Source organism: Schistocerca serialis, chromosome 3 (genome assembly GCF_023864345.2).
Source record: "Schistocerca serialis cubense isolate TAMUIC-IGC-003099 chromosome 3, iqSchSeri2.2, whole genome shotgun sequence".
Classification (NCBI taxonomy): domain Eukaryota; kingdom Metazoa; phylum Arthropoda; class Insecta; order Orthoptera; family Acrididae; genus Schistocerca; species Schistocerca serialis.
In genome coordinates this window covers 909,243,766-909,387,944 of record NC_064640.1, presented here as the reverse complement: position 1 = coordinate 909,387,944, position 144,179 = coordinate 909,243,766, and the positions used below count along the sequence as shown (strand labels likewise).

The window sequence follows — 144,179 nt, the reverse complement described above, 5'->3', positions numbered from 1 at the left end:
TTCCGACTTAAATCTTTTTGGACCAATGAAGGATGCGCTCTGTGGGAAGTGGTACTTGGATGATAGGGAGATATTGATCCAGCACGACTTTGGCTTCTTCGACGTCGACCAGTGGAATGGCACTATGCGGGCGTACAGGATCTCAGAGTAAGGTAGCGTGAAGCCGTCGCATTGAACAGAAGCAATGTTGAAAAATATAGTTTTGTAGCCAAAAGAGCAAGTAATAATATAATGTATTGGATCCTGCATAAAACCAACTGGCTCGCAGAAAAGAAAGTGCTGGATAACCTATTGGAAGCCCCTTGCATGAAGTATGAGGAGATGCATGTGGTACACAATATTCATGTTGTCCACAGTTGTCATGATGAAATTGATTACTGCCACAGGTTCCATGGGATTCTAGGTGACTGTCCTCTATAGCATAATACTGACCTCAGCGGTCTGCGTCTGTAGCGCGGTGCATGTTTCGAGCACCCGTTTGCCTGTATGGAGACGTATTCAGATACGACCATCGACCACTAAGCAACATGATTCATCCTAATAGGCACACGTTTGCACTGAGCCACGGTCCAGTGTCGTCTACCCCGTTGCGCTGCAGTCATAGTTGGCGATGTCGTTGGGCCCACATTGGAACACGTAGGTATCGTCTGTTGTCGAGTTCCATATTAAGCATTGTGAACGGTGTTTTCTGAAACACTTGTGCTTGAACCAGCATTGTAGTCTGCAGTCCGATCTGCCACCGCTAATCCTGCTTTGCACAATGGGCGTGCCTCTAATCTCCATTTTCTGTGGTAAGACGTGGGGGTTCAAGAACTTGTCGCCCACTCGTGGTTTCACTGTCCTTCAACGTATTTCCGTAGATGATAACGACAGTAGCACGCGATCAGCCGATCAGCCGAGCTGCTCGCTCCCAGACTTGGGGTCATAAGACTCTGCCCTTTGTCAAAGTCACTTGGGTCAGTAGGTTTTCCCATTTGCGGCCCGTATTTTCCCTAGAATGATTCCCAATTTTACGCCTAATAGAGTGTTTCACAGTTGGTACTACAGGATCTTAAAGGTTGTATGAGGGACGCCATAGATAAAAAATTTGATGAGGAAACGGTGTCTGGATATGTTCTATTTGGATAAAAAATAAGTTCGATGATCGGATTATTTCCCGTTTCACGATACGGTACATAATGGTAAACTCGCACAACGAATGTGTCGAGCCTTTGTTTCCAGGATCGTCTCAGTCCATCACGTACCATTTCTGTCCGACTACAACAATGGATTCAAGAACCTGGTTTGTTCACAAATAGGAAAGTGGACTCTGTGCTATGCGGACGCGCACCAAGGTCTGTAGACCGTTCGTGCGAAAGCATGCTTTGTATATTATATTGTGCCACGAATAGCAGGGTCGCTACGTGGAGCATCTCCTGTAGAATATACAGGTCAGAGCTCATTGCCTCCGTGTGGTGTCACCGCCAGTCACCACACTTGCTAGGTGGTAGCCTTTAAATCGGCCGCGGTCCGTTAGTATACGTCGGACCCGCGTGTCGCCACTATCAGTGATTGCAGGCCGAGCGCCGCCACACGGCAGGTCTAGAGAGACTTCCTAGCACTCGCCCCAGTTGTACAACCGAATTTGCTAGCGATGGTTCACTGACAAAATACGCTTTCATTTGCCGAGACGATAGTTTAGCATAGCCTTCAGCTACGTCATTTGCTACGACCTAGCAAGGCGCCATTATTAGTTACTATTGATATTGTGAATCATGTACCGTCCAGACCGACGTTCACCATTAATGGATTAAAGTTAAGTATTCCACCGGCTACGTCCGTTTTTCTAAATTCTAATTTACTTGTCCTGTTCCAGACCTCACGCCATCCTGCGTGAGCTAAAACTCGTGCCTTTCGGCCTCCTCTAGTAACACGGTGTTGGCTCTCCTGCCAACCAAAACTCTCCGTTGAGCGCGTTCCATAATTTTGAATGTTTGAAGGGAGCCCGATCGATATTAATTTATATCGAAATGATACATTTCCGGACGAGGATTCCTTATCAAAAACGTATTTACTAAAGCCCCTCTACAACCCTTAGAAGCGTCTAATAAGAACTGCGAAACACCCTCTGTACTTTACTTAGACCATCGCCACCAAGCGGCATTCAATCTCGCGGTGAGCAGTGGTCACAGTGTTTCGGCTCATCAGTGTATATGTGACGACTTTGTTTACGAACTTCTCACGACCTGTGGAGACATCGAAACCTTACTGGTAGAGTTCGATGTGTGCCTCTTGAACTCTGGTGCCCCTGCAGACTTCAGCATGGCACATGGAACTTACTCGACCCTTGATATCTCCTTCCACAACCCTGGTCTTCTACCATCTACACAGTGAAGGGTCCATGATGACCTGTGTGGTAGTGACCACTTTCTGATATTCTTGTCCCTCCCACAGAAGTGTTCCCCTGGATGCCCACCCAGATGGTTTCTTCGTAAGCTGACTGGGGTGGGTTCACCTCTTCTGTCGTCCTTAGCTCCCCATCGCAAGGCAGTGTCGATGCTGCTGTTCAGCATATAACGGCAGCCATTCTTTTGGCAGCCAACCAAGCCATCCCCTCTTCCTTGAGATCCCTCTATTGGAAGACAGTACTCTGCTGGACCCCAGAGGTTGCTGCGGCCATTAGAGATCCTAGGCGGCTCTCCAACCCCATAAGTGGTACTGCGTGCACATCTGCTACCTCATAAAACGACAAAACCAAAATCCTGGGAACGGTACGTTTCCATCATTAGACCACGTATTTCTCCATCACAGGTATGGGCAAAGAACAGTCCCTCGCAGGTGCGCCAAGTATTTCCGTAGATAGTGCCATTTATACACATACAGACGCTGTCGCTGAACATTTTCTGTGCATTATGCGCGGTCATCTACGTCTGAGAGCTACCACCCTGCCTTTCGGTTCATAAAACAGTGGGTGGAGTGCATTCACTGGCCTTTTACTATCTGCCACTTGGAGCCATATGTATAATGCTCCATTCAGTGAATGGGAACTCTCTAGTGGCCTAGCCCATTGCCCTGATACAGCCCCAGGCGGTATCCACAACAGAATACTGAAACGTCACTCTGTGGGTTGTCAGCGTCACATCCTTGCCCTGTTTAATCAGATCTGGAAAAAGGGTGATTTCCCATCTCAGTGGCGAGAAAGTGCGACAGTTCCAGTACTGAAACCAGGTAAGAACCCTCTAGAGATGGACAGTTATCACCCAATCATCCTTACCGACGTTCTCTGTAAGTTGCTTGAATACATTGTGAGGAAGTGGCTCTGTTGGCCTTCTGGATGCATCTCAGGATGGTTTTCGCACAGTCCACCATCCAGACTGCCTTTGCACAACGAAAGCAGCTCATCGCTGTCTTTTCGGCCTACAGAAGGCTTATGACAAGACATGGCGTCACCACTTGTAATTATGTAGCATTAATGGGGTCTCTGAGGGTGCACTCCTGATTTTTGAGAAGAACTTCCTGTCGTACCATACATTTTGGGTTAAAGTGGGGGCTTCACTCAGTATCCCTTATCCAAGAGAATGGGGTCCCGCAGGGCCCTGTACTGAGTGTCCCCATCTTTCTGGTGGCCATTAGCTGCGGCTATGGGTTCATCGCTGTCGCCATCCATATAAGGTGACGACTTTTGCTTTTATTACTGCTCCTCTAGTATGGTTGTTGCTAAGCGTTCCCTACAGGGCGCCACACAGAATGAGCAGTCATGGGTTTTCACCCATGCCTTTTGGTTTTCAGCCACCAAGACTACTGTCACAGTTGTAATACCCACCCACATCCAGGGCTTTACCTAGACGATGAACTACTTCTTGCAGTTGAGACGCACCGCTTTCTCGGCCTGGTCTTCGATCCTTGGCTGATATAGCTTCGCCACCTTCGCTAACTTCAGCGAAAATGCTAGCGACACCTCAATACACTTCGCTGTCTCAGTAACTCTAGCTGGGTTGCAGATCGCTCTACCCTTTTGTGGCTCTACAAAGCCCTGATTCTGTCCTGTCTTGACGATGGGAGTCTTGCATATGGTTCATCATCACCCTCAGCATTGTGTATACTGGAACCCCATTCATCACTGTGGGATTCGACTTGAGACAGGAGTCTCCCGAACTAGCCCTGTAAATAGCTTACTAGTCGAGGCAGGAATGAAGGAGTCTCTCCATTACCTATCAGGAGCCAACAACAGCTGCTGAATTACACTATACACGTTCATACCTTTCCTGAAGATCCCAACTACCATATCCTTTTCCCTGGAAGGGAGCTCCACCTTCTATAAAAGCGACCGAGAACTGGGGCTACAATTGCTGTACGCCTCAATTGTGTCTGTTCAGATCTGAAACTTCCTCCATTGCAGCTTCTGGTCAGGGAGACATCACATTAGCCCCCATGGTTTATGGTCCAACATCGTATTTGCCTAGAAGTCTTCTTTGATCTAAAAGATTCCGTTGACCCCACCATTTTTCATTCCCTGTTCTTGGCTGTCATTGAGATGTATCCAGGCTCAGATGCATTCACCAATGGCTCAAGAGTCGATGGACGAACAGACTTTGGATACGCACATGTATGGTGCAGTAAACTATAGTCTCAGACGACTACTGTGGGGTCCTCACTGCTGAATTGATGGCTGTTATATCAGCCCTTAGCCATATTCGTTCTTGGACTGGCAAGAGTATCCTAATCTTTAGTTTGTCCCTTAGCAGTCTTCAGGCTATAGATCAGTGCTACTTTCATCACCCACTGGTTACGGTTATCCAGGGTATTTTCTCTGCCCTCCACCAAGCTGAGTGGCCAGTCGTTTTCGTTTGGACCCCCAGTCATGTTGGGGTTTCAGGAAATGAACATACTGACCAGTTGGCCAACCTGGACACCAGGATGCTGGTTCTGGAAGTGGGAATCGCAGAACTGGATCTTGTGTCTGCCCTAATTCCTCAAACAATCTGAAGACAAATAAGGAGACCAGTACCATGTGGTAGTCTTCGCTGTGTGCTTCTCACATGGAATCCACTGTCCTCTGTATACTCTGCATTGGCATCACTTGGTTAACCCATGGTCACATTCTGAGATGTGAGGATCTTCCCACTGAGTATGTGGAGCCTGCCTGATGGTGGCCCACCTACTCATAAACTGACACTCTACCTCTAGTGCTAGCACATGATGCCAAAACAACTGACATGGTGTCAAGTTTTGCATGCGAAGGTGGTTTCTATTCATCCCTGTAAGGTAGAGCTTTATTGTCTCATTGACAATTGGAGGATTTGGTGGGGTGCGCACAGGAAGGACATGTGTAACACCATAGCTTAGCATTACATACCTTTTGTTGATTCATTTAGCTTTCTATTTTGTTCAACACCCCATCGTGGAACTTCTGTAATTAGTGTATGATTAATTCGATACTGCAATGAAGTATAATCTCTGTAATGATCTTTTGTCTTTCTCATATAATCTCTTTGTTATCTTTAAAATTAAATAATTTTATTTAAATAATTTTTTGTAGAAATACCAATATGTGCAAATGTTCTGTTTTAATCAATATGTTTGGCTGTTGTTATGTAATTGCTGATCCTCACATGTGGTTCTTAGCTATTTTGTATGTGAAAGGTGTTGTGGTTCCCCTCGGGAACGGAAGCATTCAGCGCGCGTACATTGTGGTTGGCCTAGGTAGAAAAGGTGGAATTGAGAGTCAGTCGGGGACGAGCTACCAGACTATCAACTGCTCATGTAAAAGTTGTGTATAGTGCTGGTTCCGAGAGAGGTTTTCCCGTGCCACTTTCTAATGCCTCGAATGGATGTATAAAGAGCTGGAACTATTCTGGAAATGATATCTATCGTCGCCACCAAGAAATGACAGTCCAGCAATTCTATCGGGAAATCCACCTACCAACATGCAATTGCCACCACATTGTGCGGTCACTGAAAAGGAACCAAGGAATAGTAGAAATGTATGGTGAAGGATCAGCTCATTGGATGTTTAAGTGTGCACAAATATAAGGTAACTTATACTCTAACTCTTGTACCTACCATGATTTATCCTCAGTCACATATCCACTTAGGGTCCCTCCCACACTAAAGTGATTACTGAGTCTCCTTACTGAAAGAACATTAAAGCTCAGTGTTTTAGCAGAACTGAGTAATATAGTAAATAATGCTTGCTGAAAATAATTTTTCTATTAAAACTGCTTATTAAAATTTTGTTGCCAAATTCTAAAGTGAAAGTTCTCAAAACTGAGGCTTATGAAGTTTTGCTTAGTAAATGATCACAGTGTAGTCTGTTGAAAATCAACCAAAGGTGACCTGTTGTTTTATAACCACATCAAGTTGAATCTCACTGTAGTAAAAGTTGAAAACTGCAATTGTGGAAAGTTATATACTCATGCTTGCTAAGCACTTGTTTCTCTTGTGTATTGAAAGTGAATATTAATAGTGTAATACGATCCACAGTTTATTCTTTATGCTCGTGATAAATAACAATTAATAGAAAGACCACTATCTATGAAAACAGCAACTTCATTTATTCAAAATTCAGTGAGAAATTGTTTGTTAGTGAAATACATTTAACTTTCATTCTAAATAGAAAAGTATTTAGCTGCGAGAGACTTAACCTATGACCAGTTCATAATTTTGCAATGAAATACATTTACAATTTTTTGTCAGATAGGAAAATGTTTGAAATGTAATACTCAAGCTATGTCCAATTTATGATTATACAGTGAATATTGATAGTAATGTTATAAGGACCATTCAGTTTGAATAAGCCCTGAAAGAAATAGTGTGTATTGTTATCTTTTATATTTATGCAAATAGTTTGTTCTGCTTTGGCAGATCCAACCTTACCGTGAACATACTGTATTCATGTGCCAGAGTTCATTACACTCGCGTGTGGCAAAGTAAAGGTTGTGTTTGTCCGTTAAAGTTACTTATACCTATTTTCTTGAACAAGAATGCCAATCGTTCTCTTACCTACTTATGCTGGCGACAGTTTTCTTCATTCTTTGAGCAGTGTAGCTAGGTAAAATATTGTTTGTTACTGTTTAAATATTTACGTAATTCTTACTTTCATTTTCGATAAGCCATCTCCGTTAGGTACAACACGGTCAACATAGCTAAATTCTTCTCAGAGGATAACACTGCTCTGCTTCTGCATACTATAATTACTTGAAAAAAAAATAATTTCACTACACGAATTGCCTGCAGCTTCGAGATTATTGTATAGTAGTAGCAGAAGATAGTGTTATACATGGTCGCTCTGAATGGTTCAAATGGCTCTAAGAACTATGGGACTTAACATCTGAGGTCATCAGCCCCCTAGACTTACAACTACTTTAGCCTAACTAACCTACGGACTTCATCCATACACTAAGCAGGAATCGAACCTGCGACCGCAGCCACAGCGCGGTTCGGGACTGAAGCGCCTAGAACCGCTCGCCCACCGCGGCCGGCTCGCTCTGAATGTCTGCAGAGACGCCTCGTTCAAATATCACGTGCAGACATGACGCCCACATCGCAAACGACGATGTTGCCTATTACGTACGTTGAGGAAGTGAAGAACATGACGGCCGCGGACGTTGGTCCATTCCAGTTACCAATCCCCCCCCGGCCCGGTTTCCGAACGCACGACGACGCGGTCTGCTTCGGAATCGTCGACGTGCTCGACAGCAGGGACCACGTCTGCACTCCAGCCGTGTGAGGAAGGAGAGCACCAGAAGATCGATTCGAGCTCGGAAACGGATATGCGGGAAGTGCTAACAGTTTGTCATGATCCACAAGACGCACACACTCGTTCCCGCTAGTAGAAGTCGCCCAAATGACGAAGGAAGAGGAGGCTGACCGCAGAAAATGCTTCGCGAAAAGGTGACACGTTAACTGGGCGTAGATGGGACTTCTCGTAAGGAAGAGGATGATCATTTGCAAAGACCTATTGAGGACGCTCAGAGGACCAGCATTTCCGGAAGATAGGAAGAAAATTTTAATACATGAAACACTTATCTCGCATGAATGCTGCACTTAAAAAGTAGCGGAGATTATGGCAATCATCGATCCCTCTTGGAAGTAAACGGAACGAAGACTAGAAATGTACTGTGAAATGCGTAGTGAATTGAAGGGTATGTACCTAAGATCACTGTACAAAATATTAGTTATGCCCGTAAAATAGTATACTGATAGCTCTGAACGGTGCAGATGGTGTATAAGTGATACAAGAGAGTCTTGTGACCCTCCACTGCTGATGTAAGTCATGGCAAAGAGTTGGTGTGATTGAGATAGTTAGTTGTATGAATTTAGAACAGTAACACATAGTCGGGTGAAAAAGTCTTGGGACATCTTCTCATATCATGTCGGACCTCTTTTGCCCGGCGTATTGCAGCAACTCGACGTGGCATGGACTCAACAAGTCGTTGGAAGTGGTCTGCAGAAATATTGAGCTATGCTGCCTCTGCAGCCGTCCATAATAGCGAAAGGGTTTCCGGTGCAGGAGCTTGTGCAGGAACTGACCTGCCGATAATGTTCCATAAATGTTCGATGAGATTCATGTTCAGCGATCTTGGTGGCCAAATCATTCGCTCGAATTGTCAGAATGTTCTTCAAACTAATCGCGAGCAATTGTGGCCCGGGACGTGGTACATTGTCATCTCTAAAAATTCTATATTTTTTTTGGAAACATTACGTATATGAATGGCTTCAAATGGTCTCAAAATAGCCAATGATCCGTTCAGTCGACCAGAGGAACCAGTCCATTCCATGTAAACGTAGTCCTCACTATTAGGGAGCCACCACCAGCTTGCACAGTGCAACGATCTATTGATACGTAATCAGCATGGTATCAGAAAACATCGTTCTTTATTCGCACGAAGTAATGGCCGCTATCGACATGGGATCTCAAGTTGATTCCGTATTTCTAGATTTCCGGAAAGCTTTTGACACCGTTCCTCACAAGTGACTTCTAATAAAGCTGCGGGCCTATGGGGTATCGTCTCAGTTGTGCGACTGGATTCGTGATTTCCTGTCAGGAAATAAATAAACGACAAATCATCGAGTAAAACTGAAGTGATATCAGGTGTTCCCCAGGGAAGCGTCCTGGGACCTCTGCTGTTACTGATCTATATAAATGACCTGGGTGACAATCTGAACAGTTCTCTTAGGTTGTTCGCAGATGCTGTAATTTACCGTCTAGTAAGATCATCCGAAGACCAGTATCAGTTGCAAAGCGATTTAGAAAAGATTGCTGTATGGTGTGGCAGGTGGCAGTTGACGCTGAATAACGAAAAGTGTGAGGTGATCCACATGAGTTCCAAAAGAAATCCGTTGGAATTCGATTACTCGATAAATAGTACAATTCTCAAGGCTGTCAATTCAACTAAGTACCTGGGTGTTAAAATTACGAACAACTTCAGTTGGAAAGACCACATAGATAATATTGTGGGGAAGGCGAGCCAAAGGTTGCGTTTCATTGTCAGGACACTTAGAAGATGCAACAAGTCCACTAAAGAGACAGCTTACACTACACTCGTTCGTCCTCTGTTAGAATATTGCTGCGCGGTGTGGGATCCTTACCAGGTGGGATTGGCGGAGGACATAGAAAGGGTGAAAAAAGGGCAGCTCGTTTTGTATTATCACGTAATAGGGGAGAGAGTGTGACAGATATGATACGCGATTTGGGATGGAAGTCATTAAAGCAAAGACGTTTTTCGTTGCGGCGAGATCTATTTACGAAATTTCAGTCACCAACTTTCTCTTCCGAATGCGAAAATATTTTGTTGAGCCCAACCTACATAGGTAGGAATGATCATCAAAATAAAATAAGAGAAATCAGAGCTCGAACAGAAAGGTTTAGGTGTTCGTTTTCCCCGCGCGCTGTTCGGGAGTGGAATGGTAGAGAGATAGTATGATTGTGGTTTGATGGGCCGGCCGCGGTGGTCTTGCGGTTCTAGGCGCTCAGTCCGGAACCGCGGGACTGCTACGGTCGCAGGTTCGAATCCTGCCTCGGGCATGGATGTGTGTGATGTCCTTAGGTCAGTTAGGTTTAAGTAGTTCTAAGTTCTAGGGGACTGATGACCACAGATGTTCAGTCCCATAGTGCTCAGAGCCATTTGAACTATTTTGTGGTTCGATGAACCCTCTGACAAGCACTTAAATGTGAATTGCAGAGTAATCATGTAGATGTAGATGTAGATGTAGATGTTATTGACAACTTGGGTCAATGGCTTCGTGGGATCTGCTCCATACACGAACCCTACCGTCAGCTCTTACCAAGTGAAATCGCGACTCACCTGACCAGGCCACGGTTTCCCGGCAGTCTAGGTCCAACCGATTACGTTCACGATCCTAGGAGAGGTACTGCAGGCGATGTCGTGCTGTTAGCAAAGGCAGCCGGCCGAAGTAGCCGTGCGGTTAAAGGCGCTGCAGTCTAGAACCGCAAGACCGCTACGGTCGCAGGTTCGAATCCTGCTTCGGGCATGGATGTTTGTGATGTCCTTAGGTTAGTTAGGTTTAACTAGTTCTAAGTTCTAGGGGACTAATGACCTCAGCAGTTGAGTCCCATAGTGCTCAGAGCCATTTGAAGCATTTTGATTAGCAAAGGCACTTGCGACGATCGTCTTCAGCCATAGCCTTTAACGACAAATTTCACCGCACTGTGCTAACGGATACGTTCGTCGTACGTCCCGCGTTGATATTTTCTCACTCAGCCTTGCTTTTCTGTTAGCACCGACAACTCTATGCAATCGCCACTGCTCTCGTCGTTAGGTGAAGGCTGTCGGCCACTGCATTGCCTGTGGTGAGAGGGAATGCCTAAAATGTGATATTCTTGCCATATGCGTGACACTGTGGATCTCGGAATGTTGAACTCAATAACGATTTCCGAAATGGAACGTCCCATGCATCTAGCTCCAATTACCATTCCGTGTTTAGAATATGTTATTCGCCGTCGTGCGCCCATACTCACGTCGGAAATCTTTTCACATGAATCACCGTAATGCGAATGACAGTTCTACCAATGCACTGCCCTGTGTACGCAAACTGCATATCGCTATCTCATGAGTGCCAGCTCAGCGTAGATCCGAATGGCGACGAGACACGTTACCAGAAATGGAGCTAACGTGTTTGGACGTGCCATCAGCATGCTGTTACTGAAGTGTCTCGTCTTGTTGACGTCTGAATGCAGACTGCAAAATGTGTGCACATAGAATCTTGTACCACACTGAGCCATGTAACACGGTGTGAAAATGTTGTCTAAAAATATCTAAAGGAACAGGTACTGGACGCGAGAGCCACTCCTTGACAACGACAATCGGTTTATGACCTGAGAGGAATGGGTTTCATCAGTAAATGCAGGTACATATGAACCAGTTTCCGAGTTAATATGGACATTTCGAGTCTGTTATCTCACAAAAGATCATGGCTCACAGTGGCACATAAAACCTCACGTTGCCACTGGGACAAACAACATAGAAACAGCTGGACAGTAGCTGACTGCAGATGTATAGTGTGATCTGATGATTAGCGATTTAGCATTTTTCAAATGATGCAGATGTATAGTGTGATCTGATGATTAGCGATTTAGCATTTTTCAAATGATGCAGGGAGCCAAACGCATCGATGGTTCAAAGGGGCTTTGCACTTGGTTTATAGTTAAGGTCAGGGGTGGTTCTCATGCTTTGCGGAGTTTTCCGTATTAAGACGAACCCACTCATTCACAGTACAGTGAACATGGCAGTATAATGAGCAAGTTTTTCTTTTGTTTAAAGGAGTTGGGGGGGGGGGGGTGGCGGCAGCAGCCAGCAACATCCAGAGATGCGTTGACGCAAGACTGCCATTATCTTGAGCTGAACGCATGCAGCAACTGCAATGGCATTGACCATTCCACGCATCAACCTGACTCGGAGTTACTGCCACCCCAAGTTGGGATGATGGTTTTTTAGATGTCCCAGACTCATTCCATAGGCGACATACAAAATAATATTGGCAACTGGGTGTTTAACAAAACGCCATAAGATTTTTCCCGTCATATCTATGGTTTACCCTATTCAACATTCCACTCTACTGATGTGTATGACAACTGCTCTTACATCTACAGTTGTGGCATATGATGACAGCTGCTGACGTGTGGCAATGTTATTCCTGAAACAGACAATGTCTTCATCAACTCTTAACGCCCAGCTGGAACAAGACTTGGTATGGTCTGGTGTGGTTGGATGGAATGGCCACTCCTGACGTCGGCCTAGGTGCCCAGTGCAGCAATGCGATCTGAGCAGGAAATCAAAGTGACCTGTAGATATTCACGTGACTGAAATAAAACACCCAGATAAATAAAACGCCTCAGTCCTAGAAAAGAACGCCAACACACTTCCATATACTACCATACACAGGGGCAGTAACAGCATAAATATTTAAGTAAAACGTATCTGACATGCAAATATGACTCAGTTGCCATCTCCTGGATGGTATTACTAGAATGTGGGCTATTATTTATAATTTGTGATTGATCTCACACTGATGAACTGGTTTTGAAACGCATCCCGTATCAAATGCTTCTACGTGGCTCAAACTACAGAATAGTTGATGTGCTATGTTATGCAGTGTGTCCACTGGGGATGTAGCAATATAAAATTTTCTCTTCATATTCATGATATTTTGGAAGCTGTGGTTTATAAATCCACAGTGCTACTAGGAATTTTTAGCAATACGAACATTAACATAATTAGATTTGACTTGCAATTCTGTGGCGCAGACATATTAACAGCCCTACATCAGTGCAATTGATATGTCAGTGCCGAAGAATTATTGTGGACTGTGTATGGTGTGTTATGGCTCACCTTAGCTGTTTCACAAAACTTAGTTGCCTGCTGGCACTTAGTACTCGGCGCATACTCTTCCATGTTGCATATTACAAACGGGAAGTAAATCTGACAGTCATGACAATGTAATTTCTATAAATTGCTGTAGTCAGAGGTGTCCTGATAGCCACAGAAGGTTACGTGGGCAGTTGCAGCGCATTTAAGTTCGTCAGCCCTTGAATACGTTGTGTGTTCCGTCTTGTAGGTGACGCTGCAATAACTGGCGCACAATATGACATCAGTCGGTGTTGCATTTGTGGAAGGGATTATTGTGTTGCCTGCCCCCCTCCCAGCAGCCTGCGGCACCAATCACTCCAATTTGGGTTGTGGTGAAGTGAAGCATGGTCAACTCTGATGCTGCTGTTGGACATCATGTTCAACACACGCCGCCCCCCCCCCCCCCCCCCCCCCCGTCACAGTTGTTCAAACGAATAAAAAAAAAAATTCCTATCAAACTACACACATGGACAAATAATTTCGGTGGCAGTGCATGGCTCAGCTATGTTGAAAAGAAGGGACTGAGACGTCAGCGGCTTTAGTTTAAATAAATAAACGTTTCTGTAGTATCCTGCCCTACAATACCCGCGCAGCAACATTGAAGGATAGTATTAACGATAAACCTAGTGTGTCTTTGGCTGGTGATCTTGAAAGGTAGTTGAAAACGTATGGTTGAGTGACATCGAAAAGTAGTTGAAGCTAGGTAACTGAAGGCACTGAATGCCCTGTTTCTTACCTATGTCACGCATTTTGTTGTAAGTGTTGTGTCATCATATGTATTGTATTTACACGATAAATGCATACAATAATGATCTGTTAATTTTCCATAATAATAATTTTCATAAAGAAAGTAATGTAATAATATATATTTTGTTACGAATGTCACACAAAACGAAAAATGAGCAAAGAAAACCCCTGCCTCCACAAAACTCTTTGGAGACAACAGCCACACTCTTTGGTTTGTTTATATTTTGTGAAGGATGTGGGAGTCACCATCGGTGCAAAAGTGCCTGTTTCACTCGATACTTAACGATACTGGCAAGCATACATTATGTTTTCCAGAGCAGTGTCTGCCACAAGAATAAAAACAGTGAGTAATACCATCAAATTAATCTTACTATCTTAATATTCTTTCCACATACAGTGCTCACTTTTTCGTCTCTGTATTTGCCACAGATGCACGACCCCCACAATGCTCCAAACTAAACTGTATCATCTGATGATGAATCGCCAGACGATTCGAAACCGATCATGAATAAATAAAAATTAAAGAAAAAACGGCGATTGGTTGCAGTAATTCCTGAAACCTTTAACAAGTGTTCCAAATCCAGAGTGGATAAAAGTTTTATTTCGCTGCCTAGCCAGGTAAAAGAAACAGTGAATACATACAGAAAGTGTAAACTGAAGTTAATGAAAACTATTGTTGCTATTAAATTCAATAAGCAGCGCTTATTAGAAAATGTTGCTCCCGATTGTGTCAAAGTTGTAATCAACAACCAGAGTAAATCAGCTCAGGCACCTAAAAGCAAATGTGAAGTCACGTGGATCAAAAACAAAATTAGGTCTCATTATAAACAAAAAGACTTACTCAACAAAGACATCTACAGGCTGCAGTTAGAGTTAAGCAGTCACCTTACGCTGTCCCAAATGCTAACATTCACAGGGTTAGTTCAACAATCTGTGGACAAAGAAATGTTGAAAAGTTCATCTAAACAAAAGAAAAAGGTCTCAAACCTCATGGCCAAAAAATCCACCACCTCCTACTCCAACTTACGTGATAGAAAATATAATTTTTCTGAGAGGGTGGTAAACACAACAAACATTAATTTCAACAAAACAGAACTAAATTTGCTAAATAAAGTGCTAAAACACAATATTTCCACCAAACTTGATGAAAACACTGTCAAAGACCTAATATCTGACACTAAGGAAGCCTGCCTATCAGCAAAACTAAATCAAAATGACCAAAATGCTCTAGCACATGAAGCAAATAAAATAATAATAATTAAATGGACACCCTATCTGCAACCAGGCGTTGATATACTTCATTGGGGACATGTTGAAAATGTGTACCCCGACCAGGACTTGAACCCGGGATCTCCTGCTTACATGGCAGACGCTCTATCCATCTTTTTTTTTTTAGGAAGGTCAGGGCGTGGTACACGCCGCACTAACAGTGGGGTCTCTTCACGTCTTCACGGCACTGCCAGTGCGTCGAGGCCCAAACCCCTCCCACCCCTTTTTTCATGTCCCTTGTTGGGTCATAGCACTAAGTGTGCAGAAATCTTAACACAAAACTCCCATTCTCCATTTAAGAAAGACAAAGAAACCTCTTCTCTGAGTAGAAACTGAACACTGATAAAACTTAACAATTCTTCTTGAATCACACAAATGCTTTGGAAGTCGAACATGAGTAATTCTAAACAAAATGTTTTGAAAAAGCTCTTCGTGTAACATAGAAGTTTCGGAAGCAAGGTAATAGTAAATAATAACAATAAGAACACAAGTGACTTTTAATTGTCTTCTGTTCGTTCTCGTTCAAGGTGTTGTAGTGGTTCCACATATTTAACCGACACACATTCTTTCAAAAATGATCTTCAGCATGTTGCCATAGTGCTTCTTGTGGTAGCGATACGTGCTGATTTTTGCGTATTCACACTGCATGTAAACGCGGAATTCTATCTCGTTGTCCGACCCAAGTTTGTTGATGATATAACTAACATTTTTTCCCAGTAACCAGCTAATGACGTTGGTTTTTAATTTCGGAAAGTACGTCATGTCTGCTCTCAGGAGGAGCGATGGCGTTATATATTCCGTCGAGGATCTGGTGAGAAAGGCGATTTGTTGCCTGATCCAATTCCAGTTATTCACATTGCCGTCACAGGTGAATCTGTGGATGAGTGTATCCACCAGACTGCATTTTCCACAAAGGTGTGTCTGGTTTAAACCGATCCCATATAGTTTCTCGTTGGTGCTGATGACATTGTTAACTGTGTTGTACCATGCGGAAATAGCGTCTGTAGATAGCCCGGCATAGTTGATGTTCAGCCATACAGCTCTCCAGTCACAATTAGGGAATTTCTTTTCAGTTTTGTTTCTGCCCTCATTTAACTTTCTTTTAAGTATGAGGTCGCGCGCTGTGATACATGTGTTGCTTCTGATTTCGTCACTAAGATAACTTGCTTCGAGGAAAAAGTTCCTCACATACAGCAGACGGGCATTAATCCTTCGCACATCAATCGGTGCTTGCAGGCTATGGTGTGTAACTACCTCAAACAGTTTTGCGGCTATACATTGTGGGAGTTCTCTGAGTATATGCGAAGTCCGTTTGAGGAACAGAAAAAATGGCTCTGAGCACTATGGGACTTAACTGCTGTGATCATCAGTCCCTTAGAACTTAGAACTACTTAAACCTAACTAACCTAAGGACATCACACACATCCATGCTCGAGGCAGGACTCGAACCTGTGACCGTAGCGGTCGCGCGGTTCCAGACAGTATCGCCTAGAACCGCTCGGCCACCCCGGCCGGCTGAGGATCAGAGCAGACGCATTATTTCGAATATACACCAAACCGAGGCCCCTGTTTCTGACATGCAGTATAACGGTAGTCGCACCAACCTTAATATGTCTCCTCGCCATAAATAATTGGTAACAGTGGACATGATCCCTATCGCTACTGGTCTGTGAATTGGAAATACCTGCGCAGTGAAATACGCTTTAGACAAAATGCAGGAGTTGATGAATCTAACTTTTTGCACCTGGTCCATAGTTCGATGTATGTTCTCCATTACAGCACCATGAACCTTGCTCCTAGTTTCCGTCCAGTTAAAAGCAGCCATCCTCATCGGACATGCCATTAAGGTTAAAACATCTCCTTGTACTTCAATCACTCCTTCTAATGCTCCACTCAGCTTACACCATACATTCAGTCTCTCATTAGCGTTAATCTTCCTCCTGTTCCTAGTATACAAAGAAAATGGCTTGTCTGTTGTCACCACACAAGTACCATAACTCTTATTAGGTACAACTCCAATAGCAAATGTGCGAAAAGATATAATATCTCTCTCATTGTAGCTCTCAAGTTCTCCCAATGGACTCTCACCTCCTCGTAAAATAGCTATTGTCAACCATGAATTACCACTCACATCCTCTGTAGTCGTACAAGAAAAATTAACTTTACATCCTACAAATGTAATAATTTCGGAGTCTTGAGGAGAAGGCACTCAAGTCGGCTGAATTTAAACCGAAAGTCTTCTGGCGTTACGTGGATGACACATTTGTAGTTTGGCCCCATGGAGAAGAAAAACTGACAGGATTCTTAAAACATCTGAATTCCATTCACAAGAATATTCAGTTTACCATGGAGGTCGAAAAAGATAGATGTCTGCCGTTTCTGGATGTCCTTGTCAATCGTAGAACCGATGGATCTGTGGGCACTCCGTCTACCGGAAGCCCACACACACAGATCTGTATTTGCAGGCGACAAGCTGCCACCACCCTGCACAAACCATGGGTTTGCTGCGTACTCTGGTGCACCGGGCACATGTGGTATCTGATAAGGACAGCCTTCCTAAGGAATTAGAGCATTTGCAATCCGTCTTCAGGGAGAATGGATATTCTGCACGCCAAATCCGCACAGCTGTAACAAAGAAGAAATGTGAAGAGAAACAAGAAGAAGAAGACAAAGAGGTGGTCAGGTCCAGGGCGTTTCTTCCGTATGTGGGTAACCTCTCCTCTAAAATAGGAAGGATTTTAAAGAAGCATTGTGTTAAAGTGATCTTCCGACCACCTACGAAAATATCGGCTTTGCATGGCTCTGTGAAGGACGATCTGGGTCTGAGGAAGGCGGGTATTTATAAGATCTCTTGTCAATGTGGCAAATCCTACATTGGCCAAACTACTCGCACAGTACGGGAAAGATGCGTGGAGCATGAGCGCCATACACGTCTACTACAGCCCAACAAATCAGCCATAGCAGAGCACTGTATTTCGTCGGGACACTCCATGGATTATTGTGGAACAAAAATTTTAGCGACAACTAGATCTTTTTGGGAATCCATTACCAAGGAGTCCGTGGAGATACGATTGGCAAAAGATCTTATTAATCGAGACGGCGGCTTTCAGATGGATAAAGCATGGGATCCTGTAATTTCTTTAATCGCTTCACAGAGACATGGTTCTGCATCTAGTGCGACGGCTGACGAAAACTGATTTTATACTTTCGACTACCGCGCCTCAGCTGCGCGAAGGCGCTTTACGACAGATAGCGCAAATGTAGGTACACCACTACGCATGCGCGGCCCGCTTCTGCTGCAGAGCGCGCCAAATTAGATAGGGGGCGCGGTATTAGCATTCTCCACTGCGCAGGCGCGGCCGAGCTAATTTTCGGTATACATAGAACGACGCGCACCAGTAATCTTCATCTCCGGCGGTAATTCGGTTGAATACCGCCCTTCGATTTGTGCTGTTCTGGTACCAATCGAAGTGATAGGTGTTGCAGGTTGCAGCGGTCCCCGCCAGCCGCGGTCCTCGCCAGCAGCCAGTAGCGGTCCTCGCCAGCAGCGGTCCCCGCCAGCCGCCAGCAGCGGTCTACGCCAGCAGCCAGCAGCGTCCCCGCCAGCAGCACGCAGCGGTCCTCGCCTGCGCCGGCCCCAGCCAGCATCCAGCATCCAGCATCCAGCGGCCAGCAGCAGTCCCCGCCACCAGCGGTCGCAGCCAGCGGTGGTTCTAGCTGCCCCCACCATCCGCCGCCAGCAGCAGCAGAGGCGTCCTCACCAACCAGCCAGCCTGATTGCCCCCCCCCCCCAGCCCCCAGCGGCAGCAGAGTGGGGCTTCGGCCCCGGTCTCCTTCGTCTTTCTCCGTCCCTTTCTCCTCTGTGTCTCTCGTCGCCCAGCCCGTCTCTCGTTTGCTCCTTTGTCTAGTCCTGTGTTTGTTTTTTCCCCCCCTTATCGTAATGTCAGCCCCCACCAGCTCTTCTACAGTCACCACCACTGCCATTATATACACCTCCCCCTCCGCTGCTGCCACCACTATCACGTGGTGTGCCGCTTCACTTCCCCCTCAGTCCATCCCCCCACTCCTCACTCTCTCATCTCCCTCCCTATTTGTCGCCCCGTCCCCAGCTCCTCCCTCCTGCACCTCCTCTGATCCCTTCCCTCCGCTCCCTCCCCCTGCTCCTTCTGTTTCTGCGGCCCCCGCCAGGGTGGTCACCCAGCGGGCTACCACCCACGCTCCACTCTCACCTTCACCTTCACCTTCATTGTCATCGTCATCGTCTTCACCATCGCCTTCGCCATCGCCCTCACCATCTCCGGCGCCGACTCCAGCCCCGGGACCTGCCACTCCCCGCCACATTCCAGTTGTTCCCATCCCCCACACCTCCTCCACCGCCGTCAAGCACCCCAGTGGCACCCCTGCCTCCTCTGCTCCCAAAAAGGCTCCGCCTCGTCCCCCTTCCCCCACCCCTGATGCCATGGATGTCTCCCCGCCCGTCCCTGCCCCCTCCTCCTCCTCCTCCTCTACCCCCTCCTCCTACCGCTACCTCCTCTCCCGTCCTGATCCCTCCCTCCTTGAAGCCCGGAACCTCACCCTCTTCCTTCGCCAGAATTGTCCTGGTGACCCCATCTCCCTCCTCACTCCTCGCCGTGATTCGGTACTCATCTCCTCCCCCAGCCCTACCCTCTACACAGACCTCCTTTCCCGCATCCCTGTCACCCGCTTTAGCCCTCATGCCTCTCTCACCCCTGCTCCTTCGCCACCTCCCTCCCGCCAACCCCAACCTCCGTGTCGCCCGCCGACCCTCACCGCCGTGATCACTCGGCTCAGTCCAGTGATCACGGAGGAGGAGGTGTTGGCGGAGCTTCAGGCCCACCCCTATCTGGAGGTGCGTGCGGTTCGCCGCATCCATAACGCTGCCGGCCCCACCCGCCTTATGAGGGTTTTTTCTGATCACGCCTCCCCCATAGACCGTCTCCTGAAGGAGGGTGCCCTCCTTTTTAACCAGCGTTATAAAGTTGACCCCTCCCGTTCCCCTCCTCAATCCCTACGCTGCCAAAGGAGCTTGCGATATAATGCGCACCCAACATCTGAGTGCCGCGAGGCCCCCACCTGCCCGCACTGTAGGCAAGCCCACTTTTTACGGCAGTGCCCCAATCTCCAGTCCCCCCCCCCCCTCCTGTAATACCTGTAACCTCCCTCATCCCACCTACTCCCAGAAGTGTAAGGCCTGACACCCTCCTACCACTCCTGAACTCACCGTTCCTGTCCGCCCTCTGGACGCCCCCACCCCTCCCGGCAACTCCCTTCACCCACCCCCTACCGCTGAGGACATCATCAGATTCCTCACCATTGTCCTGCAGAATGTTCATCCTTTTCAGCGCCCACACACCCTCCAACAGATCTCCCTCGCCACCCGTTCCGTTTTCCACCTCAAAATGTACGCCACCTACTCGAACAACCAGGCGCATTTCACCTTCTCCCATCTTGACACCCTCGTTTAAATCACTGTCATGGCACGGCAGCACCGTATCCTTTTCAACAACATCCTCTCCCTTCCCGCCAACAAGAACCTCTTCCTACACACCCTTGCCACCCACCACGTGGACGCCTTCCTCCAACCCCACCACACCGTCCACACTTCGCCCTGCCTCCTCCACCGCTCCGATAATCCCCTCCCAATTGCGCGTGGCGGAGTTTCCATTGGGCACCATCGCCAGATCCCCGTTCGGCTCCAACCTCTCCTTCCCGACCTCACCGAATACCTGATCCTTAGTCTCTTCTTCCCCGGCCTTACCGTCACCTGCGCCACCATCTATGTCCGCCCCAATGCCCCTATTCCCTTCGACTTCCTCTCCCACGTCGACCGTACCTTCTCCTCCTACGTGATCGCCGCCGACTTCAACATCCATAGTCGTTCCGCTGCCCAGTTACGGCGGTGGCATCGGTTCCTCTCCTCCCTTCAAGGCGACCTCATTCCCATCCCCCAGCACACCCGTCCCAAATCCGACTCCACTCCCGATGTTATCCTCTCCTCCCCCAACCTCCTTGGCCGCATAACGGTGGATGTCCTGGAGCCTATTGGTAGCGACAATCTCCCTGTCCTCCTCACCATTTCAGACGGTCGTCACTCCCACCCCGACCCCCGTCATGACCCTCCCCCTAAGTACGTCCATGACTATTCCCGTGCCAACTGGAATGCCTACCGGGATACCCTCTCCATTCGGGTCGATAGCCACCCTTTCACCTACCTCCACCCCGATGATGTCACCCATGCCACCTCCTTTCTCCAGCAGACCTTGTCTGAGGCCGTGGAGGCCCACGTCCCTACTGTCGCCATCCACCCCCACCGTCCTACCTTACCTCCACAGGCCATCCTCCTCCTCCGTGAATCCCGCTGTCTCTACTGTGCCTTCCTCCGCACGCATGACCCGGACACACTACGACGTCACCGGCAACTCCAGCGACACATTCGTAATTTGCTCGCGGCTAAGAAACGCCGGGACTGGTGACAGACATGCACCCGTTTAACTGCTACCCTACCTATCAACTCGTCCAAGTTCTGGTCAGCCTTCCGCCGCCTTACCGGAACTAAACCCTCCCCCTACTATCCTCTTCTCCATGATGATCACCCTTTCCCTGACACCCTTAGCAAGGCCAATCACTTTGCCTCCTACCTCTCAGATGTACACTCCTGGAAACTGAAATAAGAACACCGTGAATTCATTGTCCCAGGAAGGGGAAACTTTATTGACACATTCCTGGGGTCAGATACATCACATGATCACACTGACAGAACCACAGGCACATAGACACAGGCAACAGAGCATGCACAATGTCGGCACTAGTACAGTGTATATCCACCTTTCACAGCAATGCAGGCTGCTATTCTCCCATGGAGACGATCGTAGAGATGCTGGATGTAGTCCTGTGGAACGGCTTGCCATGCCATTTCCACCTGGCGCCTCAGTTGGACCAGCGTTCGTGCTGGACGTGCAGACCGCGTGAGACGACGCTTCATCCAGTCCCAAACATGCTCAATGGGGGACAGATCCGGAGATCTTGCTGGCCAGGGTAGTTGACGTACACCTTCTAGAGCACGTTATGTGGCACGGGATACATGCGGACGTGCACTGTCCTGTTGGAACAGCAAGTTCCCTTGCCGGTCTAGGAATGGTAGAACGATGGGTTCGATGACGGTTTGGATGTACCGTGCACTATTCAGTGTCCCCTCGACGATCACCAGTGGTGTACGGCCAGTGTAGGAGATCGCTCCCCACACCATGATGCCGGGTGTTGGCCCTGTGTGCCTCGGTCGTATGCAGTCCTGATTGTGGCGCTCACCTGCACGGCGCCAAACACGCATACGACCATCATTGGCACCAAGGCAGAAGCGACTCTCATCGCTGAAGACGACACGTCTCCATTCGTCCCTCCATTCACGCCTGTCGCGACACCACTGGAGGCGGGCTGCACGATGTTGGGGCGTGAGCGGAAGACGGCCTAACGGTGTGCGGGACCGTAGCCCAGCTTCATGGAGACGGTTGCGAATGGTCCTCGCCGATACCCCAGGAGCAACAGTGTCCCTAATTTGCTGGAAAGTGGCGGTGCGGTCCCCTACGGCACTGCGTAGGATCCTACGGTCTTGGCGTGCATCCGTGCGTCGCTGCGGTCCGGTCCCAGGTCGACGGGCACGTGCACCTTCCGCCGACCACTGGCGACAACATCGATGTACTGTGGAGACCTCACGCCCCACGTGTTGAGCAATTCGGCGGTACGTCCACCCGGCCTCCCGCATGCCCACTATACGCCCTCGCTCAAAGTCCGTCAACTGCACATACAGTTCACGTCCACGCTGTCGCGGCATGCTACCAGTGTTAAAGACTGCTATGGAGCTCCGTATGCCACGGCAAACTGGCTGACACTGACGGCGGCGGTGCACAAATGCTGCGGCAGCTAGCGCCATTCGACGGCCAACACCGCGGTTCCTGGTGTGTCCGCTGTGCCGTGCGTGTGATCATTGCTTGTACAGCCCTCTCGCAGTGTCCGGAGCAAGTATGGTGGGTCTGACACACCGGTGTCAATGTGTTCTTTTTTCCATTTCCAGGAGTGTATTTTCCATCCCCGATGATCCCCTGTTCGATTACTCCCTCTTCCCGGATATCCGCGATCGAACTGACACCTCTGTCCCTCCCCTCGCTCCTGGTTTTCAGTACTTGGACACCATTGCACACACGAACTCAATGCCCCTATCACTACACAGGATCTCATTGCTACACTCCGCACAAAACGCAACATCACTCCTGGTCACGATCGTGTCACCTACCGTCACCTTCGTGAAGCTCCTGTCTCTTTCCTCTCCACCCTGGCCAGGCTCTACAATGTAGTCCTGTCCACCGGTTACTACCCTGACCTGTGGAAAACCTCCCATATCCTCATGTTCCTTAAACCCGGCAAACTGCCGTCCGCCGTCTCCTCCTACCGTCCCATCAGCCTTACCTTGGTCTTCAGCAAGGTCCTGGAATCTATCCTCACCCGACGCATCCACCAGCATCTCCGCCAGCACCGCCTCCTTCCCGTTACCCAGTGTGGCTTTCGGCCGTCCTTCTCTTCCGACGACCTTCTCCTTCACCTCACTCATCTCCTTTCCGAACAGCTTAATTCCCGTCGCTCCGCAATCTTCCTCTCCCTGGACCTCGAACGTACCTATGACCGCGTATGGCATTCTGGTCTCCTCTTCAAGCTCCAAACCTTCACCCTTCCCATTAACTACGTCCGTCTAATCGGCTCCTTTCTCTCCCACCGTCCTTCCTATGTCACCATCCATAACACAGATTCCTACACCTTTTTTCCCCTCCGCCGGTGTGCCCCAAGGCTCTGTCCTCTCCCCCGTTCTGTACCTTTTGTACACGGCAGACATGCCGCCGCCGTCACCCCCCGTCCACCTTCTCCAGTTTGCCGATGACACTGCCTTCCTTGCCCTTGCCCCCACCCTGCAGCGCTCCCAACACCTTCTCCAATACCATCTTGACTGGTTCACCGCTTGGTGCAACCAGTGGTTGCACAAGGTCAATCCCTCCAAAACCCAGGCGATCATTGTAGGCAAAACCACCCCTTCCTTCCGCCTCCTTGATTTCTACATCACCATCTATGGCCGTCCTATCACCCTCACTCCCACTCTTAAGTACCTTGGCGTCACCCTCGACCGTCGCCTCTCCTGGACTCCCCACCTCCGGACAATCCAAGCCAAGACACGCTCCCGACTCAGTCTCCTCAAGCTCCTCTCCGGCCGTACGTGGGGTCTGGACCCCTCCACCATCCTCCACACCTATAAATCCCTAATCCGCCCTATCCTTTGTTATGCCCATCCAGCTTGGATTTCCACCCCCCCTACCTTTTATAAATCCCTCCAAATCCTTGAACGCCATGCTCTCCGCCTCGCCTATCGCATCCGTCTCCCCTCCCCCACGCGGATCCTGTATGATCTCATCCCCTTCCCCCACCTCCTCCTCTTCCTTGAAAGGATACGGATCCTGTACACCTCCCGCAAACTCGATCCTCCTCATCTGCTTGTCTCACCCATCCTCTCCCACCCACGCCTGCTGCCGCGCCTGTATTCCCACGTCCCACCCGGTCTCCATCTCTTCACCCTCCACACCCTCTCCCAAGGTGGCTTCCGCCAGCTCCCCCTCCCTGATGATGTCCTCCTCCCCTCCATCTACCCCTCCTATCAACTTTGATCCTCCCCCCCTCTTCCTGTGTCCTTTCCTTTAGGCACCCTCCCTCCATTCTCTTTCCTTTTCCCCAATCCCCTCCCTCCTTCCCTCTTCCCCCGGGCTTCCCCTCCACCTTCCTCCCTTCCCCCTATCTCCCCTGCCGTGGCATCTGCTCTACCCTCTCCCTCTCCCACCCCCCCCCCCCCCCTCCTCCTCTCTTGGCAACGCCTCGTGTTCTGTGTGTGCCGTCGTTTTGTGCTTAAGTGCTTAAGTGTTATTCGTTTTGTGCACCTATGTTCACGTGTGACAATTTTCGTCTCTGTCTGTGTCCAAGTGTATGCACAATTTTATCTTGTACTCTACGTCCGTGAACGGCACCTTGTATTTTCAAAAGTGTTTGTCTCCGTTTATATGTCCACCCTGTTTATTCTCGAAATGTCTTCATTTGTCTATTTGTGTTTCTCTGCGGCCCAAGAGCGGCGTAGTGTGTTGCTGCAGGCCTGCCTGTAATACAGGTTTCAAAATGACAATAAAGGAAAAAAAAATTAGTAATCTTCAATCTCGTACTCACCTGAAGATGGCTGCATGTTTGTTAGCCGAAATATCGTGCCAAGATGTCAACGTGATCCGGCTGCAAGCCCGAAATATGATGGACCACTCAGTATTTTGTTGGAAAAAGGCAGAGAGTCTTTTGTTGATAATACGCGAAATTATTTTGTAATCAGCTTTTAGTAGCGAAAGAGGCCGAAAATTGTTTAAGTTGGTTTTGCCTTTACCATTAGGATTCAGCACTATTTTACTTTCCTTAAACTCTGCAGGGACTGCTTTTCCGTTCAGGAACTCATTCGCCATGGAAGTGATCTTGTCCCCTATTATAGACCAGTAGCGGGCATAAAACTCCACAGGGAGGCCATCAAGTCCCGGAGATTTTTTGAGAGGTGAGTTACGCACTGCCTCATGCACTTCATCTTTAGTAATAGGTGAAAGGATGTCAGCGTTTTCTGTTCCCGACAATTGTGGACCTAATATAGTGAGAAAATCCTCGAGAGCTGCATCGTCCACTGCGGTAGGGGCATATAAGTTGTCATAGTACCTGTGGACTTCGTCCAGTATTTCTTCCTGGCATGTGAGCCTTGTACCAGTATGCGTCTGGACTTCATCAATAAAAGTTTGACGTCTGTTTTTCGCATGCCGCACCAAGTTATACAGAGAAGCTGTTTCATCTGCTACTACTGATGTGGCTTTCGATTTAATTTTTAGTCCCTCCATCTGTTGCCATTTAATGCTTAATAACTTGGCTTTTATATTTTTGATATCATTCAGACGAATTACGTCATAATGTGCCTATTGATATAAGTCTCTTAAAACTTTATAATAAAACTCCATTGTATTCCTCAACTCCGTGTGCCTCGCTACACTATACTGCATGACAACTTACCGCAGCCTTGGTTTAGCCCTCCTAGTCCACCAGTCAATGACTGTTGGATGCTTGTCTGCTGCGCGGAGGCACATAGTCCACGCTACTCTTATTTCCTTTTCCAGTTCTTCGTCAGTTAAAACAGAGATATTCAAATTCCATGGGCCTCTGAATCGACGGGTTGGCTGTACACTTAAATTAAAGCAAATTAAAAGTGTACTGTGATCGCTAAAATACACGGGAACAGTTTAAACGTTTAATAAAAATTTTTGAAAATTTGGTGACACGTAAATTCTATCTAGTCTGCTGCGGGAGTGGTTGCTTATATACGTGAACTCGACTGATGTCGGGTGCTGAAGTTCCCACACATCCTTAAGTTGTAGATCACTTACTAACTTTTTAACTGTGGCGAGTAGTTGAAATTGGGTTGTTGATCTTTCTGGTTTAAAACACAGTTAAAATCTCCACCTAGTATAAGAGAACACGGATTATTCCTCAATAAATAAATAAGTTCATCTTGAAAAAACTCCGCATGATCCAATTTATGGGAATTTCCTGATGGGGCGTAAAGGTTAAGCACGGTCACATTGAAAATTTTTATGCCTACGGCTTTTCCTGATTCTAGTCGTTCGATTTCAGTCACCGAAATGCCTTCCCTTATAAGAATGGCTGTACCGATATTGGCTTCCATGGAAACATTAACAATTTCAAAAAAGGCTGGGATCTGAAATTCCGTTATGGCAACTTATTGTAGCAACGCGATATCTGTCCCAGACTCGTACAAGAATTCTTTTAGCGCTGCCAATTTCAAGGGTGACTGTATTTTATTAATGTTAATAGTAGTAATGCTATAAGCTTGCATCACTGACATACCAGACGAAGCTATTTGGGATGAGGGTCGGTATGATTATAGCACCAACGTGCTTCTCTACAAGTCCAGATCTTTACAAGCTGAGTGCCCATTACATGTACTAACTTCCTAGAAAATTTTTACTGCTTTTAAACAAAGTGCTTGAAAAGAAAATTTATCCTGAAATCCTGACAATGCATTGCTATAAGTCACTGTGGTCTTTATCTTTCTCCTCGTCAGTATAGACCCTGATGACTTCATATTTAATATTCTTTTTCTTGATGTCTTTCTTCTCTGGTGTGGCTTTCGCTGCATGACGCGTGACAGCAAGACCTGGTTTCGGGCGCAGCCTCCGACGGTGGCCGTCTGGCGCAACGGCGGTGGCTTGCGAGTCGTCAATATTTGGCTCCGGCGTGTTGTCTGTTGTGTTGTCTTGCTGGCGAGGAGGTGATGCTTGTTTATTTCCTCCTTCGGCGCGGTGTTGCGCTTCGGAGTCAGCAGGTTGTTTACTTGATACTTCCTCGTACTGTTGGCACTGTTTGGGCTGTGCACTTGATGCGGTTCTTGCAGCTGTGACCTCAGGCTCAGGGTCACATGTCTGTGAAAGGTCACTACCAGATGCGTCACTATCTGGTCGTGGCGGTATAATACCTTGTGCGGAAGTGGGAGCTACATCGACCTGCATTTCATCCCCTTTTTCCCCTTCCAACAGATCTTCAGGACTTGGCTTCGGCTTGCTGGCAACGGGTGTTTCACAGGAAGAGTCCTCATCAACATGTTTTTCAATGTCCTCTAGAGGACGCTTTTTAGTGGGAAACTCGCTGTCACGGGACGGAATTTCAGCAGTTAACGCAGGTTTTAAAGACGGGTATTCATTAACATTAAGTGCAACATTTTCAGAGGTAGTAACAGGATCCTCGACAGCCGACGTCTCTGTTGTGTTACTGGCTGGCAACAAATCGTTGAGTGTTAATTTCCGGCGTTGCGTAAGGTTATTTTTTAGCACAAAAACACGGCGAGGGCAGTCCTGACGGAAGTGACCAGACTCGCTACATATATGACATGTAGGGGTTTGCCCTGAGTAACTAACATGCGCCTTGTGCCCGTTAATAAAGATGTGGGAGGGAATGTTTGCCTTCACTTCTATCTCCACGAAGCGAATACCTTTAAAGCACTGCAGCTTGAAATGCGAAGCGCACCTTTCGTTTACTATTTGCCTGACAACCCCATACTTTGAAAGGACACCTTTAATTTTCGAGTTGTCTACTTCTATGGGAATATTCAAAACCCTAACATTTCTAATTACAGACTCGGAATTCCTGAGTTTTACAGTACTTTTAGTACCATCACGGTGTATAAATTCCGTTTCATAACCAAATTTTTCCAGAAAGCGGTTCAAGTGCAGAGGGCTGTACTCGACGGGTGTACTTGTCGAAGGTGAAAATCATGGTGTTTTTTTCTCACGGAGTTTGCCATGGTGTTCTGCAGCGAAGAAATTCCGGACAACGCCGAAATCCCAACGGCACTGCGTAGAAAGACGACACGAACGAAGATCAATAGCTCAATTTATAACACTTAAATCACGTGCAAAACGCCAATAAACAATCACGAAACACGAAAACACTGAACGTTCACGGAGCAAACTTGAGGAGTGTGCGACCCCGGCGACAGCTAAAGCCAGACTGCGCCACCGAGGGCACAGAGAATAGTACGACTGCAGGGACTTATCCCTTGCACGCTCACTGTGAGACGCACATTCCCAACATGTCTGCACCACTACATTCGTATTGCGCCTAATAGATGTTTGCCCATCATACTCATTACTCGTGGTAGATTAATCTACCAACTCCCGTACGAGTTCGGGCATAACGTGTGCGTTCGCACATGAAGGCCAATGACCGGGAAGCCATATTTTAACTACATATGACGGTAGTATCTGTTCCTGAAAGAACTGTTACCGTTGAAGACCATGCAGCTTTTGCTAGAATGAAATGATAATTAAATGGACACCCTAGCTGCAACCAGGCGTCGATATACTTCATTGAGGACATGTTGAAAAAGTGTGCCCCCACCGGGACTCGAACCCGAGATCTCCTGCTTACGTGGCAGACGCTCTATCCATCTGAGCCACCGAGGGCACTTACACCACTTATTGCCAGAACTGCCCGTTTCTGATTCAAAAATATCCTTTGAAAATGGGAAGAGTTACCCAGAAATATACCACCATACGACATAGGCGAATGAAAATAAGCGAAGTAGACTACTCTTCGTGTCGAACTATCAGTTACTTCTGATACCGTTCGAATAATAAAAATGGCAGCATTAAATATTTGAACAAAATCCTAAACGTGGGCTTTTCACGACAGTTTACTATCTATCTGAACACCTAGAAATTTGAACTGTTCAGTCTCACTAGTTATATGCCCTTTCAGAGAAATTAAAACGTCGGGTTTTGTTGAAATGTGAGTTAGAAACTATAGAAACTCAGTCTTCCTGTGATTTAGCTGTGCTATGCTCTCCAGATGGAGTTAATGTTTGGGCTGGTGGTGTCACCGCTCATATAGTAGTGTCAACATTCTGACTCTTCTCTGCATCGAGGTATCGCTTCCATGCACCACCAAGGTTGTATCATGTTTGAAGTTTCTGATGCACATTCTTATTTCTACAGCCTCTGTAACTGCAGAATACAAGTATGTAGGAGCCTGGGACAAAACTTCTGTTTCTGTTTGTGGGCTGTGCTCAGCAACTGCCGATTTCCCCAAAATGGTTCAACCGGCTCTGAGCACTATGGGACTCAACTGCTGAGGTCATTAGTCCCCTAGAACTTAGAACTAGTTAAACCTAACTAACCTAAGGACATCACAAACATCCATGCCCGAGGCAGGATTCGAACCTGCGACCGTAGCGGTCTTGCGGTTCCAGACTGCAGCGCCTTTAACCGCACGGCCACTTCGGCCGGCGAATTTCCCCACTTCTAGACTTTTCATATGCTGCTGATGTTCTGCATAACGGTCGGAAACGTTGCGGTTGGACTGTCCGATGTAATTGCTACAGCATTCAAAAGGAAAGCTATAAATCCCAGGGATCCTGAGGGAAATCCTGCCTTTAACAGGATGTAGAAGCTCCTTCATCTTCGTATGAAGGTCGGAAAATAGGTTGTGACCTTGTTTTGCAAAGACTCTGCCTTTCTTTGCTGGATGTAGCGCCACAGACAGGAAAAAGTTCAGTCAGTAGATCATCAAGTGAATGTTCAACATTTTCACGTTTTCTTTCCTAGTAGAATTCTGAACCATAGCCAAATATAATGCATGTTCCTCCAAATGTTCCACATAGAAGTTGACGGCTGGAAAAAACAGAGAACCCACAAGCATTCCCTCAGTCATTTCACAAAATTTACCGCCATACTAGAAGCAGGTTGTCGTCTTAAGTGTCAGAACAACTGCATCGTTGCAGAAGACAAATGCTCTGCCAACTAATAATTTCTACTTGAGACCCTACCATTGGTTCATTGTTTGCATAAAAACACTAATATGGGACTGTGGATCTGCCTTTATGCAGAACACGTTTGTTATTGCATAAAATGCATGTTGCACCATCAGCTGCATTTTATTTAAAACCAAAATATCGATCAATTTCAGTCACAGACCATATTCACGGATTAAGGTTAAAACAGATTAAGCAGCATCACATCTGTCATTATTTAATTAATAGCCACGTCTCATACACAGCGCATGTAATTACAGTATACCACATAGAACGTTAAAAGTCCTCCTGATGTAGAGGAGAGTCAGAGATATTTTTGGAAATATTTACACTACCAGATGAGTGGTGACACTACCAGTGCAACATTAACACCATCTGAGACAGTAATCTGACCAATCATAAGCCATCCATGGCCTATATAAGGCCACCAAAGCATCGTTTTTGATAGTCAGTTGCTCCTGACGAAGACGATGGAGGTAATCGTCAAAAACTTCAGGTTTTACCATGAATTGATGTAGCAAGAAGTCAGAGAATGTTTTATGCACATCTGAATAGCGGTTGATCGACCATAGAGTAGGCAGAGCAATACACCTTGCATGTATCATTTCTGCAAGAGAGGTATATGCACTTCATTAAAGTTCGAGTGGGCACTCCATCTTTCACAACATGAGCGGTCTCGTGGCGCAGTTCCTACATAAATAATGAACATCTGTCTTAATGTTATCAAGGTAAACATGTATGAGCAAAATCATGGCCTGATTTGAGTTTAACGAAATAAACCATAAAATAAACTTACATTGTATGAGCTAAATCTCTGTTTAGTTAAACAGTCCTAAAATAAACCTTTCTTTGTATCACTATGTTGCTGCATACAAGTTTTACCCCATAGGAATGACCCATTCGAAGCATTAAATGGTACAGTTATATCATATTGCTACTGCTCGCTTGGGTGGGTGACTGTGAAATTTATTACTGTGTTAGCTCAAGCAATAATAAAGGAATAGGTATGGACATGCAACTGTACAACGACAATGGGATTGTAAAAGACAATGTTATTTGTGATTGGCGCACTTTTTACGTAGGCGTGCCTGCTCGAGGGTTAACAGCTGTCTGGGGGCATTGCAGGCTTGAGTTTCCTTTAAACCATACAAAGTGCTGACATATAATCTGCGGCAACATTATACCACCATTGTAGCCATTGGGTCTGAAAATCAAATATATTTCGATTGTCAGTCGCAGACCATTCAGTCTAAACAGGGGGTGCAGGGAGAAAATATGGCAACACTGCTTGATATCATCGATGATCACGTTGTAAGTCTGGCAACAGTGCAGACTGTGCCAGAATAGACAAAGTCTCACTACTATCCATGTGTTTTCTAAACGATCCTGTTATAAAACCCACTGTTTATGGTCAATAGTTCTATCACTAAACTAGTCTGTTAAGTATCACAGACTGACAATGAGTACCTAATAATCGTTTGAATGGTGATTCTGTAAGCTAAACTATGCTTGCTAGGGACAGCCGGCCGGAGTGGCCGTGAGGTTCTAGGCACTACAGTCTGGAACGGAGCGACCGCTAAGGTCGCGGGTTCGAATCCTGCCTCGGGCAAGGATGTGTGTGATGTCCTTAGGTTACTTAGGTTTAATTAGTTCTAAGTTCTAGGCGACTGATGACCTCAGAAGTTAAGTCGCATAGTGCTCAGAGCCATTTGAACCATTTGCTATGGACATTTAAGTTGAATTCATCTGTTTTATACCTTCTTACCTTCGTCTTAGGTGGGCTCTCCGTTTTAAATCGCTACAGGCCTATGTTGTAATCTGTTCAGTTGTTGCGAGTGTTGTCCGTAAATGACGCCCAGTCATCTAACGAGCCAATAGAGAGGCTTACCGGCATCCTGTTGCCTTCTCGCTGTTGAGCGATTGCTCTTGAGTTTCTGTTCCGCGGTCTCATACCTCAGTAGGCCAATTACGCGTTCGTGCAGGATTTAAACCACGAATCGTAGTACGGGTCATCGCAGGAACTAATTGACAGAAGTTAGAATTTATTTTTTCTTCATCTGTTCTCCGCGTCGGTGCTAGAACGACCACTAAACGAGTGAACAAATGGCTAATCCATTTACTGGCTCATTTAGATGCTGAAAGTTCTTACGAACTTTCATCAGACTGGCTGTAATTCACTTACAGTAGGACTGTTTACTTCCGCAGCCATTTCAAGTCGCTGTCACAGAAATACAAAATAAGAGCAGAAAGAATAAAATAATCTGATAGTTCATGTAAAATCTGTGCATACTTTTGTGCAAGCGCAAATGAAACACTGTTGGTTAGTTATGCCTTGTAGCTCAAATGGTCCTTCACATTCATACAAAACTTGTGCAATGTCTGCTTAAAAATAACTGTCATAAAAACTGAAGACTTTGTTATATGTTTATTGCTTTTATACCCTTACCTTTTAGAACTGCCTGTAACTTTCTTTCCCAAGGATTTCATGTTCATTAAGGCTAGAATCATAAAATTGTGAAGCAGCTTCATTCAAGTATTTTTTTGGCTTCAGTGCATGAGGCCGTTTCCCTCTCCATGTCTAGCCACATTAATGCTTGTTTCTAATCACCTCCGTATCTTCACATTTTTGGGAATTGACTAACAGCGGAATTTATCTATTGTCTAATATTTGTTTGATAGCGAGCGTGGTGGCAGCAGACTTCAAAACAAGAGCTATAATGCCAATCGGACTGTTTTGATTTAGTTTTTCCACCGTATTTGTAAATAATTAGAGCAGAATCCGGGATATAAGCAAAACGAAGCAACTGAGGGAAATAACTTCTTTCAGATAATTAAAAAGAATTAATTTTTATCCCAAATGAAAAAAAAATTTGTTCAGTGAGATAAAATAAAGTGGTTTGGCGTAAACGTTGAATGAGTTGTTTGTTTATCCAGAGCTAAGCGCAACGGAATACACACACCTACCCAGTGAAGAGATACCAAAACTCAACTTCACTTTTTTGTGTATTAAACTGCTGTTTGCAACGGAATACTCAGATTTGACTAATGAAGTTATTTTTAATCAAAACGCAACAGAAACAAGCAAGGATAATACCTTGAATTACAAATGAGTTGTTTCACCAACTTTTAACAAAAAACTAATACTGGATAATGTTCGTCTATCAAAATTCTCCCCCAATTCTGCTATAATTGTTCCATACCGGACCACATGCAAAAAGTTGTTACTCTGTGGCGGAAAAAATGGACAGTTCAACTTGTAATTTCGCTAGTAGAGCGTCCGTCGGTGGAACAGTAGATAGAAAGAAAAGTAACAGTGTGCAGTCATCTCCAGCAAGTGGTCTTACTAAGGACAAGTTTTACCCTGACCACATAGGGCACACGCCGGAACGGACATTCAGGGACAATGGGAATTCCCGCAGTTGAAGTAACAGAATACAAGTACCCTTGGGTAATGAATCTGTATTCTAAATTTCGGAACGCCACAGAAACAATATAATCAGAAAACACGAGGCATAACTAATATAAAATTACACTTTGCTTATGGGTGCTAATGAGACATGTCAATTTTCTATTCCACGTTATCAGTCAGTCACTGTGTGTTTATAATAAAGTTTGTAATTACCTTAGAAACGTGTCATTGATACACAAATGACCAAGGTACACTGTCGCCTCCAAAAATTCAGGTGACAGTGAACAGTCAGTTTGTCAGAATTAACCGGTAAAATTATACAGAGACTGGCTTAAGATCAAGGAGAAAATCCTACGGAGTATGAAAGAGCAACAGAGATTAGACTTCTCTGGACATTGTTACACATAAACAGATGAGAGTAAGGCCTCACTGATCATTAATGACCACAGGGTGCTCTAGATACAGAAATACAAAAGCAATCTACTCTTCGAAGTAGCACAAATGCACACAATATTTCAGCTAAAGGACTATGTATTCATTTACCCAGTGCATGGTAGTAATGCAGCCTCACTGATGTCATATGTTGATACAAAAACGAACAAAGAAAAAGACTCCAGTCACTGAGTTCTGTAACTACTTGTAAAATAATTACGCATTGCAAAACGTTAACATAAACAAATAGTAAGAGAAGGCTGTGAGTACTCAGAAGTGCCATCACGGTAGTTTCACAAACATACTACCAAGCTTAACTAAAAACATTTGTTATACGCTGAAGCCCCAAAGAATCTGGTATAGGCATGCATATTTAAATACAGACACATGTAAACAGGAAGAATAAGGCTCTGCTGTCGGTAAAGCCTATAAAAGACAACAAGTGTCTGGCGCAGTTGTTAGATCGGTTACTATTGCTACAGTGGTAGGTTATCAAGATTTAAGTGAGTTTGAACGTTGTGTTATATTCGGTACACGAGCGATGGGGCACAGTATCTCCGAGGTAGCGATGAAGTTGGGATTTTCCGTACGACCATTTCACGAGACTACCGTGAATATCAGATATCCGGTAAAACATCAAATCTCTGACATCGCTGCGGCCGGAAAAAGCTGCTGCAAAAACGGGACCAACGACGACTGAAGAGAATCGTTCAACGTGACAGAAGAGCAACCGTTCTGCAAATTGCGGCAGATTTCAATGCTCGGCCATCAACAAGTGTCAGCGTGCGAACCATCCAACGAAACATCATCGATATGGGCTTTCGGAGCCGAAGGCCCGCTCCTGTACCCTTGATGACTGCACGACAGAAAGCTTTATGCCTCGCCTGGGCCCGCCGCACCGACATTGGACTGTTGCTGACTGGAAACGTGTTGCCTTGTCGGATGAGTCTTGTTTCAAACCGTATCGAGCGGATGGACGTGTACGGGTATGGAGACGACCTCGTGAATCCATGGAACCTGAAGCAAGGGACTGTTCAAGCTGGTGGAGGCTCTGTAATGGAGTAGTGAGTGTGCGGTTGGAGTGATACGCTACCCGTGATACGTCAAGATACGACTCTGACAGGTGAAAAGTACGTAAGCATCACGTCTGATCACCTTCATCTATTCATGTCCATTGTGCATTCCGACGGACTTTCGCAATTCCAGTAGGACACAGCGACACCCCACACGTCCAGAAGTGGCTCCAGGGACACTTCTGAGTTTAAACACTTCCGCTGGCCACCAAACTCCCCAGACTTGAATATTATTGAGAACATTTGGGATGCCTTGCAACGTGCTGTGCAGAAGAGACCTCTACCCTCTCGTACTCTTTCGTATTTACGGACAGCCCTACAAGATTAATGTGTCAATTTCCTCCAGCACTGCTTCAGACATTAATCGAGTTCATGCCACGTCGTGTTGCGGCATTTCTGCATACTCGCGGGGGCCCTACACAACATTAGGCAGATGTAGCAGTTTCTTTGGCTCTTCTGTTGTGGCGTAACAAGACAGCTACGCCACACTGAAGTAGCCGAAAGGCACGCGTAATCTCAATGGCTAGATAGAGGTCTGAAACAGGATACTTATTAATGTTGTAAAGAAAAGTATGTAGCTACTAGAACACTTAACTTTTTATATAGTCCTTTGGTATACAGCATTTTTGGTGATACAAGTGAGACTCTATCTTGCGGTACATGCAATGTTACAAATGGCGCCTTGCTAGGTCGTAGCCATGGACTTAGCTGAAGGCTATTCTAACTGTCTGCTCGGCTAATGAGCAATGCATGCTAACTATCTGCTCGGCTAATGAGCGATGCTTCGTCCGTGTAGTCGCTAGCAATGTCGTCCGTACAACTGGGGCGAGTGCTGTTCCGTATCTCGAGACCTGCCTTGTGGTGGCGCTCGGTCTGCGATCACACAGTGGCGACACGCGGGTCCGACATGTACTAAATGGACCGCGGCCGATTTAAGCTACCACCTAGCAAGTGTGGTGTCTGGCGGTGACACCACATCTTCAATGTATGAATGCGTGGTGCCTGTTCCGTCGGACGTGTCTGAAAGAGCAGACACAACACGGAATTCGCAGCTGTGATATATATAAAGTAAACAGAAGCTGGAGGGGGAGAAAGGAAAGGGAAGGAACTAGTGATACCAGCTGCACTGATACTTGATGCAGAATTAGCTGTGAGGAGCGAAAACGTGTGCCGGATCCGGATTCGAACCAGGGATCTCCTGCTTATTAGGCAGTTGCGTTAACCACTGCGCCATCCGTAAAAAATGCTTATCGCAATTGCTTGGACTATGCCGACACTCCTCCCGGCCGACCACATTCCTACCTAGCGTCACCTATCCGCACGCCCCGTCCATGTTCTCAATGATCGCTACTTCTGAGATTCACACACGAGGTCGGACGTAGCTATGCATCAACACCGAAGGTGGTGGGTTCATTGTCCATCCAGGCGAATCAATTGTATCAATGAGCGTTTCTAGGCACTACAGTTTGAAACCACGCGACCGCTACGGTCGCAGGTTCGAATCCTGCCTCGGGCATGTATGTGTGTGATGTCCTTAGGTTAGTTAGGTTTAAGTAGTTCAAAGTTCTAGGGGACTTATGACCTCAGAAGTTAAGTCCCATAGTGCTCAGAGCCATTTGAACCAACTGCATCAATAGGTGGCCCTAGGTGGGAATGTGGGTCGCCCGCAACTGTCTAATAAGCAGGTGATCTGGAGTTTGAATCTACGCCCGCCAGACATTCTTCGCTCGTCGCCAGTGATTCCACAAAAAGTCCCTATATAGCTGACATCAGTAGTTTATTTCCCTTCCCATCAATCCCATCCCATCCCATCCCATCCCATCCCTTCCTTTCTTCTCCTTTCCTCTCCTCTCTGCCCCACCCACAACCCATCCACCATCAGTTTACATAAAAACATATATGTAAGAGGAGATTGACAACTGAGAAATATGAAATACGAATTTAATTCTGTTCTGCCGCGCAAGCGCTGTAACCTCAAAGTCAGCATGCCGAGAGAAAACTGCGACCGCATACGCCCGATGCAAGTTTGGCGTCAGACTTTGTTCAACCACCGTTTGATACCTGCTCTATGTCATCACTCGATTCTTGGTCATACAGCATACTAAGTTGACCTATTTTTGTTCAGATATGCCACTGGTACAATGAAACTGACAAGATATTTGACCAAAATGGCTGCTATTTTGCGCCCAAGAAGTGAAAGCTCTTTATTGGAAATGGAAACATTTTCTGTTTCCCATGTCAGTTTGACACGAAAACTATGTAAATTGACAATAATAATAACGACAGTTATGAAAATAATTCGCTTTTATAATGCAATTAATTCTCTCTCACTGTAGGTACCTTTAATACCTTTCAACGTTATGACTGACGAAAAACATATAGGTGACCCAACGGCCGTTGTTATGCCCCAAATTCCAGTAAATTTGGTTTGTGATGTTTTGTGAAATGTGAATTGCTATTGGAAATCTGTAAACAAACTAAAAATAATGTGAACGTGTGTTGGGTGAAACTGTCGCATAGTGTGGAAGATGATTGTGTTGCAGTTAACTTGAAAGTGTGCATGAAATTGCCCGAACCACATTTGTTGTATCAAATGAAGTTATTTGGAGGAAACTGTTGTATTTCTGGATTTGTGTCAGAAAGTGTGTCGAAGCTGTTCTGCTCCAGAAATCGCTTTTGTGGTGGGACCAACGACGCCAAATTTACTTTGCCACTTGCGCAACACATTCCATGTGTTTCATTTCTTTACTGTCTTGTGTGGCGTAGGTAGACTGCCTATCGTCACTTGCTCCGCTGGGTTCACGAATCCACAGGGAAACGAACACACATTCCCGTAAGTCCGCAGTAGACTGAGTTTACAAAGTGAACCAAGCACCAACAAGTCAAGGGCGTAGAGAAGTCGGCGTAGCAATAGAACAGTTCCATATCTGCAGTACGAGTAGATCAAAAATTCTTTTGGTATGTAGCAAGTTCTGCGCTATATTGCTCCGTACTGTTGGCGGCGATGCAGTGCGACTAAATTGTGTCATTTCAGTTCATCTGTGTTAATTGCGACACAGTGTGCAATGCGAATAATCACTATTCAACTGAAAATAGACAGTTGATTCCCCTTGTTTCTACTGTAACCGTTTGTAACTTCAAAGCACACAGTATTTAGTAGGTGAATATGTATATTTATTTGAGATAAAACGACGAAACTTAATTCATTTAATGAAACGCTTGCGATGAACTTAAAACAGAATCATAATTCAACTGAAAATAAACAAGGGGTCAGCTTTTCGTCACTATGTCGTCCATTGTCTTGATTCACAATTTGTCATTCAGCTTCCAATAACATTTTCGCACGCAATAGCGAAATAAATTCGAAGTGAAATTAACCATATTTGTTGGGCAGATGGCGAAACAACACAAAAGTAAAAAAGAAATGTAATTTTAATTTCGGCTGGAATGCGTTTATCCAGATTTTTCTCCAGATATTCCAGATTTTTTTCAGTTGAAAACTTCCACTAGCGTGATTTCCATCTTGGGAACATAACGAACAAAACAAGAAAGAATCTACCAAATATGTCGTTCCTATTGTCAATTACGATCTAGAGTGCGTACAAAACTGTGATCTTTGCAGTCTGTCCAAATTTTCCGACTCTTCTTTGTAAGTGTCCTGAATTTTTTCTCCTGAAAAATTTTATAGGACATTAAGGAACAAAAAAAGGTTTTCGCATATCCATCGTTCGAATGATAAGTCATGGTCTTGAGTTCATGCAAAATTCCCATAGAAAAACTCAATTTAAGGTTTTCTTTCGCTAGAAACCTTATTAGGGCTATGAAGAACATATTTTAAAAAATATTCAAATTGGTCGAACCATTCTAAGTTGATGCGCTTATCAACGAACAGCATTTCATTTTTGTTTATGTAGATAGTCTTCCGCAAATTCCACGTGTACAACGAAAGTTATAATTTGTACAAGCAATGATTCTTTTCACATTTATCCACGAATGAAGTGCGCATCAGGGGAAGTTAATATCGGTACTGATGTATAAGCCACGGTCTTAACGATGCACCATCAACGCGAACAAATTGCCGTCATAAAAATTTTTACACTAACAGCATGTGTAGGAAAAAAGTTGCTGGATAAAAACTTTTCAGGTTTTGTCCAGCTTTTATCTATTTGCATCTACTGGAAAAAACACAACAGCCACAAGGTCAAGGTCACTCTATTAACAAGTGATATAATATGAAGTTCATCATTGTATTCGATTACATATTCAGACCAGATGACTCACAGGTCACAGTGAAGGGCATCCAGTCACATCAATACACAGTGGAACCCCCTCTGGCTGAAACGCAAGGGGGGGATTCTCGCGTGCAAACGATCATAAAGGTGCCGAATGACATCCTGAAACGGATTGTCCGAAGCATCTTTCCGCCTTTGTTGTGATTCGGCAATGGTTATTTCAGGTTCTGGTGGCCGAGTAGGTTCCGGCACCATCATGTCCCATGCGAACTCAATTGACGGGAGATCTGGTGGTGCTTTTGTTGGCCAGGGATGGCTGTACACCACGGAGAGTACGATGCGTCGCAGCAGCCTAACGTGGGAGAGGGAGGGTTGGGTTGTTTCGGGGAGGAGACCAGACAGCGAGGTCATCGGTCTCATCGGATTAGGGAAGGACAGGGAAGGAAGTCGGCCGTGCCCTTTCAAACGAACCATCCAGGCAATTGCCTGGAGCGATTTAGGGAAATAACGGAAAAACTAAATCAATATGGCCCGACGGGGGTTGAACCGTCGTCCTCCCGAATGCGAGTCCAGTGTGCACTGTTGTGCTGAAAAAGCACATCATCTTCCTGTTGAAAAAATGGCAGTAGCACGGGGATAACAACCTGTGCAATATGGTGGTACTGATTATTTTACCCTACAGAGATAGCACATGTGACCCCTAGCTGTACTCTATGGCTCCCCGTATCGTAAGGCCAGGAGTGCGACCGATGTGTCGTGGGCACATGCGCTCCGGAACAGGCTGCTGAATAGCTGTAACGTACACGTATAAGTCTATCACTCGCATTCACGCAGAATCAACGCTCATCACTGAAGACGAAAGAGTGTCATTATACCCTCCAGTCACCTCTTTCATGACAACACAGTGGCCCTGCTTTGCAGTGACGTGCTGTCGGTGAATGTCTGGCCACATGCACATGTGATCTTACAAAGGAAACTCTCCATCGCCCCCCCCCCCCCCCTCAGATTTAGTGGTAAGATGGGCCTAGTGGATAACCCGTCAAAAACTGAACACAGATCAAGTAAAATAGAAACACTAAACGGTCCAAGCTCAACAACTGAAATTTCTAGAGAAATTGAAAAGTCACAGAGTCATTGTTAACAGTCCGGCTTTCGCAGCCGCGCAGTGCGGACGTGCTGTTGTTTCCGCCTGCGGAGCCCGCGCCCTCGCTGTTGCTTACTTTCGGCAGCCGTCACTTACGCGTCACTTAAATGTACTAGAACCATGGCCAACTGTTTTCGAAAATCAACACTACGATTCACCTTCTACAATGACTACAGCCGACCAAAGGCCTTGGAAGCGGAACGCTTCCTACGCGACGTAGCTAAATCCCAGCTTCCGACATTTTGGGAATACATTTCTCCATCTTAAGCAAAATACTCAAAGTCGTCAGTGAAGCAGTGTGCGAAAGAGTTCTTTGTGGCACCAAACATGGACTACGCTTTGGCACGCCGACGGCAATGTAGGTGTAGCCACCGTCCACCACTCGGGCCCGGACCACACTGGTTTTCGAACTATCATTCGAGCTCCCGGCGGAAGACGTTATCGCGGCTTTTCGCCCATATGGCACTGTACATGGTCTAACTGCCGAAAGCTGGGCGCAGTTCCAGATGTACCCAGTTCTTAACGGTGTACGACAAATCAGTATCGATCTCCGTTGCCACGTGCCGTCTTACCTTCAAATCAGTGAGTGCCGCGCGGTCGTCATATACGACGGCCAACCCAAGACCTGTTCCGGGTGCGGCAAACAAGGCCACTGCAGGACTAAGTGTCTTCAGCGACGCATCACCCAACTGCCAGCCTCTACCGTGGCGCTTCTAACTCCGACTACGGTTTTACCGATCGCCTACGCATCGGCGCTCTCTTCTCCTCCCGCTGACCGTCGTCCGTCGGACCACGCATCGGTGAGCCTTCGAGCTGCTGCGGATACCGCAGGGGTCGACGCGTCACGCTCACAATCTGACGGTACTCCGGCGCCACTGCCAACAGCAACGACTTCCGATCTCCTGCAGGCCAATGATATGGACGCCCCTTACTTATCGTTCCCGCGACGGCCTTACTCCAAGACCGCCGCGAATCCCTCCAGTCTTCCGACGCAGAGGGACGGACACGAAAACAACGTTCACCCAAAAGGCGCAAGAGGAGGCGTCGCACAATCTCGGAACGAGACATCTCACCCCCTGAGGCTCCAGAGGCCGTCCGGCGCGACGAGGCCTCGGAGAATCTGCACGACGATGACAAGAATGACGACAGCGGTACGCCGGCTATGGATGAGCCGGTACCTACTCTGCCTGCTTGCCCAGGTGCATCTTGAAGCAATGGACTCCACTGTTACGACTGTCGCCGAGACGTCGTCCGCGCCTACGGACGAGGTGGAACATGAGAACGCCACAACTACAGCGCCCTCGATGGCGTGGAGTGACGACATCGACAATGGTCCGAATCACACGCTGGGGACGGAGTTACCGCAGACGGAAACCTAGTTACGCCGACGATAACGTCATGAGGTGGCTTACGGCATGGGATGGATGCTGATGCCTCTCCCCTCTGCCCTCTTCATTTTCCGCTGATGGAGTTCCTCTCCACGGCAGGGCAAAACTCCAAACGTACCGAAAAGCAATGATCAACACTAACAACATAACCTCCCGCGTGAAAATTCAACAGCTGCGAGAGATCATATGGACATTGGACGTCGACATCGCATTACTACAGGAAGTCCACTTGACCATACTACCGGACTAGCGGGATATCTACATCTACATCATACTCCGCAAGCCACCTAATGGTGTGTGGTTGAGGGTACTTTCGGTACCACTATCTGATCCTTCCAAACCTCTTCCACTCGCGAATAGTGCATGGGAAGAATGATTGTCAGTAACCCTCTGTGTTGGCTCTAATTTCTCGAATTTTCTCCTCGTGGTCAATGTATGCGGGGGGAAGTAATATGTTGTCTGATTCCTGAAACGTGCTGTCCATACATTTCAATAGTAAATCTCTCTGTGATGCAAAACGCCTCTCTTGTAACGTCTGCCACTGAAGTTTGTTTAGCATCTCCGTAGCACTCTCTCGCCATCTACACGATCCCGCAACGAAAAGCGCTGTTCTTCGTTGGATCTTCTCTGTCTCCTCTATCAGTCCTACCTGACAGGGATCCCCGATAGATGAACAATATTCAAGAATCGGGTGAACAAGCGCCTTATAAGCCACTTCTTTCTCGGATGGATTACATTTCCTTAAGATTCTTCCGATGAATCTGAGTCAGGCGTCTGTTTCTCCCACTATCTGTTTTATATGGTCATTCCACTTAAGGTGTAGTTACACCTAGATACTTTACGGCAGACGCTGTCTGCAGCTGTTTGTCATCAATAGTGTAGCTGTACAGTAGTGGATTTCCTTTCCTATGTATGCGCAATATGTTATATTTATTTACGTTCAGGGTCAACTGCCAGAGTCTACACCATTCATCAGTTCTCTGTAGGTCGTTCTGCAAATTCTTACTATATTCTGGCGTTGCTACTTCGGTATAAACAACTGCACCATCTGCGAATAGCCTTAAAGAGCATCCGACGCTTTCTACTAGACCATTTATACAGGGTGAAAAGTATTTAAACTGACAAACTCTGAGAGATTGTAGGGGACATCAAAACAAATATTTTTTCCTAATGTCATTTTTTTCTATGAGGATTATTTAAACCGGTGGAGGCCGTATTACGCTCTTTAGTTGTTAGAGGCCGTATTATGATCTTCAATTGTTAGAGGGCGTATTATGCTCTTCAGTTGTAGGCAACTGCTGTCCACCAGTGTAGTAGTGCATTGTCTCTGTTTACTAATGGAGCGATACACCTGGAATGAGTACACTGATATGGTTGGTGCGTACTATGTAGCGCACCACAACGGACGAACTGCACAGCGGGTTTATCAACAACGATATCCTAATCGCCGTATCCCGCATCATACGAACTTTGCTGCTGTGTATCGACGTCTGCGTGAGATCGGATCATTTAGCAGATTACTTGGACAGGGACGCCGTCACACGGTAAGAACGCTGCAATTTGAGGAAGCTGTCTTGCAGCATGTGGAGGGGGATCCTTCAATCAGCACTCGTGCAATTGCGCGTAACATGGGGACCAATCAGACGAATGTAAGAACAGTCCTTCGAGAGCAATTGTTACGTCCATTTCACTTACAGCGTGTCCACAACCTGGAACCAGTTGATTATCCACCCAGAGCACAGTTTTCGCAGTAGTACCTGAAACAATGTGAAATGCATCCTACATTTCCATCCTCTGTGTTGTTTACCGATGAAGCAATGTTCGGGCGTGATGGAGTCTTCAACATGCACAATTTGCATGCTTGGAGTGAGGATAACCCACATGCCACAGTTACTAGCGCTCATTAATGTGTGGGTCGGTGTTGTTGGGGACTGTTTAATTGGACAGTATCTGCTACCTTGGCGGGCACTATTACAACTTTCTCACCAGAGCATTGACAGAATTGCTGGAAGACGTCCCGCTCCCTACAAGACAATGCATGTGGTTCCAACATGACAGGGCGCCGGCACATTTCAGTCGTCGTGTGCGTCGATTCCTGGACCGATGGTTCCCAGAAACGTGGATTGGCAGAGGTGGTCCTGTACCATGGCCTTCTCGATCCCCAGATATGTCCCTCTGGACTTTTTTGTGTGGGGAGAGATGCGCAAACCCTGTTTACGCAACTGCTGTTGCATCAAAAGAGGATCTGGTCGCCCGGATAGTAGCAGCAGCAGGAACAATTCGGGATACTCCTGGGGTTTTTGCCCGTGTTAGACAGAACATGATCCGACGGTGTAATCTTTGTTTATGTGTCAATGGAGGCATTTCTGAAAATGTACTGTAACTGAAATTTTATTGTGTTAATGTGTTGTCTCTTGGTCATAAAAAATGGAAAAGTGTTTGTTGGTTTAGTTAATTTGCCGCCAGAGAAATCTTCCTCTACCGGTTTAAATACTCCTCATAGGAAAAAATGACATTAGGGAAAAATATTTGTTTTGATGTCCCCTACAACCTCCCAGAGTTTGTCGGTTTAAATACTTTTCACTCTGTATATATTAACAGCAACGGTCCTATCACACTTCCCTTTACATCTGTCGATTTAGTTCCATTAAGAGCGACGTGTTGTGTTCAATCTGCAAGAAAATCTTGAATCCAATCGCAGGTCTGCTCCGATACTCCGTAAGCTCGTATTTTTTTCATTAAACGGTAATGCGGGACGGTCTCAAATGCCTTACCGTAATCAAGGAACACGGCATCAACCTGAGCGCCGTTGTCCACTGCGCTGTGGATCTCATGGAGGAACAGAGCGAGCTGAGTTTCGCAGGATCTCTGCGGAATCCATGTTGACTTTATAGGGGAGATGTTCATTTTCCAAGAACGTTATAATTCTTGAGCATAAAACATGTTCCATAATCCTACAACAGATTGACGTTAAAGGTATAGGTCTATAATCGTGAGGATCTATTTTACGGCCTTTTTTAGAAACGGGAATGACCTGCGCTTTTTTCCAGTCGTTAAATACCTTTCGTTGCTCAAGCGATTTACGATAAATTACTGCTAGAAGGGGAGCAAGTTCTTTCGAATAATCTGTATAGAATATTATAGATATCTCATGTGGTCCTGAATCCTTTCTACTGCCAAGCGACTGTAGCTGCTTTTCAGTGCCATGATCGATTATCTCAATATTTCCCATTGCGACGTTTGCACGACGATTGAAAGGAGGGACAGTGTTACGATGTTCCGCGATGAAACGACTTCGGAATACCGAATTCAGTATTTCGGCCTTCTCTCTGTTATCTTCCGTTTCGGTGCCGGTGTGGTCGCTGAGAGAAAGAATAGATTGTTTTGACCCACTTACTGATTTTAAAAATGGTTCAAATGGCTCTGAGCACTATGGGACTTAACATCGATGGTCATCAGTCCCCTAGAACTTAGAACTACTTAAACCTAACTAACCTAAGGACATCACACACATCCATGCCCGAGGCAGGAGTCGAACCTGCGACCGTAGCAGTCGCGCGGCTCCGGACTGAGCGCCTAGAACCGCTAGACCACCGCGGCCGGCTACTGATTTTACATAACACTTATTTCCTGGTGGTCACCTGGGACGCGGAGTAGCCATCTACGCCCGAGAAGACATTCCGGTGGTTGATATTACCTACCTTCCCTTTTCCAGAGGCATGACAATTACTGTCACGGGGACGCGTATTGTCAACAATTACGTTCCGTCAGACTCCACCCGCAGAAGCGTCACAACACACTTCTATTCAGAAGAAATCGCCCGTTTATTTCATGGGCGCTGTGACCATTACTTGCTTTGAGATAATTTTAATTGTGTCCTGTACCCTAAGAATCAAATGCCCCAGTTGCTCCTTGATGCTTGAGGAGTTCAACACGACGACGAACCTGGACATACTTTCCAAACGAGCCATTTCGCGAGGCGCCTTGAGAGGATTTACGTCTCTCGGGAACTCACACGTGCACTCTAGGGTGCAGAACTTTGGCCGTTGGCCTTCCGGACTCTTGTGCCTACATCTGCAACATTCTCCTCCTGCAACAAGTGATCTGGTGCCATCGTCCACCGTGGAAGCTTAATATCTCCCACCTCCGCGATCCCGAATGCCTTCAACCCGTTACGGAGACACGGACCACCTGTGAACGTCGCTTACCTAAGTACTGCGCAACCGTAACTTGGTGGCTGGACTGTGCCAAACCTGACATTCGACGTACCTTGATTCAGTACGGCAAGGAAGCAGCTGCGTGGCTCCGGCACACTACGGACTATTTCTACGCCATTCTTCGCGATCTGTACGCCTAGCCGCCCATCCCTGAAACTCAGAGGGAACGCAGCAGGCTTAAGGCACGACCTGTAACGCTGACACGCCGTAGACTGCAGAAGGCGATGGTGCGGACCTGATGTCAACATTCGACGGAACAGGAACATCCCATCATGCATCATATCTCCTCCGATAGAATACACTGACGACAACGACTCATCACCGAGATCTACATCAGTCGCACCCAGCACATCACTTGCCAGCCCGACATAGTCTATGCCTTTGTAAACCACTACCGCACAATGTACCAGGAGGAGACTGCTAACAACCGCACTGAGCAGCTTGTGTTACCACACGTCATTCGCACCCTCACCGGCTACGAGGCGGAGGATTCAAATGGTTCAAATGGCTCTGAGCACTATGGGACTCAACTGCTGAGGTCATTAGTCCCCTAGAACTTAGAACTAGTTAAACCTAACTAACCTAAGGACATCACAAACATCCATGCCCGAGGCAGGATTCGAACCTGCGACCGTAGCGGTCTTGCGGTTCCAGACTGCAGCGCCTTTAACCGCACGGCCACTTCGGCCGGCCGAGGCGGAGGAGCTGAGGGAGCTGGTTAAGTGCTGTGAAGTCCATCATGCAGTCAACAGAGGTGCTTTGAATAAGTCACTTGGTGCCGACGGCTTGCCGATAGAATTTTATCGCGCCTGCTTTGCAGTTAAGGCGTCGAGGTGGGCGACAATATTTCATGAACTGTTGACGATGAAGCACGCCGCACCGCCATCCTATGCCAAGGGAATTATTATATCATCCACAAACCGACACCGGGCGTGACGACAGCACATTACCGTCCCCTAACTATGCTTAATGCAGAGTATAAAATTTTTGTACAATTCCTAGCTACGCGTTGCCGAAAGATACTGCCTTGCATTCTATTCCCAGAACAGACAACTCCGAATGGCTCAGTTAATATACAAACTGCCACAGGAGAATGTCGTGATTTAATTGCACTGGCAGCGGCGTGCAGAATCCACGCCGCGGTGGTTGCCATTGATTTTGACAAGATGCGGCATTGTTTTCTGTTCTCAAAAAAAAAAAAAAAAAAAAAAAAAAATGTTTCAAATGGCTCTGAGCACTATGCGACTTAACTTCTGAGGTCATCAGTCGCCTAGAACTTAGAACTAATTAAACCTAACTAACCTAAGAACATCACACACATCCATGCCCGAGGCATGATTCTAACCTGCGACCGTAGCGGTCACTCGGTTCCAGACTGTAGCGCCTAGAACCGCACGGCCACTCCGGCCGGCTTTCTGTTCTCAGTAAGCAGGAAACAGGTTAAGTAAACAGAACATCTTTATTTGAACAAGCATAAACACAATAGAAGGGCCATCTTTCCGGCAGAACCAGCATAAGGCAAAGATCCCCATTCGAGGAAAGAAAAAGTGGTCATGTTGTTGGACTACTGACCGGGTGAGCCGTGTTCAAAACTCTCTCAGGCCACTTATTTTATTTTATATATATTTTTTCAGAACATTGAGAGCTGTCCGTCTGGTCAGTGAAATGTTTATTCTCTTTCTGTAGCCTTGGAAGTTGTCATACTACACATTGAATATAGAATATGAGTCATGCGGTAAGAATAGGTTACCGTCGCAAGTAAATGTGATGAATAGCGAGAGCAGGCGAGATACAGCGTAGACGTCTCACAAAAATAAAAACAACAAATAAACGGGTGTGAATTATGTTAGAATAAAGCAATTCAAGAGGTAAAACTTCCGAAACGGAACTCAACTTCAAAAACGTGCGTTTTGACACAGCACACAGAAACTGTGTGATAGTGAAACTGTTGCTTTCATTTGTAGCACTTTTGTGACAAACCGTTACGTTTTCATCATATCCTTGAGAGTGATCGGATTCATACGAACACCTAAATCGGAGAAGGAGGCATATCTCACTCACTTACCAGGCGTGCAAACTAGGTGCATCAATAAGAGACTCCTATCATATGACACACGTAGTGTCACTAATGCCCTATATGACACACCAGACGTGTTTTCCGGTGGAGGAAACGTTTGCGGTTCCCACTCGAAAGCCACTTCCTTTCGGTTGCTAAAAGAGTAGTTGTACAGAATCAACTGTATTATATACTGTTGTAAACGGACGTTACACTATGACACACAGAAATTTGAAAACAGGGAACAGCGGAAAAAAAGGAAATTGGTGAAAGGGAAGTCTGAACACGGTTCGCCCACTTGCCAGTCGAACACCGTGACAACTTACCCACGAGGCCGATCACTGTTTCTATTTTGCTTTGTTTCTCACAGTTCAGTACACTTTCTTCCTCTTTTCACGCTTGATCTGTGTTCGGTTTTTGGCGAACTGCCCGCTGGGCACTCTTACCACTAACATCTGCTGCAAGCAGCGGTCCGCAGTGGTCCTCGGTAACACAGGAGGTGCAACATCTGCCCGAATCTCTTCCCTGGATGATGTTCGGTCGGCCACTGCTGCTCGAACAATGCATCGATCTTGACGTGCGTCTGTGCTACACGGACATCCAGGACTTGGTATGCAGGTGTGGCAATTTTCCGCAGACAACTAATGAAAGCAGCGACATACCACTGAAACATGTGCAGCATCCGTCGAAGCGTCATCCCGCCTCCCGCAGGCCCACAATGCGACACCATTCAAATGGCTGCAGTTGTTCAACAGGAGTATGTAAGCTCGATAGAGCTGACCTTCAAACTCAGGACAGTTACTGCCTGCACAGAAAAAACAGAAGACGCTTAGACAAGTCTCCTGAGGGTCATTTGATCGCAGATGACGGTGACAAAGAAATCACTAACACTGCAGTCCTTCAACGTGCACATATTACACCGTGGTGCACTGAACACGGTTCTTGAGGGCGTTACAGTTTTTCCGGCATTGTATAACAAAGATTTAGTTGGTAAACCAAACTGAACTCCGTCCGAACAGGCCTTAGAAGACCCAACGGTACCGACCGGCCGCCGTGTCGTCCTCAGACCACAGGCGTCACTGGATGCGGATATGGAGGGGCATGTGGTCAGCACACCGCTCTCCCGGCCGTATGTCGGTTTACGAGACTGGAGCCGCAACTTCTCAATCAAGTAGTGCCTCAGTTTGCCTCACAAGGGCTGAGTGTACCCCGCTTGCCAACAGCGCTCGGCAGACCGGATGGTCACCCATCCAAGTGCTAGCCCAGCCCGACAGTGCTTAACTTCGGTAATCTGACGGGAACCAATGTTACCACTGCGGCAAGGCCGTTGACATTTCGTTCGTGAGCAGAAGAAAATAAAATAAAACACAAGTAGAGATCAGTTACTTTATTGCTAAGTGCTCAGTTCCCATCACTGGCAGTTTCAATAAAAGTATTCGCAAACATTTGAGACAAGATGTTTCTTGCTCTATGTGATGTGTTATCTTCGTAACTGACAAGGGGAGGCTACGGTGTTGGTTGGCTGGTAGGTTTAAAGAAGGGGGGGTGGGGGCAAGGTACCAAACTGTTAGGTCATTGGTCCCTTGTTCCTGGTAAAATAATTACACAAGGGAAAGGAGAAATGAAAAGAGATGTACAGCACAGTAACAGGAGAATGGAAGAACCAGAAGAAAGACAGAAGGCTAACCAACACTACTATGGACAAAACAGGATAAGAAAACCACAGAGAGAAGCAAAGGACAGGTCGAAGGGATAAAAACAAGAGAGCAAATGACCGTGGCTGGCCATCCACGAGAATCAAAAGAAAGAGTCAGCCATTCAGCGACGCGTTAAAACATTCAGCCTAAAAGCATTAGAGAGAAGAACGCAAAGGGACAAAGGACATGCGCGAAAACGTATATAGAATGATAAAACCCACGGTTACGTATGTAACGTAAAACTAAATTAGCTGATGAGGCGTTCTCATCCAAAATTAATCGCAACGAGTCTGGTAACTGAAGAGTCCGTCGCAGGGCAGCCAAAGGAGGGCAGCTCATCAAGATATGGCCCACTGTCAGCCAGTCGCCGCATCGACACTGAGGTGGGTCATCACGGCGCAGGAGGTAGTCGTGTGTCACCCAAGCGTGGCCAATGCGGAGCCAATAGAGACCCACAGAGTCCCTGCGAGAGGCCTGCGTGGAGGTCTTCCACACATTCGTAGTCTACTTAATGGCACGCAGTTTGTTGTGCGTACTGAGATCATGCCATTCCGTCTCCCAAAGCCTCAAAACCTTGCGGCGTAGTGCTTAATGCAGGTCAGTTGCAGAGTAGCCGATCTTGATAAGCGGTTTCCGCGTAGCCTGTTTGGCCAGACTGTCAGCAAAGGTCGTTGCCTGGGATTCCGACGTGATCTGGGGTCCAGACAAACACCAATGAACGACTGGACGGTTCCAGGACATAGATGGACTCCTGGTTTGTCGCTACCAAAGGATGATGAGGGTAGCACTGGGCGATAGCTTGTAGGCTGCTCAAGGAGTCAATACACCGAAGAAACGACTTCCCAGGGCATGAACGGATGTGCTCAAGAGCATGAGATATAGCCACCAGCTAGGCAGTGAAAACACTGCAGCCATCGGGCAAGGAATGTTGTTCAGTGTGTCCTCCACGGACATATGCGCAGCCGACGTGATCCTCAGCCATCGAGCCATCGGTGTAAACCACTTCATGGCCTCGGTACATGACAAGAATCGAGAGGATGTAGAAGCACAGAGCCACGGGGTTAACTGAGTCCTTAGGACCATGGCGAAGGGTCTAGGAGAAGTTTGTGAGGCTGATGGGACGATAGCTACCCACATTAAGCGGATTTTTACCGGGTTCTAGCATTAGAATATGGTTCTCTCCGGCCATTGCGGTGGAAAGACACAATCGCATCAGATCCGGTTGAAGATGACGAGGCGATATCGCTTGTAGTCAGACGAGAAATGTTTAATCATCTGACTGTGGATCCGATCCGGCCCAGGAGCGTTACAGAGTTCACTGTGGCGTGTAGTGAACGAGAACTCTTCTCTTTCCACCCACCTTTTGAGCGTGCGAAAGGCTGGGCGGTAGTTCTCCAGCGCAGAGGCTCGAGAATAGTGCTCAGCAAAGTGCTTGGCAATCGCGTTTGAGTCGGTAGAGAGCACGCCAGTGATGTTAATGCCAGGGACACCTGTTTGGGGTCTGGTACCCAAAAAGACGTCTAATCTTCGTGCACACTTGGGAAGGTGATATATGGCACACAATGGTCGACACGTACCTCTCCCAACACTCCTGTTTCCGTCGTTTTATAAGCAGGCGAACGCGGGCCTGGAGCCGCTTAAAGGCTATTAGGTGCTCTAGGGAAGGGTGCTGCATTTGTCCTGTAGCGCTCGCCGACGTTCTTTAATTGCCTCAGCGACTTCCGGTGACCACCAAGGGACTGTCTTTCGCCCAGGGCACCCTACAGAACGAGGAATCGCATTTTCGGCAGCAGAAATTATCGTTGTAATGACCTGCTCAATCACAACATCCATGGCACCAGGTGGGGAGATTCAGAGGTGACAGCAGAGGTGAAGGCTACCCAGTCCACCTTGTTTGAAGTCCACCTGGGTAGACGTCCATGGGCATGACGCCAGGGGAGTGACAGGAAGATGGGGACGTGGTCACTACCACACAGATCATCACGTGTTCTCTAGTGGATAGATGGGAGAAGCCCTGGGCTGCAAATTGATAAATCGATGGCCGAATAAGTACCATAAGTCACAATGAAATGTGTGGCGGTCCTAGTATTTAAGAGGCAGAGGTCGAGTTGGGACAGTAAATTTGCTACATCTCTGCCACTGCCAGTAAGCATGGTGCTACGCCACAAGGGGTTATGTGCATCAAAATATCCCAAAAGTAGGAAAGGCGTAGGGATTCAGTGCAGCCAATACGTTCAGGCGTACTGTACTATCTGGAGGGAGATATACATTTCCTTCATTGTCCGTATCCTGACAGCCAAAGCTTCAAGAGGAGTTTGAATGGGGCACAGATTCACTATATACCGAGTTCAGTACATAAACGCAAACTCCACCTTTCATTATTATATTCGCTAAAGTTCTTGTACTATGCCCTGTAGCCATGAAGGGTAGGGGTCCGCATTGCTGGGAACCAGATTTCCTGGAGGGCAATGCAGAAACCAGGTGTAAAGCTTAACAGTTGCCGTAGCTCAGTCATGTGGTTGAAAAAACCGCCGCAAAAAAATGGTTCAAATGGCTCTGAGCACTATGGGACTTAACATCTGTGGTCATCAGTCCCCTAGAACTTAGAAATACTTAAACCTAACTAACCTAAGGACATCACACACATCCATGCCCGAGGCAGGATTCGAACCTGCGACCGTAGCGGTCACGCGGTTCCAGACTGAAGCGCCTATAACTGCACGGCCACACCGGCCGGCAAAACCGTCGCAATTCCACTGGTAGATGACGTCATCGAGAGACCAGGGAGGCATGAAACACTCAATGAGACAGTCTACGCCTCAGGGTCATCTGCTGCCACCGCCTTATTTTCAGAACAGGCTATATCCATTGTGTCTGAGGGTCTGGTGAGATCTAGGTCCTCAGCAGATGCCAGAATCTTCACCTCATCGTCAGACGCAGAGCTTGTAGGCAGCGATGGTGTGGGTGCCACTGCGATTCCCTTGATCTTGGGGATCTTCTTTCTGGACTTCTCTCACTGATCCTTGGGTTTCTCTGGCTGGGAAGGCTTCACTGATTCAGTCCCTGGGACTGAGGATGCCACTGGCAGGTGACATCTTTCCCACTAGCAGAAACTTGCGAAGGGAGTGACCTAAGGGACCTTCCAAGCGAGAGGAGCTGAAGACGACTTACGCTTCTCTGGCTGAGAAATGGGGACTGATGTCCCTGATGGTTGGGGGGACAGTTCTCTCAAGGTAGATTGTGCGGGAACAACAGGGAGGGAAGTGCTCCCCACCATCAAGGGGGCAGTTGTAGTCTTCCGTCTCTGAGAGCTGACTGGAACTAGCAGAACTGATGGGGCTACAACTGTTCCCGTAGCGGCAGCATAAGAAGGGGTCATAGCCACAGGATGTAGGCGCTCAAATTTCCTCTTAGCCTCAGTATAGGTCAGTCGGTCCAGCGTCTCCTATTCCATGATTTTCCTTTCTTACTGTAAAATCCTGCAGTCTGGTGAGCAAGGGAAATGATGCTATCCACAGTTGACACAGATGAGAGGCGGGGCCCATGGAGTATTGGGATGTGATGGACGTCAGCAATCTCGATATGTGATGCTGAAGTACAGCAGGAAGACAAATGTCCAAACTTCCAGCACTTAAAGCACCACATTGGGGAGGGATACATGGCTTGACATCACAGCGGTAGACCATAACCTTGACCTTCTTGGGTAATGTCACCCTCGAAGGCGAGGATGAAGGCACTGGTGACAAACTGATTATGTCTCAGACACTGATGGGTGCGCCAGACTAAATGAACTCCTCGTCGCTATAAGTTGGCGCGCAGCTCGTCGTCAGACTGCAAAAGAAGGTCTCTGTGGAACACAATGCCCTGGACCATAATTAAGCTCTTATGGGGTGTGATGGTAACAGAAACATCCCCCAGCTTGTCACAAGCGAGTAATGCCCGTGACTGGGCAGAGGATGCCGTTTTTATCAAGACTGACCCTGACCACATTTTGGACATGCTCTACAAAAAACTGAGGCTTCATCGAGACGAAGAGGTCCCTATCAACTCTTGTACGTACGAGGTACTGGGGCGAATAATGATTGCTGCCATCCTTAGCCTGGCGTTCCTCCCATGGTGTGGCCAGGGAGGGGACGTTTTGGGATCCTTGCATTGCCTCTAGACTTGGAACGCTTAGAGACTGCTGGTGTTTGGTTACCAGCAAGTAATGACGTGGTAAGCTTCATCGTGCGTCATCCGCGCTGATGCCACCCACTCTGATCAGGGGCCCTCCCCAAGGGCCCACAGCAAAGGCCACCTGGCAGGATGGCCATTGCCCGGAGTCCTGATGCCCCAGGATGACTTGCATCAGCTCCTTGGCATACGTGGGAAGTTAACGATGCGGGCGTCAGACGAGTGATCCCTGTGTAGTCAGGGGGCTACAACCAACAGGGTACATGGCGGCCCCACCACAACTAACTGGCTACTGTGTTGGATATGAGGTTCAAAGAGTTCCATGGTCATCATTGGCACAGAAAACGACACTGCATAGTGGGTGGAGGAAAAAGCACCCAGTACGGTGTCCTCGCACAAGAGATGGAGGATGAGCAGGACAGCAATGCTAATACGAGAAAGTGGGCTAAAGATCTCAATGCACGATGGACATGGTGCACCATGTAAGGCACCCTTCCCCAATTGGCTCGCTCTTCGGGAAAATTTTGAAAAATGGAGGTCAAACCTTACAGTGGACCATCTCACAAAGGCCGAAAGGAGTGAGACTCTTTTTAGTCGTCTCTTAGGACAGGAATACCTCGGAACTATTCTAAGCCCCGGGCCCGCAGGGGGGAAGGGTTATGGGCGTGGCGACTGTTCAAATCCCGCTAACACGTCTTTCCTAGTCTACATTTTTTCATCACACCTCCGTGAACCGAAGGGAGTACACTTCTGTGTTCCTCATTTCCGTAGCCTTCCAGTGTAACACGCAATTTCCTTACATGTGCCACGTTATTTAATTTATATGACGTTTGAGAGATAATATAATGAAAAACGGCACGTTCATTTTAATGAAGTTGCAGCGAATTTCATTTGTTATTTGACCATTTACTATTTGTAATCAAATTTTCAAGGACGAGGGACAGACTTGGAAAGGCCAAGTCAAACCTCGATAAAAAATGATGCGAATGACGTTATTCAGAAACAGTAATATAGTAAGTCACAATGTACCAGACCAAAAGGGTAATGCATATCACTAGTCGGGTATGCTGTCGACATCACACGTTGCAGGATGGTGGTATTCGTCATACAGGCACAGAACAGAAAGTGCAACTTTATTCATGTACGAAATGCAAATGTGCGTCTTTTTTTCGTTATATTACCCCTAAAATGTCATTTAAATCAAATAATATGACCAATGATGAAAACAATGATTATTAATTTCAGTGGGAGTCGAACCGTCACCTCATATACGTTCGTCTTACGAAACTCGAACGCTAATCACTTGACCACCAGAACTCCAACGTCTGGCATCTACGTACAGATACATAAGCCACATAATAGACGCGTAAAACTTCTCATGCGATTATCTCGTAATTTTCGGAGTAGTGCAGCTTATTACGTGAAAATATTTTGTTTTAATGGCCTACTAGGTGTACAAAGTTCGAAGTAAATCTGTGACCCCAACGCCGTGGCCTTCTCTTGTGAGTGTAGTATCATCTCCTAAGCAAATACTGTTTCCGACTGCAAAGCGGTCTCCGTGAACCGAAGGGAGTGCACCTCTGTGTTTCTCATTTCCGTAGCCCTCCCGTGTAACACGCAATTTCCTTACAAGTGCCACAGACATTCGGATTTCGTGCAGAATGTCACTGGCTTGAGAGCAGCTAGCAGAATGTCTAACGCAGGAACTTCTGCTTGCGGACTAAGCTTCACTACAGTTTCCCAGCCTTTGAAAAGATGTGTTCTTCAGAAGGGTTCTCAATTTTAAGAACAATGGGAACAGCCCGATCACTGACAGCAGCCATAATTTCGGAATTACTTTAAAAGTCTTAGACACAGCGCTGCAGTTATGCCGATTTGGAGAACAACTTCTTTTCGGCTGTCCGTAATAATATTCGCTACTTTTCCCTATTGTGAAAGATTTATTTTCTGACGTTTCAGCCGATATTCGTCACGTTACTGCTTTGCGTGTGTTGTATGCGTCCGTGCCTTTTAGAGTTGGGTGACTTGCAAATGAGCTGCAGCAAACGGATTCTTAAGCTCAGATAACGATCTTCTTTTTAACCTGGCGATCGGGGTATTTTCGCTTTGTCCACCTTTTCTGAGACGCATAAAGTGAATTATAGGTATTACATATTCATGGCAAACGACATTTGCGTACAAAAGATGACCTAATGTGAAAAATCGTGCTAATAAATCAGCTTTTAATGCCGAAGTAAAGTATGCTTTCTTTGCGATGTTTTTGAGTCAGAATTAATTTTTAAAAGCGTCCTCCGCCCCTGGCGGAGTCAAATGCATACCCTCTGGTAACGTGACTGCCAACATCAAAGACAGTTAAAAGTAAAACGGTTCATTTGAATAAATTCCGTCTGTTTTTCAAGAGGAACCGAAAATGATGCGGAGTGAACACGCTGTTACGAAACTAGACAGTGGTAAGTACGATGGATAGTCATAAAAGTATATTTATCATCTCGCAAAAATCAAGCTGCGACCACGCAACTTATTCATCTGCATCTACACGATTACTCTGCAGTTCACAATTAAGTGCCTGGTCGAGGGTTCATCGAACCACATTAAAGCTATTTCTCTGCCGTTCCACTATCGAATAGCGCACGGAACAAACGAACACTTAAATATTTCCTTGAGAGCTATCTCTTATTATATTAGGATGATAATTTCTCCATATATAGGTGGGCACTAAGAAAATATTTCCGCAGTCGGGCGAGAATGTTGGTGATTCAATTTTATGAGAATATCTTGCCGCAACTAATAACGCCTTTGTTTTAATGACTGCCATCTCAATTCGCACATCATATCCGTGGCACTCTCTCTTCTATATCGCGATGATACAAAAAGAACTACCCTTCTTCGAATTTTTCGAAGCCCCCCGTCAATTCCATCTGATGTGGATCCCACATTGCATAGCAGTACTCCAGAAGAGGGCGCAGAAGCGTGGTGGAGGAAAGTCTTTTATCAGACCTGTTGCATCTTCTACGTGTTCTGCCAATAAATCGCAGTCTCTGGTTTGCTTTCCCCACAACATTGTCTATGTGATAGTTTGTTTTAAATTATTCGTAATTGTAATCTCTAAGTACTTTAGGTTTGTGTGGTTTATTACGTAACGGAAATTTAACGGATTCCTTTTAGTATTCATGTGGATGACTGCACATTATTCGTCATTTACAGTCAGTTGTCACTCTTCGTACCATACACATATCTTCTATAAAGTATTATGCAAGTGATTTTTATCGTCTGATGACTTCACAAGACGGTAAATGACACCATCATTCTCAAACAACCAAAAGGGTTGCCCAAATTGTCTCTTATGTCGTTTATGTAGATCAGAAACAGTAGAGATCCTGTAACACTTCCTCGGGGAACACAACATATCACCAGTTTATTTTTTTTTTTTTTATTTGTACATCAAGTTCCGTAAGACCAAATGGAGGAGCAAATCTCCAAGCTTATGGAATGTGTCAGTACATGAAATTACAACATCAAACTAATAACGGATAAAAATAAAATGTTTATTAACCCGAAAAAAGTCAGTCCATAAATTTAAGTAAACGCGATTAACAATACAACAAGAATCAGCTTAATTTTTCAAGGAACTCCTCAACAGAATAGGTATTACATATTCATGGCAAACGACATTTGCGTACAAAAGATGACCTAATGTGAAAAATCGTGCTAATAAATCGGCTTTTAATGCCGAAGTAAAGTATGCTTTCTTTGCGATGTTTTTGAGTCAGAATTAATTTTTAAAAGCGTCCTCCGCCCCTGGCGGAGTCAAATGCATACCCTCTGGTAACGTGACTGCCAACATCAAAGTAAACGCGGTTAATAATACAACAAGAATCAGCTTAATTTTTCAAGGAACTCCTCAACAGAATAGAATGAGTGAAACATGAGGAAACTCTTCAGTTTCGATTGGAAAGCGCGTGGATTACTGCTAAAATTTTTGAATTCGAGTGGTAGCTTATTTAAAATGGATGCAGCAGTATACTGCACACCTTTCTGCACAAGAGTTAAGGAAGTCCAATCCAAATGCAGGTTTGATTTCTGCCTGCTATTAACTGAGTGAATGCTGCTTCTTCTTGAGAATAAGATAATATCCTAAACAAAAAATGACAGTAAGGAATATAGATATTGAGAGGCCCATGTCAAAATACCCAAACTCGTGAGCAAGGATCGACAAGAGGTAACGTGAACTTACTCCACTTATTGCCCGAACCGCCCGTTTCTGAGTAAAAAATATTCTTTTAGAATGGGAGGAGTTACCACAAAATATAATACAATACGACATAAGCCAATGAAAATAAGCGAAGTAGACTAGTTTTCGTGTCGAACGATCTCTCACTTCGGATACCGTTCGAATAGTAAAAGTGGCAGCATTAAGTCTTTGAACAAGATCCTGAACGTGGGCTTTCCACAACAGTTTACTATCTACCTGAACACCTAGAAATTTGAAATGTCCAGTTTCACAAATCATTTGCCGATTCTGTGAAATTAAAACTTAAGGTTTTGTTGAATTGTGTGTTAAACTGTAAAAACTGAGTCTTACTGTGATTTGAAGCCGAGCCAATGTTGCACACAACATCCTTTACTACCAAGCTAGTGTCATCAGCATACAGAAATATTTTGGAGTTACCCATAGTACCAGAGGGCATCTCATTTATATAAATAAGGAACAGGAGTGGCCCCAACACTGATCCCTGGGATTACACCCCACATGACTATACCCCACTCAGACCCCACATCACAGCCATTCTCAACATTGTGAATCATGACCTTTTGCTGTCTGTTGCTAAAGTAAGAGGAGAACCAGTTGTGAGCTACTCCCCATATTCCATAATGCTCCAACTTCTGGAGCAATATTTTGTGATCAACACAATCAACCGCCTTAGTTAAATCAAAAAATATGCCTATCGTTCGAAACATTTTGTTTAACCCATCCAGTACCTCACAAAGAAAAGAGAATATAGCATTTTTAGTTGTGAAACGACTTGTAAAGCCGAACTGTACATTTGATTGCAAATCATGTGATATAAAATGATGAAGTATCGTTACATACACAGCATTTTCAATAACATTGGCAAATACTGATGGCGTAGAAATAGGACTAAAATTGTCTACATTATCCCTTTCTCCATTTTTATAAAGCGGCTTTACTACTGAGTACTTTAATTGTTCAGGACACTGACCATTCCTAAAGGAAAAATTACAAATATAGCTAAATACAGGGCTAACATGTGCAGCACATTACTTTAATATTCTGCTAGGCACTCTTTCGTAGCCATGAGAGTCCTTAGCCTTCAGTGATTTAATTATTGACTCACTCTCCCCCTTGCCAGTATCACAGAGGAGTGTTTCCGACGTCAATCTCGAAAAGCCTTTTTTCAAGAAAGTTATATGACTCCCTGTAGAAACTAAGTTTTTATTTAATTCGCCAGCAATGAGCAGGAAATGATTGTTAAATGCTGTACATACATTTGACTTATCAGTAACAGAAATATTTTTACTATGAACTGACTTCATGTCGTCGACGTTGTGCTGCTGACCAGACACTTCCTTCACAACTGACCATATGGTTTTAATTTTATCCTGTGAATTAGCTATTCTATTAGTGTATCACATTCTCTCTGCCTTGCTAATAACATTTTAAGCATCTTACAGTACTGTTTGTAATGGGCTACTGTAGCTTGATTGTGACTAATTCTAACATTTTGATATAACTCCCACTTTGTTCTACATGATATCCTTCTCCCACCAGTCAGCCACCCAGGCTGGCGTTTACTGCTAGTATCCCGTTTAGAACGCTGTAATGAAAATCAGCTCTCAAAGAGCAAGAGAAATGTGTTAAGGAAAGCATTATATTTGTCATTTATGTTATCCGCAGTATAAAATTTCTGCCACTCTTGTCTCTTAACGAGGTTTAAAAAACTATCTGTTGCCGTTGGATTAGCTTTCCTGCATGGTTTGTAGTTATATGTGACATTTGTTTGAGTACAGAAACCTTTTACTGTTAAAATTTGTGCATCTTGGTCTGAAAGGCCATTCACCCTTTTACTAACAGAATGCCCATCTAGTAATGAAGAATGAATAAAAATGTTGTATATGGCTGTGATACTGTTCCCCTGCAACCTAGCTGGAAAAAACACAGTATGCACCAGATTGTATGAATTTAGGAGATCTACCAACATGCTTTTTCTTGCACCATAATACACAAAATTTATATTGAAGTCACCACACACAACTAATTTCTGGTACTTCCTACAAAGTGAATCAAGAACCCTTTCTAGTTTGAGCAGAAATGCTCTAAAGTCAGAGTTATGAGACCTATAAACAACAACATTTAGAAGTTTCGTTTCACAAAATTCAACTGTCCCTGCACAACATTCAAATATCTGTTCAGCGAAGTGCCGTGATACGTCTGTGGACTCAAACGGAATGCTGTTTTTTACATACTAAGCCACTCCTCCACTCCGCAAAGAATTCCTTGAAAAACAGCCAGCTAAGCTGTATCTTAGTAAAGGAAGCCTCTGAATTGTCAAATTATTTATGTGGTGCTCCGATATACCAATAATTTCAGTCAACATCTATATGCAGTTCACTAACTTGATCTCTAATACCTCTTATATTTTGATGAAATATGCTAGTTCCTTCTCTACTAGGAAACATGACATCCTCTGAAGGTGAGCCCTTAGTTAGAGGGACTTCCTTTAAGCAGGTATACCTGTCAGCTGACTTCAATCTAATAGACGTGCATCTTTAACACCAACTACTACAAGAATTTTTCCATGAGCGATTCCACCACCACCCACTACACCTATAAGCCTTGCCAGCCTCCCCTTCCCATACCTACTGAGGTATAGGCCATGCCTAGTGATAACCAATAGACTCAACTGGCACCACTATATTGTGACCAACGCCCTCTGTCATTAGTGCCTTCTCCAGCCCCATGTTAACACGCCTAACTGCCGCATTAAGATGAGGCCGATCATGATGCTGAATCAGTTGCATTAAATGCACATTAGTGCCACCAGTTTGAGTAGCTATTTTTACCAGGTCATCACCTACATCATATTTTCCGTCCCTGTCAAGACTGTTCCCTGCTCCACCCAAAATAACTACCTGATCCTCCTTCGTAAAATTCCTACATAACTCCCCTATGCTGTCAGTCACCTGAGCCAACCCTGCACTAGTCTTCACAATGCTGGTGACCTGGTACTCACTCTCCAGTACTTCCTGCAACTGCTGGCCACACCTCTACCGTGTGAACCACCTAGCAGCAGAACCTCCTTCTTTCTGTTAGACTTTGCAGCTGCCCTCGACCTCCTAACTGCCGAGGACTGCTGCATGCTCCCTACATCTACAGCTCCAAGAGGCTCCTCTCCACTGAACTCTGACAGTTGGTCAAATCTATTGCATATACGCAAAGTAAAACTGTCTGAATACCTCCTCTTCCTAGCTGCCTCCTTGCCAACTGCCAGTTACCATTCCACACCACCCTTCACCCTCCTTAACCTATCTAGTTCCTCTTTTGCGCGTTGCAACTCCACCTGAAGGGCACAGATATTACGCTCCTGCTCCTCTATCAACTTATTTCTTCTACAGTTTCTGCATTCCCAGGAGAGGATCTCGCTAGAATGCCCACTGGCTTCCCCACTGCGTTCCCCCCAATGAAAATACTTTGAACAAATGCCACACCGTAACCCACTACTCACAAACCTACGGCAGATTCCACACTTCTCAATCACGATAAAATTTTACAGTTACTGAAAAAACTATACGTCTACGTTACCTAAGTTCAGTTAGACTAGTAGAACTATTTATAGTAACAAGAGCAGTCTCGAAATTCTCTGTCTATTAAGAAAGCAACTACTTGTATTAATACTACTACACTGCAACTAATATCAATACCAACAAACTTCACTAAATTGTTATCTAAAGCTAAAAATTCAAGCGGTCAATGGAACACTCAAGGAAGTTAAAACACTGAATGAAAATGTACTGAAATATTTCATTAGAAACAATAAGAAACGTCAGCTGAAAACTACTGCACGAAATTTACTAAACGACTTCAACGCACGGAAAACTCTACTAAACATAGCGTTTCCATAAATTTATTAAATCCTTATTTCGTCACAAACAGCACAAAACACCACTGATGACTATCAAATTTAATAACTGTATAACAGTGCACAAATAACTTTGGTAGTAGTTAGCTTTATAATCGCTAAGCTGCAGCTGCACGCCACAAAATGCAAACACATTACTGAGGCGTGAGTCTTGGACGAAGGACGTATGCACACTCGCGAGTAACAGACCACTCGAGTCAATAACACAGGAAAAAAGACTGAGATTAATGAAAATACACTAATATGTTACTTTTACAGCAAATTTTAACATAAATAACCTTTAAAATAAGAAACTGAAGACTAAAACTTTATAAAATAATGACGAGCAATTTCAACAGCAGTCCAGCACACGTGACGTCACACCACGTTTTACTTGATGACTTTCCGTCAGTTATTGCGAACTGTGATCTTTCTAACAAGAAGATACGAATGTAGGCGCACAACTGAGGCGATACCCCATAGACACACAATTTGATTAGCAGTTTCTCGTGAGGAACGGTGTACAAATGCCTTCAAGAAATCTAAAAATACGGAATCAGTTTGACAAGCCCTGTGAATAACACTCATTACTCCGTAAGAATAAAGAGCTAGTTCTGTTTCAAAAGAATGATATTTGCTGAATCTGTGTTGACTGTTTGTCAATAAATCGTTTTCTTCGATGTAATTCATAATGTTCGAACCCAACACGTGTCCCAAAATCCTACTATAAGTGGACGTTGTTGATACTCCTACTTCCTATCTTGGCTACTGATGTGACTTGTGCAACTTTCCAGTCATTAGATATGAATCTTTCGACGAGCCGGCAGTTGTATATGATTGCAAAGTATGGAGCTATTGTATCAGCATACTCCGAAAGGAATATGACTAGTATACAACTTGGACGAGAGACCGTCCCTTTATTGATTTAAGCTGCTTTGATACACTGAGAACATCTACTTCTAAGTTGTTCGCATTGGCAGTTGTTCTCGATTCGAATTCTACAATATTTACTACTTCTTTGCTGAAGAGATTTCGGATAACCGTATTTTGTACCTCTGCTTTAATAACACTATCATCGTTGACATTACCATTATCATTGCTATTGCATCTCACTTTGAAGTTCGCCTTAAATTTCGAGCTTCTATAAAATTTCTCCCATCTTAGGGACTTTGGGCTCGTTAAAATCTGGAATGCTTTTTTCGCTGCTTCTGGAACAGTATTCCGACTAGTGTTGAGGACATGGGGGGATGAGTAATTGTGTTAGTCCTTCCGTACATATTCATCCTTAAACGTGACACATTTTTCACGATAGATGACTTGGTAAAATCTTTCTTCGAGATGTCTACATTTTAGCTTTTCAGGAAATGTTACACCATGAAACACACTTGTTTGTCATTCACGCAGTGGTTTCTTCGTCCAAGTAAATCGAAACAAGTCACAGTGTGCTTTGTCAGGATAATATGGGGACGAGGCAAAACTGTATAGCCCAAACAAGCAGCAGAAAAAACTGGGGCGTTGTGAACAAAAAAATTCGTGGAGAGTTTCCCGTAACGCATCATCTTGGCGGGCTTCCGTAAACTCGTTAGCAGGTTTCGATAGTACACTCTCGGCACTTTTTGCACCTTCCTACCGTATTGTATCACTTCACCATGGCAGTATCTAAATCGCTCCCTAGACGATCAATAATGTTGCAAAGTAATATTGTGCAATATTATTGAATTTTCCCTAGGCTGGTCGGTAATGTTGTACAGTTACATGGTGGTTTAGAGTGTTCGGAAAGATGGACGTTAAAGACGGTACTTCTGTGAAATTCGCTCTACTTTGTTGCAAGCCGAAAAACGAAAGATGATGGAAGAGAAATTGGTACAAGGAGCGCCAAAGATTCACTCACAAAAACTTGCTGAGGGAATAGAGTTTGAACGAAAAAAGATCATAACTTTTTATGTGTTGATGGTCCAACATTCTACATCTACATCTACATCTACATCCATACTCCGCAAGGCACCTGACGGTGTGTGGCGGAGGGTACCTTGAGTACCTCTATCGGTTCTCCCTTCTATTCCGGTCTCGTATTGTTCGTGGAAAGAAGGATTGTCGGTATGCTTCTGTGTGGGCTCTAACCTCTCTGATTATATTCTCATGGTCTCTTCACGAGATATACGTAGGAGGGAGCAATATACTGCTTGACTCTTCGGTGAAGGTATGTTCTCGAAACTTCAACAACGAAACTTCAAGCAGTGGGCGAACAAGCGTACTGTAACCCACTTCCTTTGTTTTTGGACTGCATTTAATTAGGATTCTTCCAATGAATCGCAGTCTGGCATCTGCTTTACCAACGATCAACTTTATATGATCATTCCATTTTAAATTACTCCTAATGCGTACTCCCAGATAATTTATGAAATTAACTGCTTCCAGTTGCTGACCTGCTATATTGTAGCTAAATGATAAGGGATCTTTCTTTCTATGTATTCGCAGCACATTACACTTTACATTGAGATTCAATTGCCATTCCCTGCACCATGCGTCAATTCGCTGCAGATCCTCCTGCATTTCAGTACAATTTTCCATTGTTACAACCTCTCGATATACCACAGCATCATCCGCAAAAAGCCTCAGTGAACTTCCGATGTCATCCACAAGGTCATTTATGTATATTGTGAACAGCAACGGTCCTACGACACTCCCCTGCGGCACACCTGAAATCACTGTTACTTCGAAAGACTTCTCTCCATTGAGAATGACATGCTGCGTTCTGTTATATAGGAACTCTTCAATCCAATCACACAATTGGTCTGATAGTCCATATGCTCTTACTTTGTTTATTTGACATATTACCAGATATAGTTGCCCCCAAGATCAAAGAGCAAAACACTACAATCAGACACCAATTCCAACAAGTCAGTGCTTATCTGTTACACTACGATACTTCTTTCGTTCCACATATTTTAGAAAAATTATCCTTAAGGAATTAATTTCCGTAACATATCTTCCTTTTCGACTGAGAGATACTGTTCCCTGTATTTCGTGAGAAAAACCTCATAGCAATCATTCTTTATTTCCTGTTTTTATAATTATCTGCCTTCACGATCCACAATGCCGGCATTAATTTATGGAGTTCAATGCACTTTTAATAAAAACGCTCATTCTCCTTGTTTTGTGCTCATTTTCAACTTTCCAAACCAAAAGCCGATGATAACAAAAACAACAAAAAGTGAATACAAATATGCACAGAGGCGGTAGCACGCCAGAGGCAGTCAAGGATGTTGTCAGTACTACTTATAGACTCCGCAATATTTCCGGACAGCGCAATATATTTCAAAAGATTTTGATGTTCTCAATACCATTGCGCAACCTCTCTATCTCACACCTAAGAGTTTAATATTATTGCGCATCAGGAAATATTGCAAAATATTATTGACCGTCTAGGGGGTGCTTAGAAAGACTAAACATGACATTGCCAGGTGATGTAGGTTCTTCGCCTTTTTCAACGGCGATGAATCCACGTTTTCACTGCCTGCATTGCTCCTTTGCCTCGGCGTCATATTAAAACATCAACTATTTGTCCATGGCGATTAGTTACCTAAGAAAGTCATCGCAATAGGCTTGACGCAGCTGGAAGATTTTCGCTGCTGCCTCAGGGCTTTTTGAATGTGTTTGAGCAGTCGCAAAACCCAGCGGGTGAAGATCCTTGTCGTGGTCAAAATGTCGTTCATTCTGATGAAATTGATACGTGACTGATTTTTATTTTTTGTGCTATCTTTGCGACTCTGATCTGCCGGTTTTTGGTCTTCACTTCCGTCGTTACCGATTCTTCACTCACTGTGTGCCACTTCGTCCTTCGTCGTTTACTTGTCAGATCACAAACGAAGCATCTGCACCAGCTAACCACTGTGTCATACGACGGTGTATACATGCTGTGTTTTTCCGCCATCTCAGAATTGATTGTTGCAACGTTGCTCCCCCAAATTCAGAAAACTCTTTACCACACGATAAACCATTTTACCAATACGCTACACCATTTTGTTCTGGTTTCTCTAGCGAAGTGACGCTGTAAGTGTCGTGGGGATCTGAATATGTACCAGATTTTCAGACACGTATCTGTGAAATAAATTACGTAAATTTACTTTTTCGATGTGGTAATTAAAATTTAGAAATTGGAACAGGAAATTCATCTTACTCGGGTAAAAGTAATGACAGAAATTATGGCCGTGAAATGATTTAGGGAAGCCATTGAAGCTCTAAGTTAGGAAAGTGGATGAGAACTTGACTGAGCGGTTCTAGGCGCTACAGTCTGGAACCGCGCGATCGTTACGGTCGCAGGTTCGAATCCTGCCTCGGGCATGGATGTGTGTGATGTCTTTAGGTTAGTTAGGTTTAAGTGGGTCTCAGTTCTAGGGGACTGATGACCTCAGAAGGTAAGTCCCATAGTGCTCAGAGCCATTTGAACCATTTTTTTGAGAACTTGAACCACGGTCCTCTCAAATGTTGTAATCTGCACTAACTCGCTTTAATATGCGACTCCTATCTGCACAGCAAAGCACCAGTCCGAGATGGCAGGAAAAGCCATGTACGTAGATGTATGTGCGAATCACGAAAATTTTGTTTTGTTTCTGCGTTCCAAGAGTTCAGCTGAAGGTGGCCGAATAGAAGTAGCACCAACATCCTTCACTAACGTTAATAGAATTATAAAAACTAAAAAACTAAAATCTCATGTTATGTTGATTCAATTAGAAACAGAATTCTGAAAAGATGGTCCAATTTATTAAGTCATATATGAAATACATCACTTCCACAGGAATTTTTTTCAGGCAGCTTAAAATATGTAAGCGTCAAACGTCTTCATAAGAAAGGTGACAAGACAAACGTAAACAGTTATCTTCCAGTTTCCTAGCTGACCAGTTTTTCCAAAATATTGGAAAAAGCAATGTGCTCGAGAGTAGTCTCACACTTAAGTGGATACATTTACTTAGCATAGCACGTTTTGCATTCCAGAAGGGTTGGTCGACTGAGAATGGTATTTATATGTTCACGCATCAAATAGTGGAAGCCTTAATTAATGAATTCCTACAGTTGGTGTTTTTTTGTGACCTTTCCACGGTGTTTGATTGTGTAGCTTATGTTACTCTCCTGCCAAAAACCTAGTTCCATAAACTGATGGCTTTATGCACAGCTGGTTTGAATGATACTAAGGAAAAGAATAGAAAAAGTTGTGCTGAGTAATTCAAACACTCTTGGAAGGATAGACAATTTTAGAGATTGAGGAGAAACCACAAAGGGATTGTGTGAGGGTTTAATTTTAGATCCATTCCTATCCCTTACATACGTGAATGAGCTTCCACTTAACATTCAACAAGCAGAATTCTCACTCGTTGCAGACGATACTAGTGTTATAATAAACCCCTTTAGAGAGAAAACAGCAGAGATGGTAATGGATACTTTCAAATGAGTTTAAAGTGGTTCTCAGAAAACGGGCTCGCCTAAATTTTGAAAAAAAAATCGCATTATATTCAGTTCTGTACAACAGATAGTCTACCAACAACTGATGTAGCACATGAGCAAGAGTCAGTAAACAGGGTAGAATGCTCCTAACTTTTGGATGTACATACTGACGAAACGTTTTACTGGAAGAAATATGTTACTGAGCTTCCCAAACAACTACGTTTAGTTACTTTTGCTTTCGTATAGCTACTAATCTTTGAAACAAACGAATTGGTCTCCTTACACATTTCACATATTTCCACTTAGTAATGCCTTATGGAATAATTTTCTAGGGTGACTCATCACTCAGAAAGTAATGATTGTACAAAAGCGAGTAATAAGAATATCATGTGGAGTTCATTCACAGAAGCCATGTAGGTACCTCATCTAGAAGCTAGGCATTTTCACTGGGCAGTCACAATACATTCGCTAATGAAATTCGTCATAAGTAATCCCTCACAATTTGAGAACAGTGACGTTCATACCTACAACACTAGAGGGAAAAGTGATCCAATTACGCATTATTAAAGCTGTGAGTGGCCCAGAAGCGAGTTCAATACGCAGCAACAAAAAACTTTGATCATTTACCCATTGGTATAATGTGTCTGACTGGTAACATAGCAAGTTTTAAACCGAACTTAAAATCATTTATCTCGGGACAAGTCCGCTCCATTCGCAAAATTTCTACTTAAAACCACAAGATAGTCAAAAAACTTGTTTTTAAGTGTAACTGTACGAGTAGGACTAAAGAAATGTGCTCATTAATATTAAGACTAATCATGTATACATAGCATGTAAATTGACTCGTTCCGCATCATTTCGATAAAAGAGTCGTTCAGGTTATCTATGGAACCTGTAAGTAATTATCGATAGCCTTTTCCAATCCTGTAGTAGACAGATGCTTGCCAGCAGTCGTGGAATTTACTCGTTGGTCACGGTAGGAGAGTCCTGTGATTTTTACAGAGAGAGTAGCACTGTAACCATAACAGATTATAGTCGAAAAGAACAATGTCAGTATCGCTGAACAGTAGTGCTTGAAGCCCAGCAAAAGTCTGACCTATGCGTGATTAGGAATTTCCCTACTGTAGGAATTACGACATAGTTACTCTTCACTGCTGCTGCCACTTGTTGGGTCCCTGACAAGCATCGCTTACGAGGTAAATGTAAGCTTAGTAGAAAACCGTTTCAAGAATGGTAAAAGTGGACCTTCGTGGTACATGTGGGTTTTATAATGCCTTAGTGCTGGATACAAACATGTACGTCCACGGATGATATTATAAGAAACGTGAAAAATGGCTGTGGACGATGGGAAAATATTTTATGTTCAGATGGATTTTTCTCACAGTTTAGCCCAACAAGTCACTTTGTCGAATTTTTCCTTCAACTGTGACTCTCGAAGGTTTGAAGAATTGGATAATACCTATTTACGGCTACTCCAACCTGTTCATAAGAGGCAAAACGTACTGAGGTTTCAAATTTCCTTACAAGTGTTAAGAGGCTGAAATCAATGGGACAAGCGACGAGTGAAGAGAATCGTTCAAGTGACAGAAGTGCAACCCTTTCGTAAATTGCTGCAGATTTTAATGCTAAAGGAACAAGCGTCAGTGTGTGAACTATTCAACGGAATATCACTGATATGGGCTTTCGGAGCCGAAGGACCACTCGTGAGTAGTGGGACAACCGACGTGTCACCCCACGTTGCATTGTTGCCAAATTTATTCAAGATGGCGGATCCAGGATGGCGGCGATAGATATGGCAATGTCGCAATGGAGGAAAGTTCATATGTTGGAGGAAAATCGGTCAATTGGGCTACCTCCACTAGCCTAACCCCTCCCTCCTCTCCCCTGTCCCCACCCCTTCCTGTCCCTCCTCCCTCCCCAAGAAAATGGCAGCAAGTTCAAATTTTGGTGGGAAATAGGTCATTTGGGATACCTCCACTAACCTAAGACATCCAACCACCACCTCTTCCCTGCAGTTGTCAGAAAGAGGACTCAGCTTGTGCTGGGCTGCTGGACAGGATGGACATAAGTCTTTATCTTGCATGCAGTGTTTATTTAAACAGTTTAAGTTGTCGTAGACAGTAGCTCCATCCATTGTGTTCACCATGAGATATGGAGTCCAACTGACCTAATACACAGTCCTATCACAAGAGGACGCTGTCGTCCCATGATGGTCTGGGGGGAAAAATGGTGGGACAAGGACTCAGTCTGTGTCTAGTTGCTGGAGAGAGGAAGGAGTGTACTTTTATTTATTTTTTCAGTGGGAAGTTAGAACAATTTACTTAGGGATGGATTTCATATAGTCAATAAAATTCTTCTAGGTTTGAGGCCGCATTGTCAATAATAAAATTCCAACGTTTCGGCGGCTATTGCAACATTCCTTCGTCCGGCCACAGAAGCCTATGTTTACATTGGATTTCATATAGTATATTTATTACACCGATACAAAACACTCGCACTGGCGTGCTTGGTCTCACAGTAAATAGACGACAGACCTGCAAACTATTCGTGAATCACCGAAATAATGCAGTACTCTGATGTGCACACACCAAAACAACTCGTAAATAGTCAAAATAATGCACGTATAACGCTCTGCAAACAAGCTCACAACGCTTAAACAGGCGAAAATAATGCAGTGCACGAACATTCATGGCACGTAAAAACGCTTTCGATCTATCGTTAACAAATTCGACCACGTCATATCAGCGAACTGTCTCCCACAGAGTTCCCAAGGCGCTCACGTTGGGATGGCGCGCTCACACTGGTCCAATCCTTCCCACATGCGAGACGCCTCTGGCGGTGCAGGTGTTTACGTAGCCACCACGGATGACGTGGCTTTCATGGCTGCGGGTCCAGCGCCGAGCGAGATGTTTTCATAGTGGCTCACACTCGCAGGCGCAGCCAAATGGTTGTCAGTGTTATACTGACATCCCGTGTTTATGAAATAAGAGCCAAGTCTCCCACTCTGAAATTGTAAAGTGTTGCAGAAGTAGTTAACGTTCGCTTCTGTTGTTGTAGGATCTTTCATGATGTCTCAGCTTGTCTGCATGGAAATTCTTGTCCTAACAGGACCTGTTCGCGAAACTAGCCAAGAATTACACCGAAAGCATTCTTCCTGATGGTGCTAACGAGGCACCCCGTCCATAACGCGTTACTCTTCCGGGAAATCGTGATGTCACGCTTTCAACAAACGTCTCTGAAACCGTAAACGTTCTCACCACTATGTAGAGGCGCCTATGTCCCAGCACAAATGATGTCTTGTGAATGAATGGAGCATTCTGATTGGCTCTTACTGAATTTACCAGCAAAATTGCTGATGCTGCAGGTGTGGAAGCACTGTCTGCCTTTTTTTTCTGCAAACGAGACTTTCAGCAACAAAACAATTTTGTGCAGTTCGCCTTATTGCACTGACAGTTAAACCTTGCAAAAGTGGTCTACAGATCGTCAAATATGGAAAGACACTTCCTCAATTACACTGCTTTGCCGCTGACGACAGAATCTTGAATATTTCAGCGTGAAAACGCTCTCCAACCTGTCTATATATCACCACATACCGTTTCGTCGTAGTAAACACTGCTGTTGACTATTTAGAAGAGACTGAGGACATTGCACTCGTAAGTGAATTCGAGTAGAATTTTTTCGGTTGTGTATATATTCTCTACCTTCACATTCCGCCGGCTGGAAAGAGTCTGAAATAATGGGAGTTTATAACAAGTGGTCACACCTCACTGCTTCTAACAAGTGTGTGTAAATGAACCAGGAGGTCCCAGTAAAAATCGTCCTCACCTATTCAAAAAGACTGTAAAAAAGTTTCCTGTCGTTTTCAGCACTATCTGTCTAAGGACCCCTTAGAGCTTAGAGTACTGAATTGTATGGCTGTCCAGGTGACAGATTTCATTAATTTTTATTTAAATGAACTCTTGCTGCAGTTTGTAGCTGTTTCGTAGTTTCCTTAATGGACTGTAGCGTGAGATGAGATACTGTTCTTATATCATTATTTTCAGAGTATCATTCAAATATCATATTAGAAATTATGAGTGCATGACAAAATTTTTGTATTTGCAGTTTTCGTAAGCCATGTTCGTAATGTTCATCGACAGACTTGGTTCAAAAACGGCTATAGACCATTAATAGAAATACTATTTCAAATATGTGATGCCGTTTCAGTAAAATTTAAGTTTTAACTAATTACTGCTGATTCATTTATGGAATCAATCACACATCTATTTTTCTGTGATGGTGCATTTTTGCTATTATTTTTAGTAAAATATTCCGGCGTTATCTCATTGTTCACCTTTAGTCATTAAAACTGATACAAAAAAGGGAATTTAAATAAGTTTTTCCCAAGTCAGGATAGTAAAATCTTCGAAGATGCACTTCAGTGTTTTACGACACGACTACATTCTCATGCATACCTATTTCAGTAATTATTGTACACTTTTCCATATGAGTTTCTTTCCAGATTCTTAGGAAATTTTTTATGCAATGGAACTTTATTTTTTTCTATAGGCAGGAAAATTTGGTATCATTAGCACGTGGTATTGTTATGTAGCTGTATTACACACTTCTCCCATATTTGTGATTTGATGTTTAAATTTGCAGTTGGTTAGTTGGCTGTTTTGGGGGAGGAGACCAATTAGCTGTTGGTTGAAACAATAAAGCATGCCCATAGAGGACTTAACGACCATATTACTGAAATTTTCAGTTTATTTAATCCTATGTTTAAGTGAGCGTTTTGAAACCAGTTTTAGTTACGTAATGATCTGCGCTAAATATTCAGTTCAGGAAGAACTTTATCAAGACCTTTAAGTTTAGAGGGAACTGTTGTTTTGGAAGTAAGTTGAGCACGCCCCCTTCTATGATTCTGTTTGCTTTGCTTGTGATGGCCTCTTCCGAACCCATTAGTCCACTATTGCTTGGTCAAGTGACAGAAAGATTGGAGTAAAGCGTATCTTATGATATCTACAGCACATGCGAATGTGAGAGTGTGTTAGTCCCTTCAGAATCTGACACATTTGCCAGTTTTGGTTTCATGGATGAATGAGTGATCCAGGTAGGTGGCGCCTGCATGAATAGTGATGCGGAACGATTCTTGATGCAACAAATCAATCGTTGTAGGGGAATTTGTTGTAACTCGTAGATGTAGTTTTTTAAGGATGACACACCATTCTCACCACCGGTCGCTTTATTAGTAAACAGGGTTAGCGACATAGTCCTCAGTGACAGTGTCTTACAGCAAAAACAGCAGATAATACATCTGTGCATGCGTTGCACGTGTCATGAACAACAGTTTTCATTTTGGATACCTAACACAGTTCTCCCGATTACACAATATTATTTGTTGATTTGTCTGAAACATGTTGCGAAATTATACTCAATTGTAGTTATGTGCACAAGATATCACTCTCATATGATGTTTGAGCAAATAAAGTGCGAACTTAACATCTTCTTATTTGGCATTAAGTGCATTGCAACATAGGCCTATAGATAAAGGGTGGTTAGAAGTTATAGTGAAAGAGGGATCGTGGTCACCGTTAAGACAGAAGATCAGTTGAAGAACCGCACTTCAGTCTACACTGATGTTAGACACAATACAGATCATTAGATAATAAAAGACTGCAGTGGTTAGGCGGTTTGTTGCTAAAAATAGCTATATATTCTGCCAGGCTTATTAACTCGTCACATAAGGATAGTTATCTCGGCTCTAAGGAACTACCTGCGTGGGACGGTGGCAGGAAGGGGGGGGGGGGGGGAGTTAAGAGTGTCATGTTTTTCGACCTCGCGAGAGAAAACGGCTGTGGTAAACAGCTCGTCCATTCCCGGTGAATCAATCGATTCCCTTGTAACTTCTTACAGCGCAGAAACACAGTTGCAGGTAATGAAACAGTAGCACACTAATACTGCAAGACCGTAATTTATTTATGCCGGCAAGATTGAGGCCATCAAGCCCCACTCACACGTTTCCAGACGTTCTACATAAAATATCACATTCAATGAATGTAGAATATGAACCACTTTAACACCAAGTAACGGTGGGGAAAATTACGAAGAATTGCGAGTGACTGCAAACATAGAAAGGACTGCTACAGTATAGTACAGAAGGTATCTACGAGAAACATTTAAAGACATTCAAAGACAATAATTACAGTGAATTCGTCGCGATTCATGAGGTTCCCCCTGATATTAAATGGCGAGACACGGTTCTTAATAGGATGTGTGATCACTAAGGACGGAAATGTATCCACTGCTGAGGGATTCCATGCAGGCCAGAAAGTTGACAACGAGTTCTTGTGGTTCAAAGTGCTTCAAATGGCTCAAGCGCTATGGGAGTTAACGTCATCAGTCCCTTGGACTTAGAACGACTTAAACCTAACTAACCTAAGGACATCACACACATCCATGCCCGAGGCAGGGTTCGAACATGCGATCGTAGCGGTCGCGCAGTTCCCGACTGAAGCACCTAGAACCGCTCGGCCACATCGGCCGGCTCCAGAACAGTGCTTAATGTTTACAGCAGAGCTCTTCGCCCTATATCAGGCCACTTAATACATCCAGCAACACAGGCTTTTTAATTGTGTCATACGCTCCTGTTCTCTCAGCGCCCTTTAGAGCTTCTGTGTGCTGTACACCGTCCATCCCTTAGTGTAACGGGTCCAGGAAGCTTTCACTTACTCTTGGTGGAGCCACTGTGATGTTTCTGTGGGTTCCTGGTCATGTTGGTCTGACGGGAAATGAGGCCGCTGACGCTGCTGCCAAGGCTGCAGTCCTCGTTCCTGTGGCCGCTAGTTCTTCCATTCCCTCCGATGATCTCTGTGTTGCCATCTGTCAGCAGGTGGTGTCACTTTGGCATCGTCACTGATCCTCCCTTCATTGGAAAAAGCTCCGGGAGATTAAGACTCTCCCAGGGACTTGGACGACCGCCTCTCGGCCATCTCGCTGTGAGGAGACCATTTTAGCTAGGGTGCGAATTAGGCACTGTCTTTTTAGCGATCGCCATTTCTTAAGTGGTGCTCCCCCACCATTTTGTGCTCATTACCCTCAACCACACATCCATGCCCCGAGACAGGATTCGAACCCGCGACTGTGGCAGCAGAGCGGTTCCGGTCTGAAGCGCCTAGAACCACTCGGCCACAAGTGCCGGCTCTTGTGGTTCGGCGCTCCATTCCTTCACCAGTGCGGTTGACAACGTCTGGATGGTTGTTGGTGCACGTGGACTTGCTGTGCTGCAATACGTTTGGCCGGCCGAAGTGGCCGTGCGGTTAAAGGCGCTGCAGTCTGGAACCGCACGACCGCTACGGTCGCAGGTTCGAATCCTGCCTCGGGCATGGATGTTTGTGATGTCCTTAGGTTAGTTAGGATTAACTAGTTCTAAGTTCTAGGGGACTAATGACCTCCGCAGTTGAGTCCCATAGTGCTCAGAGCCATTTGAACCATTTTGCAATACGTTTCCCTAACGGATCTCGCACGTGCCTGTTGGGATTTAAGAAGGGGCAACGGTTGGCCAGTCCATTCGCCGAATATCCTCTCGCTCCAAGAGGGGCTCGCTCTCCACAGTTCGATGAGCTCGCCAATTGTCTCCCACAAAAATAAAGTCAAGCCGCATACACCTCTGAAAACAAGCACATGGGGAAGGAGTACAGTGTCAAAATAGCGTTGAGCATTGAATGTACCCTGGCCAAAGATTTGGTGGTCAGTATGCCCATGCAACATTATGCGTCCTCACACTAAAACACCTGGACCTTCAAAACGATCATGTTAGACGATGCCGAGCGTAGCCTCGTGTGGTAGGAGGTGGGAACACGTAATACATCCAGGAACATGGTCTGACATGATCGTTTCGGTTGTTCGCGTGTTACGGTGTGGAGAGGCATGCTGTCGGTTGGGCATAGTGACCTCCAAATGGTCGATCACAGTGAAAATTATCTGTTTCAATTTTATTTTAGTGAAAGTGAATTTGTAACATTGATTGTGTACCTAATGCACGCCTTTCCGCTAGCTCAGAGATAATATGCTTGCCTACCAGGTGGAAGTTGCTTTCGTTCTCATTTCGAGATTCGCTGAAAGCCATGTTTTTATGCCGGCACGGTAACTCAGCGTGTTCGGTCAGAGGGTTAGCTGCCCTCTGTAATAAAAAAAACTGAGTTAATGGATCAACGACGAACTGAAATGGGTGTCTTGCGACGTCCGCCACGAGCAGATACAACGAACGAAAACGAATAAAATGAGATTTAAAACAAAAAAAAAATAATGCTAAACTGTCTGTAAAGGCTAGTCTTTGGGTTTCCTATTCCGAACTGTGCGCATACCGGACCTTAAAGCTGATAGCTTGCGTAACGCTAACAGTTGGTCACAAAATTCAACTCCTGAGAATGCATAGAGAAATCTAACAGCCTGAATTCTAAGAAAATCGTGCTCTGTCTGGAACTGACTGCTATTACAAAATATCATTATGAACTCTGATGAAAAACTGATTACTTTGAAACTAAAGTTTCTCTGTGAAATTTAATTGAAGAAAGAATCTGTCTTCTACACGGTTAACGCCGTGCAGACTGCCGTCGTAGCTACAGCGCGTCTCGATAATAGAGCTGGAAAATGTAACTACCGCGATACGGGAAGGTGCAATGCGTTCTATAAAAATATTGCTGTCATTCGTGGTTCATAATTTTTGATAATGATTACAAATACATTGAAAATCAAATTTTTCTTGGGATGAACTCAATAACAATCTCATATCATTTCATTTAATAACATTTAATGAAACGTCAATAACAGCAGAGCTTCCTCTGAAGTCACATAACTGTAAGCCAAGAATCACAATAATTAAACTTCATATGCATAGTATTTCCTTAAACAAAATTCCAAAATCTAATTCTTAAATTTAGTTCTCTCTCAATGATAACTAAGCTTAAAAAATAAATAAAAAGCAAAAAGATCCCTTATCTAAATTTATGGCACCAAGAACGCTGCATTGTCAAACCACTACTGCAGATAAAACAAACTGAATCGTTAACTGTGATGCATTCTTCACAAAGAGTATAATCGTACCAAAGTAAGAATAAATTGTTTTTCTCTAAACAATAAATCTTCCCTCTATCCATAATATACTTCCCAAAAATCTTTATTGTTTGCTACTTACTGCAACTAAACCAAAACCAGACTCTTCGAATCTAATACCAAAACTCACCTGTCTGTCACCTCTTCTGTCCTCTCCAGGCGATCAACAGATAAATCTGGCGTTCACCTTCACAGGGTATAGATCACCTCTATCTCATCTCCTTGCAGCGCAGCTTCTCTGCTGAGGCTGTAGGCGAATGTCTAAGCAATTCAAACCTTACGAGCACGATTATAGACATACAAACCAAGAAAAATTCCTACGAAAATTGACGCACACACACTTTTCACTTTTTCCCTCGGTCTCCGCAGTTAGAATTTTGCAGGATTAGAATTGTAATTAACAAAGATTAGACTGCAAAATTCGCTAATGATGTTAAACCACGAAGTATGTAATTAGAAATAAAGAAATGATAATCGTAATTCCATGAAAAGATAACGTGATTCGCAGTATTTACAAACTGTTTCCAGTTGTCGTGCACAGGCTGACTTATAGAACTTAACAAATTGTTTTAAATCATTGTGCACAATCGCACTGAAAGTCCGATAAACATCAGCGTACTCAAAGCATCATTAAGAAAACGGAGGCGGTGATATCGAATGTGGTAACTGGTTGGTTTTTTTTACTCTGCACATAGTATGTGAGTCCACTGTTAAGAAATTTTTTGTGTCCAAAACTGAAGATAAAATGCCATAATTTTTTACACCATTGCAAAAAGTATCTTGCCGTTATTGAATTATAAGTATTTAGTGAAAATCGTAATTAAATTGAGTGTGCCCGGTACATCACCAAAGAAAACTGGTCGAAGTGAGTCTTGAAGTAAACATGTTTTGTCAAAGACTTGGTGCGTAAATATTGTGTGACTTGCATCATTGTGTTAATTTGTGAGGAGGCTAAGGGCAGACTCAGAGATTGAGCATTGATCCATAAATATTCCACTTACAACTCAGAGCCAATGTCTCTCACAACTGTATCTGTGAAATTACAACTGATGCAAAGAAAGTCCATTCGTTACATAACTGTCTCACTACGTAGAAGAGTATGCTTAAATGTTTCCATGAATGTTCTGCCTCAGCTTAATACATAATAGACAAACATTCTTGCAAATGAGGAAATATATAAAGCTACAATAAAAATTGAGGTGTGTGTGTGTGTGTGTGTGTGTGTGTGTGTGTGTGTGTGTGTGTGTGTGTGTTACCATATTGTTACGCAAACAAATACCGAAAGTTAGTTTCCATAAGAGAATAAGTCTGGTGGTGGCATTAAAGACCAATCCACAAAAAGTCGACAAATTACCATAAAGGTTGCATAGTGACATATAAATTAAATTTTTTATACAGTTTGACAGTTATTGAACTTCATGAAAAAAGGGGTAAATTAGTTACGAACTGCGGCGTGCACACATTTTCTTCAGCATGTAGACGTTACTACAGATATTCAGATTTAGGTTATGACAAGTTCGATGTCTGCCATCATTGGGGATGAAGTGGCGCAGACGAATAGCGAAATTCTGCATGACCCGCTGAAGTGTCGGGACATCGATGCTGTCGATGACCTCCTGAATGGCTCTTTTATTTCAGCAACTCAATAATGGGTTTGGGGTTATACACCTTGTCTTCAATATAGCCCCCAAAAAGGAGTCGCATATGTTCAGGTTTGGAGAACAGGGTGACCAATCGAGGTCCATGCCAGTGGCCTCTGGGTACCCCAAAGCCAGAATGCGGTCACCAAAGTGCTCCTCCAGGACATCAAACACTCTCCTGCTTCGATGGGGTCGAGCTTCGTCTTGTTCGTCTTGCATGAACCACATCTTGCCGAAATCAGTGTCACTTTGGATAACGGGGATGAAATCATCTTCCAAAACTTTCACGTACCGTTCGGTAGCCACCATGCTATCAAGGAATATTCCACTGATTATTCCGTGACTGGACACTGCACACAACACAGACTTCTCAATCGCGAAATGCGGTATCTCAGTCCCCCATATGCGCCAATATTTCCTATTGAGGAATCCACCATAATGAAAGCGGGCTTGGTCGCTAAACCAAACCATATAAATTCCCGTCATGCCCGCTGCCAACAGTGCAGTTTGAACGTCCTAACGCAAGTTCAGAAGTTACGACGATTTTATTTCATATAGTTCAATAATTATCACCTTGCATCAGTATGACACAGTATTCTGGATAAGAAAAAAATGTAAACCATTGTAAGCATACAAGTCATGAATTGAGAGTAAATATCATAGCATTATCGTATAAATATTTGTCAAAAGATTGCTACAAAAGGAAAAGTGTCCTCAGCCCTACTACTTTCTTTGAAAAAGCTATACGTATATGCTCTTTCGGTTCATAATGACGAGGCGTGGTATTTAAAGGGAATGATAATTATAAATTGTTAAAAATTATTATAATTTTAAATGGAGGTCTATTACAATATAAACAGTTTCAAGAATGGTGTGAGCTCTGGCCCTTAATGAGCTGTTCCGCAATAGGGTTTTATTTATTGTATGAACTGTGAGTCACGGGAAAAATTGGAATAGTTTTACTTCAAACTCCACTATTAGGGCAGTCGTATCTTATTTGAGCCTTACAAACTTATTTTTTACAATTTGAATTATTAATTGGTGTCTGGTCACAACTTGATGGACAGAATTTGTGTCTCGCACTTTCGTGTTGATAGACTTTCTGTTTGTACTCTTCTAACAATAGCCGCTGATTATTCATTTCGTGGGACCATTTTTCTAGCTTCAGTGTACGGTGTAGCTAGGAGTCTTCCCAATTAATCGAGAAATGTTATTCTTTTTTAATGGCTCTGAGCACTACAGGACTTAACATCTATGGTCATCAGTCCCCTAGAACTTAGAACTACTTAAACCTAACTAACCTAAAGACATCACACACATCCATGCCCCAGGCAGGATTAGAACCTGCGACCGCAGCGGTCGTGCGGTTGCAGACTGAAGCGCCTAGAACCGCTCGTCCACACCGGCCGGCTTATTCTTTTTTAAAGAACATTTTTTTCCATTCCAGATTTATTTCTCTTCATAGCTTGAAATCATTGTAGGCAGAAGTATCGATAATACTGTAGTAAATGATTATTGGCCAACGGCTGGTTTTCCTCTTGCATGTGTGGGTGCTGATGAGCTGATCCAGTGTGTCAACAGCTCCCTTACTTACATGGTAGCCCAACTTTATTTTTGGTTTCTTGTCTTCTCTGTTGATTATTTCTTCATTGTTGTGCATTGTGCCCCTTAGGACAACCTGTTTGTTCTTCTTTGGAACGTAAGATACGACTGTGGTATTCTTAGTAAAAAAGAACTTCGAAGAGTGAACATCTTCTTTGGTTGATATATTATTGAGAAGTTCAGTCATATTTTTTCTCACCGCCCCCTGCATTGTAAAATGGCTTTTGAGAAGTCGTAGGCCTAATGCATATGATGTGAAGAAATTGTCACATGTGACATTTTATTCTTTTAGCTCATGTGTCAGATCCATGACAACCCATATACCTTGATTTTTCTCAGGTAATTGTCCTGTGTAGGTTGTGTCCAAAACATATGAAGCTGCACTATCACACAGTATTCATATTTTTAACCCGTATTTTGAGGGTTTGCTCCGTATATACAGATTGTTTTATGGAGGACTTTACAAACTTAAAAATTCAAATACATTTATTGAAAGAAGATATAGAACTGGATTTAGTGTTATTTTGTAGAGAAAGACATCAAGTTTTCTTACGTTAAACTAAAGATGTTGTATGTGGTTTCCATTGGTTACCCTGCACACATCCCACCGGAAGTCAATTTCTTCCCAAACCCGCTGTAGCATTACAGGTGTAACTTGCTCAGTGGCGGTGGCGTAAATTCTTACTCTAAGTTCAGGTAGAAAAGCCAGCAAAGGGGGTACAAACATGATATCCTCGATGAATCCCCATAAAAAAGAAATTGTGTGGCGTCAGATCTGGGGAACGTGGGGGCCATGCAACCGGCGCATCACAGCCAATCCATTGACCTGGAAAGCGGTCACTGAGAAAATCCTAGATGTCAGCCAGGTAGTAGGGTGGTGCACCATCTTGCATGAAGTAAACATTTCGTTCGTGGTCATCCTCGTCGATCTGTGGTATCAACAATTGTTGTAACATATCCAAGTACGCTACCTCATTGATAGTTCTCTCATGGAAAAGAAAGAGACCGTACATATTGTTCTTGCTCAATGCGCAAAAAACATTCAGTTTAGGGCTATAAGCCAGCCGGAGCGGTTCTAGGCGCTACAGTCTGGAGTCGAGTGACCGCTACGGTCGCAGGTTCGAATCCTGCCTCGGGCATGGATGTGTGTGATGTCCTTAGGTTAGTTAGGTTTAATTAGTTCCAAGTTCTAGACGTCTGATGACCTCAGAAGTTAAGTCGCATAGTGCTCAGAGCCATTTGAACCATTTTTTAGGGCTATAACGGACATGTTGCAATGTTCGATATGGATTTTCACTCTCCTAAATCCTACAGTTATGTATGTTAACCTTGCCATTTAAGTGAAAAGTCTACTCGTCAGAAAAGATACAAGAAACGTTCATCCTCGTGTAATCGATTTGACATATCCGCACAGAAGTTCTTGCGAGAAATTTTATCGGTGTCTTTTATTGCTTTTACAATTGACTATCTGTACTGTTTCAAATGCAAGCGGTTTCTCAACACACGCCAAACAGCCGTATGTGGGATTTGCAGTTCGCGAGATGCACGCCGGGTCGATTTCGTAGGGCTGTTGACAAAACGTTGTCTCACTCGCTCAACGACGTCATCACGTTTGCTTGGACTACCTGATGATTTCCCATGTCTTACTGAGCACCCTGTTTCTACAAAACATTTATGCCAGTCGTAAACTGTAGGACTACTAGAAGGATCTTCAGCGTATTTGCTACGGAAATAACGCTGAACTGTTGTCGCTGATTTCGATTCTTCGAGCCAAAACACACAGCTAGGACACGCGGGTTCAGTGAAGGCAGCCATCTTTAACGCAACTGCCTCTAGCGCTCCTTACGGTGCGATTAGGTCCTAGCGAACTACGCGAGACAAAACCTGATACTACAATCGTCTCTGTAGGCACTATGAATTAATTTATGTGAATTTTCAAAGTTGTAAAGTCGTTTTTGAAACACCCTGTACTGTTTGAACGGACAACGTCTTCGGAAAGCCACCAGTTCTTCATCCAAGCTTACATTTGTGGCAGGATTGCTATGTTTTTGGAAGTATTTTCATCCAACATGACATTTACTCTTCGTGCTCTTCGACCAGATTGCTGTGTGTGTGAATGTGTGTGAAATCTTACGGGACTTAACTGCTAAGGTCATCAGTCCCTAATCTTACACACTACTTAACCTAAATTGTCGTAAGGACAAACACACACACCCATGCCCGAGGGAGGATTCGAACCTCCGCCGGGACCAGCCGCACAGCCCGTGACTGCAGCGCCTTAGACCAGATTGCTCATCGAAACTTAACACACGTGAGAGGCAGCAGAACGTTTCAGCGATATTACAGCAGGAAAGATGGCTCGACGTGTTCCTGTATCTCACAGACTCTTTGTTGATTCACCATATGATTTATACATACAAGGCCGATATGGGCTTCAAGTGCTATTTCCTCTAATGCTTCCCACCTGTCTCCATAAAGTCTTCGACCCTCGCTATTAGTCATTTCCACCACAATACACCGAATTATATCGTTCATCATAATTTTAAAAGATGATTTTATATCACTTACTTTGGCGATACCGTATCTTGGATCAGGAGTCAGATTTATAATGTTTGTACTCAACGCTATTCCAGTATACGAAAAGATTTTATGCTCCTCGTAATTTCTTTTGTCTTTAGAGTGAATCAGGTGAACAGCTTGCACATTGTCATTTGAGGTACCAATATCTGAAATGTATTCTGAATCACATGAAGGATGAATGTTGTCATCATTGGAGTGATTTTCTTCTTCAGAAATATCTTCCTCGCTGTAAGATGTATTTAATAATGGTTCCAGTTTCTCATCGAAAAGAAGTCATTTTGTTATGACAGCAACACAGAAATTATTACGACAGATACATAAACTGCGTCTGCACACAACAGTTGATATTACGTAACGGTTGGAGATAATGTGTTGCAATAATTTGAACGCTATCAGCTACTTGCGTTGTTGAATAATCTTCGCACGTTTCAGAAAGAAGGAACCAGATATTTGCTTTGTCATAAAAAAACCGCCATGCTCAAAATCGGAATAAAAAGTATACTAAAAGATGTTGCAACATTTTCGAAGAAAGACAATTCTCAAAAACTGCAGCAATACATTGATTACTGTACTTGGCAAGAAATTCAATATACAAGACATCCAATATGTCATATTTATTTGTCTCTTCATCGCACAATACGAGGTAGTCACTAACATTACAAACAACTACACAGAAGGAAATGCGATTTTGATCTGGCAAAACAGGGTGGCTCTCGCAAATGGGCCATTTGCAAGCCGGAACGAAGTTACAGAACGGAGTAACGACTGGAGATTACCAATTTGCTTGGAATTCATAAATTTTGATAAAGCATTAGTTTCCGTTTCGACAAAATCTGTGCTAACACCACTCTAACCAACGATGGATAGGTTCAAGAAATGCTGGTATGCTCAAAAACATTTACGTATTTACGGAATTGCTACAGCTTCCATTAGAGGTCATCAACATAGAAACTGAGAAATGAAGAGTCATCATGTAAGGAGAATCCACATATCTAAAGGACCTAAATGACTTTTGTGATATTCCTGGCTGTGGCCGCCAGTATTTTATTTTGCTAGAAGCTCGCCACGATGCTGCTTCATACACGTTAAGACGCATATGGTACAAAAGTGAAGTGAGGTACAAGCAGCAGATGGTACTGTATGTACTATTCCTGTGGGAGAGTCCACCAGTTGTACTGAACTTGCTTCTGATTGGTCGGCACATTCGGGTGTTAGGCGCCAAAACGCCTAACTTCTCTTATTAATTATTTATATACTGTTCATTGCGTTTAACCCAGTTTTCAGTATGACAATCTCTCATGGTTACCCTACGAGTCTACCGTTTTTATTTATTAAATTTTACAAGTTTGGAGAAACATAAGGGTAATGATTTTACAATCGGAGTGCTTCGGACACCTTCGGGTCGCTTGGGCGCGCCAGGGAGATGAAGTACTTCGGCTGCGCTAATCACTCTGTTTCGGGTGTTCTTCAGAGCCGGACGTGTATCTCTGTTTCGGACGGATATGTCGTACTCCATATGGGAAGTTGTCAGAAAAGTTACCGTACTATTAAGAAAGCTATGTCGAGTGTTGTAGAAGACAGTGTAAAAAGTGATATTTTAAAATATAAACAAACAGGATATATTAATGAGAGGTGTCGCCTACCATCATTGTCAGTACTACAGATCTTGCCCTCTGTAGATACAGAGACTAACCTGGGCAAGAGGCATCCCACAAAAAAGCACAAACACAGGTTCAAGTTCGAGATGACAGCATAGCAGCCTCCGCCGAAGAAGATCCCACGACCGACGAGCTATCTTTTGCTCTGGGGACACAACTTTAGAAGACGGCAGGTTGGTGGAAAGAACGGTTAGGGACTCTCACTCAATCTCTACAGATCTCTCAGGCTTCCAGATCTAACGTCCAACACGACAAGTATAATTTATGCTTTGCATTTTTTTCTTATACTCGTCAACAATTAGATGAAATTAACAGAACAATTTTGAAGCGAAAGGGAATGACTGGGATAAAAATTGGCGTAAAAAAGTCTGGTGTGCTTTTGGTAATTTCTGAAGGTTCTTCAGACATAACTTTCTGGTGTGTCTAAAACGGTAAATTTATTGTTGTGTATTATCGGGTTGTTTACTGCAGTGAGACGTGGACTTTTGATACAAAGATCATTCTGAAAGTTAGGATTGTTAGATGGGCAGTGGGGAGATGGACATTGGGGATGACAATAATTGACCTGAAAATAAGCATATGGTTAAGGGAAGAGACATGAGAGGAAGACGTATTTTGGAGTGAAACGAGGAATGCAGGTGGACGGCAGATGTAACCAGACGAATAGATGTTAGATGGGCCAAGAAAGTGAGACAAGAAAATGTCGAATCTAGGACCTAATGGATAATGGGTAGGCGTCATTGCAAAACGTGGAGGAGCAACGGGCATACTTAGAGCTAAAGCTCTTCCCATTTGTTTTCTGCCATGCAAGCTCATTCTTCTTCGTCGTCATAATGTCTGCTTCTAGTGTACAAGCAATGCATCATACTCCAGAACTTGTTAAGTCTTGTACATTTTTTTATTCTATAAGCTTTAAGGCAATTTGCTCAGTACCGTAACTACTGTCATTCTATGATTGTTGTTTATTAAAACTAAACTGCTTGCGGCAACCCTTCACCTGCATGTCAGTACATGGCGTATAAAGTAGCTTCTGCAAGGTCGGCGTACTCTGTAAAGTCGCGCTTGCATGCAGCACTAGTCATACGCACGAAATCCTATCACGTTGCAGTCGTTCTGGGAAAGCTCCTTCACAGAAAAATCCTTAAATTCGGTTCGCGCGTAGCACATCATCTTTCCTGACACAATAGGCCTCAAGTTTTCGAGCAGAAAATACCCACTGTTACAGAGCTAGTTATATGCTGTGGCTACACAGTGAGAATAGTTAGAAATTTTCTACAACTAGAACATTTAGTGCTTTGAAATATCATTTTTACATTCTGTTCTATTCCCTTTAACAAAATTATACATCGCCCTGCACTGTTATGATGAGAGGCAGCAGCCGCTATGTCCCGAGGACCCAAATGTGATGTAATCGTTGTTAATGATAAATGGATGAATTGATAACCAAAGGGATCTGTTCGCAGTAGGAATCTGGACAGGCCAGGAAAAGATTATTTGACACAAGTGCACTTCAAATAAATATCTTGTACTCAACTTGCTGTTGAAGAAATGATACATTGCTTACAATTTGTGGCAGCCGTGGCTAGCTATAAGCAGAAGCCTGACTTGGGCGTGCGTCTAAGTACACTGAATGATTGCCGGTTGAGACAGCTACGAACAAAGCGGCGTAAAGCTCGTCACTAACTAGCGACAAGGAAGTCATCTCGATTAGAAACAATCTTGAACTAGAAGACTAGTACCCAGGTGCCCGCAGCTTATAATACCGTCCTGGCGGTATTCATTGTTCGGCAACAACCTGGGGGTTCTTTATTGGTGGCAATGTTGAAAGCACCACTCGCGAAGCCCGCAGGAATCTTTGAAACAACAGTTGCGGCAATATTGATAAACGACGATACTACACATACAAAAATGCATCGTAATCTACGTACTGCGGCAGTGGAATTGTGGCATCGTTGGCCTATGGACTGACTGACTACCAACTGAAACGCTGTTGCGATCTCATACAATGTAATCTACTCGACCGTGAAAGACTTTATTAGTAACGGACACATTTATTTTATAGTTCTCATTTTCTAATACAATCTACTAAAAATACAATTCAAATGAGAACTAATACATCAACTATTTCAGGTCTTCAGCCGGCGAAAAGAAAAGTATATTTGTTGTACGACTCCACGACGTAACAGAGATCAGCATTACAGTCCGTTGCTACTGGCTCATCTAATGGTTCAAATGGCTCTGAGCACTATGGGACTTAACACGTATGGTCACCAGTCCCCTAGAACTTAGAACTACTTAAACCTAACTAACCTAAGGACATCACACACATCCATGCCCGAGGTAGGATTCGAACCTGCCACCGTAGCGGTCACGCGGTTCCAGACTGAAGCGCCTAGAACCGCTCGGTCACACCGGCCGGCTGGTTCATCTCATTGGTACCATGCTCTAACCCACTCGGACCTAGGTGACTGACATGTAAATACCACTTACTGTGTTCCACCACTTCCACATACGTTTATGAATGTCATTTCACGTATGACGAATCACCACTCATTAAGCCCTCTTCCATCCTCAAAAGTTGAAAATTTGCCGAAATTAGCGAAATATCAGGTATTCTTGCTTTTAATCAGTGATTTCTGGGCAACAGCATCACTACGAAGAGAATAACTTCGTTTCTGAATATATAATTCTGTCATTGCTCTCAGTATTTCACATCTGATTCGTGGCAGTGCCATTTATATTTAGGTAGTCCCTATCAGTTACCTTTTTACGACATCTGGACCAAAAGAGTATGACTGGGCGCAAATCGCTAATGCCATAACGGAATGTCATAAATTATGGACCCAACTGTGAGATATTTTCCAATTCAGTTCACTCCATTGGCACTTTCTGGACGAAGAAACGCGTAACGCAGATGCTTTGTGCATTCACTAGTACCGACTGATGCATGAACCGACGTCCCTTATGGTTAGACTCCGTTCAGTGAGCTCTCCTATGGCTTTCGACCACATAACGTACAGCAAACACTGTTTTCAAATTATCTTTGTTTTGGAGAGTAACAATAAATTTTTCTTCAGCGTCACAAACGCACGATTCTGTGATTTAACGCGACTATGTACGCATTTTGGCAGGCATTCTTCCGACACCTTCATTTCCCTAATAAAATAACCCTGATGATAACTCATATTTCTCAGCGATACTCCAGAAGGGATCTATCATGAAATGTTTCCTCACGTTGAAAGTTGTTCGTTGAATTGTCAGTTTCCAAATTACTCATTCATGTTCGAGCCAGGTGATCGATTTGTTAAGGCAGGGGTTGTCAACCTTTTTCATATACCGCCCACTTTTGTATTTCTTTTAGTCGTAAACTTTTCTAACCGCTCACCAGTTGCACAAAAATGGTGATTTACAAAGGAGAGAAGTAGCTATATAAACTTAATAAAGCACAGTTACAACAAGTTAATACATATAATAACAATTATTTAGCAAGTACGTTATATCAAAATGTTGTGAAAACATAATTAAAGTGTTTTTAAATTCCCTACCGCCTACCATGAAAGCTGGAACGCCCAGTTGTGAGCGTTAGAGACCAAGTTGACAGCCACTCACTAAGTTATCACAGCCTTTAACTAGTCGAGTAAACTCATGTGTGCTTGGGAATACCTCGGAGGCAGCAGATTCGAGCCAATCACGGGCTTGTGCGGTCCGCGTGGCAAGTTCATGAGTCCCGTTGTACGACGAACAAAGCGAATCCGACAGTCCGATTCCCGCAGGCTTTCTGTAAGCTGCGCTGTTTCTGATGGTATTCTCGGTTTAGCTTTCACGTTTTTGCTACGGGCAATTGTTGTGATACCTTGCTTTCATGTTATTTTCTGATGGCCATTCTTATGCAAGGAGCGACAAGGAGTATGGTGACCTGGCGGAGCCGGCCGGAGTGGCCGAGCGGTTAAAGGATCAACAGTCTGGAACCGCACGGCCGCTACAGTCGCAGGTTCGAATCCTACCTCGGGCATGGATGTGTGTGATGTCCTTAGGTTAGTTAGGTTTAAGTAGTTCTAAGTTCTAGGGGACTTATGACCACAGCAGTTGAGTCCCATAGTGCTCAGAGCCATTTGAACCATTTTTTTGACTTGGCGGCTTGCGTTTCGTAACCCAGCGTAATATTCGTCTGCAGTATTTTCAAGTCCTTAGATGTGCTTCAGTTGTGTCCAAACTTTACTTCTGTTGTTTATTGACATAGCTACCTATCGATGCACATGGTATAGTACCGGTTCTTCACTAGTTCTTTCGTATGGTAGCGTATTGACTGCATCGCTCAAATGGTTAAAATGTCTCTAAGCACTATGGGACTTAACATCTGAGGTCATCAGTCCCCTAGGAATACTTAAACCTAACTAACCTAAGGACATCACACACACATCCATGCCCAAGGCAGGATTCGAACCTGCGACCGTAGCAGCAGCACGGTTCCGGACTGAAGCGCCTAGAACCGCTCGGCCACAGCGGCCGGCCCGACTATACCGCACTCTCGTTTATTCAAAGTTGTTCAGGATATTCATCTGTATCTAGAATTTTTTTTCGTTTAGTTATTTCTTATGTGGAAGCCATATCTGCGACGCGGTACACGTCTGGACGTTGTAATGTTTCATTTTACGGATTGCCGCAGTCAGGAATTTAACTAAAGCAACGCAGTTATTTTCGTTCACGTGTCACTTACTAAATTCATTTCCAAATGTATGACTGCCTACTTCCCATCGTATCCACTTCCCAGTCTTATTTTCCACACTAACGACACTTATTTCAACCACGAAATTCAATTAGAATTCTTCTTTCACCAGAAACGTTTTTCAAAGAGAAGCAAAACTGCCGTCGGCGCAGGCTCTTTCAGAACTGCAATAAAGAGAAAGCTCTTTCTGTTCCATGCTTCCCTTACAGCTTAGAAGGTGGAGACTTGGGGTCTACTTGCTGCTGATCTGCTTATTTTCGACACGGTTGTTGTACACCATCATACACAATCAAGGAACATAGTGACCACTTGTCACAAGCCTGAATAACTACCTTCAGAACACTGCGAGAAATGCAGAGAGAGAGATAGTCAATGAGGTTCTGAAGGGTGCCGACAGCGATGTGAAGCCATGCCGTGGCCAGCTACTCTGTGTTTTTCGGTTGAGCATCCATGTCTCAAAACGCCTGATAGAGATGTTCCCACAGATTCTCAATAGGGTTTAAATACGGGAAGTTTGTTGACCAGGCGAGTACGGTAAACTCACGGTAGTGCCCTTCGGAACACACACGTACACTGCGAGCCGTGTGGAACATTGCATTTGTTCTGCTGATAGATGACATCGCGCTGAGGAGAAATAAACTGCATGTAGGGGTGGAAATGATCGCCAGGGATAGGTGCATACTTATGTAGGATCCACTGTGCCTTCCAGAATAACGAGATCGTTCAGCGCATGCTACTAAATCACTTCACAGACCTTAATTCTTGAGTGTTTTTTCTTTTTTTTTCAGGCATTCCACGCCGTACACGCCAACGGCCATCTATCGAGTGGGACATAAAATGTAATTCATCTCAAAAGACCACCTGGCGCTACTCAGTAGATGTCGAGCTGCGGTACTGGCGTGCAAACTGCAGCCTTGGTCGCCGATAAACAGCAGTCAAAAATCTAAAGTCATCAGTCCCCTAGAATTTAGAACTACTTAAACGTAACTAACCTAAGGACATCACACACATCCATGCCCGAGGCAGGATTCGAACCTGCGACCGTAGCAGCCGCGCTGTTCCGGACGGAAGCGCCTAGAACCGCTCGACCACCGCGGCCGGCAACACCAGTCAACATAAACCAGGCGACTGCTGTGGAAGACCATACGCAGCAATGTTCGCTGAGCTGTCTTTGAGGAAACACGGTTGGTAGCCCCTCGGTTCATCTGGACGGTCAGTTGCTCAAAAGTTGCACGTCTATTCGCCCGTACGCATCACCGAAGGCGTCGTTCATCCCAGTCATCTGAGACCCGCGCTGCACTACAGTTGCGTCGATGCTGGTTTTCGATAGCGCCATTTTGCCACGCACAATGTAGTTTAACCAAGGTGGTACGCGCACAGCTTACAGACTTAGCCGTCTAGGAAGTGATTCGATCCTTGGCCCGAAAGCCAATGATCATGTCCTTATGGTGGTCAGGGTAGGCTCACCGTTTTCGTATTATGATGATCCATTTTCTTTCATAGTAGTAGTAGTAGTAGTAGTAGTAGTAGTAGTAAAGGGCTTTTTCGGCGCACGACAGCAAGGTCTTCAGCGCCCGCTCAGTAACATAGTGAGACGAGTGTCAAGAAAATACGCAGAACAGTAACATAAAACAGAACATAAAACACAGGTAACAAGCTTTGAAAAATATGTGCGTACCCATACCAAAGCGTGGGACGAAGCAGGGCTCAGCAGTAAAATATGGACAACACAGGAAGAAAGTGGTAGAGGGAGCTAAAACAATGTAGCAGATGGAAGTGGCTGGCTGACCGCAAAGAAAAAACGGAGGAGTCAGCCACTCTGCAATACACTAAAACCTCCAGCCTAAAAGTTTAGGCCAAAGTCCAGACACATCACAAAACTTTAAAACCCTAGACACACGTCTCATCGTTAGCTAAAACACAAGGCAGATCACCATCAACTCGTGCTTCTGACCTTGCATCACGGTATAAAATGCAGTCTGTTAAAATGTGCCGGACAGAGATGTGCACACCACAAGCATCACAAAACGGAGGATCCTCCCGGCGTAATAGAAAGGTATGTGTGAGAGGACAGTGCCCGATCCGAGGACGTGTGAGGGCCACTTCTTTTCTTTCATAGTCTCCCCGCCACATTTTATGTACCCTCCACTGCTACTGATGCTACCTGCCGCCTGTGAGTGGTTATTGCGCGTTGAAGTCGAACCTAGGTGGTGATCACAGTAATGGGACTATACCGTGCATTTCAAGTTCTGTGTGGAAAAATGTTAGGCTGTCAGATGGAGCCACGCATGCTCATCGCACTTGATCAAGCTAGATGGAAGATCAATTACACATTCCCAGAGTGACATTATAAAAAAGTTAGAAGTAACTGTTACCTTATATGTCACACTACTATCAATTTATGCCCCCATTTCTTTCCATTACGCAATGCAGGTACTCCCTATCCTTGAAGGTGTTCATAAAATTTTGTCAAGCTGCATTACACCGGGTGATGAAAAAGTCAGGACAAATTTGAAAACTTAATAAACCACGGAATAATGTAGATAGAGAGGTAAAAATTGACGCACATGCTTGGAATGACATGGGGTTTTATTAGAACAACAACAAAAAAAAGTATTGCTAGACGCGTGAAAGATCTCTTGCGCGCGTCGTTTGGTGATGATCGTGTGCCCAGCCGCCACTTTCGTCATGCCTGGCCTCCCAGGTCCCCAGACCTCAGTCCGTGCGATTATTGGCTTTGGGGTTACCTGAAGTCGCAAGTGTATCGTGATCGACCGACATCTCTAGGGATGCTGAAAGACAACATCCGACGCCAATGCCTCACCATAGCTCCGGACATGCTTTACAGTGCTGTTCACAACATTTTTCCTCGACTACAGCTGTTGTTGAGGAATGATGGTGGACATATCGAGCATTTCCTATAAAGAACATCATCTTTGCTTTGTCTTACTTTGTTATGCTAATTATTGCTATTCTGATCAGATGAAGCGCAATCTGTCAGATATTTTTTGAACTTTTGTAGTTTTTTTGGTTCTAATAAAAGCCCATGTCATTCCAAGCATGTGTGTCAATTTGCACCTCTCTATCTACATTATTCCGTGATTTACTCAGTTTTCAAATTTATACTGACTTTTTGATCACCCGGTACATTATTTATTGGCTTAGAGCTTTATGTAAGAGGAGGGCATACATTCAAGACATTTTTCTGCAGAAATACTGTCAGGTACGCCTATCGTAGCAAAAAGAGGAGTAATTGGCGTGCAACGTGTTCTTGTAATTACTGTATGTGTTTTTCCAACATATTTTCTTCTTTCACACCCGTCCGGGTAGCCGTGCGTGTTAAAGCGACGGGGAGGCTGGCCTTCCGCACATCTTTATGTTGTTACTGTTTAGTTTCTTTGCGTTGAAAGTTTTCTAAGAATTCTAGGTTACAGAACCGACTGGTTCTTATTTTGTTCTTATGCAATGGACATTTGATTTCCGTATACTTGACGCTATTTTACCCCAAAGTTTTGAAACGCTGTCACCAAATTTTTTGTTGTTAGGAATCAGTGGTACAATGGTCTGATTTCCATTAAAGTACTGTACCGTACAGGATGAAAAACAAAGTTCACATTAATGACAACAAGTGCTTCTGATAATCCCAGGTTTGTAAGTATCAATGTCGTTGGTAAAGATTTTCCGGTAGTTTTTGGAGAGAAGTAGTAGGAGATAATTTGACTTAATCGTATGTTCTGCCTTCACGAAGAAATGGGCATAATCATTTTCAAATTTTGCCTTGTGGATCGAAGATGTTTCCTCTATATACATGGCGAAGGATCCATCACCTACAGGAACTGCTCTCTGGCAGTCAGAACACATTTGGCTGCTGCTTTTGGGGGAAGGTTGGTTTGTCGTTGAGGTCGATTTACCTTTGACAGAACACAAAGATGAAAGACCATACTCGCCAGATACACGTTAACAACCATGAAGAGCTAGCTGTTCGCTAGGATTTTGAGGTCGCTGCATTATTCTAAATTACCTGAAGTTTCGAAAGAGTGAACCACTGCTTTTATTCAATGGTGTCAACTAAGCGGTGACAACGGCGGCAAGTGTGTGAAGTATTTTCCAGAAAAAAACGAATTAAACTAAAAACGTAGGTGAGCAAATGGATGATCATTAAGCGTACACAACTTAATTTCCTTCCCTTATCGGCCAAACACCAACGACAAACGCTGCATTAGCGGTCCCGACTTCTCGGAAGTGTTTATAGCCATACTATGCTGTAGACTAAAATCTTTCCGAATGATCAGAGGAGAAACAGAAGCTCGCTCGTAACGAAGAAGTGCATTACTGTAATCACATCATCCCGACTTGTAAAGTAAATTTTGATGTGACTCCATAATTAGTGCAAGTGAACCACATACCGAACAAGTCTCTAACACAAAATTCTGAGAAACGCACCCCTCAGTCGCGAACACAATTAATTTGTAACCTAGGTTTCGGTGTCACAAGGGACACCTTCTTTGAAAAAAATTAAAACTAAATGTTACAGCATAACGTACCGGAAAATACGAAAGCTGCTGTCATACCTGACAGCGTAAGATAGTCAGGATTTAAAATGAAATGCAACAGAGGTGCAAGCCATTAGGGGCTGCAATGTGTCCTCTGCTGTTGACTGTAGTAATTCAGATAGTCTGATGCTGTCAGGTATGACCACAGCTTTCGTATTTTCCGGTACATTATGCTGTAACATTTAGTTTTAATTTTTTTCAAAGAAGGTGTCCCTTGTGACACCGAAACCTAGGTTACAAATTAATTGTGTTCGCGACTGAGGGGTGCGTTTTTCAAAATTTTGTATTACACAACAGTCGCTGATTGACAGCCATGTTAAAAACCTAACAATTAGAACTAGAAGACAGGTTTCGTAAAATGTCAGTCAAAACCAGTCTCAGCTGACTAACAGTCCGTATGCTAATGCCAACAACGTATATGTTATTTTAAGTACTTCTATTTAGCCAGTCTTGGTATTATGATGCCGAAGAAACTTACTTTGTAAATGAGCTATAACAGTTACAGTCCAGCCCATTGCGTTATTTATTAGAGAACTGGAGAAATAATTTATAAGTATGTTTTTTTTTTCTTTTCTCTTAAAACTCAATGGAAATGGGCATTGAAAATATGTTTGTTGTGAAAAATTTTAGTTGTGATTATTTACATTGTAATTTTTGTCTCGTTCGACTTATTACCGGAGTAATAATTCTTTGTAATCATTTCTTAACAGAACGTTGTATCAAAGTTTGTCCGTTATTTTACTAATTAAAGTGATACTACGACTGTTTTTAGTTTATTTTCAGCAAAATGCTTTTATTGATTTTATTAGCACCTGCGTATGTCACGGTTTATTTCAGTCAGCCGAAAACAGTGTGATAAGTGGCAAGAAAATTGCAGTAATAGAATTAGTCGTGTTAGTCAGTCAACAGTACTGTGGTTTCACGCAAAAAATTACGGTTTTAGCGCCGGCCGGGGTGGCAGAGCGGTTCTAGGCCTACAGTCTGGAACCGTGCGACCACTGCGGTCGCCAGTTCGAATCCTGCCTCGGGCATGTATGTGTGTGATGTCCTTAGGTTAGTTAGGTTTAAGTATTTCTAAGTTCTAGGGGACTTATGACCTCATAAGTTACGTCCCATAACGCTCAGAGCCATTTGAACCAATTTTTACTCATTTACGTCACGTCCTAAATGGTGCATTAGAGATATTTTCCCTTACACTCATACTAATGACAAAAAGTGGTTGCGTCATCTCGTCAAGTGATTGTTCTCTGTTGAAATATGAATCACGTTATGCAATTTCCGAAAGGACCATGACGGTTGGTACATCAATACCGTTGCCCATAGTTTCTCTACAACATGTATAAGAAATCACACTCTAGAATGGTAGATACGAAGAGATGTATTCCATGCCTCCCAGATCTGAGAAGTTGGTGCTTGGTCTGCATGGAAAGACTTGTGAGTGTTTTTGTTACAATCAAATGTGAATAGAAAATTAGTTCTTTTCCTGTCAACGGGTGTATCGAACTAGTGACTGTAAAACATTTAGAAACAGGTGCTTGGTTCAGAAAGTTACAAATCGCTAAGTACAGGGTGATTCAAAAAGAATACCACAACTTTAAAAATGTGTATTTAATGAAAGAAACATAATATAACCTTCTGTTATACATCATTACAAAGAGTATTTAAAAAGGTTTTTGTTCACTCAAAAACAAGTTCAGAGATGTTCAATATGGCCCCCTCCAGACACTCGAGCAATATGAACCCGGTACTCCAACTCGTTCCACACTCTCTGTAGCATATCAGGCGTAAAAGTTTGGATAGCTGCTGTTATTTCTCGTTTCAAATCATCAATGGTGGCTGGGAGAGGTGGCCGAAACACCATATCCTTAACATACCCCCATAAGAAAAAATCGCAGGGGGTAAGATCACGGCTTCTTGGAGGCCAGTGATGAAGTGCTCTGTCACGGGCTGCCTGGCGGCCGATCCATCGCCTCGGGTAGTTGACGTTCAGGTAGTTACGGACAGATAAGTGCCAATGTGGTTGCGCTCCATCCTGCTGAAATATGAATTGTTGTGCTTCTTGTTCGAGCTGAGGGAACAGCCAATTCCTGGGCTGCGAACAAATGCTTGCTGGATGCGTGCTACATTTTCATCACTCGTTCTCGGCCGTTCAGAACTTTTCCCTTTGCACAAACACCCATTCTCTGTAAACTGTTTATACCAACGTTTAATACACCACCTATCAGGAGGTTTAACACCATACTTCGTTCGAAATACACGCTGAACAACTGTCGTCGATTCACTTCTGCCGTACTCAATAACACAAAAAGCTTTCTGTTGAGCGGTCGCCATCTTAGCATCAACTGACGCTGACGCCTAGTCAACAGCGCCTCAAGCGAACGAATGTACAACTAAATGAAACTTTATAGCTCCCTTAATTCGCCGACAGATAGTGCTTAGCTCTGCCTTTTGTCGTTGCAGAGTTTTAAATTCCTAAAGTTGTGGTATTCTTTTTTAATCACCCTGTATAAGGCCCTTTACTACGTATGTGTTTTAGAAGATATGTGTCAGCGAAATTAATTTTTAGATAGTGATGTATTCATTTACTGCTTCTAATTGATTTTCTGTTGCAGCGAGGAAATAAAATAGATTCCCCTAAATTAAATATGAGAGTGCAATGGGATCGTAGCTTTTGGAGAAGTATCTGGGCCCACAGAAAGATAAAGAAAATATCCTGCGATGAGCGCAACGAAATTTACTGCCGCGATTAACTAGGGCAGATAGAAATATACTGTCTACTTTGCTTTTGGTCATACTAGGTAAACTCCATAGGACGTATGTTTAAGAGTGAGAGGTTCATTGAACTGGATAAAGTAGTGCTGTTATGAAGATATGTGGCACAAGAATTACATCCAAGAACGAAATTGAGTACATAGGCAAGATTGTGGGATAGGATAGTAACATAGAACTACTCGGCCTGATTGAGGAAGTGCTCAGTTTCTCACCTTTTAAAGCTGAATGTTTTGGTCAAACCTAGAGATAATCCTCTGAATGTGTGTCCGCATACAAATACTGTTTGAGGATGGGTTATTTTCCTCGTGTCGAAAATGTTACGTACTCAGTGGTGCACCCCGTCTCCCTATTGAAGCTGGTTGCTCGTTCCTTATTAATTGCGTTAATGTCTGTACTATTTGCACTGACTAGTGCTGATGAGAGTCACAACTTCCTTAACTGCTTCTTACATGACACATTTTGTACGTGCAACACTGAGCGCCTAATGTCTCGAGTAGAGTAAGAAATTTTCAGAGTAACACATGTGGGAAGATTCTCTTTAATACAGTTTAGTAGGTAGAATTTTAAGTGACTGGATACACTGACACATGTTGCTTACGAACGTTTCCTGCGTGTCAGATAACCTGGGCTCTTGGAGAACGCTGCTCCTGCAGAAATACGCCACATGAACAAAGTTTGTCAAAATGATTCATCCGAACTCACAAGACTAATCTTCTGCATGCATGAAGATAGCTGCTTCGGATCCATTTTAACTCGCACATACGACTACAAAGTTTTTCTATTTTTGAAATAAATATCTGTTTTTAATAGAATGTATCTTTTGAATACAAGCAGATACAACCTTGAGGTTCTATTTTAGAGTTGGGTTCAGAATCAGTTTTCATTTACGTTTTTCCCCCATCGGTCGCACGAAGAAAGCATTCATACGATAGTCCTACACTTCTACGAGTATGTCTGGAGTTACTATATTCACTACTGACCGGCGTCGACGTTCATCCGTGTCGTTGGTAGGTGAGGCACATAAACCGTTTCACTAACTCCTACCGAAAAGTATAGTACGGCGTGAACAACCGACCTTAGAAGCCAATGCTACAATGACAGATCCGCACTCATATCCCTCGTTGACGCAGTTCATTGTTAAGAAGTTCCCTTATACGTAGTTGCCAGTGCGGTGGTGTTGCGCCCCTTGAAAAATGAAATCTGAGAGATGTTACCACAACTGTGCAAAAAGCCAGATGAAGGAGCGAGAGAGCTGCACCAGGAAGAGCCTCACCTGCAAATGCAACTTACAAATAGCGCTAAGGTAACCTTTTACTTTCGATGTGTAACTTAAAAATCACACGTAGTATCTTTCTCCGTGTGGAAGATAGTGCTGTGAAACTGGATACCATCAAATTATCTACGTTTCAGTGACGGTCCAAATCAAACGTTGAATGAGGAATGAATTAGTATAGAAGATTCACTAGCCTGGCCTAGTTCACTCGACCTCAGCCCCTTGGTTTTATGACTGTCTGGACGTTTGAGAGCACTGGTGTGTGTCACATCCATACGAAATGCGCACATGTTTACAAGTCTGTGTCCCATAAGTGTGACCACAGCCGAGGTAAAGATGGGCGTCTTTGCACTACATCATGATCCTCCCACAAAGAAGGCAGAAGGATATGTGAGGATAGGTCATAGCCACATGTACATCTCCGGTAGTGTCGATAGAAAAATGACTACAATAAGGCGGGAAAGAATGTATGTTAAACAGCTCTGTTTTCTAGATACCTGTTATAACTGTTAATAGGATTTTTCTCTGTTTGTGACCAATATTGCATCGTATAAATATGTGGGTCACTTTTATAAAACTTCTCGTAGAATGAAAAGTTTGAAAAAGGAGAATTTTGGCGACCAATAAAAATATTTTACTTATCTGTGATTTTCGAGATGAAATCGACTGCGTGACATGTCACGGACCATATTCTACGTATTTATTAAGAATGTTTTAACGCACCACATCGACATATGAATACACAGAAATCGGCACCTAATAATGCCAGAGTGTTCCAGTAGGTAAGATTTTGCAGACTGCGACAAGAGCATCTTTGATTTAATGCAATGAAACGGTTTGTAACTTGTTAAGGGATAGGAATCTGTGCCAGAAGATCATTATGCTGACGAATAGAATATCAAGCTATGAACTACAGGCTCATGTATCTGTAAGAGACAGGCTGGAAGAGGGGCCACACTACAACAAGAGCAACAAAGGCAAGACACACAACGACGTGACGTTATTCCGGAAGTAGCGGGGAGATGAGCTGCGGGAAGAAATAGGGAGGACTTGCTGATATCCTGACAGATATACCTTCCCAATGAATACGGCCTCATAGGGGGAAAGACGAACAGAGGTGTAGGAATGAAGAAATAACTGAGTTATGCACTAGAAAAGACGTAGGAATGAAGAAACAACTGAGCTACGCATTAATATCTAATAGACTAATAATCTGGCAAAGAATGAAGAAATGATAAATCAGGCCACCCACCAACAATGCACCTGGCAATTCATTACTTAATTTATTGTGTACTGGAGCGTAAATTACAAATATGTGGCACAGCAATGAGGGATAATACAGCAACACATAGAGAGTCTTATGATTAGTGTCTGTGCGCCAGACGGTTTGAAGTGCAGTAAGTAGATATTCCTGTACCTGTTTTCTTGACAGTATCTAAACATTTTCTTCCTCCACCACCACCTTCCTTCAGTTTTGTCCATTTTAATCTTCTTACTGCCATTATTCAAAAGTCATGACTATGACTATAATGAAATGTACAACTACATGTTAGTATTAGGTTGTGTTTAGTACTTCTTGTATACCAATTTATGTGCAATGTAGGCCTAGATTAATAACTGGACAAGATTGAATGTGAAACACAATATATCCAAAATAAAAAAAAAACCACTCCACTATTCCTGAATCACAACTACCATTGTGTCATAAATGCCAAATCGTGATTAAGTTTTAATATACTCCATTTGTAATTAATCTCTCGCGGTTGCTCGCTACAATTGCTACTGAGTATGCTTCACTTAAGCCGCACACCACTATAAATTTGCCATTGCTTTCGGAAATGTGTTTGACAGAGATTGCATCTCATACCATAAAACGATCATAAAAATGTAATGTAACGGTTTCCGTTACGCAGTTACGAAAACACCAATAATTGCAGGTTATTTGCAACGGACCTCCTTGCAACGTGTTTAATTATTTAAGTTCTTCACTTGCTCCTTGTGCTTAGAAAATTTCCCTCGGACGAACTTTAACCTGTAAAGACTAAAGAGAGTGGACGGTATAGACGTATTAATTCAAATGTTCTGTGTAAGTCATTTAGTTTCTGCAGATCGTATGATTTGTTCTGATGATAATTTTTCCAGAGAATTACTGCTAGATCAACAAAGTAGTTCTACAAAAGGAAATAAAAATATTTTACTTATCTGTGACTTTCCAGATGTATTAGCATAACAGACAATTCTTTGTGAGAAGGTGTTTCCTACTTGCCTTTTTAATATACTGCTTCTTTCTAAATTAGCATAACAGCTGTTACACTAAAATAGAAATTGTGTGTCCATCTCTCTAACGTACGCTGTGCGATAGTTTTGATACATGTATGTCTTGAAACTGGCGGTACTCTGTGATCATCAACCGACTTTGTCAGCGAGATGACAAATTATATCTAAGTAACAAGAAAAAGCATCTTAGCTGCAGAACTACAATTACAGGCACGCTGATTGATAATTTTCACTACGTGACTGGAAGGCAATCGTTCATTATCATCGGTAAAATACATCACGTTGTCTGAATTAGAGCAACAAGTCGTGAGATTAGCTTGACAGCATGTGTCCCCGTGTCCGCAAGGAGTCAGTGTAGCCGAGTGTGGGGAATGGTCAACTTTAAGCCTAAATCCTTATTAGCAGTCACCGACAGGGAGCCCGGCTGTTTCCAGACCAATTACGCCGCTAACTCAGTAGCTGTCCGAATTAGAAACACATTGCATGTTGAGGGCTTGCAACACGACGCCGCACAGAATTCTAGTAGAGTTACCCAGGTCACACAGTTTTTCAGCTGCAGGTCCAATGAAAAAGGGCTTTAGTTTCATCGGATCCGGTGTCTGAAACGACTAAAGCTGAAATATGAAGCCTCATTTGAGACAATTCCATTGGCAGACGTGAGGAGGATACTTCCAGTTTGCTGTGTAGCGAATAATCGTTGTTCGAGAGTAATACTGAAACCGTAGACGCTGAATTTTTTTTTTCTTGTTGCTGTAACGCTTTTCACATTAGCGGCATCTTTCGTCTGTAAGACACAGAGCGAAGTTCCACATTCGTATAGCAGACGTAGCTGTCATTCGGGAGGTACGTCCAGTAGTCCAGATTAAAGTTTCTTGTGATTCAATGCTAGGGTAGCTGATTTGAAAAATTGCACGTTCAATCTGCTACTCTGAACACCAATAGACGGAGCTTGTATTTCTTTTCTAGCGAACTTGACTTCAAGTGAATTTCAAGCCTCAATATTCCTTTGTTTTATTTTTCGATTTTGGAAGGTTCAATGGCTCTGAGCACTATGGTCATCATTCCCCTAGAACATAGAACTACTTAAACCTAACTAACCTAAGGACAGCACACAACACCCAGTCATCACGAGGCTGAGAAAATCCCTGACCCCGCCGGGAATCGAACCCGGGAACCCGGGCGTGGGAGATTTTGGAAGGATTGGTGTCATTGTCACTGTTCGGTTGGTTAGATTTACGTTTTCTGTGGTTTGTCCTAAATCTGTAGAAATAATTGCTAAGACGGGTTTTCGGGACTTTATTTGAAACTGTCCATTGGCGGTCATAATGATACAAATCCTTTATACGTACTACGTATGAATTATTTATGCATTAGTGTGCTTTCTTTCCTACAGTATATACTCTCATATCTTCTAAACTCCTCAATGACATGCGCTTGGAGGTCGTGTGCTAACCATGTGCAGGTAAGGACAGTGGGCCATTTATTGTAAAGAAATGTGAGGCTTTGTGTCGCTTGAAAAGATTCAGTTTCAGAGGAATTCTTATATCGAGAAGGTGTTCGTATGTCCTGCACCCAGCATTAAAAAATATTTAAATGTGTGCTGTTCTGATTTTGTTGTTACAGAATATCCCTGGTAAATACATAACACAGATGTCTGCTTAAACTGAACAGAAAGGCCTTATGCTTCTTCTCTGGTCCGATAGCACCTATTCTAGCGGAATATGACACCGTTTCTTGAACGTGGAAAGCAAACAGATATTTTTCTCCTCTACGTTTACCAAGTTACCTACGTTATTACTCATTTTGTGCCCACCTCTCCAGTACGCCAAGAAGTGCTCATAAGAAATACGTACGCCAAGGTATTAGACTGGAATGTTTCCTTTTCTTACTGTGAGGATCCTTATCAGATGCCCCTTTTCAGTGATTTAAGTAGCCTTACTGTCCCCTGAATTATCCTGTCATAATTTAAGGAAAAATAAAAATAAAAAAACGAAAGCTGAAATTGGTCGGAAATGAAACAAAATGCAATGCTTGAATCACAAAGCCATGTCGTTCAGCGGTGCTGTGTACTTGCTCTGCATCTCATAGCTGCGAAGGGCTGCGTGGTGGAGAAACGAAAGAGTATCAGTACCACCAGCAAGAACTGAAACAAACGTAAAACTTTAAAAATAACAAATCACTCAGAGAAAACAAATTCAATAGCGGAAATGTGAAACGTTCTAAGTTCAATTTTTTTTTCAGAAAAGGTCTTTCAATTGCTTTTGTATTCCCTGTATTCTGTTTTTTATGTCGTAAGACTTGCTGCAGTTGCCAAGCCATGGGGAAAACGCTTCAAACATACATCACTAGATGGCCTATGGCGTTGTGCCAAGTTGGTTGGTTCAAATGGCTCTGAGCACTATGGAACTTAACATCTGAGGTCATCAGTCGCCTACAACTTAGAACTAATTAAACCTAACTAACCTAAGGACATCACACACATCCATGCCCGAGGCAGGATTCGAACCTGCGACCGTAGCGGTTGCGCGGCTCCAGACTGGAGCGCCTAGAACCGCTCGGCCACAACGGCGGGCGTTGTGCCAAGCAATGCTTCTCTGTGGCTCGCCAAGTGTGTGTGTGTGTGTGTGTGTGTGTGTGTGTGTGTGTGTGTGTGTATTTGGGGTGCTCATCGAGCAGGGTGGCGCAGTGGTTAGCACACTGGACTCGCATTCGGGAGGACGAGGGTTCAAACCCGTCGCTGGCCATCCTGATTTAGGTTTTCCGTGATTTCCCTAAATCGTTTCAGGCAAATGGTGGGATGGTTCCTTTGAAAGGGCACGGCCGATTTCCTCCCCAATCCTTCCCTAATCCGAGCTTGTGCTCCGTCTCTAATGACCTCGTTGTCGACGCGACGTTAGACATTAATCTCCTCCTCGTCCTCCTCTTCCTTTGCGTTGCTCAATGACTAGGTTATCAGCTCCCATGCGAATGCATCAAGGTCTCTTCCATTTAGTTGATGCGCAATTAGTGTGACAAGGAGAGTGGATGTAAGCTATTGTTTGTATCAATAAAACATCTTTGTAATGGAAGGAAGATTTTGTAGTTACAGACAAACGAAGAAAGGTAAGTAAGACTTTTGCTCCGCAAGACTTACACCAGGTTGCTGAGTCAGCTAAAGTTGTGGCCCCATTCCATGAAAGTCCAATGCATAGAAATGAGTTTTTCTTTTTTTTTTAATTTGCAGCTCAAACATAGTGTAGACGTGAAAGACCCCAAATGATGTTTTATTAAAGTGCCTCATCCTCATCCATCTCAAATAGCTATTAAAATTTCATCTAATGAAATATAAGAATGGAAATATGTGCCTGTATTCAAGAGGCACGACCACGGCTGATTTCTTGTAAGAAAACGAAATGTCTACAGCCGTCCTTGTGATCCTATTTACTGAGTAGCAACCAGTTTTCGCGCTTCAGTGCGCCATCTTCAGGCCTTAGTGGACGCTGAAGTGGTTATCATGATCCATATATACGCTGCATCAGTGGCCAACATAATTGGTTTACAGGCACTGTCTGCAACTGTGATGTCAGCACTCCAACCATCCATGCGTCGCCAATATGCTGGCGATATGGTTGCACTATCGGTCGGAGGATGGCATTCACTTATTGTACAGCCGTTACGGCGCCTTCCATGACTACCAGGGACAATATCTGCAAAAAAAAAAAAAAAAAAAGTCATATAACACATCTGAGTATTTTAATGCATGGCGTGCTGTTTGGGGTCAGCAAGGCATCATTCATTGTGTGTATGACAAGTTTACAGGAACTGGGAAAATAATCTGTGCAAGGCTGCTGATCTTGCAGTCAAGAGTGCTATGATGTGGTACGTTGACACCACACTTATCCTTGAGCCAGGCAAAGCTGCTTTCACTGGATTGTGATAGGGAACCATTGAACTGTTCCTTCTGTATGAGGAAATTGCAAACTGGCATACATTAGAAAAAAGCATATTGATCGCCCTGGGGGGTGGCCATCTTGTTACAAGTAAAAGGCTAGTATTAAACAGACATGCACTTGGATAACATGTATAGAGCTCTGAAACACTTCGTTGGTTCCCTTGTAAAGCAGGTCGAGAACAACACTGTTGAGAGACTTGTAAAGTTCACTCAGGGATCCCTATGTGGACATAAAAGCTAGAAATTTTACCCACGGAGGAGCATAGTATATATAGAAGGGGGGTATTGTGTGTGTGGAACATTAGTCGGAAATCGGACTTGCAGATGTGGAAAATATGGGAAATATCCGGTGAAGTACGGTGACATTCTGTATGTTTTCCAAACACTGCAGAAGAACTGCACTCCTGACACATGCCGTACGATGTGTAAAATATGTACGATTTGTATTAACGATTATTGGTGCACTTGCTTGAATTTCGTTGCCCAGTACAAGTAGTGTAATATATTCATGCTGTGGCCAGGATCCGTTTTCATTTGAGAAGACCATTTATACCGGAGCCATGAACTGTTACATGTGGCCACAAAGAAACATAAAGTAAATTAGTTGTGCTATGAAAACTGAAGGTACAGTAAACGAGCAGTCTTCTGTTGAGTACACATCCTTAGTGACGTAAGAGATGCAGAAAGCACTTGAGTGTTTCCGTGGTTCTTGTCTACCGTATCCTCTGTGGAAAGAGGTACTGCAAGGTACCAAACTTTTGGTTAAAATGTCTTAAAGAAGACACAAATTACTCGCTTCAATTATCAGCCCAGTGAACGTCACAATGAAAAGAAATTGAGAAGCAGAAATCGTATTTTTTCTGTGAAACAGAAGCAACCAAGAGAAATCACATTTGAGATGAGCTTAACTGCAGACTTACTGATAAGAGCTGGAAAGTATTAGTAAATATTGTTACCTATAATACTGACGCTGCAGATGGTATAGTAAAATGTTGTGTACTTATAACTAAAGTAACATTTTATTTTTTCTTGTTGTTAAACCAATAATTTGGTTGCTTTTTAAGTGATGTTTGCTGCGGCAGGTTTCATTCAGTGTTAGTTATATGCTCTGAAAGAATAGAAATACGTGATTTGTGTTGCAATGAAACCTTCGCAGTACTCAGCAGAGAGGGAGATAGGTCGTTGTCATCAGAGGACCCAGTGTAGTAACTGTTTATCCAATTGGTTGTGAACTATGCAGCACCTAAAAAAAAATGGTTTACGTGAATCACATTTTGCATTTCAATAAAGAAATGCGGTTGTAACCTTTTACATACAATGAGATGAAAAGGCAAGGGGTAGAGATATACACGTACAGCCGCGCGGGGTTAGCCGAGCGGTCTTGGCGCTACAGTCATGGACTGTGCGGCTGATCGCGGCGGAGGTTCGAGTCCTCCCTCGGGCACGGGTGTGTGTGTTTGTCCTTAGGATAATTTAGGTTAAGTAGTTTGTAAGCTTAGGGACTGATGACCTTAGCAGTTAAGTCCCATAAGATTTCACACACCTTTGAACATTTTTATACACGTACAGAGCCGGCGGTAGTATCACAATCACAAGGTACAGAACGGCAGTGCATCGGCGCAGTTGTCATTTGTACTCAGGTGATTCATGTGGAAAGGTTTCCGATGTGATTGTGGCCGCACCACAGGAATTAACCGACTCTGAACTGGTAGTGAAAAGTAGACGTATGGGACATTCTATTACATAAGTCGTTAGGGAACTCATTATTCTGCGATTGACAGTGCCGAGTGTGCCGAGACCACCACATTCCAGGCATCTCCTCTCACCACGGACAACGCAGCCTTCACTTAACGAACGAGATCTCCGGCGTTTGCGTAGAGTTGTCAGTGCTAACAGACAAGTAACACTGCGTGAAATCAATGTGGGAAGTACGGCCAACATATCCGTTAGGACGATGCGGCGAAATTTGGCGTTAATGTTGTGGTATCAACGTTCGATACCACACTTGTTATCGGTTGCAGATATCGACTGCGGTCCGTAATAGGTATCGTTGGATCCGCGAGTCGCGACTAGCGCCGCTCCGCGGCTTGCGACAAGTATCTAGTGAGCTCTCGTCCACTCTAGCTCGAGACGTCAACTAGGAATGTAACATAGCCTTCAGCTGACAGGAAGCAACCTCTAACAAGGCGCTCACTCAAGTATGGCATAAGTAATGCCTCTCTAGATATCTGTTTGTAATTAAACGTATGCACCATATAAAGAAGCCTGTAACACAAGTTAAGTACAATATGTATTATTTTTTACCAACGACTACTAATTATTGCAGTCGTTCCACATACAGACCATGCAGGCAGCTCCTTACTGACTTCACTGCCAAACCTGCAATATATGTTTCTACACTCCTGGAAATTGAAATAAGAACACCGTGAATCCATGGTCCCAGGAAGGGGAAACTTTATTGACACATTCCTGGGGTCAGATACATCACATGATCACACTTACAGAACCACAGGCACATAGACACAGGCAACAGAGCATGCACAATGTCGCCACTAGTACAGTGTATATCCACCTTTCGCAGCAATGCAGGCTGCTATTCTCCCATGGAGACGATCGTAGAGATGCTGGATGTAGTCCTGTGGAACGGCTTGCCATGCCATTTCCACCTGGCGCCTCAGTTGGACCAGCGTTCGTGCTGGACGTGCAGACCGCGTGAGACGACGCTTCATCCAGTCCCAAACATGCTCAATGGGGGACAGATCCGGAGATCTTGCTGGCCAGGATAGTTGACTTACACCTTCTAGAGCACGTTGGGTGGCACGGGATACATGCGGACGTGCATTGTCCTGTTGGAACAGCAAGTTCCCTTGCCGGTCTAGGAATGGTAGAACGATGGGTTCGATGACGGTTTGGATGTACCGCGCACTATTCAGTGTCCCCTCGACGATCACCAGTGGTGTACGGCCAGTGTAGGAGATCGCTCCCCACACCATGATGCCGGGTGTTGGCCCTGTGTGCCTCGGTCGTATGCAGCCCTGATTGTGGCGCTCACCTGCACGGCGTCAAACACGCATACGACCATCATTGGCACCAAGGCAGAAGCGACTGTCATCGCTGAAGACGACACGTCTGCATTCGTCCCTCCATTCACGCCTGTCGCGACACCACTGGAGGCGGGCTGCACGATGTTGGGGCGTGAGCGGAAGACGGCCTAACGGTGTGCGGGACCGTAGCCCAGCTTCATGGAGACGGTTGCGAATGGTCCTCGCCGATACCCCAGGAGCAACAGTGTCCCTAATTTGCTGGGAAGTGGCGATGCGGTCCCCTACGGCACTGCGTAGGATCCTACGGTCTTGGCGTGCATCCGTCCGTCGCTGCGGTCCGGTCCCAGGTCGACGGGCACGTGCACCTTCCGCCGACCACTGGCGACAACATCGATGTACTGTGGAGACCTCACGCCCCAGGTGTTGAGCAATTCGGCGGTACGTCCACCCGGCCTCCCGCATGCCCACTATACGCCCTCGCTCAAAGTCCGTCAACTGCACATTCGGTTCACGTCCACGCTGTCGCGGCATGCTACCAGTGTTAAAGACTGCGATGGAGCTCCGTATGCCACGGCAAACTGGCTGACACTGACGGCGGCGGTGCACAAATGCTGCGCAGCTAGCGCCATTCGACGGCCAACACCGCGGCTGTGCCGTGCGTGTGATCATTGCTTGTACAGCCCTCTCGCAGTGTCCGGAGCAAGTATGGTGGGTCTGACACACCGGTGTCAATGTGTTCTTTTTTCCATTTCCAGGAGTGTATTTAGCATTGGCCACCTGTCATAACAACTGACGATGAGAAGCATAACAAATGTTATGGCAGCAGACGACCGGCACGAGTGATTTTGCTAACAGAACGGCATAGCCTGCAGCATCTCTCCCGGGCTTGTAACCGTATCAACTGGACCCTAGATGACTGGAAAACCGTGGCTTGGTCCGATGAGTCCCGATTACTGTTGGTAAGAGCTGATGGTAGGGTTAGAATGTGTCGCAGACCCCACGAAACCATGGACTCAAGTTGTCATCAAGACGTTGTGCAAACGGGTGGTGACTCCATAATGGTGTAGGCTGATTTTGTATGAAATGAACTGGGTTCTCTGGATGTTCGGCTACTTCGATACCATGTGCATACATTCGTGGGCTTCATGTTCCCAAACAAAGATGGAATTTTCATGGATGACAATGTGCCGTGTTACTGTGGAACAATTGTTGGCGATTGATTTGAATAAAATTATGGCCAATTCGAGCAAAGGGTTTGCCCACACAGATCCCCCGATGTGAATACCATCGAACATTTATGGGACATGATCGAGAGGTCAATTCGTGCACAAAATTCTGCACAGGCAACACTTTTGCAATTAAGAACGGCTGTAGAGGCAACATGACTCAATATTTCTGCAGAGATCTTCCAACGACGCTTAGTTGCTTCACTACGCCAGGCAAAATGAAGTCCGACACGATATTAGGACGTGTCCTCAGTGTCTATCAGTGCCCTGTAATCAGTCAGAGAGATTTCTATTTGATTTGCACTTTCATGAGTGTCCTCCAAATGTCTAAGAGACTCTTATTCATCTGCCATATACCGAACTCAGTGTCAGGTCTTTTACATAGAACTGGCTATTAAAGTGGACATTAAGCACTAAACAACAATAAAAGAAATTATCTTTATCCTTAAGTTAATCAAAAATGCAGATGAAACTTTTAAATTAATGAGACTGATCACTAGCCAAAAAACTCCATTGAAGGACACACAAATGATCAGTACAGAAAACTTAATTGTGTATTTTTATTATATAAATTATGAACGAATAATTCTTCAAAACTAAAGATGTTAAAAAATGTTTTGCAAATGTGTTAACTCCCTTTCTATTGCATTCTACTGGTATGACAGTTGTAAGGAAAAGAAGATAGGTCAATGGCTATTCTAATCCATTTGAGGTGCATATTGACAAAACGTTAGAACTAACTCTACTGCAAATTGTGTAGCTCTGAAAAGTCATATTTTTCACTTTCTGTCACACAATGGTTTCCTTCAGAAGAAAGGTGTTAAAAGCTTGCTTCAGCATATGAAACAGATATGTCTTGAGGAGGTTGCTTGAAACATGTGGCAAAATCCGACAATGGCACCAGCAGAAAAGAACTTGCATCTGCTGAATGTTTATTTACAAATAAATCACCAATAGGCATGTTGAAATTTCACAAATTTATGGTCTTCTCACATTAACGTATGAAATCACACTTTTTGGCTACTTTTTTGACAGGCGTTTTATTTTAACATTAAAGTTCAATCTAGTGTAAGCGACCCATTGCGATTTTGTATGTCATTGACTACAGACGGTGTTACTATGTCGAGTATTACTTGTTATTGGCTTTATTTGTGTCATGGACGAAACGAAGGTCGTTTACGTCTGTAAGAAGGTAATGCTATGTTTAAGTAAAGGTAACAGTAGCAGAAAGAAATACACAACATACTGCACTGTGGAGGTGTAAATTGGGTACAGTTTGATGCTTCAACAGGGAAAATGTGCTTGCCGCGAACGCGACTCGAACATTGTCGAGTCTGCTTGTCGTTCCCCATAGCGTTGCCTGTCACACTTTTGTTAAAGATGAACCAAGAGGAGGGTTAGGGGCAAAGAGGGCAGGGATCGCCTTCCGAGGCCTGGCATCAGTGTCTCATTCCGCTCTCCCAGAGCCATGGAGGGAAAGCGATCTTACAGGATCATTGATAAGTGTATATGTATATATGTTGTCATTTATTTATTTAGTTGTATAATTTTAGTTTTTTCATTATTATTTCCAATTGGATCCTACTACCGTCCCCAGGAGCTTCCGAGTCGTCTTCGCGTAATGAATGGAGGGGGACTCCCTCTAAACTGTTTCCTCAGAGGATCAATCATGTGCCTTGAATCACCTTCATCTGTGTCTTCTGGTTCTCGGAACGCCCCATTGGGCAGGAGGATCCTCGAATAATGCGCATAATAATTCGATAGTCGTGTTTGGTATAATGCATTGTGGCTGAACACCTCATGAGTGGTCGTCAGTCGGAACCACAAGCTGAGGGCGCTTTCTGGAGCGCCTTGCAAAATGCAATACAGCACCATGCCCTTCAGCCAGTTGACGGTGTACGTTCTGGTAGCTGGAAAGTAAATAGTATCTGAGCGTAGGAGTTCGTGTGGCGTGATAGACTCTGGCTGTCGTCGCAACAGGAGCGCCAGCATACGTTGTATAAGATCCCAGCAGCTGCCCGTCACATTACGTATCAAGAGGTGCGCGTCCGAATCGGCGACTGCGCAGTGCAGACACAAAAGGTCGTTAGTGAGTTGGATGGAATGGAGGCGCTGGCGTGTGGCTAATTTGCCATTCACCGCCACATACCACAAGGAACGAGCATACGTCGGCAAATATGGGGTGTGGACGGCTCGGCACACCTTGATCCAGCAAATGGTCAGGTGTTGCTGTTCAACGTTATTACGGGGTTGTCGCGCTTGATAGATGCGGCAGTAATCTCTCGTGCTCAGCACCCTTGTCGCCCGGTAGATCTTCAGTTATGTATCTCAGTTCGACCAGGAAATCTCGGATGTGGGAAAGAGACGGAGCTATGTGGCCCACGACGATCTGAAGCAGTGTCCCCGTCATGTTGGTGCTGGCCGCAGTCCATGTGAGTCGCGTCGCCCTAGGTATAACGTCCACGAGCGTTTGTGGACGTGGGTGAAACCGAGGCCCCCTGTCAGTGGAGGTCTCATTAAAGTAGTTCAGCGGACTTTGAATATGTGGCCTACACTCACAAATTATCTGTATGCCGCCTAGAAACTCTGGACCATGGTGACCGTTAAGGGACGAATGTGTGCAAAATAATTAAGTTTGGACGTTAGGTAAGTGTTGACGTAACACGATCGGAGAATCATACCCATATTGCGGAATCTGCTATCACGGAGCAGCGCATGTGTCCTTTGTGCTAGCCAGCGATATGTGGCTGTCGCAGTTCGGCGAAACTGTACTGGACAACTGCACCCCCGATGCGTTCAGTGAGGGAACCTTTTGGAAGGGGATCGCTGCCGGTTGTAGAAGCCCTCTCCCGCCATCCATGTACGTCGTCTTGCACATGTTGACAACGCTGCGTGATTCCGCGCCATATCGACACAATCACTGTAGCGTCGTTTGGATTTCGACAACCGACTGCACCAAGAAAAGACATCACATCGGAAGGCCACGTCTCGAATGCAGATGCCTTCCAATCCTTCCAGTCGAGGGCCGCCGCGAATGAGACTCCTGATAAAGAACATCGCTGTCGCACCGACCGTCCAAGGGTGATGTGTTAGTCTGTTGGCCACTGACCGTAATCCCGTAATCCGGGAGCGCACCGCGTGGATCAAACGTAAGATCACCCTTGGTGACGCCTGCGATAAGCCCATGCGTTCCAGCACGGCGCTAAGGAAACCATGGTCGATACGATCAAAGGCGTGATCAAAATCGACGGCGACAAGGGAGCCTCAGAGTCGGCAGGCTACCGCCAGTGCCCTTACGTCGCTGTAGGCGCCAAGTGAACTGTGGATGCTGTTGTCACGGCCTAGACATATCTGGTCAGAGTGGATCAAGAGTCCGATGGTGGCCTGGAGACGTGTGCGAAGGATACGGGAGAAAAGTTTATAATTCGCGTTCAGGAGCGTAAGAGGACGATAGTCTTGACAACGGTGAGAGAACTGCTCGGTTTGGGAACCGGTACCATGATGCCTTCTAGGAAATCCGTGGGGACGGCAAAACCGTCACGGAGGAATTTTTGAAACATTTGGATCCATTGAACGCCGATCAGGAGACAGAGGGCACTGTAGAATTCGTTTGGGAAGCCATCGGGGCCCGGTGACGTGTTCGGGGAGCCGTGTGCCAAGGGCGCTGTGAGTCTTCAGCAGTTATGGGAGCCAGCAGGGCGTCGTCCTGGGTCACTACCCTGGGGTCAGGAAAATCTCACAGGATAACTTCGTACCCGTGAACGGTCTGCGGTTCCTCAGCATAAAAAGTCCTGTAATACTGGACGAATGCCGCAGCGATAGCACACTGAGAGTTGACACGTCCTCCTGTTGCTGTCTCTACGGATGTTATAAGGCGGTGCTTGCGTTGGCGGATTCGGGCTCCGTCAAATACACTCCTGGAAATGGAAAAAAGAACACATTGACACCGGTGTGTCAGACCCACCATACTTGCTCCGGACACTGCGAGAGGGCTGTACAAGCAATGATCACACGCACGGCACAGCGGACACACCAGGAACCACGGTGTTGGCCGTCGAATGGCGCTAGCTGCGCAGCATTTGTTCACCGCCGCCGTCAGTGTCAGCCAGTTTGCCGTGGCATGCGGAGCTCCATCGCAGTCTTTAACACTGGTAGCATGCCGCGACAGCGTGGACGTGAACCGAATGTGCAGTTGACGGACTTTGAGCGAGGGCGTATAGTGGGCATGCGGGAGGCCGGGTGGACGTACCGCCGAATTGCTCAACACCTGGGGCGTGAGGTCTCCACAGTACATCGATGTTGTCGCCAGTGGTCGGCGGAAGGTGCACGTGCCCGTCGACCTGGGACCGGACCGCAGCGACGGACGGATGCACGCCAAGACCGTAGGATCCTACGCAGTGCCGTAGGGGACCGCACCGCCACTTCCCAGCAAATTAGGGACACTGTTGCTCCTGGGGTATCGGCGAGGACCATTCGCAAACGTCTCCATGAAGCTGGGCTACGGTCCCGCACATCGTTAGGCCGTCTTCCGCTCACGCCCCAACATCGTGCAGCCCGCCTCCAGTGGTGTCGCGACAGGCGTGAATGGAGGGACGAATGGAGACGTGTCGTCTTCAGCGATGAGAGTCGCTTCTGCCTTGGTGCCAATGATGGTCGTATGCGTGTTTGACGCCGTGCAGGTGAGCGCCACAATCAGGACTGCATACGACCGAGGCACACAGGGCCAACACCCGGAATCATGGTGTGGGGAGCGATCTCCTACACTGGCCGTACACCACTGGTGATCGTCGAGGGGACACTGAATAGTGCACGGTACATCCAAACCGACATCGAACCCATCGTTCTACCATTCCTAGACCGGCAAGGGAACTTGCTGTTCCAACAGGACAATGCACGTCCGCATGTATCCCGTGCCACCCAACGTGCTCTAGAAGGTGTAAGCCAACTACCCTGGCCAGCAAGATCTCCGGATCTGTCCCTCATTGAGCATGTTTGGGACTGGATGAAGCGTCGTCTCACGCGGTCTGCACGTCCAGCACGAACGCTGGCCCGACTGAGGCCCCAGGTAGAAATGGCATGGCAAGCCGTTCCACAGGACTACATCCAGCATCTCTACGATCGTCTCCATGGGAGAATAGCAGCCTGCATTGCTGCGAAAGGTGGATATACACTGTACTAGTGCCGACATTGTGCATGCCCTGTTGCCTGTGTCTATGTGCCTGTGGTTCTGTCAGTGTGATCATGTGATGTATCTGACCCCAGGAATGTGTCAATAAAGTTTCCCCTTCCTGGGACAATGAATTCACGGTGTTCTTATTTCAATTTCCAGGAGTGTACTTCCGCGGTGAGACGGAGTAGGTGAGATTTGAAACGATTAATCGCTGTCTGCCGTTCTCGTGATGGAGGCTGTGCCATTAGTTCCCTCAGCGCTGTGTAATAAAATTCGGACGCCGCCCGATGCCAGCACGCTCTGTCACGGACATATCCCATGAGTGTCTGTCGGAGGGCCGGCTTGGAACGATCGAGCCATCAATGTAAGGTTTGAGGATGTACGTGCAAATTCCAGAGGCAGCCGTCCGACTTAGCAACGATCTCCCGCCGACATGCGTCTTCGTACAGGTAGGAAACGTTCAGCGTCCATGGATCGTGGCTGCGGTATGTGAGCTGTCGGGGGAGTGTGACAGAGCAGATGTATACCAAATGGTCGTTGAAGGCTGCGTCTTTTGTCTCGGCTCGGAGACCTCGGGAAACGTCTACCCGGTCGAGGCAGCTGGCAGAGTGGTCGGTGAAATATGTATAGCCAAGGTGGTCCCCGTGAAGGAAACGCCACGTGTCGTGTAGCGCCAGATCTCGCACGAGTGCTCATAGTGCCAGGCATGTAGGGTAGTGCGGTGTTGGTCCGCTGGATCCAAGACGATATTAAAATCGCCGCATATGTTGTAGTGATCTGTATTTACACTCAGGAGTGGAGAAGATTCGTCGGAATAAAAGGTGACCCTTTCACCACGGTGAGATGTCCTGGAGGGCGCGTGTTCATTGACGATACGGACTGCTCCCACCGTGATAGCAATGCCTGGTGCAGATGGCAGATAAATGACGTCCGATGCCTCGATGCCGTCGCGTAATAGGATGGCGGTGCCGCCGGCATCGTCACTTTATGGGGTGCAGTAGTCTGTGGATCCATAAGTGTTCAATTGCAGACCCGGGTAGACTACTCGGAGGAGGGTATTATCCATGTCCGCCGCACGGAGCATGTCGTGGAACATGTGCGTTTTGATGGCAAAGCGTATGAAATTAACGTTGACTGTACCCACACAGTAGGCTTGGGAAATCTAATTGTGGAGTAGGCAGATGCAAATGGCGGCCTCTCGACGGTAATGGGGCTGCTTGGTTACCCATCCTTGTGGCTGGCATGTTTAACTTGACCCTTCTGCTGGTGTTAGGTTCTCCCCAAGAGGGGTGCCAGTCCCGTGTGGCAGAGAAGCGTCAAGGGGCGCTTGGTGCATTTTCTGCCTCTATTTCAGCAGCCCAGTCACCGAGCGGGGAAGGGGTCTGTAACGGCGCGTCGTCGCGGGCAATGGACTCCATCACCTGGTCTTTGTCAAATGGTTCAAATGGCTCTGAGCACTATGCGACTCAACTTCTGAGGTCATCAGTCGCCTAGAACTTAGAACTAATTAAACCTAACTAACCTAAGGACATCACACACATCCATGCCCGAGGCAGGATTCGAACCTGCGACCGTAGCGGTCACGCGGTTCCACACTGAAGCGCCTTTAACCGCACGGCCACACCGGCCGGCTGGTCTTTGTCCTGAGGGGCTTCAGTCATGAGGAAGTCTGGGCCGGGTGAGTCTACCGTCCTGGCCGTAGTGTCGGATGCCTGCCGTGGGGCGGTACTGGTAGAGTCCGTTGGCAACGACGCATCAGAGAGCGCGTTGGCAGCTTGCTCCCTGTCTCCGCCCCATTGGTAGTCTTCCCTCGAGAGGTGGCATCCGCAGCTCGTGGTGTAGCGGTCGCGTTCTCGCTTCCCGAGCACGGGGTCCAGGGTTCGATTCCCGGCAGGGTCAGGGATTTTCACCTACCTCGATATGACTGGGTGTTTGTGTTGTCCTCATCATTTCATCATCATTCATGAAAGTGGCGAGTTTGGACTGAGCAAAGATTGGGAATTTGTACGGGCGCTGATAACTGCCCAGTTGAGCGCCCCACAACCCAAAAATCATCATCATAACTGAGAGGTGGAGTTTCTTATGACGCTTCGGCGACCGTTGTTCCTGTATCCATGTGTCCATCCCTGTCGAAGGGCTGGCGTTCGGAAACGACGCCTCTGGTACGACGACGGTGATGGTGGTGGTGGTGGTGGTGGTGGTGGTGGCGAGCGTTGTGTCCTTCAAGGGCGTCTCGTCATGCGGTGCCACCGTCACGGCGTCTTCGGAGGCTGGGTTAGCAGTCGCGTGGGACTGCAACGTGGGTGCGGCGTTTTTGCACAACAGTGGCACCGGTTCCACATAGGTAAGCGGCAACCGCTGTCTGTACTGGTTCCGCACGTGGCACCTGGACTAGGCGGCGCTGGAGGCAGTTTGATCGGGCGTGACCTTCCTGTCCACAGCCGGCACACGTCCGCGGTTGTCCGTTATAAATAATGACGACTCGGTAATTTTTGGAAATATGTGGGAAGATCTTATGGGACCGTACTGCTGAGGTCATCGGTGCCTAAGCTTACCCACTACGTAATCTAAAGCTACTTTACGCTAAGGACAACACACACACCTATGCCTGAGGGAGGACTCGAACTTCCTTCGAGGGGAGCCGCGCGGACTGTGACATGCCGCGTTTGACCGCGCGGCTACCCCGCACGGCAACGATGACTCAGCAACCACCGATGGACATGTACGACGGCACGTGTTTCTGGAGTTCGATGTGTACATGTCGGACGCCATTGAGAACGCGATAGGTTTCAAAGGTGTACCACTTCTCTTCCATGTAGCTTAGAACCGTGCCATATGGCCGTAACGGGGCGGTGACGAGCGCGGCCTGGACTTCGAACGGCAATGCGAATATGCGCACCGTACGCACTCCCATACCCGCGTTGTCCACGGTTACCATGCTGACGTTACCGTTTGCATGCTGAAAGCGGTAACCGTCGGTGACACGTCGGACTAGGTTGTCACATGCCTCTTCGGTCTTCATCTTGAGATTGACTGTACTGGAGGTGACAGACAGATGGATGCCTATCAGGTCGCGGGGACCGTCATGTTTGTCGTCTCTCAAAAACAGTTCAATTTCATAAGCCTTTGGACGCGCATTGGAATCGTCGAACATGAGTTTCACTATCACCTGACGGTAAGCGAACGCCATATCTAGTGAGAGGTCTAAATAACAACAACGAACGCAGTAGCTCATGTAGCGAGTAAACACACGTGCGGAGAGCTATCGGCGCACAGCGCCTCCGAGCCGTGTCACAGCTAAATGCCGACTAGTGAGCTCATGGGAAGGCTCCGGAAAAGTTGCAGAGTTTATGTTACTTTTTTTTTTTTACCATGCTGCACACAGTAAGTGTTGCCAGAGCCTTGTTTTTTAAATCACATTTCTGTTAAACCTATTGGCATGACTGTGTTTTGATAGATACATTTTTGTCTTGAATCGGGATGAGCAGTCGCATGCTGACCACCAAGTGCGGCATTTTTCCTTCATCCTGTATATCAATTATAACGATTATTAGCAAGTTTACATAAACTAATTCCACTCTGGACGCATTTGATCATATCCTGAAACAAATTGAAATCAGTCAGTCAATCACATTTCCAATCTGACATAAACTACTTAAAGTTCGTGCATAAATTGTAAATGAAACATTACTTTAGAAGTTAAGTAGTTTGATTTACTACCCACAGCGTTACTGTGTCCGCAGACAATTTCTTAATTGGATTAATGATCTGTTACAAATGAATACTCACACAGCAGCGTAGTCTGTCAGCTGTAAATTAGGTTATTAAATATTTTAGTTCACCTAATGATCATCACAGTAAAAAAATAAACTAAAATTTACACGTTACCCAGTACCGCTCACTTCTTCAGAAGCTGAGAGTGTGACTCAGTAAATCTAAAATTGTTTCACACTTCCTTGTATCACTGTTTACTTTTATTGTACTTCGTCTCTTTAGATTACATATATTGCCATATGAGACTCTCTCGTACAAATAAAATCCCTTTTTGAATGACTGAAGCAGGGGACAAGCAAACCTTCCTGTACTGCACGGATACTTTCCTAAATGATGACGTCATATCTCTCGGCCATATAAGGGACTAAGGACTTCATTGTACGTAGACGACAGCCGAGTGTAACGTCTCATCGTAGGCGATGTTCACGGGTAACTTCACTACCATATGATGCTACGCAACCTCATTCATAATATACGTTCATCTGAATAGCATTGCCAGTACGAACAAATACCTGTGCTCTCCCAAAAATCAATAAAAACCCAGTTTTCATAATTCTAAATCACCACCCCTATTCATTACAGCAATGTATGATAATGTGCACATCGGCTACTGCACATCTAATACACTCACGGCCAATTGGATTATGGGCAGCTATTGTGTGACAGGATGGGGTGGGGTGGGGGGTGGGGGGTGAGGGAGCGGGAGTAGAAGGAGAGTGCTCCTGTCGCTGCAGTCATTGTAATTGTTCCATGTGTCACAAGATGGTGATGACAACTGAGCACGGACAGTGCAGGACATCATAATTTAGTGTAAGCAATCATTGCCAGAGCTTTGCTGTAATAAAGAGCAGAAAAACTGGACACTCCATTTGAGAAGTCATACAGGCACCATGTATGACGGTGGCCACTTGGTTAGGCTCGAACGTTGGTTTTCAAGTTACGTCATCTAAATACACAATTCCATAAGCCACCATAGAAGATGGTCCTTCTTATCATCCTTTACAAACTTTCGTCTTGCTCTGTTCACAATTAAGAGAGGCGAAAATTGACGGTTAGTTCAGTATGCACTGGGTCTCGCTGAGCGAAACAGCGCAACAGATGTAAACCCCTCCCCACCTTATCTACTTACTTGAATAAATGAAAAAAAATGTTCAAATGTGTGAAATCTTATGGGTCTAATTTTATCCATTGTTTTTCAGTATTTCGTCCGCGCCTTTTTTACTTTCGTAAAATGAAGAACAAACTGCCTTCAGTCACGAGTTGCGTTTATTTACTACACTATGCATTTCGAGCCCTGGAGGCTCATCTTCAGGTGCTTTTTAGTGATTTACATCAGGTTTTTTTAGTTGTTTGCGGTTTAACATTGTATGATGTCTGCTTCTGTTGTGCAGTTGGTATACACAATATACATCTTTAATTTTGCTGTAAATACTGGGATGTATACATAGTCACACACTTTTTCGCACATTGTAGTAGCATGTTTACATTCTGCTACTACAATATAAATCACTAAAAAGCACCTGAAGATGAGCCTTCAGGGCTCGAAATGCATAGTGCAGTAAATAAACGCAACTTGTGACTGAAGGCGGTTTGTTCTTCATTTTACGAAATCTTATGGGACTTAACTGCTAAGGTCATCAGTCCCTAAGCTTACACACTACTTAACCTAAATCATCCTAAAGACAAACACACACACCCATGCCCGAGGGAGGACTCGAACCTCCGCCAGGACCAGCCGCACATGAATAACTGAAGGGTTCACTGAAGTTTTACGACAGTCGGAAAAATCAGAGCAGTCCGTTACGTCAGATACGCAAGCGGCTATGAAACTGAACCATGTGCCTAAACGAACCTTCATACTGCATCCAATATGTACAGTGAAAAAAATTCAGTGATACAAATTAAGTCCCCTAATCACAGTTTATTTGATGTGATTCTTCAGTTTCTATCGGCGTATTTCTTGCTCGAACAGTCCACGGGTGTACTGCCGGTCCATAGTGTCCAACGGGCACAATATTTCGGCGGTCAGACATGTCGCCTTCGTCAGGTGCGCTGACGAACTGTGCTCCTAAGGGAGGGCGAACGTATTAAATCTCCTTCCCTCTCGAGACGTTCTCTTCGCGGTCTGCGCCCGCGCGTCAGCAGTCGCTCAGACGCTGGCATCGGCGTTTGTGGTGGCGTCGGTGTAATTGCCTCGTCCGCCCTAGTCGCCCTTGCGTTTCCTTTGCTGAGCGTCTTTTTAATTAGACTCAGAACTGGCTCTCATGCCCTGCTGAGGTTGTAGCCGCAATCTCGGTTGATGAGTCCGTCGCTGGTACGAATTTCGATAGCGTTTCTAACGACGCTGACCCAGTACTTAGATGTCTGTGCCAGAACCCTGGTATGTTGGTAGTCCATTTCATGATTTTCGGACAAACAGTGCTCTGCTCTTATTTGTTTATTTACAGCAAGTTAATGGTCCTTATTTAGTCTCTCTCAATCTGAAGTCACTTATCTTGTTAAGCCATAATAGTTAAGTGTCTTTACAGTATTTCACGATACGTTTATTATAATTATTTAGTTACTTCATCCAGAATTGTTGAAGACTACTTCCGATTTTCAGCTTTCATATACGGTCGCCTAAGAAACCTGCTTGCCATGTGCTTGTAATGACTGCCATTCATGTAACATTCCAAGATCTTCTAATTGCTAAGAACCTGGGACTCTATACGTTGTTTGTTGATAAAACTACTTCTCATTAAATTTCAATTCCGAACACGACTCCATTGTATTTCCTTACTCTTTTAAGACTCAATATGCTTCAGTATGAGCTACTGTCCGCCTTTGAAAGCCACATGTCCACCGTCACATTTAGCCACAGGCCACCGACTAACTCACTAAAAGTTTCTAAATGTGCGCAGTCCACCTGGGATTCCCCAAACGCTAGCGCGTAAATGTAACTTCCAGAAGCGTCTAGCGCATCAATGATATCGCAGTCATCGCAAATGAGCTGTTAATATCACTTTAGTAAGGGTCTCAATAATGGGAAACTTACACAGGCCGCAGCAGTATTCCAGAAACCTCCATAGTTGGTAAGACGAGCGACGCTGTGCAGTGGAACCATGGTGATAATACATACAAATACTAACCGAGTTTGGACATTACTCGCCAAGTACGTTGCTAGTCCTACTGGTAACGTTAGGCCCTAAAGATATGTAATCGACCTGAATGAGGCAAGAACAATAGTTGGTACCAATCTAGGAAACCATTGGAGGACGGTACAAGGAAAACATGTTTCGCATCTAATACAAAATGAAATTATCGTATGGCAATGTTGGCCGGGAGGTCACATTTGGGTTCGACCGAGAAGTGCAAGTCTTATTTCAGTCGTCACCATATTGGGCGACTTGCGGCCGATGATGAGGATGAAATGACAAGTAGGACAACACAACACGCAGTCCCCAAGCGGACAATGGTCTCCAACCCGGCCGGGAATCGAACCCGGGCCCAATGCATGGGAGACAAGCACGTTACCACCCAGCTAAGTAGACGGACTTCGCATCTACCACATGAAGTGGTGTGAATAATTTCAAGCACACGACATGGAAAGGGCTTCTTTCAAAACTGATCAGTCTTCCATTTATACGATTGTAGTATGTAAGTGCAAATGTTTTCTAGATGACCCGTTGAAGTCGCCGTTGACGATGAAGATGCCATATACCGTAGGTCCTGGATTACATTTACCAAACAAAAAACATATCCCTTAACCCAGGATCGAAACATCGAACTCCTGCATGCTAACCCAAAACTCTATACACTGCACCAACTACACAGCATGAATGGTATGTGCGGACAGAGGTAGTGACCATACGTTTGGTTACAGCGTTGCCAGATTGCCACTCTTTAACGTCCTTTTTCTGCTGGATGTACGCGCCAGATGAAATTTTGTGACATACATTTTTTTATCGCTGGTATGTCGGGAGTCACCCTGCGAAGCCCGAGTGCGCGAATTTCGCTTCACCCAGTATGTAAAGGGCCACAAACCTGCGGAACGTTTTCGTTCTACATAGATATCCCCTTATCTGTTACTAAAAAATAAACTATTTATAGCTAAAGTGAAAAAAGAAACTGAACTGGCAGACTTTTGAAGATAGACGTAAACTATCCCGAGAAAGAACCGGCTTCAAACGATGTTTCAAGGAATATACTACAGTCACCTACATAGCGCCCACATAGGGTTCATGAGGATAAGATTAGAATAATTACTGCGCCCAGAGACGCATTCAATCAATCATTCTTCCCGCGCTCCATATGTCTATGGAGAAGGAAGAAACCCTAATAACTGCTGCAGTGGCACATACACTCTGCCTTGCTCCTCACGGTGGTTTGCAGAGTGAAGATGTAGATGTAGATGAAACAGAGGGATGTCGTATTAAAAGCAAAAATGCCATTACAGATTTATCATATAGCGCTAGCAACACCAAGTTCCTCAAAGAAGGCTGGCCGAGGTGGCCGAGCGGTTCCAGGCGCTACAGTCTGGAACCGCGCGACCGCTAAGGTCGCAGGCTCGAATCCTGCCTCGGGCATGGATGTGTGTGACGTTCTTAGGTTAGTTAGGTTTAAGTAGTTCTAAGTTCTAGGGGACTGATGACCTCAGCAGTTAAGTCCCATAGTGCTCAGAGCCATTTCAACCATATGAACCTCAAAAAAGGTAAAATTAAAACAAAATACGCAAACCAAGAATATATCAAACATCGCTTCAATACTTGGTCGAAATTATATAAACTGTATTTCTATTATTCATAAAATAATTTTGCATTTATCAATAATAACAGGTAACTCTTGCCTTTGATCAGGATGAACGTTCTATTGAGTATAAAATTACAAGAAGTATATAGATTTCTATGTTTGTGCATGTAAACTGTATTTGCATCAAAAGCAACTGTTTTGCTTACATAAAAGCGCAGAAGTTGCGCGATTAGCTTATTTTCATCATATTCATAAAACACAAAATGGACTGACACTGAATAACGTGCGGCTCTAATTATATGCAAATCAATCAAACAAACAAACAAAGGGAAGTCGTCGGTTCCCAGTTTCTCTCGCGCGCATTCATTTGTTTCTTTCCCTACCAGTGCTACCAATAGTACCGATAATCTTACCATTTACTACGTCATTTATGTCTGTACCAAAACTATCGAACCGTAGTTTTGGTTGAGCGCAACTGTAGCCTGGACTGAGACGGTTATTGCGGATTGAGACAAGTGTTGACATCTTGCCCGTCCGTGGAGGTGCATACTTATCTTGCATGATAAGTACAGTGCGTGGAAGTGTGATAGGCTGTTTTCCCGGCATGTTAACGTGCAGTGAACTGGTACCGATGTGCGCCACGGGTTCTGCATGTACGCTAAACGGTCAGAGATGGGATACCTTCACGTATTCGAAAATTTCCGGTTCATATGACCTGCTTCCTTCGTTACGACATTTTGAGGAGAGAAATTTGTTATGTTAGTTGATCGAACCCAAACACTAAACCATAATTTCTACGTCTTGTTAAAGAAGCTAGTTTCATGAAAATAAGTTTTATAGCTATATTTTTTTTTTGTAATTTTAAATTGAGACAGTAAGTATGAGAGCGAGGTCGCCGTTGTGTAGGATATAAAAAAAAAGCGTCATACAGATGGCTGGCGAGCTGCAGTAAAGTGGAAGGGTCAGGTTGATAAGCGGTCCCTGAGGAGCGTTCCAAGTCACAGTATCAAGCTATCCAGTAGCCCGCTGTGCGGCCCCGACTCGACATTCCTGCGATGGCTGGGTAAACTGTGCCGCCACATGTTTATAAACGCTGAGCAGTATGGCCAGGCTCTGACGGTGCGAAAACTTAAAGCTTGGAATATTCACCAAGCAAACGAAAACCGATTCTAGATACACACAAAAAAATAGCTAGAGACTACATCGAAAACGCAATAACGCAATAAAGAGACGAATTCACAAAAATCATTACTATATTTATAAGGTAAATATTAACAAAATCATTAACATCTATGTGTGAAACTCTTTATATAATCAATTTTAAAAAAGCTACAGACACGCTACAAATGCTTAGACAGCATATCCTCATTGATAAGTCTTAACGCAAGCTAAGAATTAACCATACTTATTCCATTGTTGAAGAGACAAACAAACTCTTATAAATAAATTATTTAATTTCCCAGGAAACAGGTCTTAGAGGAAGAGTTCTCTATAGATACACTATAGATCAGCATCAGCATGAATCATTCGTCCGACTATTCCAATGTTTCTATGTTTATTTGATGAGAATTTTGTAAGTTAATGTTTGTATGATGACTATTTCAGGAAAGTATTATTGCAGCGGCAAGCTGAATAAAGATACGCATTCGACTAGCTTTTTGCTATTCCGTCTATAATGTATAAAGTCTAAATAAAAGTTGGTTATTCTCCGATGTGCAGCGTGTGATAATATATAAGACAGCAAACTATCGAAAATGTATGTATGAAATATGTGAAGGTAGTAAAACTACGTAATCCTAAGAATAATGGTCTAGATGTGAGATGTTCAGCCGGCCGCTGTGGCCGAGCGGTTCTAGGCGTTTCAGTCCAGAACCGCGCTGCTGCTACGGTCGCAGGTTCGAATCCTGCCTCGGGCATCTATGTGTGTGATGTCCTTAGGTTAGTTAGGTTTAAGTAGTTCTAAGTCTAGGCGACTACTGACCTCAGATGTTAAGTCCCATAGTGCTTAGAGCCATTTGAACCATTTGTAATTTGTTCACTTCATTGCAGTGGTTGATCACGTGACAAAGTTGATTTGAATAGGCGGGTAGAACATATTTTGTAGTCTCTTGATGATCGTCTCTTAGCGGATAGTATAGCGACGCATGCGTGTGTAAAATAACCAGCAACGATTTGATACGTTTTATACAGGGCAAACAGGGAAGAAATTCATGACAAACTTTAGGGAGCACTCCTACGATGGAAGCGGTAGCTCACCCACGACGCACTTTTAAACGGAGAAGCATATGTTAGGTCACAGAAGTGAAAGCATCGGAGTGTTGCATAGAGTTTCAAAGGGTCACGCGTCAAACATGCAGGAAGACCTGGCAATTTTTACCCACAGAAACAGAGCTCAGTAGTGCGTTCACAGTTCGCGGCGTGCGGTTGCAGCTGTAGCGGTTATAAAGCTAAGTACTGTCAAAGTTGTTTGTGCACTTCATTCGAATATTAAATTTAGTAGTTTTCAATTGTTCATTCAAATATTAGCAGTGCGTTCACAATTCGCGGCGTGCAGTTGCACATGTAGCGGTTCTTAATTCTGACAATATTGTTTGTGCACTGTTACATAGTTATTAAATTTCGTAATTTTCAACGGTGTCTCGTGCTCTCTGTGTCGAAATAACGGTTTATAAACTTTTAAAAAAGTTCACTCAGTTTGTTTCTTAGAGTTTTCTGTGAATTGAAGTCATTTAGTAAATTTGGTGCAGTAGTTGTCAGCTGACGTGTCTTTTTGTTTCTAGTGAAATATTTCGTTACATTTTCATTCACTGTTTTAACTTCGTTGGGTGTTCCAGTGGCCGCTAGAATTTTTGGTTTTAGCTAATAAATTGTGTGAAGTTTTGTTGGTATTGGTATTAGTTGCGTTATAGTACTATTAATAAAAGCTGTTGCTTTCTTAGTTGATAGAGAATTTCGAGAGCACTATTGTTAGTTCTATAAATACAGGGTGGTCCAAAAGTCCGGAAACACCCTCATAAAATTCAAATGCAGTAGCAAATAAGGAAACAGGGTCCCTACACATGAGGAACGGGAAGGGGGAAACTTTATAGGCTATGCCACCAACATGGCGGCCATCTTTAAAGCCGCCATCTTGGATTCAACTCCAAAATTTCAAATGGGAATGTGGTCATGTGACATATCAAACAGATAGAGAATTTCACCAGAAAAACAATGCCGTTATTATTTTAATCATAGCTTTATTCATTCTCGGGTTATAGCCAGTTACATGTGGCAGCGGTGGGACGCTCGGCAGCATGTGTGTTATGTGCCGAAGAGACATTACGCCCATGTTACACAGTCCCGAGAGACCACCAACACTCATAGGAATGGCTCGATATGTTGTCCATTATGTTGGATTGTTAATGCTATCCGCCCAACCCAGTCCTGATGAACTTTGAGCAATACATCTGGCTGAATTTGACCACACGCTTCAACAATGCACTGCTTTAGATGATGCAAATCCCGTATTGTCACAGAATAAACCAGTGCTTTGACATGACCCCAAAGATAAAAGTCCAAAGGAGTCAAATTTGGTGAACGTGGTGGCCACTCCACAGCACCCCTACGACCAATCCACTTTTGAGGGAACTGCACAACCACGCATGCTCGCACATTGTGCCCATAATGTGGTGGGGCTCCATCATGCTGGAAGAATTCCGGAAGTGTCCCGTCCTCCGTTAACAACGAGGGAAACACTTCTTCATCCAATAACCTCAGATAACCGTTGGTTGTTAACGTACCATCAATAAAAAAGGTCCAACGACTTTGGTACCCCACACACCACACCAGACCATCAGTTTTTGTGAGTCGACCGTTTTGGAAGCATCAATCCAGTGCGGATTTGTGTCGGACCAGTATCTGTGATTCTGCTTGTTCACTTCACCATTGATAAAGATATTGGCTTCATCACTGAACAGCACCTGATAGGGGAAACGTGGGTTTATCTGCAGCTGCTGTGTCACCCATTCTGCGAACTGTACCCGACTGTCTGGGTCATCCTCGCTCCGATGTTGGAGCAGCTGAATTTTGTACGGGTGTCACTTGTGCTGCGGTAAATTTCGCAGTATGGAGTTACGGCTGACCCCACATTCTTCTGACAGGCGACGAGTACTCCGTTTGCGGACTCTTGCTAAATGATGCCAACACGTTCACTGTTGTTGCTTCATCGGTGGCGGTGTTTGTCTTCGAGCCTTAGGTTCATCAATGACAGAACCTGTTCCTCAGAATTTGGCCCAAAGTTTGGCAACTGCGCTGTGAGTGATGGGCTGTCTGGTTGGGTGACGACTGTTGAAATCCTCGGCAGTGACCCGTGTGCTTCTTTCTCCTGATATCAAGATGATTTCAATGCGTTCTTCATGTGTTAAGGACATTTTGTAACCTGTAAATAAGGAAACAATGATCAAAACGTTAGCATGAGTAAATGATACCTAACAGTTAAACACATGTAACATATCCGGTATGGGATAGTCACTTTGCACCGTTTCAGACTCCATTTTATGACTTCTCAGTACGTAATACTCACGCTGCCGATCGTCCCACTGCTGCCGCAAGCAATTGGCTATAACCCGAGAATGAATAAAGCTATGTTTAAAATAACAACGGCATTGTTTTTCTGGTGAAATTCTCTATCTGTTTGATATGTCACATGACGACATTCCCATTTGAAATTTTGGAGTTGAATCCAAGATGGCGGCTTTAAAGATGGCCGCCATGTTGGTGGCATAGCCTATAAAGTTTCCCCCTTCCCGTTCCTCGTGTGTAGGGATTCTGTTTTCTTGTTTGCTACTCCATTTGGATTTTATCAGGGTGTTTCCGGACTTTTAGACCACCCTGTAGTTCTACTGTGTAACTGAACTTAGGTTAGGTAACGTAGAAGTTTAGTTTTTTTCAGTAACTTTAAAATTTTTCCATCAGTGAGAAGTGTGGGAGTTGTCGTAGGTTTGTGACTAGTGGGTTATGGTGTGGGATTTGTTCAAAGTATTTTCACATGGGGGAATGCAGCGGGAAAGCCAATGTGGATATTCTAGCGAGATGCTCTACTGGAAATGCAGAATCTGTAGTACAAATAAGTTGATAGAGGAGGAGGAGCATAAGATCTGTGCCCTTCAGGTTCAATTACAATACGCAAAGCAGGAACTAGAAAGGTTGAGAAGGGTACTGGGAAATGGGAACTGGCAGGTGGCAGTTGCCAAGAAGGCTGCTAGAAGGAGGTATTCAGACAGCTGTACTTTGAGTATATTCAATAGATTTGAACAACTGTCAGAGTTGAGTGGAAAGAAGCTTGTTGTAGATGTAGGTGTAGGAAACATGCAGCAGTCCTCAGCAGTTAGAAGGCCTAAGTCAGTTGCATAATCTAATAGAAAGAAGAAGGTTGTGCTGCTAGGTAGCTCGCACGGTAGAGGTGTGAGCCAGTAGTTGCAGGAAGTGTTTGGGAGTGAGTACCAGGTCACCAACATTGTGAAGCCTAGTGCATGGTAGGCTCAGGTGACTGACAGCATAGGGGAGTTCGGTGAGAATTTTATGAAACAGGATCAGGCAGTGATTGTGGATGGTGCAGGCTTGATAGGGACGGGGAATATGATGTAAGTGGTGACCTGGTAAAGATAGCTACTCAAACTCGTGGCACTAATGTGCATTTGGTGCAACTGTTTCAGCGTCATGATCGGCCTTATCTTAATGCGTCTGTTAGGCGTGTTAACGTGGGGCTGGAGAAGGCACTGATGACAGAGGGTATGGGTCACATTGCATTGGTGCCAGTTGAGTCTGTCGGGTTTCACTAGGCATGGCCTGCACCTCAATAGGTATGGGAATGGGAGGCTGGCAAAGCTCATAGGTGACAGTTTAGTGGGTGGTTGTGGGGCCACTCATTGAAAAATTCCTGTAGTAGGTAGTGTTAGAGCTGCACCGTTTTTAGATTGAAGTCAGCTGATAGGTATACCTGCTTAAATGAAGTCCCTCTAACAAAGGACTCACCTTCAGAGGAGATCAGGTTTCCAAGTAGAGAAGAAATTAGCGTATTTCATCAAAATATATGGGGAATTCAAAAAGAAACGAGCAGGAGTCTGGAATGCGCAAACGGGTGACAGGAGCGTAATATCGTGGCGTGTGTAACGAGGTGTGGTTCCGTCCAGAGGGTGGAAGTTCACAGCCCGTCGCTAGAGGGCACGCGTACACGTCACGTAACTATACAGAGCTAGGAGAAGCATGCATCATTCGTCCAACGTTGCCAGTCGCATTGAAAACAGTGAAATGGGGGCGCTAAACGAAGAGCAAAGAGGTGTTGTTCGTTTTCTGACAGCGGAAGGAGTAGGAGGAACGGACATCCATCGACGATTGTCACAAGTGTGCGACGAACACTGCATGTCTCTTGCAAGGGTCAAGGCGTGACACAAGCTCTTCAGGGAAAGACGGGTGTTGATAGCCTAAGATACACGGTTTGGAGCACCACACTGCATTACCGATGACATCGTCTGACTGGTGGATGCACTCATTACACAGGACCGACGAGTGACAATGAAAGCTATATCCTCCGTGGCCAGACTGAGCGTCGGAAGTGTTAACACCGTCATGGAGGAGCGACTGCACATCCGCAAAGTGTGTGCCCAATGTGTGCCCAATCACACCAGGAAGCATGTCGAATGGCCCGCTGTCTTGCTCATCTGCAGCGCTTTGCTCGGGAAGGGAATGCGTTCCTGGCACGAGTGGTGGCTGGAGATGAGTCATGGTGTCATCACTTCGAGCCAGAACCAAAACGACAAAGTCTCCAGTGGAACCATCCAGGGTCACCACCACCAAAAAAGCCAAGTCCATCCACACGAGTGCAGGAAAGGTTATGCTGACGTCCTTCTTTGACCAAGATGGCCCCCTTCTGATTCACTTCCTGCATCACGGGACAACAGTGAATGCCCAGCGTTACTCGCAAACCTTGACCACTCTTCGCCAAGCGATCAAATCGAAATGACCAGGCAATATCACCCGTGGGGTCATTCTGCTTCACGACAATGCAAAGCCTCATACGCCAACACAGTTGCGGCACTCTTGCAGAAATTCAAATGGGAGGTTCTCGGCCATCCTCCATACAGTTCGGACCTTTCTCCCTGTGATTACTCCATTTTTGATCCCCTCAAAAAGGCTCTAAGTGGCAAACGATTAACCTCGGACGACGAAGTCCAGCTATACGTGTGGAAATGGTTAACATCGCAGCTCCGGGAATTCAAAAAGAAACGAGCAGGAGTCTGGAATGCGTCACAGTGGGACAAGTGTCTCAACAGCCAGGGTCAATACTTCCAACATACAGGTTCTGTTTTCTAATTATGCCTCCGCCTCGTTTCTTTTTGAACGCCCCTTATATAAGAGGTGTTAGAGATAAAGTTAGTGAACTACGTATAGATGTTGGACCTGACATTACTGGAGCACCACATAAATAATTTGACAATTCAGAGACTTCCTTTACCAGGTTACAGATTAATCACGGCATTTCACTGGACAGATACCTGAATGTTGTGCAGGAGCAGCTGAATTTAGTGAAATTAAACTTTAATTTATTGTTATTTATAGGTCCCTCAAGTCTGACTTCAGAACATTTCTGCTCAAGCTAGACAGAGTTCTTGGTTGACTTCATGGGAAGTACCAAAAATTAGTTATATGTGGTGGCTTCAATATTAAGTTTGTATTTGACTGTGCAAGAAAAAGGATGTTCGTAGACCTCCTAAACTCCTATGATCTGATGCAGATTGTGTTTTTTTTCCAAAAAGGGTGCAGGGGAAAAGTATAAAAGCAATAGACAATATTTTTATTCATTCTTCATTACTAGATGGGTATTTTGTTAGTAAAAGGGTGAATGGACTTTCACAAATTCCAACATCAAAAGGCTTTAGTACTCAAACAAATGTCACATATAATTACAAACGATGCAGGAAAGCTAATCCAGTGGCAACAGAGAGTTTTTTAAACCTCGTTAAGGAACAAGAGTGGCAGGATTTTTATAGTGTGGATAACATAGATGACAAATATAATGTTTTCCTTAACACATTTCTCATGCTCTTTGAGAGCTGATTTCCATTACAACGCTCTAAACGGGGTACTAGCAGTAAAAGCCAGCCTGGATGGCTGACTGGTGGGAGAGGTATATCATGTAGAACAAAGTGAGAATTATATCAACATGTTAGAAGTAGTCATAATCAAGCTTCAGAATGCCATTACAAACAGTATTGTAAGGTGCTGAAAATGTTATTAGGAAGGCAAAGTGTATGAGGTACACAAATAGAATAGCTAAAACACAGGATAAAATGAAAACCATATGCTCAATTTTAAAGGAAGTATCTGGTCGGCAGCACAAGGTCGACGACATGAAGTGAGTTCGTAGTAAAAATATTTCTGTTACTGCTAAGTCAAATGTATGTACAGTATTTAACAATCATTTCCTGAGCATTGCTGGTGAATTAAATAAAAACTTAGTTTCTACAGGGAGTTATATAACTCTCTTGGAAAAAGCCTTTCCGAGACGGATGTCTGAAATACTTCTCTGTGATACTGACTAGGGGGAGATTGAGTCAATAATTAAATCACTGAAGACTAAGGACTCTCATGGATATGATGGAGTACCTAGCAAAATATTAAAGCACTGTGCTGCACATGTTAGCCCTGTACTTAGCCATATTTGTAATTTTTCCTTTAAGACTGGTCAGTTTTCTGAACGATTCAAGTGCTCAGTAGTAAAACCGCTTTACAAAAAGGGAGAAAGGTATAATGTAGACAATTTTAGACCTGTTTCTATGGCATCAGTGTTTGCTAAAGTTATAGAAAAGGATGTGTATGTAAGGATAATTGATCATTTTATACCACTTAATTTGCTATCGAATGTACATTTCGGCTTTAGAGGTCATTTAACAACTGAAAATAGTATTTTTTTTTCTCTGTTAAGTACTGGACGGAATAAATAAAAGGTTTCAAACGCTAGGCATAGTTTTGATTTAACTAAGGCTTTGATTGTGTTGATCGCAAAATATTGCTCCAGAAGTTGGATCATTACCCAATATGTGGAGTAGCTCACAAATGGTTCACCTCTTACTTTAATAACAGAGAGCAAAAGGTCTTTATTCACAGTGTTGAGAATGGCTGTGATGTGGGGTCTGAGTGGGACACAGTCAAATGGGGGATGCACCAGGAATCAGTGTTGGGGTCACTCTTGTTCCTTATTTATATAAATGATACGCACTCTAGTATTACGGATAATCCTAAAATATTTCTATTGGCTGATGACACTAGCTTGGCAGCAAAGTATGTTGTGTGCAACATTGGCTCCGTTTCAAATAGTGCAGTTTATGACGTAAGTTCATGGCTTGTAGAAAATAGCCTAACGGTAAATTGCAGTAAGACTCAGTTTTTACAATTTCTAACATACGATTCGACAAAACCCGACCTTTTAATTTCACAGAATGGGCATATGATGAATGAAACTCAGCAATTCAAATTTCTAGGTGTTCAGATACATAGTAAACTAACGTCGAAAGCCCACATTCAGGATCTTGATCAATGACTTAATGCTGCCATTTTCACTATTGGAATGGTATCTGAAGTAAGTGATCGTTCGAGACGAAAATTAGTCTACTTTGCTTATTTTCATTCGCTTATATCTTATCGTATTTCATTTTGGGGTAACTCTTCCCATTCGAAATGTATATTTCTGGCTCGGAAACGGTAAGTTCGGGCATTAAGTGGTGTAAGTTCGCGAACCTCTTGTCGAGCCCTGTTCATTAGGCTGAGTATTCTGACATTGGCCTCTCAATATATATATTTTACTGTCGTTTTTTGTTAACAATATCAGCTTTTTCCCAAGAATTAGCACCTTTCACTCAGTTAATACTCGGCAGACATCGAATCTGCATTTGGATCGCACTTCCTTAACTCTTGTGCAGAAAGGTGTGCGGTGTACTGCTGCATCCATTTTCAGTAAGCCACCACAACAATTCAAATTCCTTAGCAGTAATCCACGCGCTTTTTAATCGAAACTAAAGAGCTTTCAAATTGAAACTAAAGAGTTTCCTCATGGGTCACTTCTTCTATTGCGTAGAGGAGTTCGTAGAAAAATTAAGCTGATGATTATGTTATATTGTTGACTGCGTTTACTTAAACTTATGACTTGACTTTTTGGGTTCATAAACATTTTACTTTATATGCAATTACTTTTATGTTGTAGTTTCGTGTACTGACACGTTCCATGACCTTGGAGATTTGCTCCTCAATTTGGTTCTGCGAAACTAGACGTGTAAATAAAAATAATCTTAAACGAACAAAGTGAATTTAGTCCTAACCGTTTCATGACATTTTCGGAGAACTGCTAGCTTGATGTACCCTGATTGTGGCGTGCTCTGTCGCTGTTAGCTGCCCCACAGCTCGGCTCCCGTTTGAAGAGGTGGCAGATCTCCCGCTGGTTGCGAGACAAACGACCTTTCTCGGGAAGAAAGTTGCTGGTCCTTTCGCAAGATGCAGCTGCCTTCCAAAATATTCGCGTTTCATAATCAAATTGTTTTGTTTTATATAATCGATTTTACAAGTCTCTATGTTTTAGTGTATTGTTTGGCTAATTTTTAGTTAATAGGACGGAACTCTTTACTTATTGGACACAAGTAATTACAACAGCAAATACTGCTTTCATAATCGCAACTTTCTGTTAATTTATTTATTTGTAATTTAAGTAAAATGGAAAAAATGGAATAATAATGAAATACAAGAAAAATTTGAAGGCAACGTCCCGCACACTAGTGTTGCTTTCGACTAGTCCTTCCACCATTGTATAATTTTTGATCCAGTTGTTAGCTGGTTACCCGATTAAGTATAGGTTTTTATACAAACCCTGAACCTTGTTTCGTAAGTTCGACGTTTTTGGTGAATTAAATTTTTAAAAATATTGTTCAACTCCGTAACTTTTTGGAGCTTGACGTTATTCAACAGATTCCTGCGACTCTTTATGCTCCTTCGTTTTATCTGCATATATCTGATGACAGTAGCCGAAACGTCAAAATAAAAAATAAATGAATTTTACTGAGTTATCTAGACGGCGTTATTTACAAAATATTGGCGATAAGGTTGTCTGGTAAGGTTAGCGCTGCCGGTGAGCCACTGGAGTTTGTGTTGAAACAGAATTATTTCGATGTGCACCATTTTGGGACTTCATAATATTTCCGTGTAACGGTTCATGGTTGCCAAAATATTTGAACAGTGCTAGTATATCTATCTGTGGCCCGCCTTTCATCATCGTGAACTCGTTATTGTATACAGGGTGTTACAAAAAGGTACGGCCAAACTTTCAGGAAACATTCCTCACACACAAAGAAAGAAAATATGTTATGTGGACATGTGTCCGGAAACGCTTACTTTCCATGTTAGAGCTCATTTTATTACTTCTCTTCAAATCACATTAATCATGGAATGGAAACACACAGCAACAGAACGTACCAGCGTGACTTCAAACACTTTGTTACAGGAAATGTTCAAAATGTCCTCAGTTAGCGAGGATACAAGCATCCACCCTCCGTCGCATGGAATCCCTGATGCGCTGATGCAGACCTGGAGAATGGCGCATTGTATCACAGCCGTCCACAATACGAGCACGAAGAGTCTCTACATTTGGTACCGGGGTTGCGTAGACAAGAGCTTTCAAATGCCCCCACAAATGAAAGCCAAGAGGGTTTAGGTCAGGAGAGCGTGGAGGCCATGAAATTGATCCGCCTCTATCAATCCATCGGTCACCGAATCTGTTGTTGAGAAACGTACGACCACTTCGACTGAAATGTGCAGGATCTCCATCGTGCATGAACCACATGTTGTGTCGTACTTGTAAAGGCACATGTTCTAGCAGCACAGGTAGAGTATCCCGTATGAAATCATGATAACGTGCTCCATTGAGCGTAGGTGGAAGAACATGGGGCGCAATCAAGACATCACCAACAATGCCTGCCCAAACGTTCACAGAAAATCTAAGTTGATGACGTGATTGCACAATTGCGTGCGGATTCTCGTCAGCCCACACATGTTGATTGTGAAAATTTACAATTTGATCGCGTTGGAATGAAGCCTCATCCGTAAAGAGAACATTTACACTGAAATGAGGATTGACACATTGTTGGATGAACCATTCGCAGAAGTGTACCCGTGGAAGCCAATCAGCTGCTGATAGTGCCTGCACACGCTGTACATGGTACGGAAACAATTGGTTCTCCGTAGCACTCTCCATACAGTGATGTGGTCAACGTTACCTTGTACAGCAGCAACTTCTCTGACGCTGACATTAGGGTTATCGTCAACTGCACGAAGAATTGCCTCGTCCATTGCAGGTGTCCTCGTCGTTCTAGGTCTTCCCCAGTGGCGAGTCATAGGCTGCAATGTTCCGTACTCCCTAAGACGCCGATCAATTGCTTCGAACGTCTTCCTGTCGGGACACCTTCGTTCTGGAAACGTCTCGATACAAACGTACCGCGCCACGGCTATTGCCCCGTGCTAATCCATACATCAAATGGGCATCTGCCAACTCCGCATTTGTAAACATTGCACTGAGTGCAAAACCACGTTCGTGATGAACACTAACCTGTTGATGCTACGTACTGATGTGCTTGATGCTAGTACTGTAGAGCAATGAGTCGCATGTTTACACAAACACCGAAGTCAACATTACCTTCCTTCAAGTGGGCCACCTGGCGGTGAATCGAGGAAGTACAGTACATACTGACGAAACTAAAATGAGCTCTAACATGGAAATTAAGCGTTTCCGGACACATAACATCTTTTCCTTATTTGTGTGTGAGGAATGTTTCCTGAAAGTTTGGCCGTACCTTTTTGTAACACCCTGTATAGTCTTGAATGAACTAACTGAACTTCAGGAACTTATTTCTGTTTGAGTGATTTGGTGCTTTGTGCAGTGCCTTTGGCTTACATTCACTACTGTCCGTCTCGGCAGCTGAGCAGTCAGCACGGCGCATTGCGAAGCTAACGGACCTCGGTTCGTTTCACGGCCAGGTTTTGTCGGCTCATGGGATTAGGTGTTGCGTTGTCCTTACTGTAGTATCGTCATAATTGACATTACTATTGAAATGGCTAAACAAATTGAGGAAAAATGTATTTTCGTACCCGCTAACGTTTGCTTGTTATGCCCTCCGCCACACACCGTTGGGTGGCTTGCGGAGTATAATGTAAATGTAGATGCTACAGGGCGACAATTATTGAAATATATGAAAAAAACGGAATTTAGTTACAAACTACGGCGTGCACACACTTTATTCAGCATGTAAATGTCACTACATACACTCCTGGAAATTGAAATAAGAACACCGTGAATTCATTCTCCCAGGAAGGGGAAACCTTATTGACACATTCCTGGGGTCAGATACATCACATGATCACACTGACAGAACCACAGGCACATAGACTCAGGCAACAGAGCATGCACACTGTCGGCACTAGTACAGTGTATATCCACCTTTCGCAGCAATGCAGCCTGCTATTCTCCCATGGAGACGATCGTAGAGATGCTGGATGTAGTCCTGTGGAACGGCTTGCCATGCCATTTCCACCTGGCGCCTCAGTTGGACCAGCGTTCGTGCTGGACGTGCAGACCGCGTGAGACGACGCTTCATCCAGTCCCAAACATGCTCAATGGGGGACAGATCCGGAGATCTTGCTGGCCAGGGTAGTTGACTTACGCCTTCTAGAGCACGTTGGGTGGCACGGGATACATGCGGACGTGCATTGTCCTGTTGGAACAGCAAGTTCCCTTGCCGGTCTAGGAATGGTAGAACGATGGGTTCGATGACGGTTTGGATGTACCGTGCACTATTCAGTGTCCCCTCGACGATCACCAGTGGTGTACGGCCAGTGTAGGAGATCGCTCCCCACACCATGATGCCGGGTGTTGGCCCTGTGTGCCTCGGTCGTATGAAGTCCTGATTGTGGCGCTCACCTGCACGGCGCCAAACACGCATACGACCATCATTGGCACCAAGGCAGAAGCGACTCTCATCGCTGAAGACGACACGTCTCCATTCGTCCCTCCATTCACGCCTGTCGCGACACCACTGGAGGCGGGCTGCACGATGTTGGGGCGTGAGCGGAAGACGGCCTAACGGTGTGCGGGACCGTAGCCCAGCTTCATGGAGACGGTTGCGAATGGTCCTCGCCGATACCCCAGGAGCAACAGTGTCCCTAATTTGCTGGGAAGTGGCGGTGTGGTCCCCTACGGCACTGCGTAGGATCCTACGGTCTTGGCGTGCATCCGTGCGTCACTGCGGTCCGGTCCCAGGTCGACGGGCACGTGCACCTTCCGCCGACCACTGGCGACAACATCGATGTACTGTGGAGACCTCACGCCCCACGTGTTGAGCAATTCGGCGGTACGTCCACCCGGCCTCCCGCATGCCCACTATACGCCCTCGCTCAAAGCCCGTCAACTGCACATACGGTTCACGTCCACGCTGTCGCGGCATGCTACCAGTGTTAAAGACTGCGATGGAGCTCCGTATGCCACGGCAAACTGGCTGACACTGACGGCGGCGGTGCACAAATGCTGCGCAGCTAGCGCCATTCGACGGCCAACACCGCGGTTCCTGGTGTGTCCGCTGTGCCGTGCGTGTGATCATTGCTTGTACAGCCCTCTCGCAGTGTCCGGAGCAAGTATGGTGGGTCTGACACACCGGTGTCAATGTGTTCTTTCTTCCATTTCCAGGAGTGTATATTCGGATTTAGGTTATGACATGTTCGATATGCCTACCATCATTGGCGATAATGTGGCGAAATTCCGCATGACCCGCTGAATTGTCGGAACGTCGATGCTGTCGATGACCTCCTGAATAGCTGTTTTACCTCAGCAATGGCTTTGGGGTTACCGCTGTACATCTTGTCTTTAATATAGCATGTGTTCAGATCCGGAGAATATGGCGGCCAATCGAGGCCGATGCCAGTGACCTCTGGGTACCCCAGAGCCAGGATGCTGTCCGCAAAGTGCTGCTCCAGGACATCTAACACTCTCCTGCCTCGATGGGGTCGAGATCCATCTTGCATGAACCACATGATGTCGAAATTAGGGTCGCTTGGATAATGGGGATGAAATCATCTTCCAAAACTTTCATGTACCATTTGGTAGTCACCATGCAATCAACGAATATCGCACCGATTATTCCGTGACTGTACATTGAGCACAACACAGTCACCCGTTGAGGGTGAAGAGACTTCTCGATCGCAAAATGCGGATACTCAGTCCCCCAAATACACCGATTTTCCTTATTGACGAACCCATTCAAATGAAAGTGGGTTTCGTCACTAAACGAAGCCATGCATGTGCATACTAATTCATATCATACGTCGCGGCCAATCGTGCAGTTTGAACGTCCTAACACAAACCGTTGAGAAGGTATGACGATTGTTTATCATATTGTTCAGTAATTGTCACATTGTATCTCAGTCAGTTGATTTCTTTTTTCTTTACTGTGTTTTAATGTCAGTCTGTGCAAGGCCACCGTTCTAAGATAACTGTGTGACTGATCTCAATAAACTGACAGTGAACTCTAATGCTGTGGTTAGGCTACATCAACATCGTGAGGTATAATTCTCTTAAGGCCCCCTTTATCGTATTAATCCTTTCATTGACTAATATTGTTATATAAAATTTTTACTGACTGTCTCGGCTAAATTTATGAGTCTCATGAAAGACCGATATTTATGGAAGACTGATGTTTATAAAAGAGCTTAAAGCAATAGTGCATGACCGAATCCTTAATTTACAGATGAGCCATACACAAATTTAAGTCGTGTACTCGCCTTGTGGTGGTTAGGTAGGAACAAATTGATCCCAGCTGGCGATTAATTTCACATCATTTAGCCGGCCGATGTGGCCGAGCGGTTCTAGGCGCTTCAATCTGGAACCGCGCGACCACTACGGTTCGAATCCTGCCTCAGGCATGGATGTGTGTGATGTGCTTAGGTTGGTTATGTTTAAGTTATTCTAAGTTCTAGGGGACTGATAACCTCAGATGTTAAGTCCCATAGTGCTCAGAGCCATTTGAACCATTTTTCACATCATTTACCAGATACCAAAATCCCTAGTGGTGTCGCAACATGTTCTTGTATTTCTTTCTTCTGATTAAGATAACTACTCTCTCTGTCTACAGATAACGAAATTCCATCTCTGGACTAGATTGCTACTAATTTCGCAAGACGTCTCACAAAGCAACGTTATTTGTCCTTCGTTGCGTTTTACTATCAAGATGAATGTGCTACCGAAAAACAATGGAACAAGAAAACAGTGAATTCGACTAACAGGAAGCTAGTTTCACCGAAGAGTACTCACTGCCAATTAAGGTGAAGTTGGACGAAGTAGGTCATAACAGCTTGGCAACTGCAGCTAGTTACAGCACCCCGGATTACTTCCAGATAACTGCACACTGCAGCGTCGGGATAGACTCTGAGCTAAAGTAAAACATTGAGAACTTCCCTGTGCGGAAAACGTGTAACATAAACTGCGCTGGCGATAACAATACGACTGCTTTTGCTTCATGCACAAATCCTACATGCAGATGACTTAGTATAGTCGCTCAATCATTTCATACGATCATTTTAGTGTAAATATGAAAACGGTGAACATTACAAACAGAACAGGAAAATAGAAATAACATGTAGAGTTAGAGGTATGAACCAGCTCCCCGTGAGCGTTGTGTTTGATATCGTCGTAATGTTGTATTTAGATTGATTCTTTTTCGGTTGGCTATAGATTACGAATTTTTTTTAACTTCCGACAGTTATTGTGAATGTGATTCTCCCTGCTGTCATAGGAAATGTGAAGGAGTTAAGTGAATTAGAAGCTTGGTGACTGGCTAAGAGTACTGATACTTTTGCTGCTGCCACATGACAGATTCACTATCGTTAAGATCATATTATCTCTTTCTGTTTTGTGGAGGCTTCTGTCACGCATAAGATATGCTTGGAACCGTTATGAACTAACAGGTCATTAGTTAGACAGGCAGTGTTAGAATGAAAACTCGCCGACGCCGGTGACTAGTGGCCGTGTGAAACCACTCAAGCTACTGCCAACGCTCGATATTTGCATAGCGTTGCTGTAGCCAGACCGGTTGTGTTTTTCCTTTGATGTCTATTTACAGAGTCATGAATAAATCAGCGAGAAATTTGTGTGTGCGACGAGGTGAGCTCTGCCTTTATGAGAACTTCGTACCTGTTTCTGACTTTCAGAAGAAATTGTAGTCAATTGTTACGTTTAAATATGAACCGGACCTGATTGAAGACAAAAAATAATTATTATATTGTTCTCACAAAGGAGACATGGTCTAAACCAGGTGTAATATACGGTATTTGCAATTATATGGGTTCATTGTCATCAGAATGTACGTAATTTTCGTACAGAAAAGTATAATGTTCGTCTTTATGAAGGTAGACGCTTTTTCGTTTTAGGCAGTGGTCTTCCAGCGCATCTGAAGCATATGAAACATGAAACTTCCTGGCAGATTAAAACTGTGTGCCTGACCGAGACTCGAACTCAGGACTTTTGCCTTTCGCGGGCAAGTGCTCTACCAACTGAGCTACCCAAGCACGACTTACGCCCCGTCCCCACAGCTTTACTTCTGCTAGTACCTCGTCTCCTACCTTCCAAACTTGTATATTTGTTTTCGTGGAATTGTGTTCAAACTGTATAACATTTATGCGTCGTTTCAGAATTTTTTTCTCTCCAAAAATTTCCGTCGTCTGTCTGGTGCTCTGTACCCTTAATAATGTTGCAAAGAATGTGTGGATACAAGACAAATTATATAATAAAGACACGTGAACAAGTCACTGTCTATGAAGGAGAAACACGCTATTTTATGGCTCTTAATAAATAGCTTTACAATGGTTATGGTGGTTCCCTAAGTAATTTCCATACATCACGTAATTCCGTTAGATCGAAAAATGAACATTTTGATCATCTGTACTGACGGATGTTGAGAATCTATGGACTGTGGTGAGATGTGTGTAACGTTAATTATTGACAAGTATCATGGCTATATATTAGTAGATTCCCAAATCTACTGGATGCAACTAGAAAAAATGTAAATATATAAACAAGAGCACAAATCTTAAGTATAGCATGCAAGTGTAAATTGTCTATCGAAGAAGGAGAAAGACGAGGAGAAGTAGCAGCAGCAGCAACAGTAGTAGTAGTAGTAGTAGGAGTAGGAGTAGTCCTTAGTATCCGATTTTCCAAAATTGCACCACAACCCCTTGAGTTTGGGATGAGAACAGTGGTGTCTGGGGTTTTAATAATTGCATCTAGCATGCTGTTATTCACGTACATATAGTATTCAGACCACAAAAAAACTTATAACCATAGTCTGCAAAACATAAATCATTAATTATAAGAACACACACACACTTTTCATTATGGATGTGTGTGTGTGTGTGTGTGTGTGTGTGTGTGTGTGTGTGTGTGTGTGTGTGTCTGTGTGTGTGTGAGTACTTACATCCGCTTCCTGCAAATCATTCATTATGAAAACCATAGTTCCATCATCAAGGAGCAGTGACAGTATGCTTGTGCCCTTGTTGTCATCACCTGACAGACTGGAATGCCTTCTTACTTCACCACTGTTAGGGCACTCTGACTGATGCTTCATATTGGCGCACAAGTAGTTGTGAGTGACTACTGAACTGAAGTAGACAAGAGGCGTTCAGTGTGGCTTATTTGTAGCCAGTGCCAGAACGCCTTTGCCGGCTTCTTAGAAAAATGTTGATGATGCAGCTGCCAGCTTGTGCATACTCAAATGGTAGGAAGACGGTATGGGGATAAATGTGTAATAAGCAAACAGTATTACATCAGTACATCTTCCAACTCGTTGTTAGAAAACTAATAATAATTATAATAATAATAATGGTGCAACTGTCAGTTTCTGTATATCACAAGTGTGTGCATGCATGCACGTGTGTAAGTGCACGCACATGTGCGTGTGTGCAAAACATAGTATTACACCGGTGCTGCTTGGGTGTGCATGTGAACAGAAGTCATTGAGACATCAATGCATAATAAACATACACTCCTGGAAATTGAAATAAGAACACCGTGAATTCATTGTCCCAGGAAGGGGAAACTTTATTGACACATTCCTGGGGTCAGACACATCACATGATCACACTGACAGAACCACAAGCACATAGACACAGGCAACAGAGCATGCACAATGTCGGCACTAGTACAGTGTATATCCACCTTTCGCAGCAATGCAGGCTGCTATTCTCCCATGGAGACGATCGTAGAGATGCTGGATGTAGTCCTGTGGAACGGCTTGCCATGCCATTTCCACCTGGCGCCTCAGTTGGACCAGCGTTCGTGCTGGACGTGCAGACCGCGTGAGACGACGCTTCATCCAGTCCCAAACATGCTCAATGGGGGACAGATCCGGAGATCTTGCTGGCCAGGGTAGTTGACTTACACCTTCTAGAGCACGTTGGGTGGCACGGGATACATGCGGACGTGCATTGTCCTGTTGGAACAGCAAGTTCCCTTGCCAGTCTAGGAATGGTAGAACGATGGGTTCGATGACGGTTTGGATGTACCGTGCACTATTCAGTGTCCCCTCGACGATCACCAGTGGTGTACGGCCAGTGTAGGAGATCGCTCCCCACACCATGATGCCGGGTGTTGGCCCTGTGTGCCTCGGTCGTATGCAGTCCTGATTGTGGCGCTCACCTGCACGGCGCCAAACACGCATACGACCATCATTGGCACCAAGGCAGAAGCGACTCTCATCGCTAAAGACGACACGTCTCCATTCGTCCCTCCATTCACGCCTGTCGCGACACCACTGGAGGCGGGCTGCACGATGTTGGGGCGTGAGCGGAAGACGGCCTAACGGTGTGCGGGACCGTAGCCCAGCTTCATGGAGGCGGTTGCGAATGGTCCTCGCCGATACCCCAGGAGCAACAGTGTCCCTAATTTGCTGGGAAGTGGCGGTGCGGTCCCCTACGGCACTGCGTAGGATCCTACGGTCTTGGCGTGCATCCGTGCGTCGCTGCGGTCCGGTCCCAGGTCGACGGGCACGTGCACCTTCCGCCGACCACTGGCGACAACATCGATGTACTGTGGAGACCTCACGCCCCACGTGCTGAGCAATTCGGCGGTACGTCCACCCGGCCTCCCGCATGCCCACTATACGCCCTCGCTCAAAGTCCGTTAACTGCGCATACGGTTCACGTCCACGCTGTCGCGGCATGCTACCAGTGTTAAAGACTGCGATGGAGCTCCGTATGCCACGGCAAACTGGCTGACACTGACGGCGGCGGTGCACAAATGCTGCGCAGCTAGCGCCATTCGACGGCCAACACCGCGGTTCCTGGTGTGTCCGCTGTGCCGTGCGTGTGATCATTGCTTGTACAGCCCTCTCGCAGTGTCCAGAGCAAGTATGGTGGGTCTGACACACCGGTGTCAATGTGTTCTTTTTTCCATTTCCAGGAGTGTATAATAATATGTCAATAGATAACTAATTCTTTTTTTGACATGGAACCAATAGTACGCTGACCCAAAGTGGCTGGCGAGTGTTGTCCATCACTTTCGTTTACCTGACCAACACCATGTGTCTTTTCCTGGTGCAATGTCTATACAGAGTGCATGGCTACCCATGGTGTCTCACGAAAGCAGATCCTTGTAGTGAGACATGCACTGAGTCAGAATTTAGATATCCGTGTATCTCCTGAATTTAATTCTATCACAGCTTCTCCAGACATATCTACTACTGAAATCTTCCTCCCAAACATCTGGATGTTAATTGATATATGGGATGGATCACAACGAGTCGTCTTCTCCTTCCTATGTAATATAACATGCAACCCCATTTGTATCATGAATACTGTACTCCAATCCTAACATACTGAAAACGTTTTGTACTTGAATTACTACATCAAAGTGACAGTCGGGTGCCAGGCCAGCATTCACGAGTTCAGACACACTAGCAGTTGACTGCAGCAACCGCTACTTCTGCTGCTGCTTCTACTACTGCTGCTGTGATGGAACACAATAGTTGAATGATAGATCCGATCAACCTGGAAGACCACCTGTGGGCTGCTGCTGTTGCTGTAGTGACACGGAAAATAGTATGTCGTGCACCTGTGTATCTGGTGTATCTGGGTCCTGTAGTTCTGCTAGTACCAAATGAGGGACATGTTGCACTGATGTAAAAACGTAAATAACCAAACGTAAGTACAATAATACAATATAGTAATAGCCAATTTATTGATAATTGATAACCAAATACTTACTTCCAAATCTGACAGCCATCTTCTTTCTTTTCTGGCTGGAAGTAGTTGCTGGTCCCTGTTCATGGCACTTCATGGTGATCCCTTAACTATGACATAAAGGGCCCCAATTGCAAGCAATTGGATTTTCCTTAATGAAATGTGGAGAGAATGGAGAACTTGAATCCTCTTCGCTGAGAACATTTTCCCTGAAGGCAGTGCACCTCCCCTCTCCCCCTTCCCTTCCCCTGACCTGCCAATGGCTTGGAGCATGATTTTGATGTTTCACAATTATCTAGGAGCAAAATCGGGAAGGCGAGGCGAGAGACCTTGAAGATAACAAGCACAGCTGCCTCTGCACCGAAACACTGACACAGAAATATGCTGATATCGCCAGTCCCTGGAATGCTGACACCAAAAAGGAGCTGATACACTGTATGGAATACTAACACGATTACATGCTGACATGATTATGTGCTGACATGATTATGTGCCTACATGATTACGTGCCAACATGTCTACGTGCGGACACGTCTATGTGCCAACACGTCTACGTGTCGACGCGTCTACGTGCCGACATGGCTGTGTGCCAACATGTCTACGTGCCGACGTGTCTATGTGCCGACGTGGTAACGTGCCGACGTGATTACGTGCTGAAATGATTAAGTTCTGACATCAGTGACTTTCAGACCAGAACATAGACTGCCCTCCCACTGTGGTGGTAACAGCGGCCTATTCATGGGATGCTAATTTTCTAGTCCAGCTGCTGTCAGTCTCCAACCAATGGTACAGGACGACACACAGTGCTGCAGTTAGTCCATTACTTCTTCTCAGACTGTAGGTGTAGATGTGAAGGGATTATGATGTGCTATGTGCACAATATGGCGATCCTCTGTTTTGGTGCTCAGACGTGGTTGATTGGAACCTTGCCCTCATGTCCACATGCATTCCAACGTTGTGCCACTGTCACATCTGAATGGTTCACCAATCTGGAAACTGAACGATTCAACCGGCCAGCCAATGGGAGAGCCACAATAAGACCCCTGTCACAGGAAACCACGACTCTAATCCTTTACATACTCATACATAGTGTACCAAGTTACACTGACATCCCGCCATCACTGC

At 44.6% G+C, this 144,179-nt stretch overlaps 1 protein-coding gene and 1 pseudogene across 1 annotated transcript; both read right to left on the bottom strand.

Annotated features, from left to right (window-relative positions):
* Positions 1 to 27,031: 27,031 nt before the first annotated feature.
* LOC126471315 (uncharacterized) lies at positions 27,032 to 140,443 on the bottom strand. The gene is made up of 4 exons (XM_050099437.1): positions 140,294 to 140,443; positions 115,346 to 115,550; positions 41,349 to 41,504; positions 27,032 to 27,777 (listed from the first exon to the last, which is right to left on the bottom strand). The coding sequence occupies exons 1-4, from the start codon at positions 140,441 to 140,443 to the stop codon at positions 27,032 to 27,034; spliced, it is 1,257 nt and encodes a 418-aa protein (XP_049955394.1).
* Positions 49,478 to 49,595, bottom strand: LOC126472091 (5S ribosomal RNA; annotated as a pseudogene).
* Positions 140,444 to 144,179: the final 3,736 nt, after the last annotated feature.

What these genes read in the sequence shown, in the direction of transcription:
- LOC126471315 (XM_050099437.1), bottom strand. Translation starts at nt 140,443, where the DNA reads ATGAAGCATCAGTCAGAGTGCCCTAACAGTGGTGAAGTAAGAAGGCAT. An exon ending in ATGATTTGCAGGAAGCGGAT is followed by an intron (nt 115,551 to 140,293) that starts GTAAGTACTCAC and finishes CCCACGTTGCAG; the next exon opens with TCCCACGCGACTGCTAACCC. An exon ending in GGAGAAGAGAGCGCCGATGC is followed by an intron (nt 27,778 to 41,348) that starts GTAGGCGATCGG and finishes ATTTGTTGCCAG; the next exon opens with CCAGTAACACAACAGAGACG.